The sequence below is a fragment of the Oryctolagus cuniculus genome, chromosome 8 (genome assembly GCF_051225735.1).
Source record: "Oryctolagus cuniculus isolate XC-2025 breed Fujian yellow rabbit chromosome 8, ASM5122573v1, whole genome shotgun sequence".
NCBI lineage: Eukaryota > Metazoa > Chordata > Mammalia > Lagomorpha > Leporidae > Oryctolagus > Oryctolagus cuniculus.
The window spans coordinates 119,515,651-119,648,127 of NC_142874.1; the positions used below are offsets into that span (position 1 = coordinate 119,515,651).

Genomic DNA, 132,477 nt, shown 5'->3' on the forward strand with positions numbered 1-132,477 from the left:
GCTTTGTCCTGCTTAAATTCATAAACATCTGGCTCAAAGTGGTTCTTTGGTTCTTCATTTCTACCTTGTGAGGCTCCCAGCTCAGGTAAAACTTACATTAAATGTTTGTATGCTTTTCTCTTTTTTTTTTTTTTTTTTTTTTTTTTTTGACAGGCAGAGTGGACAGTGAGAGAGAGAGACAGAGAGAAAGGTCTTCCTTTGCCGTTGGTTCACCCTCCAATGGCCGCCGCGGCCGGCGCGCTGCGGCCGGCGCACCGCGCTGATCCGATGGCAGGAGCCAGGAGCCAGGTGCTTTTCCTGGTCTCCCATGGGGTGCAGGGCCCAAGCACCTGGGCCATCCTCCACTGCACTCCCTGGCCACAGCAGAGGGCTGGCCTGGAAGAGGGACAACCGGGACAGAATCCGGCGCCCCGACCGGGACTAGAACCCGGTGTGCCGGCGCCGCAAGGCGGAGGATTAGCCCAGTGAGCCGCGGCGCCGGCTGTATGCTTTTCTCTAGCTAATCCATCTTTCATTACAGAGCCCCAGCCAAGAACTCAAGATGGGTACGGGAACAATTTTTGCTTCGTCTGCATCGTTGAGTTGGCTAAGATACATTATATATATTAACATACATACAGTAAATATATGTACAATGGACATCATATTAGACATAATACTTGTATAGCCAAATTACTGAACATTTAAAAAAATATTTTATTTATTTATTTGAGAGGTAGCGTTACAGACAGTGAGAGGGAGAGACAGAGAGAAAGGTCTTCTACACCCTGGTTCACTTCCCAAATGGCTGCAACAGCCAGAACGGAGCTGATCCAAAGCCAAGAGCCAGGATTTCTCTCCAAGTCTCCCACACGGGTGGAGGGGCCTAAGCACCTGGGCCATCTTCTACTGCTTTCACAGGCCACAGCAGAGAGCTGGATCAGAAGAGGAGCAGCCGGGACTAGAACTGGTGCGTGCCTATACGGGATGCCGGCACCACAGGCGGAGGATTAACCTATAGCACCAAAGCGCCGACCCCTGAACATTTTTAAAAGTACATATTCTTAGTCACTCTTGGTCTCTGTTTTCTGAGCTATCAACAAAGCAATAGCCAGTGTTTGGCCTGGCTGTTAAGATACCAGTTAGGATGCCCACATCCCATATCTGAGTACCTGGGCAGGACACCCAGCTCTGGCTCCCAACTCCAGCTTCCTGCTAAGGCACACCCTGAAAGACACAGGTGATGGCTCAAGTGGTTTGGTCCCTGCTACCCATGTGGGAGACCTGGATTGCATTTCTGCTCTGGACTTCAGCCCAGCTGGGTTCCCAGCTGTTGGGGACATGTAGGGTCTAAACCGATGGACTGGAGCTCTGTCTATCTGTCTGTCTCCCTCACAAATAAAAACTTTTAATTAAAAAAGAATCCTGCTTCAGGGCTTTTTGGGTGTAAAATGAACTGACTATAGTACACTGTCCGCCTTACAAGGACATGCAAAGGCTTTTGGTTCCAGGGCTACGCAACCTTCCACCTCACTTCCTCACCTCCGCGCGGCACGCGCCCTTCCTAACCTTTGGTCACACCAACTGCTGGCTATTCCTTAAATGTTCCAGAGCTGTTCAAGCCCCAGAGCCTTTCTGTGGGCTCTTCACATGGAAGGTTCTCCTTTCCCTCCCCTAGGAAACACCTCATCTTTCAAGATTCCAATCAAGTGGTACCAGAACTGAGGTGGAGCCTTGTCCCTAAGGCCTTCGATGCAGGTTTTCCCAGGCCCCAGGCCCCTCCCTTCTCCTACAGTTCCTGTGTTCGCTTTGATGATCACAATTCTTTACTAATGATTAATGCACTAAATTAACGGAGTAGGACAAGGTCCGGCTGGCCCGGTAAGAGTGCAGGTCACAATACTGAGAATTCAATTGTCACACTAGACCGTAGTTTAGAAGTTCATAGGAACTCCAGGCCCTGATCAAACTCATAACCCATCTACCCATAGACCCAAGATGGGCTGCAGCCCACTTTTGTCATCACAGCATTTTCAGAAGAACACCCAGGCCTGCTATTGCTGACCAATCCAAGGAAGGCCACCAGCACTGTGGACCGACCAGAAACCTGCACCAAAACTGGTCATGCACTGCTCAACCTCAGCTTTATAAGATTCACCACCCTGCGGCCAGCGCTGCAGCATAGTGGGTAAAGGCACCTCCTGCAGTGCCAGCATTCCCAAATGGGCGCCGGTTCGAGTCCCATCTGCTCCACTTCTGATCCAGCTCTCTGCTATGGCCTGGGAAGGCAGTGGAAGTTGGCCCAAGAGTGCTTGGTCCCCTGCACCTGCACAGGAGACCAGGGAAGAAGCTCCTGGCTCCTGGCTTTGGATCAGCCCAGTTCCAACCATTGTGGCCATTTGGGAAGTGAACCAGCAGATGGAAGACCTCTCTCTTTCTGCCTCTGCCTCTCTGTAACTCTGTCTTTCAAATAAATAAATATATCTATAAAAAAAAAAAAAAAGATTCACCACCCCTAGTCCCCTGGGGATTCCAGGAATGCAGTCAGAGCTGCCTGGCTCCTTACTCTGTGCCTTGCAAAGTAAACTCCTACTTTCCTCTACTGCTCCAGTGGCAGTGACTGGCTTGCTGCATGGCAGGTGAGCACGCCAGGGTTTTTTTGGTTTCTTCAACAAAACTGTGAAATGTTCTGATTTTCCCAAGGATTGCAGCCACTCTGCTGCTGCTTCCAGGGCTCTGTTATAAGAACACGCTATCATTTTAAATGTCTCCCTTATTAGTGTGTGAATTTCCCAAGGACAAACACCCATGCCCTTGTTTATTTTTGTATTCACAGCACCTAGCCAGTGCTTGACATATAGGTTGTGCCACATAAAAGCTTGTGACATGGCCTGAATGTTTGTTTCATAAATCACATTTTGAAGACTCAAGATAAGTATTCATAGTACATAAACTTATAATTGAGACAGGAATTATATTAAATAATGTCAATGTATTTTAAGAATGCTTATTTTCCTCATACAAACTAATAAAACATGTCTTAAAAGTTAAATCTATGAGTGGACTTTTAAAAAATATTTCTTTAGTTTATTCAAAAGACAGAGTTACAGAGAAAGGAGGCAAGATAGAGAGAAAGTGAGATCTTTCCCTGCTGGTTCACTCCCCAAATGGCCACAATGGCTGGGGCTGGGCCAGGCCAAAGCCAGGAGCAGGAGCTTCTTCCATGTCTTCCATGTGAGTGCAGGGGCCTAAAGACTTGGGCCATCTTCAACTGCTATCCCAGGCACATTAGCAGAGAGTAGATCAGAAGTGGAGCAGCCGGTAAAATAAATCTTAAAAAAAAAAAAAAATGGTGCTGGTGCTCCCACAGGTTAACGCCCTGGCCTGAAGTACCGGCATCCCATATGGGTGCTGGTATGAGTCCCGGCTGCTCCTCTTCCAATCCAGCTCTCTGCTATGGCCTGGGAAAGCAGTAGAAGATGGCCCAAGTCCTTGGGCCCCTGAACCCACATGGGAGACCCGGAAGAAGCTCCTGGCTGATGCACAACTTCAGATCGGCACAGCTCCGGCTGTTGCAGCCATCTGGGGAATGAACCAGCGGATGGAAGACCTGTCTCTCTCTCTCTCTCTCCCCCTCTCTCTGTAACTCTGTCTTTCCAATAAATAAAATAAATCTTAAAAAAAAAAAAAAAAAAAAGAAGTGGAGCAGCCGGGACTCGAAATGATGCCCATATGGGATGCCGGCATTGCAGGCAGGCAGCAGTTTAATCTGCTGTGGCACAATGCTGGCCTTTATGAGTGGGTTTTTTAAAAATTTATTGCTTACATTCACTTTTTTTTAAGCTTTAGCTCTTATCTGCTGGTTCACTCTCCAAATACCCTAAACTCCTCGGGGTTGGGCCAGGTCAAAGTCAGGAGCCAGGGACTCAGTTCAGGTTTCCCATGCTAGTGGCAGGGACCCAACTCCTTGAGCCATCGGCTACTGCCGCCCAGAAGACAGTAGCAGGAATCTGGACATAAGAACTGGACACAGGTATGGAACCCAGGCACTTCAGCATGAGAGAGAGGTATCTTAGCTGGTAGGCTAAATCCCTACCCATGAATTTATTAGCAACTTCACAAGTACCTGATCAATAAATAAAATAATCATTTTCATGGTGACTCATAGAAAAGCCTTGAATTTGTTTGTGCTCGAATGTGATTGCATATCTTTCTGGTTTGGGTAATCATTCTGTTACTCTTACGCACGGCCTTGACCGAAGTTGACATTCCATGAAATTGCTTATCAGGGGTGGGAAACCTTTTCTCCAACATAACAGTGAAACGTTCTGATTTTCCGAAGGATTAAAGCCACTGTGCTGCTGCCAGGACTCTGTTATATCAGAAAACTCTTTATCATTTTAAATGATATTCATGACATCATCCGTGGGCCATTAAGAATTATCAACTTGGAGGCCGGTGCCTCGGCTCAATAGGCTAATCCTCCACCTACAGTGCCGGCACACCGGGTTCTAGTCCCGGTCGGGGCACCGGATTCTGTCCCGGTTGCCCCTCTTCCAGTCCAGCTCTCTGCTGTGGCCCAGGAGTGCAGTGGAGGATGGCCCAAGTGCTTGAGTCCTGCACCCGCATGGGAGACCAGGAGAAGCACCTGGCTCCTGGCCAGTGCACTGGCCATAGTGGCCATTGGAGGGTGAACCAATGGAAAAAGGAAGACCTTTCTCTCTGTCTCTCTCTCTCACTGTCCACCCTGCCTGTCAAAAAATTAAAAAAAAAAAAAAAAGAATTATCAACTTGGGGCCGGTGCTGTGGCACAGCTGGTTAATACCCCAGTCTCCAGCGCTGGCAACCCATATGGCGCCAGTTCAAGCTGCGGTTGCTCTGCTTCCAATCCAGATCCCTGCTAATGCACCTGGGAAAGCAGCAGAGGATGGCTAAAGTCCTTGAGTTCCTGCACCTATGTGGGAAACCCGGAAGAAGCTCCTAGCTCCTGGCTTTGGATTAGCTCAGCTGCAGCCACTGCGGCCATCTGGGGAGTGAACTAGGGGATGGAAGATCTTTCTCTCCCTGTCTGTCTCTACCTCTCTCTGTAACTCTTTAAAAAACAATCCATGGGCCAGGCATTGAGGAGAAAAGAAAAAATTATTTTTAAAAAAATCATCAACTTAAAAAACAGCCTGCTACAGATTTATTAGATTTTGAATTCCACCTGCAAGTGCCCCGGAAGCACTAGACCACAGGATTTTGCCTGGCATGCTGGATGCTCACCACGCTTCCCAGCATAAGCAGGAGAGCACCAGAGTCCAACTCTTTTTGACAGACCACCTACCACCCGACAATTATCAAGTGACTTTTTTCTTCCTCGTGTGGTTATGATCAATACTGCCTGATTGCAACCCTCAGTAGCTACGGACTTGCGTAGTCAGCCTCCTGAGGCTGTGTCCACATCTGTAAAATGGAGATGACAATAAGGCATATTTTATAGGATTTTCCTGATATTAGATGAGTGACCACAAGTAAAGTGCTAGGCAGAGGCAGATGGCAGTGTATTTTTGCATTAGCATCAACCTATTTCATCCATTCAACCAACACACATTTATTTAGATACCACGTATTGGAGTAAGTTACTTGCCTTTTTGAATGACCAGGTTTAAAAATTCTGGCTGTGGAGTGTTTAGAAAAGTTCTAACTGGTTGATTACAGATTAATTTGCATTTTAACCCATAATCCTGATCACATATCCAAAAAACACTTTTCCCTTGTCTAGGTCACACTGAGTTGAAACAATGAAAAGCAAGATAAAAACACTTAAAAACCATACTAAGGGCAGACGCTGTGGCTTAGCAGGTAAAGCCACTGCCAGCAGTGCCGGCATCCCATATGGATGCTGGTTCGAGTCCCGGCACTCCACTTCAGATCCAACTCTCTGCTATGGCCTGGGAAAGCGGTAGAACATGACCCAAGTCCTTGGGCCCCTGCCCCTACGTGGGAAACCCGGAAGAAGCTCTGGCGTTGTGGCCAACTGGGAAGTGAATCAGCTGGTGGAAGACCTCTCTCTCTCTCTCTCTGCCTCTCCTTCTCTCTGTGTGTAACTCTTTCATATAAACAAATAAATCTTAAAAAAAAAAAAACCCCATACTGAAAAGCTAAATTGCACGCTTATTACTCTCCACCCTCTTCCTAAAATGGGATACTTGGTATTATATACTTTTTTCTCCCCAGCATTCAACTTCAGGCTGTGTGATTAAAAATAAATTATTATTGATTTGTTTCGTAGGAGTGTCGGAATGATGAAATGAGCTAATGTACGCAAAAACACCTTTACACCTCGGATCGTTTCAGAAGCACTGGCTAGGAGCGGTGGTCACAAGGATAGAATCTAGTACAATGCATTCAGGGCGTTTCGCCAGCGCCAGTAAGTTTGATGCTCTAAGGCTTCCGTAGTGTGGTTCGTTTTCCGAGCCAAGGGGGCTCCGCCCTCCGAGCATCCCACGTGCCGTTTCCGGTTACACCCGGAAGTAGGAGCCCGAGCCGCAGCTGGGTCCGGCCGGGGGCTGGCGGCCGCGTGTTTCCTTAGAACTTCTCTGCGCGGATCCGATCTGCAGCCAGCATGTCCAGCAGAAACAACAACAAGCTGCCCAGCAACCTCCCGCAGTTACAGAATCTTATCAAGCGGGACCCGCCGGCCTACATCGAGGAGGTGGGAGTGCGGCGCGGCACACGCTGGAGGCTGGGTGGGATGACTGGGATGCCGCCGGGGCAGCGGGGCTGGAGCTGGGGTCCTGGCTCTCCGCCTGTCCTCCTTTTCGGTCCGGAGGAGAGAAGGGATGGGGAAAGGGATTCGTTCCCCACCTCTTGGGAATGTGCTGCCGCTTCGGATTTCCGCCTGCTCCGTCGCTGCCGCGGAAACACTTAAAAGCCTCCTTTGGCCTTGGTGGCCCGCCCCCGTGTCCAGCTTCCGTGCAGGTTGTCAGGCTCCCGTTCTCAGACACCTGCCGCTGGAATCAGTCGGTGAACGAGAGGAGCCGAGAGTGAGGATGCTTCCAGCGCCGTCCGTTTCCCAGAGGGCCCGCTCTGTGTCCTGGGGCGGGAGTGAAGGGTTTTCGGCCGAGGAGCTGAGTCTGGTGTACCCAGTTAACGCAGGGTTCATACTCGCTGGAAGCTAGGATGACCTGGATGTCGGATTTTTGCTTTGGGAGAAGATGAGGCTGAAACATGAGATTAGGCCCAGTTCGTGGTGGCGTTTGTATACTGTCCTCATTGTAAATTGTGAACACGAAGGGCGTCGGAGCCGGGAAGGCACAGAATGAAAGGGGTGGTGTGGATATGTTAACCCAAGAGGTGTTTCTTGCAGACCCCCATTTGTCTTGACAGGTATTAAACACGTGTCTCTACTGCGTTTGCCGCAGTTGCTTGTTTGAACTTCTTTCTCGCTAGATAGTGATTTGTTCAATGGCTAATTCAATTACTTATCTTTTGATGGCCTTTTTCAAGTCTCTCCTCCCCCAAATTTTCACACATGAGTACTTACATGAATGCTTTTTAACAAATAGGGATCCCAGTGGTTTAGGTCACCAACAAAGATCAAGGCAGTGGAAATAGAAAGTACAGAGCAGGCACAAGAAATTTAAGCAATATAAGTGAAACTCTGAGATGTGGACAGTACTGTATGTCCATTGACAAAGTAATAGTTGAGAGTTCTGTATGTAAGAGCATTGGTGTCATAACTAACGTTGGATCCTAGTTCTGTTGTTGACCAGTTGTGTAGCCAGGATGGGTTGATCACAGCCTGTGTACGTATTTCCATGTGATAACACCTAACTCTTTGGTTCATTTAACAAATGTTAATACAAGTCCACACATCCAGCACCTACTGTGTATTGATAAAATTCTGGGCACCAGCTGCAGTGATAAATACAGACAGACAGGAGAGCCTTCTTCCCTTGAACTTAGGCTCTAATGAGGGTAGAGTTATAGTAGTAATGACTGTGAAGAAATGAAAACGAAGTAGAAATACTTTGAATTGGAGGCTGCTGAGCCGTTCAGGTGCCTTCTGGACTGAGGGCATAGGAAACACAGACCCTGTTGTGTCAAAGAGCAGGGATGGCCAGCCTGGTTAAAGTGTGGTGGGACCCACTTTCAGAGGGTAAACTTTATGGTTTGTGAATTATATCTCAATTTAAAGATTTTTTTTTTATTTGAAAGGCAGAGAGAGGGAGGTCTTCCATGCACTGGTTCACTCCCCTAATGGCTGCAACTGCCAAAGCTGGGATGATCAGAAGCTAGGGGCCAGGAGCTTCCTCTGGGTCTCCCATGTCAGTGCAAGGGCCCAAGTGCTTCCACTGCTTTCCCAGGCACATTAGCTGGGAGCTGGAAAAGCGGTAGGCTCAGTGGACTGTAGGAGAGGGTGCTTGTCTTTGCTTAGTATCTGCCTGTAGCAGGTGCACACCAAGGCCTTGAACAGTAGCCCAGGCTCCTGACTCAAATGCCCGCTCCCTTCCACTTCGCTGTGAGTGTTTTACACTCAACACCCTCCCCTCAGAACCCAACCAGGCCTCACTGTGTGGAAATGTCTGCAACTTGTTCTGGTCATTTACCTTCCGAAGGATTCAAAGGCACTTTGGATTTGATTTTTTCATTTTCGACATCTTTCTCTCCAAATCTGCTTTATTTCACTTTGTTTTAAAGGCACAGAGAGAATGAGAGATCTTCCTTCTGCTGGTTCATTCCCCAAATGACTGCAACAACCAGGGCTGGGCCAGACTGAAGCCAGGAGCCAGAGCTTCATCCCAGTTTCCCACATGAGTTCAGGGACCCAAGGACTTGGACCATCCTCTACTGCTGTCTCAGGTGCATTAGCAGGGAGTTGGATCAGTAACAGAGCAGCCAGGACTCGAACTGGTACCCATATGGGATGCCGGCATCACAGGAGGCTGTTTAACTTGTCGCACCATAACACCAGGCCTCAGACTCAATTACATGAGCCAAATACTGCTGCTTCCTAGGGTGTGCGTTAGAAGGGAGCTATGGGGCCAGTGCTGTGGCGCAGCAGGTTAAAGCCCTGGCCTGAAGTGCTGGCATCTTATGTGGGTGGCGGTTCAAGTCATGGCTGCTCCACTTCCAGTCCAGCTCTCTGCTATGGCCTGGGAAAGCAGTAGAAGATGGCTCAAATCCTTGGGCCCCTGCACAGACGTGGGAGACCCAGAAGAAGCTCCTGGCTCCCGACTTTGGATTGGCTCAGCTCCAGCCGTTACAGCCATTTGGGGAGTGAACCAGCAGATGGAATGGAAGACCTCTCTCTCTGTCTCTACCTCTTTCTATAACTGTCTTTGAAATTAAAAAAAAAAGAAAAAGGGAGCTGGAACAGGACCAGAGCTGGGACCGGAACCCAGGAACACTGACATGTGCTGCTTGGAATGTGATATCCTAGGTGGCATCTTAACTGCTGTACCAATTGCTTGCCCCTTAACTGGTGCTTTTTTTTTTTTTTTTTTTAAGATTTTATTTATTTATTTTAGAGATAGAGTTACAGAGAGAAGGGGAGACAGAAAGGTCTTTCTTCTACTGGTCTACTCCCCAAATGGTTGTATGAGCCATAGCTGGGCCATCCCGGAGCCAGGAGCTTCTTCCAGGTCTCCCACATGCATGCAGAGGCCCAAGCACTTGGGCCATCTTCTACTGCTTCTACTGGGCCATAGCAGAGAGCCGGATGGAAAGTTGAGCAGCTGGGACGTGAACCAGCGCCCATGTGGGATGTCAGTGCCTCAGGCAGAGGCTTAGCCTACTATGCTACATCGCCGGCCCTAATTGATAACTTTTTAAAGGAGAGATATTTTGACTGGAGAGCTTCATACACTTGACATTGGCTTTGCATTTTCTGCCCTGTATTTTTTTGCTGATTTGAGTGCTGTGTCGACAGAGACGGTATAGTAGGAGTCATTTAAACAGAGACAGTAAACGGCAGAACAGAGCCAGAATTTGTGACTCTCGCTTTACTGTTCCTTATAGCACACCATGTAAACTTCTGGTGATAATTGTAAGGAAAGGATGTTTAGATTATCCAGGATGTGCTTAGGTTTTTGAAAACTCATCACTTTCTCCAGTCTACTCTCAAAGACTTCTATTACAAAGTATTTCATTCTGTACCAAGGTAATCACATAATAGAATGTAACACATTAAAATTGTTTTTCTACAGTTTCTACAGCAGTATAATCACTACAGATCCAATGTGGAGATTTTCAAATTACAACCAAATAAACCCAGCAAAGAACTAGCAGAGCTGGTGATGTTTATGGCACAGGTAAGAAGATAATTTCTTTTGTTTGTTTGTTTTGAATTGATTTATTTATTTGAAAGGCAGAGTTACAGAGAGGGAGAGAGAGAGAAAGAGAGATCCTCCATCCTCTAGTTCACTCTCCAAATGGCTGTAATGGCCAGGACTGGGCCAGGCTGAAATCAGGAGCCTGGAACTCCATCCAGGTCTCCTACGTGAGTGCAGGGGACCAAGCATTTGGGTCATCTTTTGCTGCTTTCCCAGGTACATTAGCAGAGAGCTGGATTGGAAATAGAGTAACTGGGACTTGAACCAGCACCCACATGGGATGCTGGCATCATAGGTGGCAGCTTAACTCACTGTGCCACAGTGCTGACCCCAAGAAGATAATTTATAAATAAAATAAAAACTGATGTTAACACTTATTTGTAAATAAAATAAAAACTGATGTTAACAATTTATAGAATATTTGTTTCAATAATAGTTAACCCTGTTCCACTCTGGAGTGAGAAATTTATTAAATTAAAAAAAAACTCTTTGCAAATTTTTTAGTATTCTTATTGCTCTTTTCCCAGAAACAACCTGAAAAAAACCCTCTAAATATTTTTTCTTTATAATTTTGTCATAAAAACAAGTTCTAAAAAAAGACTAGAAAAGATATGGAAAGGATTGGAGAAATTAGCATGCAGCAAAAATTTTTTAAAAAGGTGGTTTAGAACCATCTGCCTTTCACTCTCATTTTGCAGAACATCGTATACCTGTGTGAAATATAAGGGGGAGAGAGAGAGAAACTTGGGGAGCCTTTGCTTTGTTACAGATTGGCCACTGCTACCCGGAGCATCTCTGCAATTTTCCTCAAGAGCTGAAAGATCTTCTCTCCTACAATCATACTGTCTTGGACCCAGATATCCGAATGGTAAGAGCAGGTGTTGGAATCAGGAAATTGTGCTGTGTTCGTGCTGTGTGTGTTTAGATGAGAGCAGCCTCTAAGCTCAATGTTTTTTTCAGTGTAAACCAGAATGGCCCCCTCTTCTTTGATATCCTTTGTGGCTTCTCCTTGGTACTTGCAATAACATCCCGGCTTAGCAGTCCCTGCCTGATCTGCTCCCTCCCTCCCTGGGCTTGGGCTCTCCCTCCTGTGCGATCTCCCTGTTCTTCCAGCATGGTGCCCGCTCTGGGATACTCTTCTCTACCTTTTGATAAGGGCTCCACTCATTCAAATGTGCCTGAGGAGCCCTAATTACAACTTGTAGTTTTTACAGTGCTTAATTTAATAAACTTACCCATTAAGCAGCCAGCTTGAGCGTCCAAACATTGTCACCTGCGTGGTTGACATTGGCTTCTGGGAGATGCCCATCTCCAGGCAGGTGTGCCCATTTCTCCCACCTGTGTAGATGCTAGCTGCTCTTACTCTGAAGCTTATCCTTGGCTAAATGGGAGTCCAGAGTGTAGGAGGTTGCCCTCTGGGCCAAATATTACAAAATAAAAAAGCCCAGCCTCTTAAGGTGAGGTTAAGTCTCACTTTTTGTATTGTGATCATGCTAAAGCTAGTCTCCAGCCAAGGACACCTTCTTACTTAGCATTTCTTTACTGGCCCTACTATGCTTCTTTTTTTTTTTAAAGATTTATTTTATTTATTTGAAAGAGTTAGAGAGAGAGAGAGAGAGATCTTCCATCCACTGCTTCATTCCCTAAATGGTAGCAACAATTGGAGCTGAGCTGATCTGAAGCCAGGAGCCGGGAGCTTCTCCCAGATCTCCCATGTGGGTGCAGGTGCCCAAGAACTTGGGTCATCCTCTGCTGCTTTCCCAGGTGCGTTAGCAAGGAGCTGGATCAGAAGTGGAGCAGCTGGAACTCGAACTGGTGCCATATTGTTAGGTAGGAAGTTAGAAGTTAGCTTGTGTGTAGGAGAGGGCCCGAGGAAAACAAAGCCTCTGCAGAAGCTCACCTTAGAAGCAGCCCAGGGTGTTACACTTCAAAGTCCTGCCAGACCGATAACTTTCCAGGTGGTCTCAGCCTTCTCCCAAGGAAAGCTCCCCAGAGGAATCCTCTCTCAACACCAGATGGGTTACCTGGCCTGATAACATTGAGCATAAAACCTCTACATCCTTCCTCCAAGGCAGGCACCCTACGGGAGGCTCCTCTTCTCGGTGCCAAGTGGGCTCCCCCAGTCTGATAGCACTGAGTAGGGAACCTTTGGGAGGAATTTCACCTAATTCACACTCAGCAAACCCCTTGTCCTGGAGGAGGAGGAGGAAGGGAAAGAGAAACAGTCGGAAGAACTGGACCCCTTTCCCTTACAAACCCCAGTCTGAATACAGACTGCATGCTCAGCTCTCAGCCCTCTCGTGAGCTGCCCGCCTGGCCTGCCAGATGTAATCTCTCTGTTTAACCATGTAGCCTTACTTTCCCCAGTCTGAGTGACTGGGCACTCTTGGATTCTGTCCCATCTGTTCTGACCTATGTCCTATCCCAGTAAACCTTGCTACCCTGCCTACCACTATTCTCTGTCTCACCTCTGAATTCTTTCTTACCCAAAGATAAGAACCCACCCCCCTATCTTTGCTAACAATATGGGATGCCGGCACTGTAGGCCAGAGCTTTAGCCCGCCGGGCCACAGTGCCAGCCCCTCTATCATGCTTCTTTACTTCCTTCTGTGAGCACACCCCAGACAGATGACTTGTAATGAGTCAGGCTCTGCTTCCAGAGAACACAGCCGAAGGCACTTTCATATGTAATAATCTGCTTTCCAAACATATTTACAGTAAGTACTATATGATCACAAACATTCATATCCTATACCAAAACTTTTAAAATCTTAAGTCCAAAGATTATTATGTTTTTTTCCTGGACTTTATGTAATTTTACTATTTTTAACTGCTCTAGGATTTTTTTGATCAGGCCTAAAAGAAAACTACCATCCCAGGCAAGCCAAGGTTATAGGCTCTAGCTTTTCAACTGATTGACTTAGCTGGGACATAGAACCTGGCAGCACAGCCCAAGGGGCTTCAGATGGGAACCATTAGTTGGAAAGCTTTTACCTATGTTAGGTAATTCTTGAAGTCCTCATAGCTCGTGCAGATTTGAAATCTTATGTGTAGAGACTTAACTGGCTTTCCAGGTAATTGAATCTTCTTTAAGTTTTACATTGGCTGCCAGTACCCAGCCAAACTGGTCTGTGAGTGTTAAATAAGTAAATGTTTGCATGTTGTTTTTTTTTTTGTTTTGTTTTGTTTTTTTTTTGTAGTTCTATATGATGATTTTTCTTAAAGAGAAAAAATAGGGGAAAGCATTGTGATGTAGTGGGTTAAGATGCCCTTGGGACACCCACATCCCATGTTGGAGTGCCTGGATCAAGTCCCAGCTACTCTGCCCCCCATCCAGCTTCCTGACAATGCACACTTTAGGAGACAGCAAGTGATGGCTTAAGTACTTGAGCCCCTGCCACTCACGTTGGAGACTTGGATGGAATTTGAGTGTCTTTGCTTTGGCTGGGCCCAGTCCTGACTGTTGCATTTAGGGAATAAACCAGTGGATACAAGACCTCTCTCTGTCTTCATCTCCAGCTCTCCCTCCCACTCCACCTTTCAAGGAAAGTAGTAGAGATTTCCTTTGCTAGGAGACGAGATTGAGTCTGTACAGCTGGCAGTGCTCTTAGAGGAATTATGTAGAACACACTGGCGGACCCTCTTTTTAATTATCACCTGCTGGGCTTGCTTTCTTCCTAGTGTATTTGCTGTTTTTCCACATCTACTTTTCCTGCTTGCATGGATAGAAATAGATTGTGTTGCTTGGCAGAAGAAGCTGTATATATTCAGAAAATAGCTGTGTATATTCTCTTGTGTGTGCTATATAAAATCCGGAAAAATTGAACTTAAATGTTTTCCCTTTCTTTTTTGAACTTGTACCTGCCTTTTAAAGTACTTTTTATTAACTTCTTTTTGAGCATTATTGTTATTCCCTGCTCCGATTGTCACCACGTGCCGAGGAGGAGCTTCTTAGTCCTTTCAGCAGTGGTGCAGTGTAAGTTCCAGGCGGGCTGAGAGACCGTCTGCTCTCACGCCAGGAGTAGTGTCCCGACACGGAAGATCATTAAGCTCTTTGGGATATGTGGGCTTGGTTTTCTCATCTTACTCACCTTACCATTAACTTACAGTATGTTTTTGTTCTCCTTCCTAAGACATTTTGCAAAGCTTTGATCCTGCTGAGAAATAAGAATCTCATTGATCCATCAGGCTTACTAGAGCTCTTCTTTGAACTTCTGCGTTGCCACGACAAGCTGCTACGAAAGGTAAAGGGAACAAAAAGAATTTTCTCCTGCAACTCATTCTTCCGTGAGGGGACATACAACTTGTAGTGTTTATGGAGCCATTTGAATCCTTAACGCTTTACATTAATGGACCAGTTAGTAATAATTTTAAGTGTGGGTTTTGTGGATCCAATAGGTTAAGCCACCACTGGGGGATGTTCGCATCTCATCAGAGTGCCATAACAGAGAGCAAGGGTCCTGGCTCCTCTGCTTCTGATCCAGCTTTGCTAATGCATCCTGGGAGGGAGTTCTCGGCTCTTGGCTTCAGCTTGACCTGGCCCTGGCTGTTGTGGGCATTTGGGGAGAGAACCAGTGGATGGAAGATTTCCCTCTCCCTCTTTAGCAAGGTTAGAAATGTTGACTAGACTTAATGTGTGTTATATTTTTCTTTTTCTCAGACTTTATATACACATATTGTGACTGACATCAAGAATATAAATGCAAAACACAAGAACAATAAAGTGAATATAGTAAGTAGTAAGTACCCTTTTGTTTTCCATGTTTGAGGCATTGTATCATCAGTATATGAAATCCTTCCTTTTCCTCTTTTTCTTCAGGTCTTGCAGAATTTCATGTACACCATGTTAAGAGACAGCAATGCGACAGCAGCCAAGATATCTTTGGATGTGATGATCGAGCTCTATAGAAGGAACATCTGGTGTGTCTATAGATCTATATGTATTTGTTTCTTGAGAAGTAGACTTTTAAGTTTGTAATTAGTACAGAGCACATACACAAATGTAAGTGTAAAGTAATGTTTTTGTATACTATAGCTTATTGGTACAGTGCCTCCAACTCTGTCTTCTCTTACTCACTTTTTTTTAAACTATAAAATATTCATTGTAGCAGAAAATTTGGTGAAACTAGAAAAGTTTTTTTAAGTTTTAGGTAGTTTCACTGTGCAGAGATAATCACAGTTAATATTGTTTGGTGTTTCCTCTGGCCTTTTCTTTAATATACATTTTCTTTAAAAAAAAAAAAAAGATTTATTTATGTATTTGAAAGGCAGAGTTACACAGAGAGAAGGGGGAGGGGGGGCTCTTCCATCACTGGTTCACTCCCCAGTTGGCCGCAATGGCCAGAGCTGTGCCGATCTGAACCCAGGAGCCTGCAGCTGCTTCTGGGTTTCCCACAAGGGTACAGGGGCGCAAGGCCGTCTTCCACTGCTTTCCCAGGCCATAGCAAGGAGCTTGATCAGAAGTGGAGCAGCCAGAACTTGAGCATCCCAGCCCATATGGGATGCCAGCACTGCAGGTGGCAGCTTTACCCACTGTGCCACAGCGCTGGCCCCCTAACGTGCATTTTCAAATGTGATTGGAATTTTTGCTGTATTCTAGCTTTTTTGCTTTGGATTTTTTCCCTCCACTTACTTTGAGTAGGTTCCCATGTTGTTAAAAATTCTTCAAGGACTGTATCTTAATGACTGGACTGAAATTTAATTAAATGTTCCTCTTCCATTTAACTGTTTCAGCAATCCATAGGTTTTTGTTTTTCAATTTATTTATTTGAAAGGCAGACTTACAAAGCGAGAGCGGTCTTCCATTTGCTGGTTCACTCCTCAAACACCCGTGATTCCGTCCTGGTCTCCCAGATGAGTAGCAGAGGCCAAAGCACTTGAGCGGTCGCCTGCTGCCTTCCCACATGCGTCAGCAGGAAGCTGGGGTGGAAGCGCAGAGCGAGCAGGGCATGAGCCAGGGGCCCCATTATGGAAGTGGCCTAACCCGCGGAGCCACAGTCCCACCCTCCCATGACTTTGTCAAATACGAGAATGTTGAGTTCTGAGGTGGCAGGAGTACTTACTGTATGTTTTGTGCAATTGTCTGTGCTTTGATATAATAGTAGAGTGTACTTCAACACACTCATTCTTTTCCCCCAGGAATGATGCCAAAACCGTCAATGTTATCACAACTGCGTGTTTCTCTAAGGTCACCAAGGTGAGGCTGTGTGGGGCTGTGTGAAAGCACAGCCATGCGGGTGGTCTGGAGGGGTTTGCTTCCTCCGAGGGAGGAGGGCTGGGCTCCGAGTATAGCTTGTGGCTACTGACACTCTCTCGGTACTTAGACTGCTTCCCCAAGTCATCTGTGCTTTAGGGGACACAAACAGAATTAGGAGTTTGGGGGCCGGCATTGTGGCGTAGCGGGTTAAGCTGCTGTCTGCAGTGCCAGCATCTCACCTGGGCACCGATTCTAGTCCCAGGTGCTCCAGTTCTGATCCAGCTCCCTACTAATGCGCCTGGGAAAGCAGTGGAAGGTGGCCCAAGTGCTTGGGCCCCTGCACTCGCATGGAAGCTTCTTCCACATGGAAGAAGCTACTGGCTCCTAGCTGCAGCCTGGCCCAGACCTGGCCATTGCAACCATTTCGGAAGCAAACCAGCAGTTGGAAGAACTCTCTGTCTCTCTTTCTCTCTTTGTATCTCTGCTTTTCAAATAAATAAATCTCTGGGGCTGTCAGTGCGTCATAGCAGGTTAAGCCACCACCTGTGATGCTGAGAACCAGTATGGCCAGTTTGAGTCCTGGCTGCTCCACTTCCAATCCAGCTCCCTGCTAATGGCCTGGGAACATCAACAACAGATGGCCCAAGTGTTTGAGACCCTGCTGCCCATGTGGGAGACCTGGAGGAAGCTCCTGGCTCCTGGCCCAGCCCCAGCCATTGTGACCATCTGGGGAGTGACAGCAGATGGAGGATTGATCGCTGTTTCTCTCTCCCTCTCTAACTCTGGCTTTCAAGTAAATAAATAAATCTTCTAAAAAGAATCTCTTTGAAAAATCTAAAAACTTATAAAAAGAATTAGGAGTTTTTAAAGTACATGTGCAAATGACAGCTGCAGATTTTGTTTTCTCCTCTGATTCTTTTTATCTGTTGGGCTCATTTTCAGCTGAAAGAACTACAAGGACTGTGTTTGATTTTCTTTTAAAGGACTATAATGTCATTTTTATTGTGGGGGATGTGGAAATGCTTGCCAGTCTGCTTGAAAGAGGACTCTGTAAGCTGGCGCCACGGCTCACTAGGCTAATCCTCCACCTAGTGGCGCCGGCACACCGGATTCTAGTCCCGGTCGGGGCACTGGATTCTGTCCCGGTTGCCCCTCTTCCAGGCCAGCTCTCTGCTGTGGCCCGGGAAGGCAGTGGAGAATGGCCCAGGTGCTTGGGCCCTGCATGGGAGACCAGGAGAAGCACCTGGCTCCTGCTCAGCGCGGTGCTCGGGCCGCAGCACACCGGCTGCGGCAGCCATTGGAGGGTGAACCAACGGCAAAAAGGAAGACCTTTCTCTCTGTCTCTCTCTCTCACTGTCCACTCTGCCTGTTAAAAAAAAAAAAAAAAAAAAAAGGACTCTGTAGAACCTGTCAATCTTTGTTTAATTAAGAATTCTTGGCCGGCACCACAGCTCAATAGCCTAATCCTCCACCTGCGGCACCGGCACACCAGGTCATAGTCCTGGTCGGAGCACCAGATTCTGTCCCGGTTGCCCCTCTTCCAGTCCAGTTCTCTGCTGTGGCCCGGGAAGGCAGTGGAGGATGGCCCAAGTGCTTGGGCCCTGCACCTGCATGGGAGACCAGGAGAAGCACCTGGCTCCTGGCTTCAGATTGGCGCAGTGCGCCGGCCGCAGCGGCCATTGGGAGGTGAGCCAATGGAAAAAAAGAAGACCTTTCTGTATCTCTACCTGTCAAACTCTACCTGTCAAAAAAAAAGAAAAAAGAATTATTTTAAAAATAACATATATATGAGACAAGTAACATGAAAACATTTTTTAATTAAGGATGAGCAAAAATCCTCCTGTCTTGATTTCTTTTTCTTCAAATCCTATTTCATACTACACATGCATGACATATAGACAGAGCATTTATGCTGTTGTAGGTGGATTAAGTAACAGGTTTTCTGATTGGTCTTCAGATACTGGTTGCTGCTTTGACATTCTTCCTCGGAAAAGATGAAGATGAGAAGCAGGACAGCGACTCAGAATCTGAGGTTAGTTTAATTATAGCTGCTTTTGAATTTAGCACTTCATTAGATTTTGTCATTGTTCTGAGTATAAATTGCAAAACCAATGACTTCTTGAGTTAGAAAGATGCCTTTGTTGTTTATTGAGTTCTGCCAAGCTGAGATTTTATTCTTATTTCTAACCTATATTCAGTGAGACTTGTTAAAAATTATCAAAACATATTCACTTAACCTTGTTCTTAATTTTCAAGACTGTTCCTATATCTCACCACATAAATTAAGAATAACAATTGCGCCGGTGCCGCAGCTCACTAGGCTAATCCTCCACCTTGCGGCACCAGCACACCAGGTTCTAGTCCCGGTCGGGGCACCGGATTCTGTCCCAGTTGCCCCTCTTCCAGGCCAGCTCTCTGCTGTGGCCAGGGAGTGCAGTGGAGGATGGCCCAAGTGCTTGGGCCCTGCACCCCATGGGAGACCAGGAGAAGCACTTGGCTCCTGCCTTCGGATCAGCGCGGTGCGCCGGCCGCAGCACGCCGGCAGCGGCGGCCATTGGAGGGTGAACCAATGGCAAAGGAAGACCTTTCTCTCTGTCTCTCTCTCTCTCTCACTGTCCACTCTGCCTGTCCAAAAAAAAAAAAAAAAAAAAAAACAATTGCTGCCCACATGTTTTTGAGGTAATGTCAATATTATAGAAGTTTTAGAGTGGGGGAAGGGAGATACGTATAACATGAAATTTTAAAAGAAGTGTCACAAAGAATCTCTTGTCATTTTAGTCATTTGGTAACTAAATCTGGGATGTGTAATAACATCCTTTAAATAGCATGGTGAATAGATTTTTGTTGTAAAAACTTTTAGATGTTATAGATAAAATTTTCTTGACTATAATTTCTACCTCTCAGTTCCTTCTTCACAAGTGATCATTTTGTTTCCTCTGCATTTATATGTAGATACACATACATACAGTTTTAATGTGTGTAGGAAGTTTTCCAAAACTATGTAAATAACATGATTTTTCTGTAACTTATACTTGTTGCTGATTTCTTTTTTCAAATAAAAACCCAGTTGTGTTCTGTCTGTGTATCAAACTTCAATCAAAAGCAAGGGACAAGCATTTGGTGCAGCAGTTCCAATGCTGCTTGGGACACCTGTGTGTCATAGTGGAGTGCTGGGTTTGAGGCCACTCTGCTCCTAATCCAGCTTCCTGCTAATGTCAACCTTGGGAGGCAGCAGGTGATGGCTCAAGTAGTTGGATCCCTGCCACCCATGTGGGAGACCTGGATTGACTTCTTGGCTCGTGGCTTCTATGTGGGCACTTAGAGAGTGAACCAGCAAAATGGAATTCTCTGTCTCTCTCTGTTTGGCTCAATAAATAAAAATTTTTTAGAGAACAAACTGTAAGAATAAAGATGAGTGTTGCAGTGAAAATCTCTTGTATGCCTGTTTGTGTGTACGTGTGTATGCATAGTTTTTACTTATTTTTTAATAGCTATGGACAGAGTACATGAGATCCATGTGTAGTTTTTGTTTTAAAGATTTATTTATTTATTTGCAAAAGAGAGACAGAGATGTTCCATCCACTGGTTCACTCCCTACATAGCCACAACAGCCAGAGCTGGGCCCATCCGAAGCCAGGAGCCAGGAGCTTCTTCCAGCTCTTTCACTGTTTTCCTAGGTGCATAAAGCAGGGAGCTGGATCGGAAGTGGAGCAGCTGGGTCTCAAACTGGCACCCATATGGGAAGCTGGCACTGCGAGTGGTGACTTTACCCACTACGCCACAGCACCACCCCCTCCCCTTTTTGTTTGTTTAAACTCATTCCCACTAACTTTTCATTTGGAAGACTCCTGGTAGAAGAACCAAGTAGTGGATGAAAGCATCAGTCTGCTTCTGTGCAGGTTTGCTTCTTGACAGTTTGTATTACAAAGTAGCGTCTTCTTTAGGATGAAGGGCCAACAGCCAGAGACCTGCTAGTGCAGTACGCCACCGGGAAGAAGAGCTCCAAGAACAAGAAAAGGTTGGAAAAGGCGATGAAAGTGCTCAGGGTGAGACTTGTGCCTGGGAAGTGGGTAGGAATCCGTGCAGAATGTGTACTTTTCACTCAGAGCTTTTGAGAACTTGAAATTAAAAAACAGCAAGCATTTGGAAAGACTTAGAAATGGTTGATCAATTTTTAAGTATGATTTTTTTTTAGTTTAATAGACATATTCAACTCTAGCAAAAGCTGTGACTTGAATATAATTAATTCACTTTTTCATTATGATCAAGATGGCTTGTATTAGGGTGTCTTTGACAAGTCTTCTCGGAGGAATACCAAGTAAAGTACATTTAGTATCTTGTAATGATTAGTCTGAAAATCATTGCTTTGTCACCAGTGTGTTTTTTGAGGTTTGTATTTCCAGATTTCCTTTAAATTTCATGGAATTAAGCCATTCCCAAGGTTTAGGACAAAACCACCTTTAATTCTTTGAGTTGAAAGAAAGGTTTTAGAACAGAAGATTTTTTTTCTATTTAAATGGTTTAATGGACTTGGTAACGGCCTTGAGTACATTAACACATTGAATTCCAAGAGCATTATGACTGTAATTCAGAGTGGAATGTTTTTCCTCTCCCTTTATTTTAGAAACAAAAGAAGAAGAAGAAACCAGAGGTGTTTAACTTCTCAGCTATTCACTTGATTCATGATCCCCAAGGTACTGTCATTACAGCTTCCCAAGTTTCTTGTTGGCCCTGTGTCTCCCTGTTCTGTTTGCGGGTTAACAGGGAATAGAGAAGGTCCCTGGCACTTAGTCGGCAACCAGTAGATGCTAACTTGTTACTACTTGGCTGTAAACTGGAGAATTAGATTCTGAAGCAGCGATTCTCAGTCCACAGCAAAATAAGAATATAAGACAAGTCTCTTTGAGGTTCACATCTTTAACAACACAATAATGGTAGGACATTGTTATTGACAAAATGAAGAACTAGTAGTATTCTTGTTGGTCTTTAAAAAAAAAAAAAAAAAACTAAACTAAAAACAAGAATAACTGATCTGTGGAAACCAAAGCTCTGGAAACTGTTCTAGAACACTAGTTCTCAGACCAGACTGCACGTTGGGATTGCCTGGGGAATTTTGGGAATTTCAAACTGTACTGATACCTGAGTCCTGTTCTCCCAGAGATTCTGGCTTAGTTTGTTTGGGGTGTACTGGGTGTTGGGACTTGTCAACACTCTCTCTCTAAGGTATGGCAACATTTGCTAACCCCTGATCACCTAGGGAACTTGTTCAAGTATAGCGTCCAATTCAGTGGGTGTGGGGCTTAGTGGCTTAAGAGCCTGCGTTTCTGACCAGATGCTGGCGGTCTGCAGAGGCTGATGCTAAGCATAATGTGAATACTTCACACTTGTGTCTTCATTGAGAACAATTGCTGCCTCCCCTGGGGCCTGTTAGGTGACTGTTGCGTGGATCCACATGAACGTCTTTGATCTTCTCCCTTCAGACTTTGCGGAAAAACTACTAAAGCAGCTGGAGAGCTCCAAGGAGAGGTTTGAAGTGAAGATGATGCTCATGAACCTCATCTCCAGACTGGTGGGAATTCACGAGGTTCGGAATCATTGTGTTTCTCGTGCGGACTGTTAGAAGTAAGGGGAAAGCCACTGGGGTGGAGTGGGGCTTGAATTTGTCCCCCAAACCATTTAAACCCATAGAATTTACAAAAGAATACAATCTTCCTGTTTAAAAATAGTTGTTTTCATCACTGTTGTGCCTCCATAAAGTGTAGATGCCAGCTTGTGCATGTATTCAGCTTGCATCCAGGTGGACTATTTGGGGTTCTATTTGTGCACTTTGTTTTTATTCACTTTGTTTTACCTTTACTGTCCCTGGAGCCATCATGACACACATACTTTTGCTGACTCTTTGCTGCGTTTCACAGTTCGTTAAAGCCCTCATGGCTTTCCTGATTGCTTGGTTCTCTGGTAGGAAACTGTCTTGTTTGCAAAGCTGAATTCTCTGCTTCAAGAGCTCCTTGTGATAGTTACGCGTGTATGGTGTCAACTCACTGGCACTTCACATGTCTTGGACCAGTTGCCTTTGTAGATAAAGATGCCCTATAATTGGGCCATGAGGAATTGACCCTTGAGGTTGTTCCTTATCATTTTCTTGTCACTGAACCGACACTGAATGTTTTGCTGTCTTTAAAGAATGTTTTGAGGATCAGGAGCTTTCTTTCTTTCTTTTTTACTTATTCACTTATTTATTTTGGAATGGAAAGATACAGGAATTTTCTAAAAAATTGGAAAAAAAGAGATAGGGTTGGGTATTTGGTACAGCAGTTAAGACACTGCTTGGAATGCCCATGTCCCATCTTGGAGTTCATAGGTTCAAGTCCTAAAAAAATTCTGAAGGAAAAAAATGGGGGGGCGGGGGGGCTTACTTACTGACAGTTGAATAGTAGAGACATATCAGGCTAAAAAAATGAAAGCATGTGTGAGTCCTGTCTGCTTTTCCTCCGTGGGCTGTGGTCCCAAAGTAGGGTCTCCAGTTCCATGTTCCATCCTTGATACATTTCTGCAGTAATTTCATATCACAGCCGACTTGGAGCCTGATAGGAAAGTGATTTGCAGTCTCAGCATGCTCTGATGGACATGAATCTGCAGTTTCCCAACTACTTATAATTAAATACCTGCCTTTATGTTGAACCAATGTCTTCACTTATTGAAGTTAAGTTACTATGTCCTTGATAACGGTACTGCTGTCACTGCGACCGAGGTAGACTCTGGAGGGTTAGTGTTTTCCCTCTGAACCACGGAGCACAGTTGTTCCTCCCATGTGGTTGGACTGGCATATGATAAAATCAGGGCAATGAGGTGTTTGATGATGACATTGTACTAGCTGCAGATTTAGATTTCAGGTTATTTGGAATCTTAATACAAGTTGGTCATCCCTAATTTGAAACTCCAAAATAAAAAGATGCTCTGAAATCCTAAACCCTTTGAGTGCCAGCAAACTTTCTGGAGCATTTTGGATTTTGGATTTTCAGATTAGGGGTACTCAGCTGGCAGTGTCTGTACAGATATTCCAAAATCTGGACAACAGAAGTGTGAAACACTTCTGGTAGGGGACATCTCAGAGAAGGGACAGATAGTCAGTGTACATCAATGATTCCTCCCCAAAAACTCTCTGAAGATTTAAAAGTCAATTCTGCAGTCACACCAATTTTCAAAGTAGAAAAATCCTATTTTGTTTGCTGCTCTTTCCCCTTGGTTTATTATGTAAACTCTTGTTCTTCTTCCTTCACATGATGAGGAGAGCCTCCTGGCTTCAGTTGAGAGAGTTCCTGTCATTGGGCATTACATTTCAAAGCAACCTGTGGCATATTGCTTACTGAGAAAAAGTACAAGTTCAAAAGGATTCCCAAAGAGAGGTGCTTGGTGACATAATTGCATTATGGGGAAATGCAGTTGCGTGGATACTGAGGTTGGTTTGTTCTCTCCACAGCTTTTCCTCTTCAACTTCTATCCCTTTGTGCAAAGGTTCCTACAGCCCCACCAGAGAGGTAAGCCGCCCACTTGCCACGCTTCTTTGGTGGCCTTGGCATTAGAATAGCCACTAAAATCTGTTCTGGAATCAGTGGAGACAGGGGTAGGAATGAAGTGAGTTCTGTCTCAGAGCAGGGGAGAGAAGTCCTTGTGTGTTCTTTCTGGAGTCTGCTGTGGGTTACTGCTTGTGCTCATCAACTGTGAAAACAATCGTTTTGGGGAAAAAAAATAGCAGATTGACTTCTCAAAGCAAGTCCTTTTGTAATATCATAGAGTCTCTTGTGGAAAATTCTAGAAAAGAAGATTGGCTTTTTACTTTAACTTTGTAGTAGAGAATAGGATTTTATCTTCCTGCTCTCATTGCCCTGATGTGCATTGCCAGTGAAAACGTAAGTTTGATTTTGAAAACAAGGTAGAAAGGACACTAACATTTGTTGAGCTTCTGACATGAGCCAAGCCAGGCCCTCTGTTAGGTGCTTTGTATACATCACTAACCAATCCTCACATCAGTCCTACAAAGTCTAGAAAGAAGAAGAGAAGCCCAGGATCACTCAGCAATTTAAATAGCAAGTCAGGCTTCATCCTTGTTCTTTCCACACGCTGTGCTGCCCCTTTGAAAGAAGATGAATGCGTAGCCGTGTTTGCATTTATGCATCTGTTTAGGAAGTACGTATTTAGTGATTTCTGTGGAGGCGCTGTGTTAGACACTAAGAATGGAAAGTCCTGCTCTGAGTATAGTATGTGCAAGTGAAGAGAAGTGTTCTGAGAGAAAGGAGGCAGGGTAAGGACACAGGAGGAGTGCCGGTGGGGGTGGGCTCTTTCAGATGGCGTGGTCAGGAAAGACCCTTTGATGAGGCAGCAGCTGGCGGGGACCTGAAGGAGGTGAGAGGGTGAGCCACACGGCTGTCTGGGGTTGGCTGTTGCAGGCGGAGCAGGAGCAGCACTAAGGCCGGCACGTGCTTGCCTCGATGCCGTGGCCCCACAGGGCAGAGCAGTGAACTGACTGTGACCTCTCTGATCTCTTTGTTTTCAGAAGTAACGAAGATCCTTCTGTTTGCTGCACAGGCTTCTCATCACCTGGTGCCCCCAGAGGTGAGAACCTTTCACCTTCCTCCCGGCCCCAGTGCCTGCGTAGCAGTGCTGTTGCTGCGTGCGCTGCGCTCACTTCCCCACAGAGGCTAGCTCTTATAAAGAGACTTTAAAGTTCATGGAAGAAAATGGAGCTAAAAGATAAGGTTATCTTGCTGCAAAAAAAGTGTTAGATCCACACATATGATGGATCTTCAAAAAGTTCATAGGAAATGAATATTATGAAAAAACTCCATGGCGTTGGTTGAAAATCACCCTGGCTTTGGCCATGGCTGTGGGTGAGATTCCGCGCCTAGAGCCTCCAGGAGCCTCAGCTCACCTCCCATTGCTCTGGTGTGGAGAGGTGAAACCCAGGCCCCGACAAGTGCAAAAACAAAGAAAAGACTCTACATGGATTTCAAAGTGATTCTGCACCAAAATAAACTATCTTTTAATTTAATTTCTTCACAAATTTTTTTAAATACTATGACACATAGAAGTTCAGTTATGCAAAAATGGATTTTTTTTCAGACCAGTCGTTGAGAATTCTGATTTTGTTTAATAACTAAATTTTGGGGACAGCATTGTGGCTCAGTAAGTTAAGCCTCTACCTGCGATGCTGGCATCCCATATTGGAACATTGATTGAAGTTCTGGCTGCTGCATTTCTGATCCAGCTCCCGGCTAATGTGCCTGGGAAGGCATTGGCAGATGGTTCTAGTGCTTGGGCCCCTGAACCCATGTGGAAGACCAGGATGCAGTTACAGGCTTCTGGCTTTGGCCTGGTCCAACCCAAACTACCTATCCGGGGTGTGAGCCAGCAGGTAAAAGATCTGTCCCTCATTTTCTTTCTTCTTTTTTTTTTTTTTTTAAGATTTATTTATTTATTTGAAAATCAGAGTTACACAGAGAGAGAAGGAGAGGCAGAGAGGGAGAGAGAGAGACAGGTCTTCCGTCCGCTGGTTCACTCCCCAATTGGCCGCAACGGCCAGAGCTGCACCGATCCAAAACCAGGAGCCAGGAGCTTCTTCCAGATCACCCACATGGGTGTGGTTGCCCAAGAACTTGGACCATCTTCTACTGCTTTCCCAGGCCATAACAGAGAAGCTGGATCGGAAGTGGAGCAACCAGGATTCAAACTGGTGCCCATGTGGGATGCTGGCACTACAAGTGATAGCTTTATCTGCTACGCCACAGCACCAGCCCCACTCATTTTCAAATATATAAAATAAACCTTTAAACCACACATGCGCACACACATTTTATGTTTAGGGGAGATTATAGTGATTATTTCTCAAAAGCTAATAATTACTTTCTTTGATTAAACAGCACTGGATTATCCTGTGCCAAAGCAGGGTTTTGTTTTGTTTTGTTTTTTCACATTTATATTAAAAAATGTTAAGCAAAAGTAAACTTTAGGCTAACAGAGCCCAGAAACAGAACTCCAGAATGAAGCAGTGTTACCCCTGTCTTGCTTAGGCTTCTTTCTGTCCAGCTTGCACAATGAGGGTGAAGGTGTTTCCCTGGGGAGTAACCTGCCCTTGTGTGCTCCGGTGTCTGCATGGGCATAGACCTTTCACCTGCACTCCTTTTTCCTTTTGTGCCCAATTCAGATCATTCAGTCGTTGCTCATGACGGTGGCCAACAACTTTGTTACCGACAAGAACTCCGGGGAAGTCATGACTGTAGGGTATGTACTAATGCTTGGGGGCAGCAGGTAGGCTTCTGATGAGCTGCGTGTACTTCAAATGAAGATTTCATCTGGTTGTGTGACCTCCAACAAAGCAGTTGAAAATATAATTTGGTCTTCTCAGAGGCCTGCTATTTTTATGTTAATGGTTAGAATTTTGAGTTGGAGCCAGAGAAAATAGTTGTCCTTCAGGTTTTGTTTTGTTTTGTTTTTTTTACAGGCAAAGTTAGACAGTGAGAGAGAGAAAGGTCTTCCTTCCATTGGTTCACCCCCCAAATGGCCACTATGGCCGGTGTTGCGCTGATCCGAAGCCAGGAGCCAGGTGCTTCCTCCCGGTCTCCCATGCAGGCGCAGGGCCCAAGCACTTGGGCCATCCTCCACTGCCTTCCCGGGCCACAGCAGAGAGCTGGCCTGGAAGAGGGGCAACCGGGACAGGATCCGGTGCCCCAACCGGGACTAGAACCCGGTGTGCCGGCGCCGCTAGGTGGAGGATTAGCCTAGTGAGCCGCCGTGCCAGCCCTAAGTGTTTTTCTCTTATCTTCCTATCCTGAATTCATGTCTTAACCATGGAACAGATGATGTATTATTGAATCAGAGTTTAATTCTTGATTACTTTGAAAACTGTATCAGCACTGGTTTGAGGATGATCTAATCTGTCCTGATAAGTAAAGCATGTGCAAACAGTTGCTTTTTACCTCCCTTGGGATATATTGGCGAGCTAACGGCCCTAAAGACCTTAACCTCTTATCTGACCCAGTCGCTTCTCTCCAAACAGTTAGGGAATAAATGCTGCCATGATTTGGTGTGCCAGACACAGTTTCTTACTCCACCAGTAGCAGAAATGGCAGTAACTCTGGAACAAAAGTCCCCTAAGCCAGCCCTCCACCCCCACTCTGCCATGCTGCAGTTTTAGAGACCTGTGCCATCCAAAACCCAATCTGTATTCTTTTGGATTTCATTTCCTTAGAAAATATTGATTGATTGAACCATATGAAATTTCTGCTCTGGCTTTTTTAAAGTTTATTTCCTTTTCTAGCATCAATGCTATCAAAGAGATAACAGCTCGGTGTCCTCTAGCCATGACTGAAGAACTTCTCCAAGACTTGGCTCAGTATAAAACGCACAAAGATAAGAGTAAGTCGCGCCGTGTTGTCTGCAGACCAAAGGTGGCTGTGTGACTTATTTTCACCTCACCATACTCTGCTCCAGAATGGCGTGGGGGTGGAGGGTGAGGTGGGCTCTAACGTTGTCTTGCAGATGTGATGATGGCTGCTAGAACTTTGATTCAGCTCTTCCGCACCCTGAACCCGCAGATGTTGCAGAAGAAGTTCCGGGTGGGTGAGACACGCATACTTGGTCTGAGGGCTGAGGTCTCAGTGAGAGTTACTTCCTACAATCTGATTTCTAGTATTTGTGGTGCTTCCATTATGAGTACTCGTGATACCCAGGATTTTAAGTTTCGGTTAAAATTGATTGAATTCCAAGACTGTAGATGTTTTATGATTGGCATGTACTCAAAGAAGATGACCATCTTTTAAAAGAAAAAAAAAAAGATTTATTTATTTGAAAGGCAGAGTTACAAGAAGAGGGGGAGAGAGAGTGAGAAAAAAAGTCTTACATCTACCGGTTCTCCCCAAACAGCCATAGTAGCCAGGGCTGGGCCAGGCTGAAGCCAGCCTAGAACTGCATCCGGGTCTCCTGTGTGGGTGACAGGAGTTCAAGCACTTGAGCCATCCCCTGCTGCTTTCCCGGCATGTTAGCAAGGAGCTAGATCAGAAGTAGAGAAGCCAGGAATTGAACCAACAATGACATGGGATGCCAGTGATTCAGGCAGAGGCTTAACCCACAGTGCAACAATGCTGGCCCTGATGACTGAGACTTAAACACCTATCAGGCTGTCTCAGCTTGAAAACGTTTAAGGATATTAATGGATTGGGATCTCAAAGGTCAGTCAGTAGCTGGTCTCGGTATTGAACAGGCTGTTCTTCAGCCAGATCCTACCTCTTTGTAGTTAGAAGGGAAGGCAGGATGTGTGTATATGATACAAGGAGAGATGGTGTTTTCCTAACTTAAAAAACTGGAGCAGGTACTAATAACTGCCAGTTTCTTGATGTGCATCAGAGGAGAGTAAGAAAATAGCGGCCGAGTTCTGGCTGTGGGTTTACTTTGGTCTCAGACATAAGCAGGCAGTTTTTGTCATGTTCGTACCTCCATTTTGTATGGTGCTCCCTTCAAAATTCAGAATCCTAGAGAAGACACTTTATATAAATGTTTGCAATCTAAACACCTATTATAAACATTTCTCCTGCTTTAGGGTAAGCCTACAGAGGCCTCCACAGAGGCGCGAGTCCAAGAATATGGAGAATTAGATGCTAAAGATTATATTCCAGGAGCAGAAGTCTTGGAAGTTGAGAAAGAAGAGAATGCTGAAAATGACGAAGGTTCGCTTCTGTTTCACTGTTACTCGGGGCACCATCACTCCTGCTGCATCTGTGTTGGCTTTAAATCTCCATGCGATCTGCACATTCCTTCAGCAGACATTTACTGAAAAAATAACTGAGTGGCAAGCATTCTCAAAGAAAATAGATCTTGAGCCAAAACCTTACAACCACTCTCCCTCAGCAGAGGAGGAACAGACTCTCGGGTTCCTCTCGGCTTAGCAGCCTTAGGAAACCGTGGAGCAGGCCCCCTGCTCATGGGGAGCTTATGGTCTCATGCGGGAGATGTGCACTTGTGGTTCAGGATGTCTTTTCATGTCAAGGACATGCTGTTTGGCACTTGAGAAAAATAACGGTTTTGTGTCTGTGGCATAAAAGAAAAGCACAGATTCGTTCTTGGGATGATCTTCAAACTCTGCTTGTTGAAGGAAAATGTTTATTGAACTTGAAGAATGTTTGAGGAACTCCTTTCTGATATCCAAGTCCTGTCTTCCTTTTTATTATTCATTCGTTCGTTCAGCAAAGCTTTCTTGGTTTATTTACTGAAAGAGTTACACAGAGAGAGGAATCTTCCTGCTGCTAGTTCGCTTCCCAGGTGGCTGCAATGGCTGGGGCTGGACGCAGCCCATCTGGAACTCCACCTGGAACTCTCGTATGGGTGCAGGGGCCCAGCACTTGGGCCGTCTTCCACTGCTTTCCCAGGCACGTTAGCAGGGAGCTGGATTGGAAATAGAGTTGCTGGGACTCTGGCTTTCATACAGATGCCCGTGTAACAGGCAATGTCTTAACCCGCTGTACCATAACATCAGCCCTCGGCAAAGGTTAAGTGTCCAGAAAGCCAGCCTTTGTGAATACAAAGATGAATGATACCGCTACTGTTCCTGAAGGCCTTTCATGAGAAGCTGAGCAGTAAAGTGTTAAAAAAGATTTATCATTGCAGTGATGCCTCAAGTGCAGAAGTCAGGCTCACCCCAAAAAAAGTCTTTCAAAGGCTTGAGAGCGATGGTTCCTGGTGAGCCAGGAGTTGGGCCAAGAGTGCTGGGATAGGAGAGATGCACGCAGAGCGTGAGCCAAGTCCTGAAGGACTGAGACACTAGGTGGGGCATAGCACAGTAGAAGGCTGGCGGCAGTGTATTTGCCCGACCAGGAGCTGGCCACTGTCCGGCAGAGCTGGGGAGCTGCAGGAAGGCCGTGCACGTCTGAGGTTAGAGAGCTTCCTGTGGGGGCTGCATTCAGGACGGTGACCCGCCTTTGTTGACGTGTCTACCAGGTTCTTTCCCTTCCAGAATCTTCTACCTCAGTTATCTGGGTGACTGTAACTAGTTTCCCATACATGTATAAATATGCTTGGCTGTATTAGTCAGGTACTTGTGTGGCCAGCACAGGTGCACAAGTGAAATTAACTTCAAGATGCAATGACTTTGAATAGCCCTTGTCTCGACTGTTGAGGAACAGGTTTGTTTTGTTTTTTGTTTATTGTGTTCCGTGCAAATTGCTGAACTCTTAGTTCAGAGTTGGTCTTCTGTGTATAAAGTTAATTGAAAATGGATCAGTATAGAATGGGACCAGGAGTGGGAGAGAGAGGAGGAGGAGGGGTGAGAGAGTGGGTGGGAGGGTGAGTATGGTGGGAAGAATCACTATATCCCTAAAGTTTTACTTAGGAAATGCATCAATTCTGTATTCCTTAAATAAAAGGTTTCTTTGGGGGGAAAAATAAATAAAAAATAACAAATAAAAAAAAGTGCAGTTTGGTTTGGTGCAGTTGGGCCGTAGAGTGAGACGTGGTGAGACGTGGTTTTCATGATTCTGGGGGAGGCTGCCGCTCCTAGTGGCGTGACGTAACCCCGAGAGTCCGTTCCTGCTCTGCTGAGTCGTGGGGACTAGAGAGAGTGGTTGTGAGGTTCTGGCTCATGGTAGATTCTTGGCTGGTGCTTATTCTCCATTCCTTAGATTAACTTTGTTGATGTGGCTTATTTAACATGAATACCGCTCAATGCTTGGCTAGCAGATACTCCAGGTTTGTGCCCTGCCTTTTGTGTTGCTTGATATCTGTGAGCAGCCAGCCTAACGTGACAGGAACGACCGTGTGCTTTCTTCACACAGATGGGTGGGAAAGCACCAGTCTCAGTGAGGAAGATGAGGAGGATGCTGACGGGGAATGGGTTGATGTGCACCACTCTTCCGACGAAGAGCAGCAAGAAATCGTAAGTCCTAACGTGCCCTCTTCCGGGTGTTCACTAAGCTGTGCGAGGCCTTGTCGGGAGGCTAAAATCGGACGGCTGCGTTCTCGCTTGAGCCCGCGGCCATCTCAGCCTTTCTGTGTGTGCTCTCAAGTCCCGGAAGCTGAACAGCATGCCCATGGAGGAGCGCAAAGCCAAAGCTGCCGCCGTCAGCACCAGTCGGGTTTTAACTCAGGAAGACTTCCAGAAGATCCGCATTGCCCAGATGAGGAAAGAGCTCGACGCTGCCCCTGGGAAAGCCGAGAAGAGGAAGTATATTGAGATAGACAGTGACGAGGAACGCAGGTAAAACGGCACGAGCTCCGGGGCTTCCGTCAGCTCGTGTTGGCAGGGCAAGCACTGGGAAAGGAATTCCACCCTCACTTCCTGTTTCCTTTTTCTCTCACCCCAGGGGCGAGTTACTGTCCCTCCGGGATATTGAACGCCTTCATAAAAAGCCAAAGTCTGACAAGGAGACAAGGCTGGCAACTGCAATGGTGAGTGAAGCGTGTCGTTCTGGTTCTCCAAAATTAAGGGTACAATTAGCAGAGAATAAAACATACAGATGTGTGAAGTTAGCGGAGTTTTGACAAGCGTGTGCAGCTGTGTAACCACCACACACACGCAGAACAAGATGCAAGCACAAACGGCAGTGTTACACGTTCATGTTCATGTTCACGTTCACATTCACATTCAGAGTGGGTGGCTCAGGGCGCTGACAGAGAAGCTGGACTGTCCGCCTGCGGCAGTGAAAAGCGCTGGCCAGGTAGAGTCTGCCCCTGGCTGTGCCTTGGCTGGCCGTGGCTGGCATCCCGCCTACCTTTCCAACTTCCTTCTGGACGTCTGCCCTGGACCCAGCCCTGGGAAGCAAGGGCTGTCTCCTGTCCATCTCGTGTCCCTGCATCCAGTACGGCACAAGCACACAGGTGATGTTGATGAGGATTAGGTAACTCCTGAAGGGTAGTTTCAGAAAACGTGTCCATCTTTTTGTGCGGATAGGCTGGGAAAACAGACCGAAAGGAATTTGTGCGAAAGAAAACCAAAATGAACCCATTCGCTAGTTCCACAAATAAAGAGAAGAAAAAGCAGAAGAACTTCATGATGATGCGGTATAGCCAGAACGTCCGGTCCAAAAACAAGCGTTCCTTCCGCGAGAAGCAGGTGAGCAGGCGGCAGGAGGAGGAGCGCTGTAAGCTGAGGCTGCTTTATGTTTGAGACGAGTTGGGCCTTCTGAAGATCACGTGTTTGTGTGTCCTTTGGGGTGAGTGCGAGCACAGAGGGGTGGGACAGAGTCAGGGTGCCCGAGCCGGCCGGCACTCAGCTGTGTGGCCAGCGTGGTGTCCATTTTCTCCTGAGTAAAAGTGCAAGCTGGATCATCTCCGAGGTGTTCTCCCATGCGAGTCTCCTGACCTGTGCCCCACGAAACACAGTCTGAAAACCAAGGACGTAATTTTATGCCTGGTGCTTTTCAAAAAACAATGGCTGTGTGTGACGATATCTCAGAAACAGCTTCAAGAACAGGATCCTTCCTCTGCGTGCCGTTCGCAAAGCTCGGGTGACTACAGGCCTTGGGGACGTCCTTTTCCCCACTGCCAGCAGTTGAGTGGTAATCCCGGCCGCTTAGTGGCTTTGCTCATTTCAGAATTCGTTGTAGCAAAACAAATCTATGCCTTTGTTTCCTCTCTGGGGAGTGCACCAAACTATATCTAATGTCATTGTGAAGAGTCTCCAGGATATTGAGTCCAGGGTAAAACAGCCCCTGGTTCTCAACAGCCAGGCACGATGAGCCTGCCAGGCCTGACCTGTGACAGCCAGCCTCCTGGGGCGGTGCTGTGTCAGTGTTGGCACCAAGAAGGGATTAACTGAATTAAAGTACCGATTAAATTCTCGCTTGCTTAATCTTTCTGTTTCTAAACTCTTCAGTAACATCTGTGTCAGCAATAAAGTGCCAGCATTTTTAGTAGAAACTACTGAAATTACTGTGAAAAGACAGGTGTCACCTACGATTTTAAGAACACTTGAGGCCGGTGCCACAGCTCAATAGGCTAATCCTCCACCTAGCGGCGCCGGCACCCCAGGTTCTAGTCCCGGTTGGGGCACTGGATTCTTTTCTGGTTGCCCCTCTTCCAGGCCAGCTCTCTGCTGTGGCCCGGGAAGGCAGTGGAGGATGGCCCAAGTGCTTGGGCCCTGCACCCCATGGGAGACCAGGAGAAGCACCTGGCTCCTGCCTTTGGATCAGCGCTGTGCGCCGGCCGCAGCGCGCCAGCCGTGGCGGCCACTGGAGGGTGAACCAACGGCAAAAGGATGACCTTTCTCTCTGTCTCTCTCTCTCACTATCCACTCTGCCTGTCAAAAAAAAAAAAAGAACACTTGAGTTTTGCCAAATTCTCCTAAACTTACAGTTGACTTGAATCCATTAGTTTATCCTTCAGTGGCCCTTAAGTAATACTTTTGGGTAAGGAAGAGTAATGATGGAGTGGGTGGGCCCTCCTCTATTATGTGATCCATGTGACTTTGTTACATTTGAGCTTAGGCATGTCCCCACCCCTCCTGTTCCATGGCAGGGCTTTTTGGCACAGTGGTGATGTCTTATTTCTTCCTTGTCAACACCTTGTCTATCATAGTTAATGAATTTTTTGTGAAAGAATTGAGTTCACTGGACATCTGCACTTGCTGGTTCAAGAATTTTTTCCTCTTTCTCTAATTTTCTAGCTGTTTGGAGCCTGGAATTAATCAGAATTTCTGTGTGTATCTCCTTGTCTTGTATTTTCCTCAAGGACTCTCCATTTTAAAATGTCACTCTAGGTTCCTGATTTTTCTATATTCTCTTCCTAATTGTTCAGTAGAAATGTAATATGAATTGCATACAAGATTTCAAAATGAAAGGAAAGATGAAGTTAATTTTAATACTATATCCTACTAGCCCCATGCATCTAAAGTAGTAACACTCTAACATATAAATCAGCATACAAATTATTAATGAGATGTTTTACCTTTTTGTTTTTAACTACCCAAAATCCAGTGTGTATTTTACACCACAGCACATCTCAGTTCGATCCAGTCACATGGCAAATGCCCCATAGCTATCTGTGGTTAGCTGTTCCCCAGTTAATTTCCTCATGTCTGAGTTACTGTAAAGCATTTACTGATTGTAAAGTGTTCTTAGCTCGTATACTACATTAAACAAACCCACCTGGAAACCAGCAAATACGGGAATAGTTCTGTTTCAGAGTATCTAACAGAGTTACCTTCGGTCTGCATAAATGCTGAATGCTATTTAGACATCTTTAAGTGGTCCCTGTGTGTCATATTGAATGGCCTATGTGGTCTTGGAAATCTCATCTGTTGGTTCTTAGAGTATTTCGCTGACATCTGCACAACACTAAGAGCCACGTGTGAAGCAGCAACACATCATCCCTGGTGTCTGCATCCTGCAGTCGCTCTGGTTTTGAGCTTTTTGTCCCCATGGGCCATGCATGTCCCCATTCCCTGGCAGTGTGGAGGCCCTCAGCCTGGATACAGATTTCGTCTCTGCTAAGAAATATTTCACCATTTGTAGTTTTGGGGGAAGATGTATTAACTCAGTGATTCCTTGTTGGTAAACTTTCTTATAACCAAATTAGCGTAATGGGATTACTTAAGAGATGCCGTGTTTAAGTAATTTTTTCTTATCTTCCAGCTGGCACTACGAGATGCACTTTTGAAAAAGAGAAAAAGAATGAAGTAACTTCCAAGCAAGTTTTCCAATCCAAAGAGAATGCTAAGTTTGTATCATTGCTTTGAGTATTAGTAAAGCAAGAATATTTGTTCACATTATAAAATCCAGAAGTATTATGTTGTGAAAACTGCAGTAAAGTTGGTGGTACTTCAGTGCTTTTACTGTGGAGGCGGATAATGGTGGCAGTGTTTGAAATGTAAATGGTAATATTGTGAACACATTTTCATGTAGCATTTATACCAAAAAAATTGTTGGGTGCCTACTACTTGTCATTGTACATATAGAAATGAATGAGCCATAACCCCTTTACCCAAGGCGGTGGCCGCCTAATGGGGACAGGTGTATACGTGTGCTTCCAATGCAATGTATATAGTTCCCTTGTAGGGATGGGTCCCTGTGCACCTGGGGTCCCTGGGGCCTTGTGGGCCACCCCTGCAGGGATGGGAGTTATATATTCTCTTAGAACAGGACAATGTTACAAGAGTAAGAGGTTCTTACTTGTGAATAGGCTTACCTGCTAAGAACAGGTCCCTGCTGTACAGAGTCAGACTAGACAGTGTAGCTCTTTCAGTCAGGCCAGAAGGCGATTTTGTTTTTGAATGCTGTGTAATGGTTTTTTATTAAGACGTCTCTTTGTAAACTGTCTTAACTGTAAATGGTAGCGCGTAGCTGGTCTTCAGTTCACCACTCAAGCTGTCTGCTCTTCATCTCAGCTTCCCTTCATCCCCTCCTGTTTGCAGCCCACTGTTTGCCGTGGCCCAGTCAAAGGTTCTCACGTCAGATCGGTGCTCCCCTGTGTGTGGAGAGGTGTGTGTTCTCTTCCCAGCACGCTCGAGCTGATCCCGGGGCCAGTTCCGTTGCATACAAGTTGTTGCACTTGGAATAGTCTGGTGCCTTTTGCTGCAGATTTCTCAGATGTCTTGTGACAGACAAGAACGTTCTCGAAATTGGAGTAAAAGGCAGTTTTCTGCCCTCACAGAAAGCAGCTCCTGGCTCACTTTTCTAGTTCCTTCCCAATTCTTTTGTTCACTTTCTGGGTCCAACTTCAGTTTTATTGAAGTGAAACTTTGTGACCTCCCCCATCACTGCTGGGCGAGTATGAGCTGTCTGTCAGAGGCAGCTGTCTGTCGCAGGAAGTGCCCAGTGCACATGGGTACACTTCAGACCTGAAACTGCTCCCTTTAGTGTAGTCTCAGAGCTGCGTGTCTCCTCTTGGGTCTGGGTTGAGAAGGTGGGTTAGATTTAAAATGGCGTAGCAGCCAAAGTCTGCCGCTTGCTGCCTGAGTGTGGCAGTGCCCAGGAGTGTAGGCCTTCCCTCGGGCTTCCCCAGTGCACTCGATGCCAAGAGGCCAAAGTCCGTTGTGTGTTCTGCCTCCTGTTGCACTGTGGCCCCGGTCTCTTCTATGCCAGCCTGAGGTTTAAATGCAACATGGGAAGGTACCTAGTTTTAAAAGGCTCATTCTTTACTTTTATTTCCTTAATTCTTTAATATCTTATTTGTCTAGTTCCTAGTTAGTTTATAAATCTTTGCTTCAAAATATTTCCTATTTATTGTTAATTTGAAGAAGTCAACAGTGGCTGAACTTGAGCTTTTCTGCCTCATCCACAATGATTTTATAACAAAGCATCTTATAGAGCTGGCAAAAGGCATGATCACACACACAAAAGAAGTGTACCAGGTGATGGATATATTAACTATCTAATTCAGTTATTCCACAGTATTTACATAAAACATCATTATATGCCATAAATAGAATTTTTGTCAGTTTAAAAAAAAAAAAAGGCCCAGCCTAGGGCGGAGGGACACCAAGGAGGGAGTGGGGCAGCTGGCAGTCACCGCAGGGCCTGTCTGCTCTCCGTGTGACACTCGGGACGAACGGGGGCCAGGCGGTGATCGCCCAAGCCTGCGAGGAAAAGTTAAGGGGTAAAAGTTGACCTCGTTTTGGTATGATTTTTGAAAGGGTGTGTGTATAAATGTTTTGTGGTGCATACTGTAATCCTTTGAAAACTTAACATCTCCAGAGGATTCCACGGCAGGTCTGTCTGCACCGGAACGTTCTGCTTCAAGGCTGTTTGGGTAACACGTTTAAGCTGTCGCGTGGCAGTGCTAAGGGCCATTGTTTCAGTTCCCGTGTCAGTGGTTCTGCAGTGTGCTTTGTGAGATTGCGGAGAGACCTTGACCACGAGTAAGGGGAGGGGTCGGCCAGGGACCTGGAGAAGTTTCTCATAAAAGGACAAAGCTCCCGTCACAGGGTGGAGTCTTTGATCTACACTTGTTTGAAAACGCGAACAAGAGCAGACAGCGCGGCTAATTCTGCAGTATTTAAGTAGCGTAGACTCTTTGTCTTGAGCCCTGTCTGTGGCAATTTTCCTTCTTCCTGCAGATTCTACTGTCGTGTTAGTCCAGTCACGATATCAAAATAGTTTAATAAACTGATTTGCCCATGTGATAAAATATCATGTGACATTAAAATGTTTACATTGGAAAATGCTTACTGTAAATGAACACGGAAGTATTTATAGTATAATGCAATTATACATGTAAGAAAATAGGGAATAATGAAAGCCCTAGAGGAACTGTGCCATGTATTACACAGTCTTCTTAAACGCTGGAATCACACGTGCATTTCTTCTTTTGATGTTACTTTCTGAATCTTCCATAATTATATGTTTTATTAAGAAAACAGAATAACTTTATTTTGAAGTAAAAATAAAGTACATCGAGACCCACCTGTGAGATTTCTTGCGAGTTGGGGACGCCCCTTAGCCCGAGGCAGGGGTGAGGTTGGAGGCGCGGAGGAGCTGCTGTCCACCTTGTGGATCCCCTTCCTGCTGGTGTCCTGACTCACAGCATCTGCACGCAGAAGGCCCTGGCCAGCTGGCGCTGCTCTGCCAAGCGTGCAGGTGCAGGTGACAGTTGGTGGCCTGCGTTCTGAGTAACTGCTCAGTGACGACATCAAGATCTTGGACTCCCCTTCTGCTTTTCCATTCTCAGTGTGCGGAGGCCAGACTTTGGATTAGAAGACTGACTCGGACACGGCTGCTTGATCCTGTGCAGCTCACTCAACATTTCTGTGCCTCGGTTTTTCCTTCTGTAAAATGGACATATGCTGACACCTTGTCTTCCATGTTTGAGGCAAAAGAAGAGGCAACAGTTGCGTTGCCACATCTGTCCTTTCACCAGGACAGCCAAAGCTTTAGCAGAATACTTCCAACAGGCTTCCCCTTCCATTTCATTAACCAGAACTGGGTCACCTAGCTACCCTACCAACCTACCAGCTGGAGAAGCCAGGAGAGCAAGAGGTGGGATTGCTGACCCCGCAGCTCAGAGGTGTACGCCCATCCCAACAGAACTGGCTGCTGTTAGCAAGGAGAGGGGGAATGGATTGAGGATAAACAGTTACCAATGCCTGCCGCGAGCCATCTGTGAGGACATATTCATTGTAATATAATTTTACAATGACAAAAAGGAGTACAAGGAAATGTCTAAGATATGAGAATAGTTAAGATATTGGGATATCATTAGTATATTTGATATATTAATAGAATATTTAAACAGTAAGCACTTTGGTAAACAGTAATGTGAAAAATATCCCACTTTTCAAAAGCAGAGCATAAAATGATATAAAGTGATTTTCAGATAACTTTTTTTACATTGTTAAAAAAATATATATATTTATTTGAAAGAGTTAGAAAGAGGGGCTGGCACTGTGGGGTAGCAGGTAAAGCTGCCACCTGCAGTGCCGGCATCCCATATGTGTGCTGGTTTGAGTCCCGGCTGCTCTACTTCCAATCCAGCTCTCTGCTATGGCCTGGAAAAGCAGTAGAAGATGGCCCAAGTCCTTGGGCCCCTGCATCCACGTTGGGGACCCAGAAGAAGCTCCTGGCTCCTGGCTTCAGATCAGCACAGTTCCAGCCATTGCAGCCATCTGGGGAGTGAACCAGTGGATGGAAGACTCTCTCTCTTTTTCTCTGTAACTCTGCCTTTCAAATAAAAATAATTAAATCTTAAAAAAAAAAAAAAAAAATAGAGATCTTCTATTCACTGTCTCACTTCAGCCAGCCACAAAGGCCAGGGCTGAACCAGGTCAAGCCAGGAGGCAGGAATTCCATCTGGGTCTCCTACATGAGTATTGGAGGCCAAACACTTGGACCATCTGCTGCTGCTTTTCCCAGGCTATTAGCAGGGAGCTGGATCGGAAGTAGAGCAGCCAGAACTGGACCTGGCGCCCATATGGGATGCCTTCATTGCCGGAGGAGGCTTTATCCACTGTGCCACAATGCCAGCCTGATTTTTGTTTACATTTTTAAACTCAATTCGAGATATATTTACAATTCTTCAAAACCACACAATAGTCTTAACATAATCATCATTGCCTATGCATTACAAACTAGGTCTGAAATCTGCTATGATCACATGGGATCCATGTCACAATTTGCAAAATGGAAACTAAAGTCTTGTAAGAAAACTCCCAGGGAAGAAAACATTTTTCTAAAATGTTGTTTTATTTTTATTTATTTACTTGAGAGGGAGACAGAGTGAGCAACTTCCCTTGGCCAGTTAAAATGCCAGCTTGGGTTTGAGGCTTGGTTTTGGCTCCTGACTCCAGCTTCCTGCTAATGCAGATCTTGGGTTAGTGAGCCCCTGGCACTCACACGGGAGGTCAGAACAGAGTTCCTGGCTCCTGGCTCTGGCATTTGGTACAGGGACATGGGAAGTGAACCAGCAGGTAGAAAATAGCTCGCTCACTCTTGCTCTCTCTTGCTCTCTCTCTCTGCCTCTCAGGTAGATGAAAATAAAACATTTTAAAAAAATTCCAGTAAGGAAGCATTGTGTCAGTTTTCTTCAAGGTCCCTATAACAATGGTACCTCTTACAGCTTACAGTTCTACAAATAAAATATATATACAAAACTAGTTGCTGGGTTTGGATGGTGGAAATATGGCTGAGGTTTTTGTTTTTTTCCCTGTCCATCTAAACATTTTGTAATGTTGCTTATAAGACATTTTTGCCAAGCATATTTTAAAAATAGAGATCGTTTTTAGTTTCATCTAAGCGAAATCCGATTTGGGTGTACCTGCTATTTCTAATATCTAATGTAACATCTGAATCTAACATCTGAGGTAACATCAGGGGTGCTTTGAATGGAAACTAAGGATGAAATGGGAAGATTCATTCTGGGAACTGTTAAAAAGGGGAAGTTTAAAAGAATTACATGGAAACTAAGTTATGACATTTGACACACTTCTGTATGGATACTTGATTCTTCCTCTTTCTAAAAATTTATTGTATCATCTTAACCGTGATTTTTTTAAAAAAATAGAAAATGAGACATAGCCATCTTACAATTTTGTTTACTGTTACCATTTTGCCTTTTTTAGTTGCTTGGTTAAAGAAAAGAACATTGGATATAAGTCCCTCCCTTCTCAGGGATAACCACTACTTTGGAGTATTTTTCAATGATATATGTACTTATATATGAGAGATCTTCAGAAAGTTCATGGAAAATGCATATTACGAACAAGCTGTGCATGAATTTAAACTTTGCTTTGCATCAAAACCAAACTCCTCTTAATTCTACATTGTGACTGTGTGGAGTGCCCTTGTATGTGTGTATATATATGGCACACAATATCGTTACATAACCAGCATTTTATTTATTTATTTATTTATTTATTGGCAGAGTGGATAGTGAGAGAGAGACAGAGAGAAAGGTCTTCCTTTTGCCGTTGGTTCACCCTCCAGTGGCCACCATGGCTGGCGCGCTGCGGCCGGTGCACCGCACTGATCCGAAGGCAGGAGCCAGGTGCTTCTCCTGGTCTCCCATGGGGTGCAGGGCCCAAGCACTTGGGCCATCCTCCACTGCACTCCCGGGCCACAGCAGAGAGCTGGCTTGGAAGAGGGGCAACTGGAACAGAATCCGGCGCCCCGACCGGGACCAGAAGCCCGTGTGCCGCTAGGTGGAGGATTAGCCTATTGAGCTGCGGCGCTGGCCATAAACAGCATTTTATATATTTTCTTGCTGACTAGGTACCTCAGTGTTAGATTCCTGATGAAGGAAGAGCCTTTTCTTTGTTTTACAGTTTCCACTGTTTAGTCCTACACCCAGGTTTATCACATCCCTACTGAAGAGCAGTTAGGTTGTTTGGACTTTTTTGCTATTTCAGAACCTTGCTCCAATATACATCTTTGGACGTGTCTGAGGGTGTGTGGTGTGCTTAGCATTTTTTCTTTAAGCAGTCTTTGGATAGAACTCGAAGGGCCAGCGCCGTGGCTCACTTGGTTAATCCTCCACCTGCGGCACCAGTATCCTATATGGGCTCTGGGTTCTAGTCCAGGTTGCTCCTCTTCCAGTGGAGGATGGCCCAAGTGCATGGGAGACCAGGAGGAGGCGCCTGGCTCCTGGCTTCGGATCGGCGCAGCACCGGCCGTGGCGGCCATTTGGGGAGTGAACCAACAGAAGGAAAACCTTTCTCTCTGTCTCTCTCACTGTCTATAACTCTACCTGTCAAAGTAAATTTAAAAAAAAAAAAAAAGAAGAGAAACTAGAAGTGGAAATGTTGGTTGTGGAGCCTGTGACGCTTCGCCTTTGGTAGGCAGCACTGAATTACACCAGAGGCCTTTATACATTCTGGATACTGCATTCCTACATATTCTTTGGGTATGAGGATTTTCAGAACCATTCCTGGATTTTTTTTTTTTAAGATTTATTTTATTTATTTGAAAGAGTTACAGAGAGAGGGAGAGACAGATAGAAGTCTTCCATCTGCTGGTTCACTACCTAAATGGCTGCAATGGCCAGAGCTGAGCCAGTCTGAAGCCAGGAGCCAGGAGCTTCTTCTGGGTCTCACATGTGGGTGCAGGGGCCCAATGACTTGGGCCATCTTCCACTGCTTTCCCAGGCCATAGCAGAGAGCTGGATCAGAAGTGAAGCAGCCAAGACTCAAACCGGCCCCTATATGGGATGTGGGTACTGCAGGCTGGGGCATTAACCCACTATGCCACAGTGCAAACTCCCTGGGTTCTTTTTAACAGACCTTGCTATAGCTTCACTCTCTCCCCATATTTTACTAGAAGCAGCTAAAACACTAAGTGGCAACTGTAGCATTTTGCTCTGAATACATCTAGAGCCCCCAGTGCCTTACGGCCTTCTTCTGCTGCCTTCCCAGGCACATTTGCCGGGAGCTGGATCAGAAGTAGAGCAGCTGGGACTCAAACTGGGCCCATATGGGCTGCTGGCACTGCAGGTAGTGGCTTAACCTGCTATACCACAATTCCGGTCCCCCCAATATATTTTTTACTTAGTTATTTGAGACACACAGAGAGAAACAGAGCAACAAATATCTCTCATCCACTGGTTCATTTCCCAAATGGCTGCAACAGCTGGGGCTAGGCCAGGTCAAAGCCAGGAGCCAGGAACTCAATTCAGTTCTTTCACGTGGAGGGTATGGACTCAAGCACTTGAGCCCTCATCGCCTCCTGCCTTCCAGGGTGCACATTACAGGGAAGCTGGAATCAGGAGCAGAGCCGGGACTCAGTGTGGGTTTTGGGTGGTCTAACCTTTGGCTTAACTGCCAGGTCAAATGCCCTCGCCAGCAGCCCCAGTGTATTCTCTCCCTTATGTTGAAGCTGTCTCCACGGGCAGTCTCCTTGAAGACCACCTGACTGCTGCTAAGTCTGTCCAAGGAACACTGCCCAAAATTTCTTCCAGCTTCCTGGCACCACCAGTTCTAAAGCAATATGTATTTAGGCAATTCTTGCGGCAGCACCCAACAGGTACTCCCCAAACATGTGTTAGTCATCTCATTGCAGCACAAGTCACCTCAGCACTTAGTAGCTTAAAGCAATGAAAGTTCTTGCAGTTCCTGTGGCCAGGAATTGGATGTGCGCAGCTGAGGCAGGAAGACCCCACTTCCTAGGTGGCTTGCAAGAAGCCGCAGTTCCTCTCTGGCTCCCAGTTCCTCAACGTGGGGCCTCGGAAGTGCCCCCTGGACAGCTGGCGTCCTCTGGAGTGAGCAACCCAAGACACAGCAGGGTCCCTGGCGACCCAGCCTCGGCATTCAGAGACTCACTTCACAGGAAGCAAGTCCAAACGCAGCCCACGGGCAAGGAACAAGGAACCGGGCTCCACCTGTTTTTTTTTTTTTTTTTTTTTTCTTTTTTTAAAGATTTGGTTATTTATTTGAGAGGTAGAGGGGGGAGAGAGAGAGAGAGAGAGGTCTTCCATCTGCTGGTCCACTCCCCAAATTGCCGCAATGACTGAGCTGAGCCGACCCAAAGCCAGGAGCCAGGAGCTTCTTCCAGGTCTTTCACTTGAGTGCAGGGGCCCAAGGACTCGGGCCATCTTCCACTGCTTTCCCAAGGCATAGCAGAGAGCTGGATGGGAACTGGAGCAGCTGGAACTCGAACTGGTACCCAAATGGAATTCTGATGCAGCAAGAGGAGGCTTAGCCTACTAAGCCAGATGCAGGCCCTGGGCTCCACCTTTGAAGAGTATTAAAAATAGGAGAAGACCACTGTTGTGGCACAAGGGGTAAAGTCTCCACCTGAATCAATATAAATATTGATTCAAGTCCTGACCTGTTTCCAAACCCAGATGAAGCTCCTGGCCCCTGGCTTCAGCCTGGCCCAACCCTGGCTGTTGCAGCCTTGTGGGGAGTGAACCAGTGAGTGGAAGATCTATTTCTCTGTCTCTCCCTCTCTGTTACTCTATATTTCAAATAAATAAAATATATCTTAAGGAAAAAAAAAAGCACAAGGAACAAGGATGTGGATGTTTTAAAACTAGTATGCTGTGGTGTAGCAGGTAAAGCTGCCACCTGCAGTGCAGGCATCCCACATGGGTACTGGTTCGAGTCCTGGCTGCTCCACTTCCGATCCAGCTCTCTGCTATAGCCTGGGAAAGCAGTGAAAGATGGCCCAAGTCCTTGCGCACCTTCACTTGCGTGGGTGACCAGGAAGAAGCTCCTGGCTCCTGGCTTTGGATCAGCCCAGCTCTGGCTGTTGGGGCCATCTAGGGAGTGAATCAGCAGATGGAAGACTCTGTCTCTGCCTTTCAAATAAATAAATTACTAAAAAACCAAAAAAACCTAGTACACTGCCCTTAGGCGAAACAATCTGAGATGCCAGTTCTAAAAAGCAAAACAAAATACACCCTGTATGTGATGCATCCATCTATTTTTTTTTTTTAGATTTATGTATTCATTTGAAAAGAGTTACAGAGGGAGGGAGAGACAGAGATCTTCTGTCTGCTGGTCACTCCCCAGATGGCCATAATGACCAGCACTGGGCCAGGCTTGACCCAGGCCATTAGTTGGATTGGAAGTGGAGCAGCAGGGTCTCAAACCAGCACCCATATGGGGTGCCAGTGCTGGAGGTGTCGGTTTAACCTGCTGCACCACAACTCCGGACCTCCCACCTACCTTCTTGCACTGGGCACAGCCCTGTTGTTTAAACTGTAGGTTTTGATCCACAGATAAGCCCTGTCATCAGGACACAGCGTGTCAGACATCCAGAGGGCTCCCTATTCTGTAACTTCAGATCTCCCTTTTAATCTTTAGCACAAGCTGTCCTATAACACACACGTAACCTAACACTAGAGGAAGACACGACATAAAATTATACTTAGCTTACTTGTGAATAGCGCCTATTTTTACCACATTGTAGCTTCATTCGTTGGATACATTTTGAATGTTTCAAAAATCCTGTTTTCTATTACCTTGTAGCATCAGCGTTGCTTGCAAGTCCACATCTTTGAACTCAGCCTATGCACCACTGCTGATTCTCTCAATTGGGCGGGGAGCCACTGCTATTTCTCCAGCTTTACAAAGGACAAATTAAGACTGGAAAAACCAGGAAGGTGCTGATACAGAGGCAAGTGCAAGTCCATCGTCGGGGCCCATCTTTTGGCGTGTTTTGATTAGCACATACATATTAGATAAATTTTCTAGCTTTTTTTTATTGCGAAGAGATGGGAGTGTTTAACAGAAAAAGCTCTCCTGTTCTAAGATCCAAATCAACTTCTAAAATGACATGAGATGGGGGAACGTCCTGCGTGGGTCCCCTCCCATCCCTGATCATCTTACGCCGCGCCGACTGCAGCCTACTCACCCGGGCACACCGAGGTGTGGCTTGGCCGCGAGCGCGGGTCGGGTGGGGAGCCGGCCGCCCGCACACGCAGCGCGCTGCGGCGAGCGCGTCCCGGCCAAGTCCTGAGTGGCCGCAGGCGGCTGGGGGCGGGGCCGAGGGCGGGGCGCGCGCATGCCCCGCCCACACCCCACCCCCGGCTCCGCCGCCTCTTCTTGCGCGTCCCAGGCGCCCGCAGTGAGGCCTCTAGCAGGAGCCATGCAAGGCACTGGACACCCGGTGCGCCCGGTGCTGGAGCTGCTGCTGCTCCTGCTGCTGCTGGCCGGGGTCGGGGGATCGACCACGGCCTCGACCCCCGGCCCGCCGCTCTTCAACGTGAGCCTGGATGTGGCCCCAGAGCTTCGCTGGCTGCCGGTCCTGCGCCACTACGACGTGGAGCTGGTGCGCGCTGCAGTGGCGCAGGTCATCGGGTGAGTCGGGGGCGCGGGCCAGGGCCGAGGGCGGGAAGGACCAGGTGCGCGCTGCCCACGGGGCGTTACGCGCAGAGACAACAGGCGCCCCTGGCCCCGACAGCCCTGCCGTCCACAGAGCATCCAAGAACAGCGTGGATTGCCTCGGGCGGTGTTGGGCCGGGAGATCGGGCGCGCCTGGGACTGCGCGCCGGCCCTGCAGCCTCCGTGGGCCAGAGTGGGGCGCAGGGTGTGCGGGTCTCAGCCTCGCCTTGCAGGCAGGCCTCGCGGGTCACCGCGCTTCGGGGACGGACGCCAGTGGCAGCAGCCCGCACCGCCCACCCCGGTCTCCGAGCGGACCGGACATCCCCGTGCCTTTTCGTTTCTAGGGACAGAGTCCCCAAGTGGGTCCTGGCGCTGATCGAAAAGGGGGCCTTGAAGCTGGAGCGCCTCCTGCCCCCGCCCTTCACGGCCGAGATCCGCGGCATGTGCGACTTCCTGAACCTCAGCCTGGCCGACGGCCTCCTGGTCAACCTGGCCTACGAGTACTCCGCGTGAGTGCCCGAGCCGCGGCTGGCTCACACCCCGCGCCAGGAGAGGGAGTTGACGCTATCAGAACGGGGTGGAGACCCGGCCGCCCCGCAACCTGCGGGGCTGGCCTCTCCGGGGGAAATCGCAGCAGCTCCTCTGATCCGACGTTCCGCTTTCTACCCGAAGCCCCAGGTCAGGCAGCTTCCCGTTCTGCCAGAAGTGTTTGGGGCTGACCCCTCCGTCCGCTGCTCCGGGGCGCCCTCCAGCCTTGGAACGGCGCCGAGCAGCCCTGGCACTGCCTTGTCCCCTCCCCATGCGTTGATCCCTTGGTGTTTGCCGTGGCGGGGACGCGGAGCCCGTGTCTGGCAGGGCAGGGGTCGCCGGGGACACTGCGCGCTCTGATAGGGTCGCTGCGCAGTGGGCCTGCCGAAATGTGGCGCCCCAAAGTGAAAGCGGTTTGGGGTGTGGTGGGTCCCGGGGCAGAATGCAGGGAGGGTGGTGGGGTCTGTTTTCAATCAAGCCTCGCGGGCAACTTGCTGGGTGTCAGGTGTCCCGTGAGTTCCCAAGATGCGGCTGAACTCCCCTGAACCCCGCACCCCCACCCCAGCAGAGACCCCCCTCCCCAGAGCACCTGTGCTCTAGCCCCTCCTCCCAGGTGCTCCGTTCCCTCCCCCACGGGGACTCTGAAGAGCAGAAACTTTGGAAGGAATTAAAATCTGACCAAGTAGGCCGGCGCCACGGCTCACTGGGTTAATCCTCCGCCTTGCGGCGCCGGCACACCGGGTTCTAGTCCCGGTCGGGACGCCGGATTCTGTCCCAGCTCTCTGCTGTGGCCAGGGAGTGCAGTGGAGGATGGCCCAAGTGCTTGGGCCCTGCACCCCATGGGAGACCAGGGGAAGCACCTGGCTCCTGCCTTCGGATCAGCGCGGTGCGCCGGCTGCAGCGCACCGGCCGCGGAGGCCATTGGAGGGTGAACCAATTGCAAAGGAAGACCTTTCTCTCTCTCTCTCACTGTCCACTCTGCCTGACAAAAAAAAAAAAAAAAAAAAAAAAAAAAAAAATCTGACCAAGCTTCCTCTTAAAACAAGAAATTTAAGTAACACTTGCTTTTTCGTACTTAGCAAAGCAACAGGCAAGGGTTCTAGTAAAGTTAGTTGATACAGACAAGTAAAGCTGGTGCTGAGCAGGGCAGCCCATTCTTCCGGGTATTTTCTCTGGCTTCTGTGGGTGTGGATGGACTTGTCTTTCTCCTCCAGAGCTGGACGCGCTGTTTATAACTATGTGTTCACCCAGCGTTAAATATTCTCAGAGAATATGGATATGTAGGTGTGTTTAAGAAACCACCACCTATCGTCCTCAAAATAACTTCAGCCCAGAATTCTGAACCGATCCTTTTCAGTTCTGAGCTCTGAGAGGGACAAGGAAGGTGGCAAGCATCTGAAGAGCCGACCCTTGTCTCAAGGGGACACAACGGGACAGGATGTGGGACACAGTTGAGCGCCCTTCTCCACAAGAGATCCGGTGACGAGCTAGCCTGGAGCAGCATGCTAAATAGGAGATGTACTGCAGGGCCACTGGGCAGGGTAAGCAGGGGTCAGGAGCTGTCAGCTGCCAGCGCCTAGGGTGCTGGCTAAGGATGCCACTCACTGAGTTTGGGATGGCGTTCCTGTGTGCCTAGGGCAAGGTCCAGTACCCCGAGTGATCCCAGGGCAGCTGTGTCCTGTTGTCTCTTTCATCTTGGACAGTGAACAGTTCTTGTGCAAGGGTTATGGTATATACAGGAGAGCTTCAAAAAGTTCATGGAAACTGGAATGGAAACATCAATTTTTAATTTTGTTTTTAAATGTTTATTTATTTATCTGAAACAGTTACAGAGAGGCAGAGGGAGAGAGAGATCCTCCATTTGCTGGTTCACTTCCCAGATGGCCTCAACAGCTGGAATTGGGCCAATCTGAAGCCAGGAGCTTCTTCCGCATCTTCCACGTGGGTGCAGAGACCCAAGCACATGGGCCATCCTCCAGTGCTTTCCCCAGGCACATCAGTGGGGAGCTGGATCAGAAGTTGAGTAGCCAGGACCTGAACCAGCACCCATATGGGATGTCCGCACTGCAGGTGGTGGCTTTACCTGCTACGCCACAGCACCAACCCCTTAATTTCTTTTAAGACTTTGAAATTCACAATGTCAGCAGTCTTAAAAAAAAAAAAAAAAAACTCATGAAAATATGTATTAAAAAAAAATCACCCTTGGTTTCAAGGCTTTTTTCACACCAGCGTTTGTCTTTTCATTCCAGTTTTCATGAACTTTTTGAAATTCCCTTGCATGTCAGCTATGAGGAGGAAAACTGCTTTACTTGGGGGACTTGCTTTAAAAACGGGAAACCCATCTTCCTCGTACTCATTTGTCTCATTCTTTCCTGTTGGAATTTTCCTCTTCCCAGCTTCTGCACCAGTATTGTGGCTCAGGACTCCAGAGGCCACGTTTACCATGGCCGGAACCTGGACTACCCTTATGGAAGTATCCTACGCAAGCTGACCGTGGATGTGCAGTTCTTAAAAAATGGGCAGGTATGGTCCTTCAGGGTAAGATACAGAAATCACGTCGGGGCTTGCTAGCCTGGTTGTATCCTCAGTGTAAGATGGAAGGGAGGGAGGGAGGGAGGGAGGGAGGAGATGTAACCCTGAAAACACAAAGCCAGGAGAGAGATTGGTGTCAGTTATGCTAATAGGAAGAAGAGTCGCTTATTCTTACGAAGCTTTGACTTAAAGAGGGCAGTCTGTTTTTCCCTTGGGAAAACTCTTAGGCCGTGTGATCCGCCTGAATGAGCTCTTTCTCTGCTTCCCCACCTCCAGGATCATGGGAATAGGGAAGACCCAGGTAGTGCAGTGGCTGGCTTTGGGGTCTGATTGTCCTGGGTTTGAATCCTGCTGCTGTCACTTCCTTTGTGAACCTGGGGGATTGCTCACGCCTGTTTTGCAGCTAGCAGCCCAGACACGTTAATGACTACTTTATTAGAATAGTTATTGGGGTTAAATGAAGTCATTATGAACAGCAGGTGGTAGATGCTCAGTAATCAGTGGCCAGATAATAACCTTCCTTAAGTCTACAAGTGCGATTGACCCACACGATTCTCTTGTGTGTGATCTTTTAAAAATGATACTTAGATTGCTTTGCTTTCAACATGGTCCCTTTAAGAGTCTACAGCAGCACGCACTGTTGTCACGTGGCTGTGAAAACCTCTAGAGAGGGTGTCCCTGCCGTCCACAGAGCAGGTCATTGCAATGTGTGTATGGACCGTGTTTGAGCGTTAAGGACAAAGATTACTCTATTCTCATTGTATTTAGGGGTTGGTTCATGAATACTAAAAACTCATTTACTCGATATGCATCTAGCCATGTGCTTTTACAAATAAATCCTTTTTCATATCAAAAATTCCAGCAATACAGAAATGTTGAAAAGGGAAGTTTCCCTCCCCAGTTTTACTCCTTTATTTTGCCACTATTACCAGTTTGACCTCCAGCTGAAGGTTGACTTCAGAAGTGCTTTTAAGTAGTGAAAGCAACACTACAATACAAAGGCATCAAAATTCTCAAAGGGGCTGGTGCCGTGGCTCAATAGGCTAATCCTCCGCCTTGCGGCACCGGCACACCAGGTTCTAGTCCTGGTCAGGGCGCCAGATTCTGTCCCGGTTGCCCCTCTTCCAGGCCAGCTCTCTGCTGTGGCCCGGGAGTGCAGTGGAGGATGGCCCAAGTGCTTGGGCCCTGCACCCATGGGAGACCAGGAGAAGCACCTGGCTCCTGCCTTCGGATCAGTGTGATGCGCTGGCCGCAGCGCGCCGGCCGCGGCGGCCATTGGAGGGTGAACCAACGGCAAAAGGAAGACCTTTCTCTCTGTCTCTCTCTCTCTCACTGTCTACTCTGCCTGTCAAAAAAATATATATATTATATATATTCTCAAGGGAAGTCTGCAAAAACACTCACAGTTATTACTGGGTGTTGGGGTTATATTTATTTTAATTGGCTGCTTGATGCCTTTCCTACTATTCTATGATGGAGAAATAGCCTTATAAACAGACAAAGGAATAAAGGCAGTTATTGCCTTATGACTTCTGACTTATTTATTAAGTCATTGGAACTGTTTTCTCTTAACAGTTGTTGCTTCTTTTGTTTTGATTTGGCCTGGAGCTTCTTCCTGGGATAAAGCAGTCATTGAGCTGGCCCTGGTCTCGCCGCTCAGGTTGTCACTGCTGAACTTCTATGATGCTTGGGTCTCGTCTTTTTGTAGAGGATTCGTGGCCAATAAATTGTTTTGCTGAATTAGGAACAGCTTCCACAAAGTAATGCGTCTCTCATTCCTGTCTGGAGTCTGTAATAGCAAAAGTATTTTTATAAACAGAAATTCCTCCAGCAGCCCTGCGAGGCAGCAGAGTGAGCGTTCTCATCCTCACTTTGGAGATGTAAATCACGTGACAGAGGTGGACCCAGGCCCCAGGCCTTCAGCCTCCTAATTGCATTTTCCCCCCTAAGCTCAGCCTTTATTCGACTATAGACTTAATTTGACTAAGAGTCATTTATGTTTACTGGCTTGGGAGACACCACTGGGGAGTACAAATGCTTAGCAATAAAGCAGACTTTTGCAAATGCAAGATAAACTATCTTATGAATGATATCCTCTATTTTATAATTGTGTATTATGCTTAGAAATTACCATATAATTTCTCTTCTTTTTTTTTTAAGATTTATTTTATTTATTTGAAAGACAGAGTTACAGAGAGAGGTCGAGACAGAGAGAGGTCTTCCATCCGCTGGTTCAATCCTCAGATGGCCACAATGGCCGGAGCTGCACCTATCTGAAGCCAGGAGACAGGAACTTCCTCCAGGTCCCCCACGTGGGTGCAGGGGCCCAAGGACCTGGACCACCTTCCACTACCATCCCAGGCCATAGCAGAGAGCTAGATCGGAAGTGGAGCAGCTGGTACTTGAACTGGCACCCATATGGGATGCCGGCGCTTCAGGCCAGGGCTTTAACCTGCTGTGCCACACCGGCCCCTCTTCTTAAATTTAACATATCTTCATACTCTAAAATGAGGCTCAGTGTGTTACATGAACAAGATGACCATATAATTACTTTTTTTTCCTACATCACAGTTTCTAAGGGCTTCAGCACTAGGGTAGATTTGTTCCCATGTTACTGCTGTGAGTAGAGACATGCATTGCGAAGGCCCTTCCCGAGTCTGGCGGAAGGACCATTTACAAAACCAAGACCACAGCAAGCTCCTTTGTAAGTTAGCCACCTTGAATTATTTCACAACCAGATGTGGTAACAATTGTGTCAGTACTTGAATAAAGACAATTAATGACTTAAGATTAAGTCTTCTATGGAAAAATATCGATTTGCCCTATTCAGTTCTCAAAATATAAAAATAAGGGGCCGGTGCTGTGGCACAGTGGGTTAATGCCCTACCCTGAAGTGCCAGCTGCTCCACTTTTGATCCAGCTTTCTGCCATGGCCTGGGAAAGCAGTGGAAGATGGTCCAAGTCTTTGGGCCCTGCACCCGCTTGGGACCTGGAAGAAGCTCCTGGCTTTGGATTGGCACAGTTTCAGGCATTGTGGCCAATTGGGGAGTGAACCAGCGGATGGAAGCCCTCTCTTTCTCTCTCTCTCTCTTTCTCTCTGCCTCTCCTCTCTCTGTGTAACTCTGACTTTCAAATAAATAAATTTTAAAAATATAAAATTATTAGTTAATTTTTATTGAATGGTAGGTATTGTTCTAAGAGTTCTCTGAAAAATCAAATCTGGTATCAGAAATAATGGATGGACTGATGCTAATATATCAATACAGTGGTATCTTGCACTCACTGGAGCTCATGACCTTAATTTAAAGCAGAAGTGTTGCCTGTACTTATGGGACAGTTGCGAGAATTAATTGAAAGATGTATGTAAAATGAGTTTGTTATTATTGAACATTTTAATGTGATCGTTCGTGATTAGCAGTCCCACCTGTTTCCCTTAACTTCTTAGAGTTTATAAAAAGGGGTGACATTTATCTCTTATGATCAAAGCAACACACATTTTAAATCAGAGCGCAGTTTTTGTTTCTAGGATGGGACTTCTTGGCTGGCACCGCGGCTCACTAGGCTAATTCTCTGCCTGCGGCGCCGGCACACCAGGTTCTAGTCCCGGTCGGGGCGCTGGATTCTGTCCTGGTTGCCCCTCTTCCAGGCCAGCTCTCTGCTGTGGCCAGGGAGTGCAGAGGAGGATGGCCCAGGTGCTTGGGCCCTGCACCCCATGGGAGACCAGGAGAAGCACCTGGCTCCTGCCATCGGATCAGCGCGGTGCGCTGGCTGCAGCGGCCATTGGGGGGTGAACCAACGGCAAAAGGAAGACCTTTCTCTCTGTCCCTCTCTCACACTATCCACTCTGCCTGTCAAAAAAAAAAAAAAAAAAAAAGGATGGGGCTTCTTAGCCTCGGTGTGGCCTTTGGTGAACAATATATTGTCAGTGATCAAACACATGGGACCGCAAAGAAAACCAGCTCTGTCGAGATGCAGCCCTTCAATGTTATGCTCTTTTCTTAGCACATTAAGTAGGAAGATTTAGGGGTGGGTCCAGTGACTGCTGTGAGCTCAGGGTAGTGGTGACTACAGGCCGTTTTTCTAGCGTCTGCAGCTACCACATGCGTGTGGAAATACCACAGGCACTGCTCATAGTGCATGATTTGCGGTGGACATTCGTTATACAAAGAGCTGAATTTCAGGTAGGGATGAAGGAAGTAAGGATGTTTGATTTTTCCCAGCCAAGGCCACAAATCCACTGACATTTATCCATGCGCCCTCTCCTCCAGGGTTTAGGATTCCTGTCCTAGAAGGCTATTTCAGAGTTCTAGTCTATTACGTTGGAACTTACCAGAAAACAAAACAACAATAACCCAGAAAACTATGGGGCAGGACAAGTGACTTCAGGGTGCGCTTGGTTGGAATGGTACAATGATATCTCATTTCTCGGTTTCAGATTGCATTCACAGGAACCACTTTTATTGGCTACGTAGGCTTATGGACTGGTCAGAGTCCACACAAGTTCACGGTTTCTGGCGATGAACGAGGTATGCGTTTGTAGCCATATTCCTGCTCAGTTCTATCCCAGTGCAGTCCCTGGCCTGTGGCCTACCACACAGCAGGGACTTCCTATCCAGGGGTTGGGGGGAGGGGCTGCAGACAGGATGCATCGGTGCACCTAGAGATGCAGATGGTTTTGCTAGTGGTAAGGGCTACAGAGAAGGCAAAACAGGAAGGTGTGGTGGAGAGGGAAGAAGGAGAGGAGGCAACTATAGCTAGAAGGTTCTGGAAGGCCTGACCCCTGTGATCCCTGAGCCAGTTCTGCAGAGCTGGGGGAAGACCATTGCTGCTGACTTAGAGCAAGGACTAAGCCAGAGGTAGGAATGCGCTGGGTGGATCCCAGAAACAGAAGGGCAGTTGGCTTACTGTTCCGTCCTCTCGCTGGCAGACAGAGGCTGGTGGTGGGAGAACTTGGTGGCTGCCCTTTTCCTGAGACACTCTCCAATCAGCTGGCTTCTGCGCACGGTGAGTGTGTTCACCCCACGCCCCCCCCCCCACACCCCCACTTCACCTTCTCAACCAGGGTGTGGTGTCCAAAGCTCTGTGGCGGGTACCAATGTTGTTTTCAATCATGGAAGGGCTCCTGGAGCAAAAGCATCCCCATGTTTGCACAGTGCATGTAACCCTTTTCATAGAGAGTGTCAAAGCTTAAACAAAGCCACTAGTTACAGTAGTAAGGACAGATTTTAATCAGTAGCAACAAGGTACTGGGAAGAGGTCATGCAAAATGGAATGAAAAGATAAGTTTTCTATGGTGCGAGATGTTTTTGAAATCCATTCACGGTTTTTTCATAAAATGTATTTTTCATGAACTTTCCTTGAGCTCTTATGCCCCGCAGAGAAGCACTCTTTGAGCTCTGTTCTCAGGGGCATGGCCCGCGTGCCCTAGAGTTCACCTAAGTGGGGCCCGGAGTGCAGCCTTTCTCTTTCACGCAGCATAACGCCTCGGCCGTCCAACCCCGTGTGACCCGAGCTCGTGCCCCATTGCTGCTGAGAAATAAATGCCCCCGTGATGTGCCCGCGCCTTCCTGTTGACACCCATTGCGTGCTTTGTGGTCCGGGGCTCTGCTGGGGAACGGCCGTTGTGGGATTCTCGGGCATCCTGGCGGGGAACTCGCTCTCCTTAAGCGGTCAGAACCCGGGAGGCGGACAGGCAGCTCGCGGGAGTGGGAATCACACACCAGACCTTCACCTGTGTAAAGTACACCACACTCTCATTTTTCAAATCGTCACACGGCCATCCGCCCCGCCAGCTAAGGAAGCCCTGTGCCCACTGGAAGTCACTCCCTGCCCCGCCACCTGCCTTGCCCTGCCTTGCCCACGTGGGTCCTCACTGCCTGCGGGGTGTCTCCCTTGTCTTTTCATTTGTTCTCTGTTAGAGGCTGGGGGGGGGGGGGGGGAGGAGCCAGGCAACATAAACAAATACCCCATCCCCCATCCTACCCCAACAGAACAACTCAGATGGAAACAGGTCACCCTAACAGGGATGTGTGTAGGTGGGGAGGGGTCTGCAGAGCCTTCCAGGGGCTGGTGGTGTGGAGCCCTTGCGGACCCCAGGATCCCCAGTTCTTTGATTTGACCCTGTTGCCACTGCCCGCCTCGACCCCCTGCGCAGGTTGGGAGAGCAGAAGAGGTGCTCCTCTCCGAAGGTGGTGAAGAGTGATTGGCAGGGTGGGGGATGCTCCCGAGCAGGTCAGCTGCAGGAAACAGCCCCTGTGGGAGTTCTGTCCCCTTAACCCCTTCATGCCACAGGACTGTGGAGGTCCCCGTGGCCCGAGCGGGTGTCAGGACCCCAGAGAAGGGCACTGCTTTCATGGAGCCTTTGCAGCCCCATCCAGTAAGCTGGACCTCTCCCACCTACTCCCGCTCCTCACCCACGAACCTCCACTGTCACCAGTCTGACTTCTCATTGTCCCTTTGGCCTCAGCTCATGTGGTGCTTCCCCGGGGTGGGGGTGGGGGATGCCTCCTCCGCTACCCTGGGTGAGGACAGCTCCCCAGCTGCGATTGCCACGGCATCTTGTCTGATGTGACGGAGTACGTCTGGCACTGTGTCACCATTTCCTGTCGAGTCGACTTTCTCGTCCTCCTTGGAAGTTTGGGGAGAGCAAGTAGGGGACCTGTTGCATTCACAGCTCTGTCTTCACAGCAAAAAACAGTGCCTTGCACACAGTCGGTGTTCAAGAAATGCCTGTTAAGGACCGGCGCCGCGGCTCACTTGGCTAATCCTCCGCCTTGCGGCGCCGGCACACGGGGTTCTAGTCCCAGTTGGGGCACCGGATTCTGTCCCAGTTGCCCCTCTTCCAGGCCAGCTCTCTGCTGTGGCCAGGGAGTGCAGTGGAGGATGGCCCAAGTGCTTGGGCCCTGCACCCCATGGGAGACCAGGAGAAGCACCTGGCTCCCAGCTTTGGATCAGCACGGTGCGCCAGCTGCAGCGCACCAGCCGCAGCGCACCAGCCGCAGCGGCCATTGGAGGGTGAACCAACGGTAAAAGGAAGACTTTTCTCTCTGTCTCTCTCCCTCTCACTGTCCACTCTGCCTGTCAAAAAAAGAAAGAAAGAAGAAATACCTGTTGAGGAGAGCGCTGATGGCAAGGCAGGGGAGTCCTTTGTGAGGGCCGTGTGCGTAGAGAACAGATGGCCGGTGTTGGGTGAGCCAGGCCCAGGGCTCCTCAGCAGTTCTCTCCCATGTGGGAAATCCTGCTGCCGCTGGCTCCTTGCTCAAGGGCCCTGATGGTGGGAGGCTGTCGGCCAAGTTCAAGGTTGCAGCCATGGCTTACTGTCAGGAGCATATGCGCTGGACCATTTGTCCATCCACTGGGACAGACCACTCCCGTGGGGGAGATGCTGCTACACAGCTGTCTTTTGTTTTGTTTTGTTTTTTCTTCAGACCCTGAGTGAGGCAGAAAGCTTTGAGGCAGCTGTTTACAGACTGGCCAAGACTCCCCTCATCGCTGATGTCTACTACATCGTGGGCGGCACGAACCCCCGCGAGGGAGTGGTCATCACCAGGAACAGAGACGGCCCTGCAGACATTTGGCCTCTGGACCCCCTGAAGGGAGTGTGAGTAGAATGGAAGGCTCTGGCTGCTCTCCATCAAATACTCTTTCTTTGATGGGTGAAACACTCCGTATTGTTTTTATTTGTGAGCCTTTCTTCTGCAGCTCCGTCCTAAAAGACCTTGAGTGGGAGATGATTGCTGTGTTGCAGGTGGTTCCTTGTTGAGACAAATTATGACCACTGGAAGCCAGCCCCTGAGGAGGATGACCGAAGGTAGACTCTCTGGACTCGGGCTGGTGTGCAGTGCTTTCTGGTGACCAGCAGAGGGCGCCCTCCTACCACAGGGACTGCAGATTCCTGTGGGGGCCTCCCAGAAAATGTGCCTGGGTGCCCTGGACGGTGTCTTGGCCTGGGTAGGGGGTGCGGTGGGGGAGACTCGTGGTGCGGTTGTTTGGGTGTTGGAAAGGTCAGGATGGCCCAGGTCTCGGGGTCAGGAGCCGGCCATCCCACCAGCAACCCTGCTGAAGACTCCCCGGGTGGCCACAGGAGCACGCGTGGGGGTCAGAATACACTCTGGGGAGAGGAGATGATGAGACTGGACCTCGCTTTGTGCCTCCCTAATGACAGCTGACGGGAGTCGGGGTTTTCTCAGGCGTCTGGTGACCTTTGTCCTTTGTCCTTACAGAACACCTGCCATCAAAGCCCTCAATGCTACAGGGCAGGCAAAGCTCAGCCTGGAGACACTTTTCCAGGTAAGACTGTTCGATGTTCTGCCTACCCAGCAGGCCTGGTACTTTTTAAATCTTGTGGGACTGGCGCTGTGGCGTGGCGGGTTAGGCTGCCACCTGCAGTGCCGCCAGCATTCCATGTGGGCACGGGTTCGAGCCCCGGCTGCTCCATTTCTGTTCCAGCTCTCTGCTATAGCCTGGGAAAGCAGTAGAAGATGGATTGGAAGTGGAGCAGCCGGGTCTTGAACCAGTGCCCATATGGGATGCTGACATGGCAGGCGGCAGGTGGCAGCTTAACCTGCTGCCCCACAGTGCTGGCACCTGGTACTTTTGTTATTAGCAATTTTTAAAAAATTCTCTGAAATCAAATGTGACAGATGAAATTGTTAGAATGAAAGTTTTTCCTAGTTCATAACATTTTTAAAAATCAACATTTTTGAACTTGTTTCTATATAGGTGGAAGTACGCATCTAAGTTTTTCTTCATATTAAAATAAAAAGGCATAGTTGTAACAGATGTTCATTGTTCAGAAGAAAAAAGAGAGGATTAAATAACCTATCACTGTCACCCCAAGATGCACTAAAGTGTTAAGTGGCTGCAATTGTCCTATAGCTATTTTAAGGCATTTCTTCTACCTTTGAATAATGCCCTTTATAACAGTTTTTCCCTCTGCAGGTTTTGTCGGTGGTTCCGGTTTATAACAAGTAAGTGACACCTCCAACACGAGTGTTCATTTGTCACCTGGACAGGCAGTGACCTCCGTCACGCACGGCAGGGCCCTGGCCGTGTGTGTGCCGTGGCTGCAGCTCCGAGCGGAGTCTGCCCTCACGGGACTGACCCTGCAGTGGGGCGGAGGAGGCAGGTGAGGAGTGATTGAGGAAAGCCGCAGGTGAGGCGGGTAGGCGGGTGCAGGAGGGAGAGACTCTCCCCTACCCTTACGCCGTGTGCCAGCCATGGGCGGCCTCCCGGGTCACGAGCTCCTAGCTGTCACGCTGTCAGAGCGACACTTCTTCCAGCTGTGGTTTCCCCTGTCTCTCCCCAAGGCCTCTCTGCGGGACCCGATGCTGTTCCTTATTCACGCACAATCCCCCGGCCGCACTGCTGTCTGTGCAGCCATTCGCTGCCCGCGGCCTGCTGTGTGCCATGGGTCTTCACCCACAGCCTGTTCTGAGGCGAAGCCCTGGGCCCAGGCTGCCACTGGCTCAGGAAGCTCTTGGATGAGCCAGAGAGGCAGCTGCCATCAAAACTATCCCTCTGGGTGTGGCCCGAGACCGGGCTGCGGCTGCGGGTCTCTTCTGTGGCTCAGGGAGGGGATGTAACTGCTCATTTAAAAGACAAAGCATCTGCTGGGAGAAGGCAGCCTCATCTTCTCCCTGAACTTCAGGGCCTTTCAAAACCCAGCCTTTCCTACTTTCACCTTCCCCTGCTTTCCCTAAGGCGACACCAGCAAACGGCATTTTGATAAAACATGAAGATAAAACCTGCAAAATGATTTTTTTAGTTTCAAAATACTGTTGATGTTTTTTCCATTTTCCATGATCCTATTTTACACAAACACAAAATAATTGTTCTTATGGCCCTGTGATTTAAAAAGAAAAAAAAAAGGATTTATTTATTTATTTGATAGAGTGACAGAGAGAGGAAGAGAGATGGAGAGAGAAATCTACCATCCGCTGGTTCACTCCCCAAGTGCCTGCGACAGCCAGGGCTGGGCCAGGTTGAAGCCAGGAGCCAGGACTTACATCTAGGTCGCCTGAGAGTGGCAGGAACCCAGTCACCTGAGCTGTCACCTGAGCCTCCCTGTTAACAGGAAGCTGGACCAGAAATCCGGGTGGAATTTGATCCTATGCGCTCTGATAGGGGACGTGGGCATCCCACGCGGCTGCACAACCCACGCGGCTGCTTAGCTAGCCATGCACAACCCACACGACTGCTTAGCTAGCTGTGTACAACGCCTGCCCCGAAAGCGACTTTTGAGTCTGAGGGCTTTATGAGTCCTCGGGCTTAGGGGTGCTTTGAAAAACTGGCATTGTTCTTTTCACTTTGCACCATACCAGGAATGTATCTTCAAGATACAACTTGGAAAGGTTTTTCTTTGAGGATGGCCTGATCCAAGGAATACCATTTCAGAATTCATTACACACGCACGCGCGCACACACACACACGCACACACGATCAGTCCATATTCTACCACTGCTCCTGAATTAATTCTTTGGGAGAAGGAGGGGCACACACAAACAAATGAACACTCTGGGTAGACACTCCCACCACGGCAGTTTGCAAGCTTATGGTTGGCTTAGAGACTTTCTGAATATTTTATGTGTATTTTAAAAAAGGATTTATCTATTTATTTGAAAGAGAGAGAGAGTGCTTCCACCTGCTGGTTCACTCTCTAATTGACCACAATGGCCAAGGCTGGCCAAGTTGAATTGAGGAGCCTAGAACTGCATCCCGGTCTCCCACGTGGGTGGCAGAGACCCATCTTCCACTGCCTTCCCAGGCGCATTAGCAGGGAGTTTGAACTGGCACTCTGATTTGGGATGCTGGTGTCTAGGCAGCGGTGTAACCTGTGCCAGCCCCTTTCCCTGCGTGGTTACCAGTTGGCTCTCATGAGCCTGCAGGAGCCAGTGCCCACACACCATGGCAGTGTTGCTCCCAGGGGAGCCACTTGGCATTTTTTTTTTTTGACAGGTAGAGTGGACAGTGAGAGAGAGAGAGACAGAAAGAAAGGTCTTCCTTTTCTGTTGGTTCACTCCCCATCCCCACCCAGTGGGCGCTCCGGCGGCCGCAGCGCGGCTGGTGTACCACACTGACCCGAAGGCAGGAGCCAGGAGGTTCTCCTGGTCTCCCGTGGGGTACAGGGCCCAAGGACTGCACTCCCTGGCCACAGCAGAGAGCTGGCCTGGAAGAGGGGCAACTGGGACAGAATCCGGCACCCAGACCGGGACTAGAACCTGGGGGTGCCGGCACTGCAGGCAGAGGATTAGCCTAGTGAGCTGCGGCGCCGGCCGCCACTTTGCATTTTTAACATTTATTCTTAAAAAATGGATTTAAAAACTCTGTGTTTTTAATTTTAAAATAATTATATAAGTGAATACATTTTAAAAATTAGTATTATAATAAAATAGTCATTCTATTGATTTTAATAAAATGGATCTGTTTCTATGTTTTGAACAATGCTTTCCATTTTAAATGGCTGTATAAAGACTGATGGGATATGTTGCAATTAAGCATCGTCCACTTGTTGGTTGTCCTGTTAAGACTCTGAAATAAATGCATTGGTCCATCCCCAGACCCCTGTTTGGATCCCTTCCCTTGGCTGGGCTCCAGGGAGAATGATCAGTGAATGAAAGCGGTTCTGGAAGGTTTTGTCAAGTCAAAATGGTTAGAACTTGCAAACAGTTCACCAAGTAGCGCGTCTCTCGCGTGCGTCACTGGAAACCTAAGAGAAGCTGCATGGGCCAGGATGAACACAGACCCCCAGGCTGCATGCAGTGAGGGTGCCTGGATGACAGAAATGTCTGCGCAGTAAACAGCTCGGTGCTGCCCCCACGCGCCGTGCTGCGAAATTACATCCACCTGCCCCAGAACTTGTTTCCTCTTGCTGTGGCCATCAGCAGAGAAAGTATTAAAGCAGGTGGAGAGTAGGCCCACGACTGAAATAAGCAGCTGCATCGCGCCCAGGGAGCTGCCCTCACCCTCACACGAGCTTTGCATGGTGTGCTCTGAGGGTGGTGTGCAGCCGTCCAGTGCACTCCAGGGTCAGCAGGGGCCAGCTTGCTGGGGGTTGTGGAGGCAGATGAGAAGGGAAGCCCCAGAAGTCACAGGGGTGCCAGGAACACGCCTGTGGGCCAGGGTGAGGCCAAGGGCTGGCTCTGCCTCCCTTCCACCACATAGAGCTCTGAGGAGTTGAGGATTTTAAGTTTCAACGTGGCTTTGTGTGGTGGTGTCCAGATAGGGGAAGAGACTCCATCAGCATTCTGGTTTGTGCACTTTCAATGTGCTGATGTGTGCTGGCCTCTGTTAGGCTCCTGTCCTGGACCCAGGGCTAGAGAAGGGCTTGGTGGTTGTTTCCCCTCCTTGCGATATTAGGGAAAATGATGTGCATATAAAAATTCTTGTTATTTTCAGCTACACAATTTACACCACAGTCATGAGCGCTGCCAGCCCAGACAAGTACATGACCAGGATCCGAAACCCGAGCTGAAAGTGAGTAAGCAGGAGAGCGAGTTCCCACCCACCATGAAAGAGCTGCCAGTGTGTCCTCGGTGTGTGTGCGTGTGGGTTGGTGTTTCTTATGCATGGTAACACCCTTAAAATATGCACATGCGTCATACTTTCTGACACGCACCTTGCAGATGATTGTCATCTGTGTTGGGCTGATGGCTGCCATGGGCACCGTATGTGGGATTGTTTCTGGGAAAGCAAATCCAGTGCCCGAGGCCCCGTGCCCTTTCATAAGATCTGTGCTCAGTGCCGGGCGTTAACTGCACTTGGATGAAGGGGTCACTGGCAAGACTGCCGTGACCCCAGAGAAACACTGAGACCCAGCGCTTTTGCTGTGTCGCGAGACAGATTCTGAAGGCCAAGGACATTCAGAGAGCTCATTCCAGCATTGGTGAGGCCAGGGGAGACAGCAAGGACATGTGGCCAAAGCAGGGGTCCCCTTCCAGGTGGCCACCTGCCGACAGGGCACCTGTTCTACTGCCGGGGTCTCCGGGGTGGTAACCCTGGCCTGATGTTTTGGTCTTACACCTCTCGTGGGAATCCCAGAAATCACTGCTGCAATGAAATGCATTTCTTCTTTCCTTCCCTGACAGGTGGTTATTTTTAAATGAAATGCTTGGAGAGCTGCACTTTGCAAAAAATAAGATAAAGTGGAAGTACTGTGTGGTCTTAGAACCGATACGGATTCCTTCCTCATGACACTTCGCAACCCCGTGAAGCGGGGGCTCTCTCTGGAGCTTGTCTTGGTCAAGTCTGGATTCGCTCCATTTCCTGGTTTGCCTTGACCTTGATCCTCGCCAAGCCTCTGCTTGCGTCAAACCACACACAGAGCGCTGGTGTCAGGGGTCAGCCCACGCCCTTGGACTTGATTTCCAGCTTCTCCTGCTTTGGTTATCAGACGCCCACTTGTCCAGCAAGAAAGGAGCTGGGAGGCCTCTTTGTTCCTTGCAAAGAGCTTTTGGAAGAGACTACGAAACCAGCTGCTTCGAAAAGAATGGAGAGCTCGAGTTTGAAGAGCCAGGTTGGAGCTGCGTTGGTCTGATCTTTGAGCACGTACTTCCATGTGGTGGTATTCCCATTTTTTATAGTGTTTCTATGTTTAAAAAAAAAAAAAAAAAAAAAGGACTACCTCTCCCCCCTTTCTAAATGGCTACTTTCTTACTGCTTTGTGAAAGTAATAGGAAATGGAATTATTTCTGTCTGTCACTTATCATTGGTTTATAAAATGTTGAAAGATGTTGGCAAGAAAAATTTAAAAATCGTTTTCCCACAGTGTTTGGCGTTGTGTTCTGCCTGCTTTTGCAGCCCTGGAGTAGTGTGTTTCTGAACCGCCGTCCTGGGAAGGCAGCCCCTTGGATCTTGTGTTGCATGTCAGGGTTCGAGGGCGTGCACAGCTGCTGTTCTGTAAAACCCGCCACAGGCAGGAAGGGGTCTTGAGACAGCAGAGTTATGCAGAGTGCAATAGTGGATGGATTTACAGGTACAGACAGAGAGTTACATTACTTAAATCACTTTGCTGATGAAGATCGGCCCTCAGCGGCTTACCTTTGCCTGGCTAAAATTAGGGCAGCCCCACATCTCCATCCAAAGGTCATGGTTTTCAGAAAACAAGAGTGGAACGAGACTAATGTGTAGAAATTTCTAGTCCCAGGGCTGGCGCTGTGTTACAGTGGGTTAAATCCCCAGCCTGCAGTGCCAGTATCCCATATGGGTGCCAGTTTGAGTCCTGGCTGCTCCACTTCTGATACAGCTCCCTGCTATAGCGCCTGGGAAAACAGTGGAGGATGGGCCAAGTGCTTAGGACCCTGCACCCACATGGGAGACCCAGAAGAAGCTCCTGGCTCCTGGCTTTGGATTAGCTCACCTCCGGCCATTGTAGCCATTTGGGGAGTGAATCTACAGATGGAAGACCTCTCTCTCTCTCTCTCTCTCTCTCTCTCTCTCTCTCACACACACACACACACACACACACACACACACACAGTGTCTACCTCTCTAGAACTCTGTCTTTAAAATAAATAAAAGAAATTTCTAGTCCCAATGGCACTGTGACAATGTGAGTTTTCTGGCATAAGTAAATTTATTTTGAAAGTCAGAATTACAAAGAGAGAAAGAATCTTCCATCCTCTGGTTCATTCCCCAGGTGGCCACAACACCCAGGGCTGGCCAGGCCAAAGCCAGGAGCCAGGAGTTTCTTCCAAGTCTCCCACACAGGTGTAGAGCACCAAGCACTTGGGCCATCCTCTGCTGCTTTTCCCAGGCCATTAGCAGGGAGCTAGATCAGAAGAGGAGCAGCCGGGACACAAACTGGGGCCCATAGAGTCGCCAGTGTCCCAGGCAGCGGCCCTACCCACTGTTCCCCAACTCCAGCACCTGATGTTTGAGTTCTTTGAAAGGGCTCCTGGCTTCAGCCTGGCCCAGCCCTGGCTGTTGGAGCCATTTGGGGAGTGAACAAGCAGACGAAAGATCTCTGTCTTTCCCTCTCTCTTTGTAGCTTTTGAAAGTGAATAAATAAATCTTTTAAAATATGTATATATGTAAATAAAAAAAGAAGCAAAGCTGCCACTCAAACACTGGCCTCCCATCACAGGCTGCGAGTGAGTCAAACCCTGTCTTCACTGTGGCAACAGCCACCGAGTCCTTTTATTCCACGTTGGAAAATTCTCAATTAAGACTTGCTCTGGCACCTTCTCTCCTGAACTCCAGGTTTTGAAAGAGTTCACGGAATGTCACCCAAAATATGCCACTTTGGAGGAAGGCTCAGTCTGACCCAGAGGCACTAAAGGAGGCAGCAGGTGCAAGGAGAGGCTCTGCCCCTCCCCCTTCTCTTCCTCAAAGCAGGAGCTAAAACTCCCACGTGAAAGACGTCATTTCTGTGCTGGGACGAGAGAACCTTTCTCATCAGGGATGGGAGGTGAAGTGGAGAGGACCGTGTGCAATCCTCGTTAAGAAGATCCCAACCTTCCTGGGCCCTTCCCCAGCCCGCTGCCTGCGCTGGCCCAGGTCTCAGTGACGCTTCCGCAGTCCACTCCTCTACAACTCGGCATGAAGGTGTCTCACTGTGTTCCTTCACAGTAATCCAGATGACCTGGCCGACAGTGGTTGCACGAGACATGGAGAGGGTTGATACATGGAATTTTTTTTTTACTAAAGTACAGATTCTTTTTATAAAGAAATCAGACAGTACAATGGAGTTCCTGGCTCCTGGCTTCAGCCTGGCCCAGCTCTGACTATTGTGGGCATTTAGGGAATGAACCAGTGGATGGAAGATTCTCTCTCCCTCTCTCTGGCTGTCTCTCTGGATTCCAAGTAAATGAAAATAAACATTTCTTTAAAAAGATTCCTTTTATGGCTGATGAGGCACAGTGAGTTAAGGAACTGTTTGTGCCATCGGCATCCCCTACCGGAGCACTGGTTCAGGTCCTGGCTGCTCCACTTCTGATCCAGCTCCCTGCTAATGCACCTGGAATGGCAGCAGATGATGGTCTATGCACCTGCATCCCTGCTACTCATGTGGGAGACCCTGAAGGAGTTCCTGGTTCCTGGCTTCAACCTGGCCCAGCCCCAGCTGTTGGGGCCACTTGGGGAATGGACTGGTGGATGAAGGATCTCTCTCTGTCTCTCCATTTCTCTCTCTGTAACTGCCTTTCAGATAGATAGATAAATCTTTATAACAAAAACAAGATAGCATTTAATAAATAAATTTTAAAAAGATTCCTTTTATAAAAGTAATTCAAACGGTACATAGTGTTACCTTCTGCCTCTCCCTTTCTCCTCAGTAGTACTCCCTGGAGAGAACTGCTGTCTGTATTCCCTATACATTTTTAAAAACGCATTTATGTGTATTTAAGAGGCAGAGACACAGAGAGACAGAGAGCTCCCATCCACTGGTTCACTCCCCAAATGTCCACAACAGCTGGGAATGGGTCAGGTGGAAGCTAAGAGCCAGAAACTCAATCCAGGTCTCCCACGTGAGTGTCAGGAACCCAACGACCTGAGCCCCGACTCCTGCCTCCCAGGTTCTGCCTCAGTAGGAAGCCAGATGCTGGAGCTGGCGCTGGATAAGAACCCAGGAACTGACTGTGGGATGCTGTCATCTCAGTGAGCATCTTAACAGGTTAAATGCCCGCCCCTCACCCAGGCTTTTAAAAAACTGCATATGTGCTTCAAAATGTGTAAGTTTTATTTTTACTTAGGGATGATGAGGCCAGTTAGTTGGAAGACAGTAGTAATTGAACATACAGCTTTTTACTCATGGTTCCCAAGAAGCTGGGGCACACCGCAGCATGCCTGGCCACGGGAAAGGACACGGGTTGGTCTCAGACTGGGGGTGCAGGGGTTGAGGGGAGGACCATGGGCAAGGCCTTTTTGTGGTTCTCAAGGGAAGGGGTGGGCGAGGCAGGGTCAGCCGGTTTCAGACTGGCTGGGTAGAATGACTTCAGCAGACTCCACGGTGCAGAAACTGCCCCTCGTCTGAGGCCTGACCTTGGGGTAAGCAGGACAAATAGTGGCCCAAACATTGGCAAAAGCTCAATATCACAGATATTAAGGGCGAGGGCTCTGGATGGGCAGTGTGCATATGCGAGAGGCATGCTCAGGAGTGAATCCTTTGCTCTCTCAGGCAATAGGCTAGCCCCAGTCAGCAAAGCTTCACGATGACAAAGCATCAGTATAGAAACTGGAGGGCCGGGCTGGCGCTGTGGCTCACTAGGCTAATCCTCCGCCTGTGGTGCCGGCACCCCGGGTTCTAGTCCCGGTTGCTCCTCTTCCAGTCCAACTCTCTGCTGTGGCCCAGGAGGGCAGTGAGAGGATGGCCCAAATGCTTGGGCCCTGCAGCCACATGGGAGACCAGGAGGAAGCACCCAGCTCCTGGCTTCAGATCCGTGCAGCGCGCCAGCCGTAGTGGCCATTTGTGGGGTGAACCAACAGAAAAAGGAAGACCTTTCTCTCTGTCTCTTTCTCTCTCTCACTGTCTAACTCTGCCTGTCAAAAAAAAAAAAAAAAGAAACTAGAGGGCCCAGCGCCGTGGTTTACTTGGTTAATCCTCCACGTTAATCCTCCACCTGCAGCGCCGGCATCCCATATGGGCACTGGGTTCTAGTCCCGGTTGCTCCTCTTGCGGTCCAGCGCTCTGCTGTGGCCTGGGAGGGCAGTGGAGGATGGCCCAAGTGCTTGGGCTCCTGTACACACATGGGAGACCAGGAAGGGGCACCTGGCTCCTGGCTTCGGATTGGTGCAGCGCCGGCTGTGGCGGCGGCCATTTGGGGGGGTGAACCAACAGAGGGAAGACCTTTCTGTCTCTCTCTCTCTCTCATTGTCTATAACTCTACCTGTCAAATAAATTTTAAAAAATTAAAAAAAATAAGAAACTAGAAAATGTAGGTCATAAAATACACAAGACAGGGACCAGTGCTGTGGTATAGTAGGTTAAGCCTCCGCCCATGCGCCAGCATCCCATGTGGGCATCGCGCCTGCTCCACTTCTAATCCAGCTCTCTGCTATAGCCTGGGAAAGCAGTAGAAGATGGCCCAAGTCCTTGGGCCCCTGCACCTGCGTGGGAGACCTGGAAGAAGCTCCTGGCTCCTGGCTTCAGCCAGCCCAGCTTCAGCTGTTGTGGCCATTTGAGAAGTGAACCAGTGAATAGAAGACCTCTCTCTGTCTCCCTCTCTGTAACTCTATCTCTCAAATAAATAATCTTTTAAAACATACACAAGAGAGTTTTCAGGTTGTTTTCCAAGCTTAAATCCTGATATAGATATTCATGTGGGTATATAGTTTTATATCTCCCTTTTCCATGGGAGATACAGTCCAAGAGCCCAGTGGATGATTCAAACCATAGTGTCATACCCAGGTAGACTGCTCTCTGTACATATGCATCAATATGATGAAGCTTAATTTATAAACTAGACATGGTAAGAGATTAACATAATAACTACTGATAAGATAGACCAATATAACAATATATTGTGGGGCCGGCGCTGTGGCATAGCGGGTAAAGCCACTGCCTGCAGTGCTGGCATCCCATATGGGCGCCAGTTCATTTCCAGCTGCTCCACTTCCGATCCAACTCTCTGCTGTGCCCTAGGAAAGCAGTGGAGGATGGCCCAAGTGCTTGGCCCCTGCACCCACATGAGAGACCCAGAAGAAGCTTCTAGCTCCTGGCTTCAAATCAGCCCAGTCCTGGCCACTGTAGCCATTTGGGGAGTGAACCAGTGGATGGAAGATCTCTCTCTCTCTCACTCCTTCTGCCTCTATCTTTCAAATAAATAAATATATCTTTAAAAAAAGAGTATATTGTAAAAAAAGAAAAGTGAATGTGGGCTCTGTCTCAATGTGTCTTAGTGTACTGGACTCGGTCTCCTTGTGATAATGTGAGATGATATGATGCCCATGAGACACAGGCATGGTGACCCAGTGAGGCTGCTACGTGAGGGTCGCTCAAGCACAATGCCATGTGAGGTGCTGATGCCAGGACAGTGACTAGCGGGCAGGCAGCGTATACAGCATGGACAGGTGGGACACAGGGAGGGTTCACATCCTGCATGGAACAAAATCTCATTGTGCCTCTCAGAGCAGCGTACATTTCAAAACTTAGGAATTGTTTATTTCTGGAATTCTCTATTTAATACTGGCAGACTTCAGTTGGCCACAGGAAAGTGAAATTGGGGAAAGCAAAACTGTAGATAAGGGAGAACCAGTGTGCTTAAAAGTGGCATTTCTGGATTAAAAGGGTTCACACATTTTTAAAAATTTTTATTTATTTATTTGAGAGGTAGAGTTACAGTCAGAGAGAGGGAGAGACAGAAAGGTCTTCTATCCACTGGTTCACTCCCCTAATGGCCACAATGGCAAGAGCTGGGCCAATCAGAAACCAGAAGCCAGGAGCTTCTTCCAGGTCTCCCATGTAGCTGTACTTGGGCCATCTGCTGCTGCTTTCCCAGGCCATAGGCAGAGCTTGATCGGAAGAGGTGCAGCCAGGACTTGAACCAGCGCCCATATGGGATGCTGCCGCCACAGGCAAAAGTTTAGCCTATTATGCTAGGGCACCACCCAGGTTCACACATTTCAAATTTGTGAGTAAGTTCAATATGTAAGTTCACAAATCAATTAATATGTAATTAATTGAATTCCAATAAAGCAAAACAAGTTTCATTCACAGGAGGTGTGGAGAGGCCCTTTTTCTTGTACTCTGAATAACAGGATCTTATCAGTCCACTTCGAGAAAGGATGGTGGCAGTTCCTCACGGAAAGCAAACTGGTGTGAAAGTGTTACTATCAGAGAGAATTCAAGGCAGGAAAGATTTAACAGGGCAGAGTGATATTTAATTTCGATAAGTCACCTTTGACCAAGAAAGTAAAACAGCATAACCTTTTATATATTATGATTATGTTATCTTTGCAAGTGGCGATGTTATATGGTTTACGGTAATGTGCAAGTGCATAGCTTCCAAACATTCAATGCAAAAGCTCAGATACAAGGAAAAATGGCTAAATCTGTACCAGTGATAGAGACTGTCGAAACACTTCTTTCAAAGCTGAGCAGCTCAGTGAGGATAAATAAGGATAAGGAGGATTTGAACTAACAAGCTTGGCCCACTAAATACACGTAGGTAAGCAGAGTACATATTTCCCGGCAAATTCTCAAGGACCATTTAGTGCCTATCAGCACACACACAACCTCAGAGTAACTGAAAAAATAAGTTGTTGGGCAGAATTGATCAACAACGGTTGAGGGCGATAGGCAGGAAAAGAAGTCCACGTGAAGAGCAGGATCGTTCAATCAAGTTTTGCATCCAGGCACCGGGAAGCCAGCCTCGGCCTTCCATGTGGCTCCCGCCACCAGGACCTCTGAATTCAGCAGACCCGCCCGCGGCCGGGCTAAGGAGCTCAGGCTGTGAACACAGCCTTCTAATCTCGCACAGTAAGATGACTTAGGTCTGGGGAGCCCTAGTGAAACTGGCCTCGGGAGCCGGGGGGCACCCGGCCTCCTCCTCGCTCCCTCCAGATCCTGCTGCGGGCTTAACTGCACGCCTGTGTGCGCAGCTCTGCGTGGGACGTGGGAACGCTCGGCCAGGGCCGCGGATGGCCTCGTCGCAGTTCAGGGGAGGACATGGCTGAGTAGGACTGTACCTCACCCTTTGGACCTGTAGATCTGAAAGAAGCCAGGTGAGCGCGGATCCCTGAGGGCCCACACCTGTGTGCTGAAGACCGTCTCTTAGTAAACAATACCAGGGAAGGTAAGACCTCTCTAGCCTGAAGTACAAAAATGGGTCAGCTTAGAGGGCAACAAACTCATGTGTCTGGACAGGAAATAAATAATAACAGGGTCGGTCTGGGGACCGTCAGCTCACCTGGAGAGGGGCTTTGTTTTGTGTGTTTCAGGGTCTTCCAGTCCTAGGAACCAATCTTCCTTCCGTTTCTTGGGCTCACTTAGTGGGCAAATGAACACCCACATTTGAAGCTAATTATAGCGGCAGTATGGATGAGGCCAAGTCAGGTCCGAGCCGTGTGATGTGTCGCGCCCTGGAGAAAGCTCGCAGTCACCGCGCAGAGAAGCAGTGAGTGGTTAGCCAGGGTGCAGAAGCAGCTGTGTGAGGCTGAATCGGGCTCGTTTTCTCATCTCTTAGCAGTTTGGTGTTTGCACTCTGATTTCTATACACTGACAGATTTCCTTAGAGATGAGAGCACATTAAGCTTTCTTGCCAGTTTACTTTTCTTCATGGAACAATATATCTTGGGAATATTTTCCTCGGAATATATATGGACTTGATTTTTTTTGTGTAATGGCTGAATATTTTTTGTATTTTTTTAAAATGCACCATGATGTTACCTGGTCAGTTCTGTAGTCTTAACTGTTTAAGGTGCTTTTTGTCTTGTTTTTGTGGGAAGAAAGATTTTAGGGATTTTTGAAAGTGTTAAGAAGGCATCTCGTTTGCACTCTGAATAACATTGTCATTCCACGACAATGACAATGACTTAAGTATTTATAAAACTCGCCTCAAATATAACCTCACTTCACCTTCATGGCAACATGAAGTGGGGTTACTGTCACCCATGCGTAACAGAGCCACGAATGAGGCCGAGGGTCCAGAGGCCGGGTCGCAAGCCCTTTTGCTGCTCCAGCGACAGCTGGTTCTTGGTGACTCGGAGTTGGTTACAGCTGGAGGGGCTGCCTGGTGGGAGAGTGCATTCCTAGTGGTTGTTGCAAACAGCCTGTTGGCTTGTGTCAGTTATCACCTCCTCATTCTAGAACAGTCTCGGATTTCTACTTCTCATGACTTTTTATAGGGGAGATGACCAAGAAGGTCGTCTTATTCTGCCACCTCTGTTGGAGTCATAAATTGTTAAAAAAAAAAAAAAGTGCCAGAAGTCAAAAGAGAATTTATTCAGTAAAAGCCCTTCCTCCTGCAGTAGTCAGTGTCCGTCCTGTGTGTTCATGTTGCGTTGAAATAGCATGCTTTCACTGCTCCCTAAGTTTGAGTTAGGGACATGTCTTTGTTGTTGATATTTAAAAATAAATATGTCAAATTCAGTCTGTCAGCAGATATTTTTGATTTTCCTGTATGCCAGGCACTCTAAGTATATTATTTACTCTCAACAAAGATAGATGGCTGGGAAAGTCCTTGAGAGTTTAATGGCCAAGATCTAGTGAGACCCTGAGCAGGGACACTCCCCGTATCTATGCCCTTGGGAAACTCAAACGCTCTTCAGTACACAGCACAGCCCTGCAGCAAGTTAGCACTGTGCCAAAGCAAGCTGTCCGTCGTTAACTGGGAATGCTTTGGCACACACAAAAGAGAAGTCACAGTCTTTTTTCCTTTGGATATTTATTCAAAATAAGCTCACCAACCTAAGCAAGGCAAAGCTTTAATTTTGATTTGCAAAGGAGAAGGTAACAATTTTTGACATTACCCAAAACTGTAACCTTCAAAACTTGAGAAAGGAGTGGGGGGGCAAAAGTGAGGAAGGGAATAAAGACGTGGATTCCGTGTTCAGTGCTCAGCGAGAGCATCTCACATTGTTCCAAGGAAGAGGAAGGAAAGAGTCGCTATTATGTAAAAATAGATATGCCATAATGTTTAGTTCATGTTAACTGAATCCCTACTATGTGCCAGGCACTGCACTAAATCCTGGGGATAAATGCATCGGCTTGCACAAGTCTGCTCTGAAGGAACTCACAGTCTAATGTTTGAGAGACAAGGGAGAAAGCTGGCACGGCGTGCTGCAGGGATGGAGATGTGCACAGAGCAGGGGCGTGTCACGCCGGCTTCTTAGGAAAGCCAGCATCTAAAGAGACCCTAAGGAATGAGTCAAGTTAGGCAGCTTAGGAGACGGGAAACCGGAAGAACATTCCAGGTAAGAGCAAAAGCACGAAGGTCATGGTAGTTCAGGAGCAGAGTTTGAAGAAAGGAGAGAAAAGGGTGAGGCTTTGGAGCAGGTGGGTTCTGTTTGGAATACAAGGCAGCTGCAGCACTCCTGGGCCAGTGGAAGGAAGCTGGCTATATGGGACTGCGGCGTAGGGATGGTCTGGGATGGAGGTCTACATGGGAGAGGTCAGAAGCACTGGCTGAAAAGGTGAGACTTGGTGAGCCATCCAGGGAACACACACAGGGCAGGAAGAACAGACGTTTGAGACTTCATGCACCTTGAAGGGCTAGGCAGAGGAGAATGAGCTCAAGGAGAGAATAAGTAGGGAGGTAGGAGCCAGCTCAGAGAGGTGGCCTCATGGAAGCCCCAAGGTGTAGCAAGTCAAGGCAGAAAGTCACTGTGTGACCTACGGGGACAGATGGCCTGGCTGTTCTGGCATGGGAAGGATTGAAAAGCTGAAGGCATTGGAGACATCAGCTTGAAAGGTTTTGATCAATAGTGACAATGAAAGGTTGGTTACAAGGGGGAGTAAGGAGAAAATATGTAGCGTGTTCTCAGAAGAAATCTGGATGATAAGTGAAAGGGGTTAGATAATAGCCAGTGGGATGTGGGAAGGCAGAGGTGATGCTGATGAATTGCTTTGAGAATGCAGCAGAGAATTCGTATTTCTAAACTGCAGAGGAAAAACCATTCGGGAGACTGCAAACAGGAGAGGAGTGGGATGATTAATGGGGGGAATTTTCAGGGCGGGAATCCTGTGTGCGTTGAAGCGGGAGGGATGGAGAGGATGATTCATAGCCAGCTGGTCTCCCTGAGCTGATACTCTGCCCAAGTCCCTCTCTCACAGATTCTGTCTTCTCTTTGTCAGCACACAGCTCACTGTCCCTTGGATGTGCTCTCTGCACCCTGCAGGAACACTGCATTTAAACCATGGGAAGTGGCACCTCCACCCAACATCATTTTGCTTTTCAGAATGCAGAGAAAGGTATGTGTTTCCCACCTTCAAACCACCTGTGGGAACCCTAAGCCCTGTCACATAGGGAGGGGGTTCTCAGAACACAAGCAGAAAACCATTTCTCTTCAGTCCAACTCTTCAACAGTAACTTCTCTTCCTTGTATTGTGCCCCCCAAAATGCTCAGCTGAACTCTGGAGTTAGTGTTGCCCATTGGGGCTTATCTCAAAGTACCCAAGTATAAGTGGATGAAATAAGATTGGGCAAAGAGGGAATGGGAAGTGTTTCAGGCAGGGGGTATGTAGCATGTGCAGAGATTGTAAGGAAGTGAGTATTCAAGGAAGTGAGTATTGAAGTGATATTCAAGGACGTGAACCCTCTGAGGTGAATGAGGGGGAAGATAGAATGTGATGAAGTTGTTGAGGTAGAAAGTGTAGGATTTTAACTTTATCCTAAAGGCATGAGGAACCGTTGAAGGCTTTGAATAAAGAGTTCTACAATTATATCTAAAGCATGCTTCTGGCTTCTGTGAAAAAGGGATCTGAGGGGTTAGAGTAGAAGAAGGAACAACAGTGAGAAGCTGCTAAAGTCGTCTGAACAGGAAACGATGATGCCTCTCTCCAGAGTGGGTGCTGTAGAGATGGAGAGAAGAGGGCGAGTCCCAGTGGTATTCAGGAGGTGGGATCCACAGGATCTGACTGATCAGATGTATGGGCTAAGGGGGAAACATGAATTGAGAATGACTTCCGGGCTTCTGGTTAGCAGAACTGAGTGGATGTTGATGCCAGTGATCCTAAAGATAATGGAGACAAACTGGGTTTGACTAGAGGAAAGCTGAGTTTATATACTTTGGGTTTGGGGTGCCCATGAGACATGAAAGTAGAAGCATGGAGTAGGCAGTTGCATGTTCAGATCTGGATTGTGAAGGGCTGTTTGGGCTGAAGATTACCCTGCTTTGGAAGCCATCAGAGTACAGATGGTTGTTGAAGCCCTGAGGGACAGTAGAAAGAGAACAAAGATGAGGGCCTGGGACAGAGTCATGGGGACTGTAGTACTTAGTGTCAGGATGAGCCAGCAGAGGAGGCAGCTGGAGATGGAGGAGGGAAACAAGGAGCATGGGATATCTTGGAAGCCAGAAGAAGAGTATGGTCAACCTCAACACAGAGGAGATGCTAAATGATGACAGCTAAATGTGCCCTTTAGATTTTGTGATAGAAATGTGACTGGTATAGTAATAGACCTAACTCTAAGCTGGAAGTAAAAGCCAAATTACAGCGGGTAAAAGCATGTGTAATTTCCCTAGATAGCCTTCAGTCTTCCTGCAATTGCATTCCCACCACCAGTGCTGCAGGCATCCTCTGGGGCTGCCGCTAGTTGAGCGCTACAGACTGGGAGCTGCAGCAATCGGAATGTGTTGCTCCTGGGTCTGGAGGCTGAAGGCCAAGGTCTAGGGGCAAGGAGATTTTGATGGCTTCTGACGCCTCGCTGCCTGGCTTGCCCGTGAATGCCCATGGCTGTGCGTCAACATGGCCCTGGCCCTGTAAGCTCTCATCCCTGGCATCTCCTTGGATCCAAGCATCCTCCTCTTCTTTTTTAGGATTTTTTTTAATTTCAGAGGCAGAATTACAGAAGGAGAAAGGGAGAGCTAGAGATTTTCCATCTGCTGGTTCACTCCCCAAATGGCCTCAATGACCAGGGCTGGGCTAGGCTGAAGCCAGGAGCCAGGAGCTTCTTCCGGGACTCTCACATGGGTACAGGCATCCGAGCACTTGGGCCATCTTCCACTGCTTTCCCAGGTGCATTAGCAGGGAGCTGGATTGGAAGTGGAGCATCCAGGATTTGAACCAGTGCCCGTATGGGATGCTGGCACTGCATCGGCTTAACCCACTGTGCCACAGCACTGGCCCCAGAGCATGTACTTTCATGAGAGAAGGGCATTTCTTCCTAGAGGAATTTTTCTTTTGCAGATGAGTTTTGTGTGGAAACAGAAGTATTGACATAGGTAATGGAAATAAGGGAAAAAATCACACAAAATGTCTGTTATAAGTTTTCTTAAATAATTTATCCGTTCTGTGTTCTACTGAGTATTGTCTTGGTCCACAATATTCTCTCAGTGTTCTTTTTCAAAAAATATTTATTTATTTATTTGAAAGTTGGAGTCACACAGAGAGAGGAGAGGCAGAGAGAGAGAGAGAGGTCTTCAATCCAATGATTCACTCCCCAAGGAGCTGCGCCGGAGCTGCGCCAATCTGAAGCCAGGAGCCAGGAGCTTCCTCCAGGTCTCCCACGTGAGTGCAGGGGCCCAAGGACTTGGGCCATCCTCCACTGCTTTCCCAGGCCATAGCAGAGAGCTGGATCCGAAGTGGAGCAGCCGGGACTTGAACTGGCGCCCTTATGGGATGCCGGTGCTTCAGGCCAGGGCATTAACCTTATGTGCCACAGCGCCAGACCCCTCTCAGTGTTCTTATGTACACTTGTATGGAATTCTAAGCAAAGGATCTTTGTAACTTGCATCCTAGGATTTAGTTAATTACACGTGGACCTGGGGCTGGCGCTGTGGCATAGCAGGTAAAGCCGCCGCCTGGAGTGGTGGCACCCCATATGGGCACCAGTTCGAGTCCTGGCTGCTCCACTTCTGATCCAGCTCTCTGCTATGGCCTGGAAAAGCAGTAGAGGATGGCCCAAGTCCTTGGGCTCCTGCACCTGCGTGGGAGACCTGGAAGAAGCTTCTGATTCCTGGCTTCTGATTGGTGCAGCTCCGGCCACTGTGGCCAATTGGAGAGTGAACCAGCAGATGGAAGACCTCTCTCTCTCTCTCTGCCACTTCTCCTCTCTCTGTGTAATTCTGACTTTCAAATAAATAAATAAATCTTTTTAAAAAAAATTACATGTGGACCAAGTAAGCATCATCTCGCATTGTGTAGGTGAAAAGGCAGGAGAGGATAAGGCATCTTAAATGACGCTGCACCTCACAGTGTCCATCTCCAGAAAGACAAGCCAGGCTCCAAGGAGGAAGCAAAAAGAGGGGCCTTGCTTGTACTCCCTGCCTTACGCAGCAGCAGCAAGCCTGGGGAAATAGTTGTGTCTTGTCATTGGCAGTGCTTGTCTTAAACTGCCAGGGGCCAGGTGTTAGCAAACGACAACTTTGAAGTTCATGATCTTGCCCGGTGGTTCTTAACCTTTAGCACAAGTAAGAATTTGGCACGGAGCTTGTTGAACTTGGAGGTTCCTTCCTGGCTCCACCTGTAGGCATCCTGCTGCTGCAGGTGTCAGGCAAGGTGCAGAAATCTGGGGTTTAGCAGGAGCTTATGCAGAATCTGGAGCACCCCCTGGGCATTTCGCTCGCTTCTGGAGCTGGTTTTACAGAATCTAGTTGGTGGAGCTTCAGCCTCGTCCCTTGTGTTATCTAGGGCGCGCCTTTGAGAAATACTTGTAGAATGATTTTTTTTTTTCCTGTAGGAAATGAAATTCAGCTCTTCTTAAGTTCCTCCTAGCTTCTCCCCTCTTCACCATCTTCTTTCCTCTTAGGAAAATCAGCAAGAATTCTATTAGCTCTCTAATGCAGGCTAAATATATTAAGTCAATCTGTCTGCTGTTCACAGGGTTGACCTAAATTAACCCACAGGGTTTCCTTTTTAATCCAGCTTTATCCACAAATAGTCCGTTCATCACCAGCAGCTTAGGAAGCATCTAGTTATTTATGTGGACAGCTGTCCCCTGCTCTGGCAATAATACTAGGCCACAGGTCCTAACCCTCCTATGAGGAACTAACCCTACAAACTCCAGCCTGTCCCACGTGGCCACCTAGCACAGGTCCTGGGAGAAAGGAGACACCCAAAGACTGTGGGTGGGACTGTACAATAAGAGCTGTCACAGACACCTGGGCTGCTGGGGATGCTGAAAACCAGGGTGGCAGGGAGAATCATGGGACCCGGGATAGCACAGGACCCGCCAAACCCTGGCCACCCCAACACTGCATGGCATATTCACTGGAATGCTTGTCTATTGTTTGCTTGTGCTAGCATTTGTCTCGTCCAGTCCCATTTCCAGAAAAAGCCACCAAGGCCCAAGTTGGCTTGGGTGAGGCCAGGTACCTCGTTGGGGCAGTTCCAGGGCTAGGCCCCAGGTCTCCTGATGTCTGGCTGTTGTCATAGTGTCAAAGTGCCCTCTCCGACCCCCTCATGTTCACACTTGCTATCTCTCTGGTTCACATCTCTCTCAGATCCTGGCATTCCCGCCTTCCCATCGCTATGCAATAGTCTCCACTTACCCAGAGTTATCCTTTGTGGGTTTCAGTTAAGCACAGACAACCACAGTCTGAAAATGTTAAATGGAAAGTTCCAGAAGTAAACAATTCACGAGTTTTAGACTGTGCTGTGTTCTAAGTAATGAGGACATCTGACAGCATCCCGCTCTGTCCCACCCAGGTCGTGAATGGACACTGGGTACAGCGTATCCACACTGTATACACCACCCGCACGTTAGTCTCTCAGCAGCCTCTGGGTTCTCAGATAGACAGTTGTGTGTTGCAGTGCATCACTTAGTAGTGGATCCAAGGCGCAAGATTCAGATGCTGGCAGTGGGATTTGGCCAGGGGAGGCTGTGAATTGCGTCCTTTCGGTGAACAGAGAAAGCGCTCAGCTTAGTAAGGAAAAAGCCAGTATATGTAGGGCTCTCTGCAGTCTTGGTTTCAGGCATCTACTGGGGATCTTGGAACACATCCACTCAGATGGGGGGACTACTATAAATGTAAATGCTGTCATCAATAAATGACGTTCAATAGCCCCTCTTATTGCCATCAAGAATGCAAGAACGAGAGGGCACCACAGCCCTCTATGGACTGTACTCCCTGCAGGGAGGCAGACACTGCCTTTGAGCATCAGTAGGGGGTGCCCTCCCACCCACCACGCGTGCTGCTTGTACAGTGTGAGAGGTGCAGGCACTGTCCTCCCCAGTCCCGGCTCACTGGCTTGCTTCTCTGCGACAGCCTTCAAGGCGGCCGCCCTGATTCAGAGATGGTACCGGCGCTATGTGGCGCGCCTGGAGATGAGGCGGCGCTGCACCTGGAGCATCTTCCAGTCCATAGAGTATGCCGGGCAGCAGGACCAAGTCAAGGTGCGGAGGGGTGTGGGATGGAGCTGTCGCGGTGCTGCCTGCCAGCCCTCGGGCAGCGGCGGCCAGGCGCCTGGAAGGTGCTGCCAGTCGGACGCCTCGTGGGTTCTTCTTCGTGCATCCGTAAAGCCAAATCTCTATCTTTGGGTTCTTCCGCAGCTCCATGATTTCTTCAGCTACCTGGTGGACCACTTCACCCCCAGCAGCCACAATGAGAGTGAGTAGGAACCGCCCCCGAGGTCGTAGAGATCAGGGTGTGTAGGCAGCCAGACTGTGAATCCGGGGCCAGCTGGGGAAATAGCCAGGGGGCTGACAACGAAATGCCACAGTGGATTTCCTTCCAGGTTTTTCCAAAGACACACCTGGAGACCAGAGTTGGCGTGCAACAGGCACATTAAGTGCAGGCGATTCTGGGGGTGGAGGGAGTGGAGAAGAACTTCAGGAAAGGGAATGCAGCCGAAGAGTGTTGGGCTACTGAGCCAGCAGCATGGGGCGCCCAGGAGATCACAACCCTGCAGGGGAAGGACCTGGGTTCTCTGTGTATCAGCTCCAGAGATGCAATGACTGGAAACTGCAAGGAGATTAATTCCCCACAGCATTTCTGGGCTGTACCCCTCGTGGCCCTCAGTGGACCCAGGAAAAGCGCCAGGTAGAGATCCCGAAGCTGGCATGGGGAGTTGCTGAAGGGCTGCAGGGCCAGATGCACCTGCTGCACTGGGTGCATCACCTGTGCCTGTGAACGGTTTCCCGCCTTGGCTTTGCCCTTTCCTCTTGCCTACAACCCTCGCCTGCTACACATCTGTACTTTCTGACACATCTCCATCTTTTAAACAAAGAGCAACACAGGTGTAACTACTGTCTTTAACCAATACAAAAACATGAGCTTTCCTCCTGCCTGTCCTAACCTGTCGTCATTTTGCCCTCTCTTGCCTGGAGCCAAGGCCAGCCTGGCCGGCTCCTACGTCCACTGCGTTGCCCATGGGCTGGTGTCTGACCACAAGCCCGCCCGCCTTTTCTCTCTGGACTAGGGGACTTCCTGAACCGCATGTTCACGGAGGAGCGATTCCCCCAGGACTCCGAGATGGACAAGTGCAGTGACTATGAGTGCATCGAGGTCCCGGACACTTACACAGGGCCACGCCTCTCCTTCCCTCTCCTTCCCGACCATGCAACTGCCCTGGTGGAAGCTTTCAGACTGAAACAAGTAAGCTCACCTGGGGGAAGCCAGGTCCCCACCCACGGCATGCAGTGTGCGAAGAACGGCCTGGGAGGAACAGGCCGGGTGCAGGGTGTGCTCATCACGCATGTCCTGGAGAGATTGCACTTTCTCTTTGCTCAGCAGGGACCTTGTGGTCTGTCAGCCAGTTTTTGTGACAGCTTCTGCCCCTGGCTACATCATGTCTTTTTGTTCGTGCATCCTGCAGCTAAGGTCAAGGTGGTGAGGGTTGCACCATGTGGCTACCTGGGGAGGAGTGCCCCAAGAAGAGGGGACAAGTACAAAGGCCCTGGGGCAGGAACTTGCCTGGGCTGTTCAGGGACCTCAGCAAGGCCTTTGGAGAGAAGGGAGCCGGGGGAGAGCAGTAGCTTGGACATCAAGTGCAGAAATGAGACAATCTGGCTTGCTTTGAAAAATAATCCTTCTGGTTGCTGCGGGAAGAACGGACTGGGGAGGGGGGGCGTGGCCCAAGCAAGGAGAGCAGGCCAGGATTCCTGAGGCAGTCCAGGCGAAAGGTGGGGGTGGCGCGCGAAAGCCGGTGGTAGAGGCGGGGCTTGTGAGAGGAGGTCAGGTGCCACTGTGTCCCCTCTTTCAGCGCAGGTAACTCAGGGCGGGAGGAGCTGGGGATGTCCCTTAGGAGTGACAGCCTCGCTCAGTGCCATCGGCACGCACACACTTGTGTACTCACGCTTCGCTCCATCTTGAGCTCCTCCCAAGCTAACGGCAAGAAAGGGTTTGCTAGGGCCAATGGGGAAGAGGGGTGGGTTCATGCTTTGCAGGAGGGACCCGTGGGGACCCTGGGAAGCAGACATAAGCGCAGGAAGTGGGTGCAAAGGAAAGGAGCAGCCTCTCGGGTCCCTTCTGGGGTCTTGGGTGGCCCAGGTCGTTAGGCAGCAGAGGCGAGGGCCGCCGTCCCTCACGAAGGTCACTGTTTTGTTGCCTCCCTCTCTTCCTCCCAGTAGCAGCTCCACGCTCGCTATGTCCTGAATCTTTTGTATGAAACCAGGAAACACTTGGCCCAGCTGCCAAATATCACCCGGGTCTCGACCTGTTACAGCGAGGAGATCACCGTGTGTGGTGAGGGCTGGTGGGCGTGGCTTCCGTGCCCAGGGCGGGCTGGGAGGGGACGTGCGGGCAAGGTGGGCGGATCGCGTGACACCCCTTCTACCTTTATAGCCTTCGTATCTTGGCTGCATGTCTCCTTAAAGGAGAGGTGGCTCAGCCTCTGCTCTGCTTTCCCGAACACTTCATATTTGACCCCAAACTCATGTTTCCCGATTGAAACCAAATCCCTACAAATAACCGGGTCCCGCTTGTTAGAAGGCAGTTCATGTGTGAGCACTTGAGTGAGCAAGCCCCAAAGCCTTCCAGCCAGTCCACTTCTCTCCCAGGGAGATGTGCTGTGTCTTCTGTGATCTTTAGCATCCATTACGGACTGGCAGGCAGACCTTAACCAAAGGAGGGAGCTTGTAGTTCACCAGCACACTAGGGATTGCTGCCGGCCCTGCTAGAAGGCTACATGTAGGTCTTTTATTTTTTTCTTTTAAGATTCTATTTATTTATCTGAGAGGTAGAGTTACAGACAGACAGAGGGAGAGACAGAGAGAAAGGTCTTCCATCCACTGGTTCACTTCCCATATGGCTGCAATGGCCAGAGCTGAGCCAATCCGAAGCCAGGAGCCAGGAGCCAGGAGCCAGGAGCTTCTTCCAGGTCTCACACATGGGTGCAGGGGCCCAAGGACTTGTGCCATCTTCTACTGCTTTCCCAGGCCACAGCAGAGAGCTGGATCAGAAGAGGAGCAGCCGGGACTAGAACCAGTGCCCACATGGGATGCCGGCACCACAAGCATAACATTAGCCTACTACGCCACAGCACTGGCTGCCTTTGTCAGATTTTTCTGGGTGTTTTCCATTTTACAGTAAAAATTAGAAACAATGGATGGGGCCAGCGCTGTGGTGCAGCGGGTTAAAGCCCTGGCCTGAGGCGCCGGCTTCCCATATGGGCGCCGGTTCTAGTCCCAGCTGCTCCTCTTCCGGTCCAGCTCTCTGCTGTGGCCTGGGATGGCGGTAGAGGATGGCCCAAGTCCTTGGGCCCCTGCACCCACGTGGGAGACCCGGAAGAAGCTCCTGGCTCCTGGCTTCAGATTGGCGCAGCTCCGGCTGATGCAGCCATTTGGGGAGTGAACCAGCGAATGGAAAACCTCTCTCTCTGTCTCTACCTCTCTGTAACTCTGTCTTTCAAATAAATAAATCTTTTAAAAAAAATAAAGAAACAATGGAGAAGACCAATCAGACTGATATTCTTTTTCTATCATTGCTAGGAGATTTGCACGGCCAGTTGGATGACTTAATATTTATATTTTATAAGGTATGAATGTTCAAATTAAGCTCTCTTCTTGCTTTGGGGCTTAATTTAGAAGTTCAAATATAATATCTGTTAAACAAATGCTTAAATATTGCTTGGATTTTTAGAATTTATTTTTAATAATATTATCTCTATATAGAAGATCCATAACTTAAAAGTCAGCATTGTATTATATTCTAGTATTTTTTGCAAACTGTTTCATAAATATTAAACATTAGCTTAATAAATTAGGAATCTAATAACAATCAACTCTTTTTCCAATAAAGAAAATTGGTTATTATCATGCAACCAAAATCTATTTTCATGTCCATTTTTAGTTATGAAATGTAGAATATATAACAAAGCATATGAAAACAATAATATTTGATCAAGGTACTGTTACTTTATACATAGGCTATATTTCCCCAGGTATTTTCCTTGTAGGAGGGTACTTCAAAAATGTTTACAGAAAATGGAATTAAAGGATAAGGTCATTTTGGTGCAAGAAAATTTGAACTCCGTGCATATTAGAGATCTTCACAAAGTGCATGAAAAGTGTGTGTGAAAAAAAAAAATTGTGTAGGGGACAGTATTGCGGTTCAGTGGGTTAAGCCTCTACCTGTGATATCAGCGTATCGTATTGGAGTCCTGGCTGCTTCACTTCTGATCCGGCTCCCTGCTAATACGCTTAGGAAAACAGTGGAAGATGGCCCAAGCACTTGGGCCTCTGCCTTCCCTGTGGGAGATTGGGAGGGAGTTCCTGGCTCCTGGCTTCAGCCCAGCCCAGCCCCAGCTGTTGTGGCCATTTGGGGAGTGAACCAATGGGTGGAAGATCTCCTCCTCTCTCTATTTCTCCCTCTCTCTCTCATTCTGCCTTTCAAAAATAAATACAAAAAAATTATTTATTTAAGATGTATTTTATTTAATTGAAAGAGTTACAGAGAGAGGTTGAGTAGAGAGAGAGGTCATCCATCCGCTAGTTCACTCCCCAGATGACTGCATCAGCCAGAGCTGAGCTGAGCTAAGGCCAGGAGCTTCCTCCAGGTCTCCCACGTGGGTGCAGGGGCCCAAGGACTTGGGCCATCTTCCACTGCTTTCCCAGGCCACAGCAGAGAGCTGGATCGGAAGCAGAGCAGCCAGGACGCAATCCGGTGCCCATATGGGATGCCGGCGATGCAGGCTGTGGCTTTAACCCGCTGTACCACAGTGGTGGCCCCAACAAAACTTAAAAAAAAAAAAAAAGTTGTACGTGGATTTCAAAGTGTTTTTGCACCAAAATAAGCTTATACTTTAATTCCATTTTCTGCGAACTCTTTGGAGAAGCTTCATATTATGCTACTTAATCCTAAGGAGCTAATGGCAGGTGTTACACTGCTAAAGCTGGTGGAGCCAGAGCTTCACATTGGCTTGCAGGTCTCACGTTCAGTGCCTTTTGCTCCACACCGCCAGGCAACACCCTGGCTTTGCAGAAAGCGCTTGTTCTGACAAGCACCTGGCAACCTTGCCTCGCTAGAAAGGAAACATTAAGACCAGCGGAAGGCACTTCCGTCTCCGACTGACATCTCGTGTTTGGAGGAGACCCAGAAAGCACAGAATTGGCATCAGACCTGATGTGAGGGTCAGAAGCCCGTGGCTTTAACACGATTCCCTGCACTCTTCTTCCCACTCTCCCTGGGCAGAACGGCCTCCCGTCGCCAGAGCGGGCGTATGTGTTCAACGGCGACTTTGTGGACCGAGGCAAGGACTCCGTGGAGATCCTGTTGATTCTTTTTGCCTTCATGCTGGTTTACCCAAAGGAGTTCCATCTGAACCGAGGAAACCATGAGGACCACATGGTGAACTTACGGTACAAGCCAAAACGTGCTTGGGTAGTTGATATTTGCTTGCTGCGATTGTTATGAAGAGTTACTTCATGGGAGTTTCTTTTTGTTAGATGGCTTTTAAGGTAGTTTTCCAGTTTCTGAAAATAGAATACACAAAATATAACACTGTTTCCATAATTTTTAGCTGAGAGAGAGAGGCAGGGAGAGAGTTCCCATCTACTTGGTCACTCCTCCAGCCCAGATCCAAGGCACCAGCTGGGAACCCAGTCCAGGTTTCCCCTGTGTCTGGTAGTGACCTGACTGCCTGCTGCCTCCCAGGGGACACGATGGCAGGAAGCTGGAACTGGAAGGGAGCTGGAGCTCAAACCCAGGCACTGCAGAATTGGATGTGGGCATCCCCATCAGGCTCTTAGGCTCTAGGTAAAACACCTGCCCCAACAGTATTTAACATTTTAAAATATTTTTGATGTACATGTTATTCTGCTATTCTAAAAAACCCATTAGATTTTAATTCACATTTCCATACTTTTTATCATGTAAGTAATAAGGGTTCACCATAGAAAGGTGAGAAATACAGACAAGCGAAAGGAAGAAAATTAAAATACTCTATGGTTTTTCTACCCAGAGATAATGTTATAATCATAAATGCATGATTATTTCCAAGTCTTTTTTCTACATACTTATATGTGTATGTCTAGAATTTTCATTTTTATGCAATGAATTTTCATTTTATGGTTATGTCACAACTATTGTCACATTTGCTTTAATATCTGCTTTTGCTCCTAAATCTAGATATGGCTTCACCAAGGAAGTGATGTATAAATATAAGGTGCGCTACCTTTCAAAGCAAAAGTTTCTCTTAGTTCAGATGAGTTGAGTGAGTTATTGGAAATGTAACGCTTTGTTAGTATCATCTTTTTCAGATCCACGGCAAGAAAATATTACGAACGCTCCAGGATGTTTTCCGTTGGCTTCCACTGGCCACTGTGATCGATGAGAAAGTGCTGATCCTACATGGAGGCGTGTCAGACAGGACCGACTTGGAACTTTTGGCTAAACTAGACAGACACAAGGTACCAACTGATGAAATAATACGATTTTCCCCGTAATACCCAGTTTCACTGCCAACATAAAATAAATGTCATCTTGCGTGCTGACTCCAACTGACTGATAAGAATTCGGAGAAGGTTGAGAGTCCACCGCTGAGTTTGGGGGAAGAGTATGCATAGCTTATTTTTATGTACTGGACCCGGGCTTCCACGCCATGGAGTCTGGCATCCATTCAGGATCCCAGAGTCAATCCCCTGGGAATACCGAGGAATGACTGTATTTCCTTTTTTTCTGAATAGGTATAGGGAATGGTTAAACTATGATCTGTAGAGATGGATAAAAATTCTGGTTCTGCTCCTTACGCTTGCATGACTTTGGACAAGTTAGCTTATGTAACCTCAGTTTCTAAATCCGTATACTAGGGATATGAATGACTATATCATAGGTATTGGGGGCTAAATGAAAATACATATGTATGTGCCTTACAAGGTTTGCACTCAATACATGGAAACTGTGTTAACTACATTTTGACTGAAGGGATAGAAAACTCCCAATGATAGTGGTTCAATATTTATGTCCCTCTCGTGTAAATAAGGCTGGAGGCCAGCAGTGCAGGGCAGCTGTACTGATACCACGACGTCATTAGGGACTCACAATCTTTCTCTCTTACCAATGCACCAAGCTGCATCATGGACTGAAGTGGCGGCTTGAGTTCCAGCTAGCATGCCCACATTCCAGTCTACAGAAATTAAAGTAGGAAAAAAGGCATGCCCTTTTCCTTTATAAACGTCGAGTTGTACCAAAAAATTCTCTACTTATCCATTGACCAGAAGTTGGTTATATGTCTACATTAAGCTGGAGGGGAGATTTGCAAGCCTGGTCCTCAGGCCAAGTTTTGACTTGCCCAAATAAGAATCAAAGGTTGTATTACTAACAAGGAAGGGTAGATACATAGTAGAGTAGCAACATTCTAACTGGGTTTGACTCTTTGGCTCCTCAAGTTTTTATACTCAATTTTTTAATATATAGATTTATTTATTTGAAAGGCAGAGTAATAGAGGGAGGTGGGAGAGACAGAGAGAATGAGATCTTGCATCCGCTGGTTCACTCCCTAAATGGCCACAACAGCTAGGACTGGGCCACTCTGAAACCAGGAGCCTGGAGCTCCATCCAGGTCTCGCATGTGGATGGTAAGGGCCCCTTAGCAGGGAGCTGGATTGGAGGTGGAGCAGCTGGGACCTGAACAAGCACAGTGATGGGGATGCTGGCATCTCAGGCAGCAGCTTCACCAGCTGTACTGCAGTGCTAACCCCTGTTGCACACCCTTCTTCCCAAACACGGAACCACAAAACCACACTCACCTCTCCTGCAGGGAGGCTACGTTCCAGCCTCATCCAGTCATTGCATCCACCTCAGAGGCCAAGTTTCTGCACTTAGGTCCTTTCTGTCACGTCTGGATAGGGCTCCTGTCATCTGGTGACTAACAGACAAGCTGTATGTCCCTGTCCGCTTGAGCTCAGAAGAGAAGGATGACTCCTTGGCCAAGGTCAAGGACGGGGAGACCGGCAGCACCTTCCACAGACCCTCCTTGCAAAATCCCTCACTCCGATGCAATCTCAGCCCTTCCATGTTCTTGAAGAGGGCAGGGGGCCCAAGGGCCATACGACCAGTTCCAGTCCTTGATATTTCCTTGGTCAATGCTGCCTGCTATCTGAACCTCATTTTTTTATTCACTTCCACATCTATTGTATCTTGGTTTTTCTCAAACATTCAAGTCAAACAGTTTGTTCAGCTGCATCTATATCTGGGGGCAGAAGCAGTAAGTCACAGAGGGGCTGATCATCTTGTGTTTAACAGGAATCCTGTTTCACTGTGGAAGCATAGAAGTCAGTACCTTGGGAAAGAGTATGTAGAATGTTGATTTTCTGTGCTTGGGCTGGGGGTGATGTAGCAACCAGTCAGTGTAGGGACTACCTGGGAGTGAAGTACGGCGATGCACAGGCTCCAGAATCAGACTATCTGGAAAAGTCTTGATCTCTTTGTGCCTCGGTTTTCTTCTCTGGTTTATACATTATCTCCTAGGGGTGGTACCAGGGTTAATCAGTTAATTTCTGTGAAGTGCCCAGAATAGAACCTATGTACACAGGACTTGATACACATCAACACCTTTAGTCTCCTTAAAAATCAAAGTGGCATAGTGGGTAAAGTTGCCACCTGTGGCACTGGCATCCCATATGGGCACCCATTCAAGTCCTGGCTGCTCCACCTCTGATCCAGCTCTCTGCTAATGTGTCTGGGAAAGCAATGGAAGATGGCCCTAGTACTTGGGCCCCTGCACCACATGGGAGACCCAAAAGAAGCTCCTGGCTCCTGGATTCAGATTGGCCCAGCTTTAGCCAATGTGGCCATTTGGGGAATGAACCAGCGAATGGAAGATCTCTCTCTGTAGTGCTGATTTTCAAATAAATAAATAAGTCTTTAAAAAAAATAAAAAGAATCAAAGCAAGAATGCCTCTTGGAGCAGATAATAATGTCTTTAAAATAAAATTCCCTGAGCCCAAAGGGGTGGGACCGTGGACTGGCCCTCACTGTGAGCTGGTACTGAGGAGAGAGGAGGTGCCTGTGGGTCAGTGCGCATTCTGTGGCCTTTCGCTGTCTCTGCCCAAGACCTGGACTGCCTAGGAGCTGATGCGTGCTCGTCCAAGGTCACAGAATAACCTCTGGTCTTTCCTATCCGACCCCAACACTCCTCTTCAAACACTGTGCAGTCTGCAAACCCTCTCCAGGGGTCCTTTGTTCCTGACCTAAGCCAGTCCACACTGAGTCGTGGCTCTCTTGTATCACAGCCCTCAGATCTGTTTGCAGAAAGTTCTGGTTGTTTGAGTGAGCGCTTGCGCAGAGCCCCGGTTATCACGAGACCTTTGGTACTGGTGTTCTTGGGCAGGTCGTCTCTCTCGGTTCCCTCGGCGTCACTCAGGTGCCTCCGCCTGCTTGCTCTGTCCTTGTACACTCTGTTCTGTGGCCTGACCCCGCTGTCCCGTGACAGGAATGCGTCCTGCCTGTGTCCTCCACGTTCCCTGAGGCTCCCAGTCAGACAGAGGGACTTTTTTTTTTTTTTTTTTAAGACTTATTTATTTGAAAGGCAGAATTACAGAGAGGCAGAGACAGAGAGAGAGAGGTCTTCCAACCTCAAATGGTTCATGCCTCAAATGGCTGCAACGGCTGGAGCTGGGCCAATCTGAAGCCAGGAGCCAGGAACTTCTTCCGGATCTCCCACGCGGGTGCAAGGGCCCAAGCACTTGGGCCATTTTCCACTGCTGTCCCAGGCCATAGCAGAGAGCTGGATTGGAAGTGAAGCAGCGGTTGCAAACCGGTGCCCATACAGGATGCCGGCATGGCAGGCGGTGGCTTTACCCGCCATGCCACAATGCAAACTCCCCCCTCCTTTTTTTTAATAAAATCCTCTTCCTGATCGGGTCCAGGCTGACAGGTGCCGGCTCCTTCAACGCAAGAGATCACCTGTAGAGCAGCACCCCCTGTTTACAGACGCCACTAAGAGCTGCCTCTCCCACAGCCTGGGGCAGGTTTCCCATGCTCCCCAGCTGCGTGCCTCTCTGCTTTGTTGTAGCCTCTGTAAGGCCTCAGGCAAGTCGGCAAGGGCTTGCCCTGCAGAGAGCAGCTATGGCAGCCTTGTCTAAAAAGGAGTAAGCGCCTAGAGAGAAACAAAGACCCTCCACGGTGGTTTCCCAATCTGTGGTGAAGGAGCAGGTCGCATCCATGTCCAGTTTGCCATGGAGCAATATTTTGGAGAAGTCGCAACAAATTTGAATTATTAGAAAAATGAAGCTCACACAAAGGAACGTGAGCCCAGGGGGGCCTGTGATTGAAGGTCACGGCCCCACCCAACCACTGAGGCTTTCTCCCAGAGGCAAGCAGGACACAGGCCAGTGCCTGCCTGGGGGCCTCAGGGTTCAGGGCCGACCCAGATGCCCAGGTGGTACTGCAGAAAGGACCTGCAGTTCCACGTCACCATCTGTCTCTCTTTCTGGACACGTTTAGATCGTCTCCACCATGAGGTACACAGCGAGGAAGGAGAGTGAGAAGCAGGCGGAGGCGAAGAAAAAAGACGACCAGGCGAGCTGCGCGCAGAGACCCATCCCGTGGTTCCTCCCCCAGAGCCGCTCTCTGCCCTCTTCCCCCTTCCGCCTGGGCTCGGTCCCCAAGTCCCCCAAGGCCAGCCGGTCCTGCAGCATCCCCTGCAGCAGCCCCCTCGGCCGGCAGGAGCTGTCGCGGCAGGTGCGGCGCTCCGTGGACCTGGAGCTGGAGCGCTGCTGGCGGCAGGCGGGCTTCCCTGCCGTCGGGGAGGCAGAGGAGCCGCTCTCCCCCGTGTACAAGGACCTGGAGGCTGGAGAGCTGCCCGCGGCCACTCGGGAGGAGTGGAAGCAGGTGGGTGTGGCCACGGCTGCTTCCTAGGCTCGCTGCTGTCGGTGAGGCAGAGCGTGTTTGTTTCCTTTTTTTGCTTTTTAATCAAGATTTGTTTATTTACTTGAAAGGCAGAGTTACAGAGAGGGAGAGGCAGAGGCAAAGAGAGATCTTCCAGATGGAAGATCTTCAGCTGGGCCAGGCTGAAGCCAGGAAGCAGGAGCTTCTTCTGGGTCTCTCACATAGGTTCAGGGGCCCAAGCACTTGAACCATCTTTTGCTTCTCTCCCAGGCGCATTAACAGGGAGCTGGATCAGAAGTGGAGCAGCCAGTACGCAAATCATAGCCCATGGGATGCCGGCGTCACAGGTGGTGTCTGGCTGCACCACACCCCCAAAGTGTTTGGGTTTCAACATTTATTTTTTTTTTTATTTGAAAGGCAGAATGATGGAGATGGAGAAATTAGATAGATAAAAAGGTAGATAGATGTAAATAGATGATAGTCTTCCATCGACAGGTTCTCTCCCCAAGTGACCAGAGCTGGTGCACACTGAAGCCAGGAGCTTGGAACTCCATCCAGTTCTCACAAGTGGGTGGCAGGGACCCACATACTTGGACCATCCTCCACTGCCCTCCCAGGCACATCAGTAGGAAGCTGGATCAGAAGTGGAGTAGCTGGGACTTGAACCAGTGCTCCAATATGGGATGCTGGCATTTAAGTGGCAGCTTAACCCATTGTGGGACAACACCCGCCCCCTCCTGCCTCCTACTTCCTCTCTCCCTGTCTCTAGGCTTCACTGCTAGGCCAAATGCCTGCCCCTAGGGTATTTTTTAGGGTTTCTTTCTCTCTTTCTTAGAAAACCCCAGAAGGACAATAGCACTTGCCAAACAGCTCATGTAGTTGAATGCTTTATAAAGGATAGGCAATGCCTGAGAATACTGGTCTCATGAGTCGGCAGCAGCGGGTGAGCAAGGTAAGCTGCGGTTTGTTGGGTGCTAGTCCCTGCTGTTTGTGCCAGCAGGATGCTGCTGGAGCTAGGTCAGGAGGGCTAGTGAGCAGTTCTGTCCTCCGTCTTCAGGCCTGTAGCAGTGTCACGGCCACCCTGCACCATCGGGGAGACCCAGGAAGCAGGTATTTCGCTTGGCACTTGGCCACCCCAACACAGCTGCAGTCCTGCCCTAATGGAAGGGGAAGGAGAGGGACACCGAGGAGACAGTAACAGTGCAGGCCAAGCCTGGTAGCGCCAAGGTAGCACAGTGGCAGGGCGAGCCCTCGGGACACTCTGGTGGTGGTCTGGGGTGAGACGATGCTGGTGATCTCGTGCCATGGTGCTAACAGAACCACGTGAACTTGACCTGCAAAAATGGCCATGTCATATGGTTCACCCACTGAGGAAAGATTCAGAATATTCTAAGAGCGGAAAGTAACAGGAACTTTGGGCTGTGTGGATGGTGATAAGAAAGGGGAGGAGTCACAGATGGTGAGTTTTTGGTTATATTCCCCCAGCGTTCTTGATCTGGTCTTCATCACCAACTTAGACGATATTTTAACTGCAAGTCACTCCTTTTGTTAAACATGGCTCAAAGAGCTGGCGCTGTGGCGTGGTGGGTAAAGCCTCTGCCCGCAATGCTGGTGTTATGGGTACTGGTTTGGGTCCCGGCTGCTCCACTTCTGATCCAGCTTCCTGCTACTGGCCTGGGAAAGCAGTGGAAGATGGCCCAAGTGCTTGGACCCCTGCACTTGTGTGGAAGACCTGGAAGAAGCTCCTGGCTCCTGGCTTCGGGTCCACGTAGCTCCGGCCGTTACGGCCATTTGGGGAGTGAACCAGTGGATGGGAGACCTCTCTTTCTCTCTGCCTCTGCCTCTCTCTAACTCTGCCTTTGAAATAATAAATAAATAAATCTTAAAATGTAAAGCAAAAACATGACTGAATTAATAGTATGCTAATATGTGTATATCAATTGTAGTTTTTTCCTTAAAAAGTAGACTTAGAAAATGATTAGATGTCAGCCTCTAGAATATACTGTTAATTCATCTAATGGTAAACAGCATTTTCCTGAATAGTAACAATAGGATAGAATCTGAATTGCTGGAAAAATGGCTCAGCCCTTCTACAAATTCTTTTTAAAATTCTTGAATTACTGAGGTTGGTGCTGTGGTGTCGCAGGTAAAGCTTCTGCCTGTGATGCCAGCCTTCCATATGGGCATCTGTGCTCCCGCTGCTCCACTTCGGATCCAGCTGTCTGCTAATGTGCCTGCAAAAAGCCGCGGAAGATGATCCAAGTGTTTGGGCCTCTGCCACCCACGTGGGGAACCCAGCTAAAGCTTTTAGCTCCTGGCTTCAGCATGGCCCAGCCTTGGCCATTGCAGCCATTTGGAGAGTGAATCAGTGGTTGAAAGATCTCTCTGTAATTTTGCCTTTCAAATAAATCAACAAATAAATCTTTTTTAAAAAAAGTCTTAAATTACTTTAGGAAATAAAAGCAGTTGTAGGGGGGCATGCGGCACAGCAGGTTAAGCTGCCACTTGGGATATCCACAGCCCACACTGAAGTGCCTGGTTAGAGTTCCAGCTACTCTGGGCTTCTCCCTGCTGATGTGCCTGGGAGAGAGCAGATGATGGCTGAAGTACTTGGGTTCCTGCCACCACGTGGGAGATCCGGGCGGAGTTTTTGGTTCTTGGCTTTGCAGGCATTTAGGAAGTGAACTGGCAGAAGAAAGATCAGTCTCTTTCTCTTGGTCTCTCCTCTCTCTCTGCCACTCTGCCTTGTAAGTAAATAAATAAATACATCTTTTTAAATAATCACAGGGAAGTGCCATTTAAAAAAATAAGCACAGCGTCAGTGGCACCAGAGCCACATCCAGGGCGCTGGCTCGTTGATCCAGTGATCAGTCTTCAGCCATGATCCAGGCTTCAGCCAGAACAATTGATCAGCTTCACACATGGGGCTGTCACATGGATTCATGTGAGTACCTACTTGTCAGCTAACATGCACACACCCCCATTTTGTGAGTAGTAAATATTCCGGAATCTCAGGGATCCAGAATATTAGCGTATCAACTAGTGGGTGCATGGACATTTATCCACCTAACACAAATACTTTCTTTTCTTTTTCTTTTTTTTTTTTTTTTTTTTTTTTGGCAGGCAGAGTGGACAGTGAGAGAGAGAGACAGAGAGAAAGGTCTTCCTTTGCCGTTGGTTCACCCTCCAATGGCGCACCGCGCTGATCCGATGGCAGGAGCTGGGTGCTTCTCCTGGTCTCCCATGGGGTGCAGGGCCCAAGCACTTGGGTCATCCTCCACTGCACTCCCGGGCCACAGCAGAGAGCTGGCCTGGAAGAGGGGCAACCGGGACAGAATCCGGTACCCCGACCGGGACTAGAACCCGGTGTGCTGGCGCTGCAAGGCGGAGGATTAGCCTAGTGAGCCATGGCGCTGGCCTAATACCTTCAACCTCTCCTTCCTTGCTGTCTTCCGCTTCTGATTGGAGCGGCTCTGGACACACACCGCTGTCTCTCGGTGCTGCCAGGTCGTGGACATCCTGTGGAGCGACCCCATGGCTCAGGAGGGCTGCAAGGCCAACACTGTTCGAGGAGGAGGCTGTTACTTCGGGCCTGATGTGACGGAAGCATTGCTTCAGAAATACAACCTGCAGTTGCTGATCCGCTCACACGAGTGCAAACCTGAAGGCTATGAGTTCTGCCACAACCGCAAGGTGGGTGCGCCTTCTGCGGCAGCACAGTACTGCGTGTGCCAGCGTGCTCCAGAGACCTCGTCCCTGGCCTCCACGAGCTGAACTTGGGTTCAGAAGACCAGCTTGTATTTGTGATTCACTTGCTCAAAGCAGAGAGAGCCTGCAACTCAGCCTCCGTTTTATAACCTCTTTAAAACCCACAATTGGGTTGAGGTCACAGCTCACCACTACCCTGAGGATAAGGGGCAGATGTGGACCCATTTTATGGATGGAAATATGAGGCTAGTGTCTTCCTAGCCATATGTCTATTCTTTAAGTCAGAGGGCTAATTTGTCTCAAACAAGTTATTACCCACAGGGTGATTACCCACAGGGTAATCGGATTTCTGTTCCCCAGGCAGGGACCAGGCGCATTTGTCTTAGGAATACCATTAAATGACGACTCTTTGGGCATCTCCAAATCCTACAATGTTTGCTTTAACCTAGTGCCATTAAGAGGAGAAAACAGTTTTCCATGGGAAAAAAGGTTGAGTTCAACTAAAATAAGAAATGTTTGGTTAAATGCCTACACAAGTTTCCATGTTACAAGACTTCTGAGAACCTTTCACTTCCTATATTCACTGCAAACCTCCAGGAAGGGAGATTTCGCGTCTGGCACTGCGGGCTGTGTTGACAGTGGAGACTTTGACAGAGCATCTCAGGAGGCCTAACACTCAGGAGGAAATTCCATCTTGAGGCACTCTGTTAGTTTTAAGAGCTCACTTACCTGCTGCTTACAATGATTATCCAAGTTCATCAGATTCAGCTTGCCTCTTAGCTGAACCAAAAGAGGTGTTTTCTGTGATCCCTACTATTTTTACTTGGGATAAAAGTGTGGAGAATGTCATATCAGAGTTCAAGTTTATAACTTGAATCACAATTCCTGCCTAATGACGTTGATGAGTCAAAAAAAAAAAAAGAGAGACAACACATTGGCATTTGGTACAGTGGGTAAGAGGCCGCTTAGGGCACTTGCATCCCTTAGCAGGGTACTGGGGTCTTGTTTCCAGCTCTGCTTCCAATCCCGCTTCCTGTTAATGTGCACCCTGGCAGGTGCAGTGGATTGGTACAGTGGCTAAGAGGCCTCAAGTACTTGGGTCCCTTCCCTGCACCCAGGTGGGAGACACAAACAGTTCTGTGCCCCTGGCTTTGGCCTGGCTCACGTGCAGCTGAGGCAGGCATTTGGGGAGTAAACCAGTGGATTGAAGATCTCTATCTGTCTCTGTCTTTCTGCCCTTCAAATAAATAAATGAAAATAATTAATCTTTTAAAAATGTAAATTCCTGACCTTGAATATAAAGAGAGAGAGAGAAGATCCAGAGATGAGTGCAGGAGGAGCAGCAGCTGGTGGGCTGTGTGGGATTGATGCTGAGGGCTCTTCTAGGAGTGTGAGTGCTGTCTCGCTTCTGTTCTGCTGCAGGTGTTAACCATCTTTTCTGCCTCCAACTACTATGAAGTCGGCAGCAACAGAGGGGCCTACGTCAAACTGGGGCCAGCCCTGACCCCACATATCGTGCAGTACCAAGCTAACAAGGCAACCCACATGCTAACCATGAGGCAAAGGCAAGACTTTTCTTTTAAAAAAGATTTTAATGTATACAAATTTCAAGTATTTCATATATACAGACTCAGGAACATGGTGATACTTCTACCCTGCTCTCTCTCCCACCCACACTCTCACCCTTCTTTCTCCTCCCTCTCACATTCCCACTCTTAATTTTACAAAGATCTATTTTCAGTTTACTCAATACTCATAAGATTAATGCTACATTAAGTAAGGAGTTCAACAAATAGTATGAAGGAAAAAAAAAAAAAAACACTGTTCTTCAACAATTGAGACAATTTCACTCCTGCACATTACCTTTTTGGGTACTCTCATTAGTTACCACACATTGGGAAAACATATGGTATTTGTCTTTTTGGGTCTGGCTTATTTCACTAAATATAATGGTTTCCAGTTGCATCCATTTTGTTGCGACAGGATTTCATTTTATTTTATTTTATTTTTTTACTGATGAGTAGTATTTCATGTAGTATATGTATACACCATAATTTCTTTATCCAGTCATCAGTTGATGGACATCTGGGTTGATTCCTTATCTTAGCTATTGTGCATTGAGCTGCAATAAACATGGGGGTACAGACAACTCTTTCATATGCGGATTTCATTTCTCTTGAGTAAATTCCTGGGAGTGGGATGGCTGTTATATGGTAGGTCTAAGTTCAGATTTCTGAGGTATCTCCATACTGTCTACCATAGTGGCTTTACCAGTTTACATTCCCACCAACAATGGATTAAGGGACCTTCCCCCCAGATCCTTGCCAGCATTTGTTATTTTTTGGTTTCTGTATGAGAGCCATTCTCACAGGTGAGATAAAACCTCATTGTGGTTTTGATTTACATTTCCCTGATGGCCAGCATCCTGAGCATATTTTCTTTTGTCTGTTGACCCTTTGAATTTCCTCTTTTGAAAAATACCTGTTCAAGTCCTGTTCCCATTTCTTAACTGGATTGTTTGTTTTGTTGTTGTTGAGTTTCTTGAGCTCTTTGTAGATTCTGGATGTTAATCCTTTATCAGTTTCATAGTTTGCAAATATTTCCTCCCATTCTGTCTGTTGCCTGTTTGCTTTGCAGTGTTCTTTTGCAGTACAAAAGCTTCTTAGCTTGATGCATTCCCAATTGTCAATTTTGGCTTTGATTGTCTATGCTTCTGGGGTCTTTTCCAAGAAGTCTTTTTCTAAGTCAATGTCTTGCACTTTCCCCAATGTCCTCTGGTAATTTAATGGTATCAAGTCATAGATTTAGTTTTTGGTCCATTTTGAGTGGTAGGGTCTTGTTTCCTACTTCTGTATACATGGATCCAGTTTTCCCAGCATTGTTTTTTGAAGAGACTGTCCTTGATCCAGGAATTGATTTTAGCTCCTTTGTCAAATATAAGTTGGTTGTAGATATGTAGAATGATTTCTGGAATTTCTATTCTATTCCCATCATGAATGAGAGCTCCAAGTTTGTTTCCTGCAGAAATGATTCTGAATGGGTGCATCTTGGATGAAGCCTGTATACTGGGCTGTTGCATCTTTCTAGGGTTACTCTTCTGTTTTGTCTTTAAAATGTTTATGTTACCTTGATGAGTCACAGCCAAAGCTTCTGTCACTTGCTGGGAATTTGGCAGAGGGACTTTAGCACACACTTTTTTTTTTTTTTTTTAATTTGACAGATAGAATTATAGACAGAGAGAGAGAGAGACAGAGAGAAAGGTCTTCCTTCCGTTGGTTCACTCCCCAAATGGCCGCCATGGCTGGTGCTGTGCCGATCCGAAGCCAGGAGCTTCTTCCGGGTCTCTCACGCAGGCGCAGGGGCCCAAACACTTGGCCCATCTTCTATTGCTATCCCAGGCCATAGCAGAGAGCTGGACTGGAAGAGGAGCAGCCGGGACTAGAACCCAGCGCCCATATGGGATGCCGGCGCCACAGGTGGAGGATTAACCAAGTGAGCCCACACACTTGTTAACACTGGCCCCTTCCTTCTGGGAAGGAGGCAGGTCGTATGACTTGAATGCTGTCAGTTGAAAAGGTTCTGAGTTCTCACATTAGCAGGCAACTTTGCACAAGTGTAATAAACATTTAAATATACTGGCTCACATTGGATTATGCAATAAATATTATTAATTTCAATTTTATAGATGAGATCTCTAAGGAACAATGCTAAAGCAACTGGCATGTGGTCACACAGCTGATAGGTAGTGACTGTGTGGGCTCTGATATGAGACTTGACCTGGGCATTCTTATTTTACGGCCTGCACGGTGAATGACTGTGTGATTCCCTCCCCACCGAGGAGGCCTCAGAGTACGAAAGATGCTGGCAGGGGCATTAGTGCCGCTGAACGGGCTTCTCAGTTATTCAGCCAAGAAATCAACACAGGCAAAGTTAGCATAGATCAAGTGATGGAGGACACATGTGTAGGATTAACCTGATGTGAGCATTGTAAAAGCATACTATTTAAATCTCGCTTGAGTTACTACGTTCAGACCAGCTTCAAGCTGAAAGCAGTAGCGTGTACGAATTCAGCCTCAGCAAGTGAGTCACCCTGCCGTGCAGCAGAATCACCTGTGGAGCTTCAGGACAATCCCTGGAGCCTCACCAAGCTCTGCCAACTTAGAATCCGCAGGAGCGGGACCTAGCACCTGCGACACCACGCATCCGTGGGGTTTAGGGGTTGTCTCTACAGTGGGGGTCCCTGGAGGGGATCCTACACATGGTGTGTTCTAATAAGCTAACCGAAGATCACCCAGCTCTTTGAAATATTCACTGATTACATTCATAAGTACAGCAGCACCTGATTTACACAGAAGTTCCTTACATAACGACTCGAACCATCTGGAGCCCACTGGAAATATGTGGCAAAGTCTCTGAGCAGCCACAGCCAGTGTTTCTGGTCCACGAACTCAAGGTCATGTGCTTTTCCAGAGGCGCTTTCCTTCAGGATCCATTTGCTTTATTTGGAATGCACTTCCCACAGTCACAGCACAGCCAGCTGCGTTCCTGGCCCCGCCCCTTGTTAGCTAATTACAGATCTGTGTCTGTGGTGGGCATCGTGGTTGCGACTGCCTCAGTGGGTGTTTGGGGATTGCTGGAGTAATCGTGTGCAGCTCTGCGTTTGCTGCGTGCTTCATAGGGACAGAAGGGCTCGTCAGTCAGGACAGCTCTGGAGGACGGGGCCGAGCTGCCAGTGACCACCGCTTACCAGGAAACCGTCCAGATGCTTCGCCTAACTAGCACCTGCTGGCTCTTAAGCTTCTGAACATCTGTAGTTCTTTCACCCTCTGATAAAACCGTAAACTCTCTCCAGAAAAAGCACGTATGTGCACATACTTATGGGACTTGGGATAAGTTTTAGGTGGTTCACTTAAAAAAAAAAAAAAAAAAAAAAAAGAGCCTGGGGAGTTAAAGACTGTTAGATACCTTAACTATCTTAAAATTCAATAAAGATTTTTATCAAAATGATTAAAAGTTTTCTTAAAAGAAAACTTTTATCACTTGAAAATGTTGGTTATCTGGTTATTATTTATAAAATGGCTGGTTCTTCGGGTAAAGTATATTTACCTCTTATCTCTGTCTATATTCTTGTTCATCCAGCTATCGATTATTGGGCTGCCTGCTTTGGGCCAAGGGCTGCTCCCAGAATTTCTCATTCCAGTACGGATGAGATAACTGTGTGTGTTATTTTGTTATTTACAAAGCTTGCCTTCAGTTTAACATCAGGATAAAGTTCAAGGTCAGCATAACAATTAAGGTAGCACATGCCATTTGTTGAGTGCTTTCTGTGTGCCAGGCTTTGGTCCAAGGGCTGCACTTGAACTTGCTCATTTAGTCTTCATAATACTCCTGTTGGGGAGGCACCATTTTTGTCCCTGTTTCACAGATGAAGAAACTGAGGCGTAGAACTAGTAGATTCTTCCCACAAAGGTTCTTTCTCCAGAAGTGCTCGAACCACCATCCTATACCAGGAAGAACAGAAATATCCCCTGAACGGGGCCTCTTCGTGCCAATAGGGAGAAGACGGTGCAGCAGGGAGAACAGAGCTGCAGCTCTTCCCACAGAACATGAGCTCTGGGGAGGCTGAGATGGTAAAGAGAGAGGAGAAATGCATTTAAAACCCATGACGGTTTCTTCTATCCTAACTTCAAAATGCTGCTTTTCACGTCCTGTCCAGGATCAGCAGAGTGGAGCAGTCGGCTTTGAAAGCTCTGCGGGAGAAGTTATTTGCTCACTCCTCAGATCTTCTGAGTGAATTTAAGAAACGTGATACAGAGAAGACTGGTAAGACTCACCAAATAGAAATTCATAGGGGGAGGGCACTAGTCAGAGGATTTCTGTCTCACGTGGTTTGCAAGCACATTTTTGTTGCATAAATGAATGACCAAAAGTCACCTAGATTACTTCATCCATTAAAACAAATCATTCATTCTTTAGAGAGGCAGAGGTAGAACTCTCCCGTTCACTGGTTCAGACTCCTAATACCGGCAATGGTCAGAAGTGCTAAAGCCACCACAAACTCAATCCAGGTCTCCCACATGGGTGGCAGGCGTTCAGCCACCTGAGCCGCACCACTGCCTCCCAGAGCCTGCATTAGCAGCAAGCTGGAATCAGGAGCCAGAACTGGACATTGAGCCCAAACACTCGAATGTGGGATGGGGTGTCCCAACTGGAGTTTTACCCTCCAGGCCAAACACTTACCCCTGTTTCCTCCGTGTTACTCAACTTAATGTCCCATTTATTTTTTCTAAATTTAAAAAAATGTTAAGCTTTTAACAGCATATGAATTTTGGCCACATATAGATGGAGGAGGTAAAAAGAAATAAAGTCAAAGGAAGAATGATAAGGAGAATGTGTGTGTAAGGAGAACGCAAGACCAGTGACTTGCCTTCGTGTTGTCATGTGTTTGTTACATGTTGATTATCCACGGGAAAATGATACCTTTGCTCAACTCAATGCAATGTCTGATGGGAGTGATTAAGTACAGCCCTATTTTTAGAAAAGAGGAGTGGTAGCACAGTGGTCAAAATGCTACCTGGGACCCTTGTGTCCGCCTATCAGAGTGCCTGGGTTGAAGTCCCAGCTCCCCTGCCTGTTCCAGCTTCCTGCTAGCGCACACCCTGGTAGGCAGCAGCAGTGACTCGAGAGGTTGGGTCCCTGCCACCCACGTGGAGAGCGGCATTGTTGAGTCTCCAGCCCCTGGTTTTAACCTGACCCCACCTAGGGCACTGTGGGCATTTGGGGTGTGAATGAGAAGATAGGAAATCTCTCCCTCCCACTGCTCTCTCTCCCACTGTCTCTCTGTATTTTGAATAAATAAAATAAACAGATAAGGACGACATTTAAAATTCAGATTATCCCTTTAAAATAGCAGTGAAATTTCTTTCTTTTTTTTAAGATTTTATTTATTTATTTGAGAGGTAGAGTTACAGACAGTGAGAGGGAGAGAGAGAGAAAGGTCTTCCATCTGCTGGTTCACTCCCCAAATGACAGCACCAGCTGGAGCTGGGCCTATCCAAAGCCAGGAGCCAGGAGCTTTCTCCGGGTCTCCCACACAGGTGCAGGGGCCCAAGGACTTGGGCCATCTTCCACTGCTTTCCCAGGTCATAGCAGAGAGCTGGATCAGAAGAGGAGCAGCCAGGACTAGAACTGGAGCCCATCTGGGATACCGGCACTGCAGGTGTAAGATTAACCTACTGCGCCACAGCACCGGCCCCAACAATAACATTTCTAAATTCATAGCAGTATCTTTTCCTACACACATATTGTAGCCTCCCAAGAGTCTCTGCTAACTGTGTATTCTAAGAGATCTCAGAGGTTTGATATTTCCCAACAACTAGTGCTGTATACATGTAATGTTTTCTGATATTATTTGCAAGACTCTTGTGTGGCTTCGAGCAGTGTCGGCGACCTTAGTAAATAAAACTTGGGGAAGCCTTATGAAGAATGAATTACAGACAGACGGATACCATACCTTTTGTGCAGTTTTTGCCACACTTACGCTTCGCAGTCAGGTGGAAACTCAGCTTTTACGGGACAGCCCGTGTCTCATCTGGCAAGCCGAGCTTGCAACCCGCTCTGCTACGACCAGCAGATGTAGTGTTTTTATTCCCGCCAATAGGAAGGAGAAAGGGGGCAGTGCACACAGCACTGGGCACGACCCGAGGCTCCCGGGTGACGCCAGCTCTCCGCTGCAGGTCTCATCAGCCTGGGGGACTGGGCCGCGGCGCTGGAGTCCGTGCTGCGCCTGGGGCTGCCGTGGCGGATGCTGAGGCCACAGCTGGTGAGCAGCGCCGTGGGAAACGCGCTGGAGTACAAGTCCTGGCTGGACAACCTGGCTAAGGAACAGCTGAGCCGCGAGGTAATGTGCATTCGCGGCGGGGACAGCCCTTGGCTGAGTCGCCCTGTGTCAGACTCTGTGTGATATGACTTCTGCATGGTGCCTCAATGAGTCCTCAAAACACCCGAGAGAGAGACCTTATCCCACTATCCCCCCGAGGAGGAAGCTGCCCACAGAGGTTACGTACCTGCGCGTGGCGTTCCAGGACTCCCGAGTTCTGACTCGAACTCAGGTCTCTCTGAGTTGAAGGCCCGTTTTGTTTTGTTGACACCATGGTGCCTCCCCTGCTTAAAGCGTTTATTCAATCAGTACTCACGGAATAGGTCATGGATGAGCGACCTTCAGCTGATACTTAACAAAAGCAGTTTGAAGGTCTTCTGTATCCGGTCATCCCTCTGTGAGACACCCCACTCCCCATGGACCCCAAAACTCTGGGCTCAAATCCCTTCCATGGAGAAGTGTAGTAGTTTGTATATAGCTACACATATCCTTCAAGGCATCTCAAGATGACTTAGAATACCTACTATAATATAAATACAAAGTTACTCTACCGGATTGTTTCTGGAACAATGGCAAGAGAAAATGCCTGTACATAGTCCCAGCACGATCCTTTTTCCCCGAAGATGCCTGGGTTGGTTGAATCCATGTACACAGAGGCCCTAGAGTTAGAAAGCTGCCCTGATTTCAGATGTGTGCCGTGGTCACTTTAGTAGGTTTTAGAGCATTTTCGTCCTTAGCCTGCTGCTTCTCAGACCACTAGAGACCTTGTTAGCCTGAAGAGGGAGGAGAGGGGAGAGATGGTTGTACATCTATGGGTTTTCTTTCAGAGCGTGTGTGACTGTCGGGGTTGACTGTGTGTTAATTACCCAAGGTAAGAGTTAATAAGAAACAGGAAAAATGAATATTTTCTTGCAGAACATACAGTCCAGTTTGCTGGAAACGCTCTACCGAAACCGATCCAACCTGGAGACCATTTTTAGGATCATAGACAGCGACCGTTCAGGTAAAGGCACTTGGTGTTCTGTCGCTTCTGACACACAGCGGCTGCCTCACCCTCCACCCTTTAGTCTCCCTCCGGGTCCTGATTCGTCTCCACGCACGCGTTCTTGGAGGCAAGTAAGTAGTGGCAGTGCTTACAGGTGGCAGACAGGAGAAAAGTACTTGAGCCGACCTTGCAGCCCCCATGGGAGGGCCAGGGCGGAGATGAAGGAAGGCAAGCTGATGAGAGCCGCTGCTGCTTTTTATTTTTAAAGATTTACTTATTTATTTGAAAGTCAGAATTTCAGATAGAGAGGGGAGGCAGAGAGAGAGAGAGAGAGAGAGAGAGAAAGAGAGAGATCTTCCATCTGTGGGTTCATCTCCAAATGGCTGCAGTGGCCAGGGAGGCCAGGCCAAAGTCAGGAGCCAGAAGCTTCTTCCAGGTCTCCCATGTGAGTGGCAGGGCCCAAGGACTTGGGCCATCTTCTGCAGCTTGGGAGCTAGACCAGAGTAGAGCAGCTGGGACTCCAACCGGAGCCCATGTGGGTGCTGGCATTGCAGGCAGCAGTTAGCCTCCTATACCACACCACCCCATTCCATTGACATTTAAGGTAATTAGTGATGGGTAAGGTCTTACTACTCCCATTTAGGTATTTGTTTTATATTTTTATTATAGTTCCTTTATTTCTCCATCTCTTATAATCTTCATTTGTAGATTAGTGATTTTCTCTAATGATATACTTGGATTCCATGCTTATTTTTGTAAGTCTTTTTTAGGTTCTTTCTATGTGGTTACCACTAGACTTATAAAAATCTTTTGGTTACAACAAGCTATCTTGAAATGATAACAATGTAATGTTGGCTATAAAGATGGGGAAAGAGACAAGCAAAAAAACAAAGAGAGAAGACATCCTAATCAAGAGCTCTACATCTGTGCTGCATTCCTACCATATTTTGAATTTTTGATGTTACATTTGACTTTTTTTAAAAAAAGATTTATTTATTAGTTGAGAGGTAGAGTTACAGAAAGAGAGGGAAACACAGAAAGATCTTCCTTCTGTTGGTTCACTCCCCAAATGGCTGCAATGGCTGGAGCTGGGCCAATCTGAAGCCGAGAGCCTGGAGCTTCTTCTGGGTCTCTCACGCGGGTGCAGGGGCCCAAGGACTTGGGCCATCTTCTACTGCTTTCCCAGGCCACAGCAGAAAGATGGATAGGAAGTGGAGCCCATATGGGATGCCGGCACCGCAGGCAGCAGCTTTACCCACTATGCCACAGCGCCGGCCCCACTTGCTTCTTTCCTCTTGCAGCTTTGAGAATCTTCTATCTTTAACCTTGCAAAGCTTGACTGTCTTGGGGTAGACCTGGTTGCACTGATCTTAACTGGTGACATTTGACCTTCCTGGATAGTTGAATATTTTTCAAGTGTGCGAAGTTTTCTGCCATTATCCCTTTGAATATACTTTCTACGCCTTTGGCATTCTCAAGTCCTTGAACCCCAGTAACTCAAATGTTTGTTCTTTCCATGCACCCCGTATTTCCCATAAGCTTTTTCCATTCCTCCTGATTCTTTTTTTCTTTTTTTTCTCCTCCGACTGTGGAGCCTGTCTCTGAGTTCACCAATTCTTCTGTTTGACCTATTCTGCTGTTGATGCCTCCTGTTGCACTTGTAACTTCACTTGGTGTACTTTTCAGTTGAAGGATTCCGGCTTGCTTTTGTTTAATTAATTCTACCTCTGTCAGATCTCTCTGCTTGAATACTGAGTCATTTCTCTGTGTTCTCTTGGATTTGGCTGCGTTTCCATAACGCAGCTATTTTGAAATCTTCATCTGAACATTTGGAAATTTCACTTCCTGGGTGGGTTGGCTTCTGGCACTTAGTCCGCTCTTTGGGTGAGGCCATGGAAGTTCCTGATGCTTGTTGGTGTGCGACATTGTCTGTGCGTGGAAGGATGACTGCCAGCAATCCAGCTTCCTTTGTGTCTGGTGGAGAAATTCTAAGTGCTCCGTCTATGTTCTCTGAGCCTATGGATACTTCTGCTATTTCAACACTAGATGGCAGCGTTGGTCGCAGTTTGCCCTGGGTCTGCTGTTGATGTTTTTACTGGTTCAGTCCTATGATCTTCAGTTGAAGTGTTCAGTATGAACAGGGGAAGTGGCTCAAAAGGGGTTGTCTGTCCCTGTGTTAGGCTCAGACTTGTCCTGTGTCTACAAAAGCCACACACATCTGGGGCCCTCAGCCCAGCAGGACCAGTGCAGCCTGGGGTGGTGGGACCAAGGCTCCCCTGCTATGATTTGTGTGCAGCTGGGGTGGGCTCACTGCCCAGTGCTGCACCCATCAGCCAGTGGTGATGTTGGCTGGGTATAAGGCTGTTCAGCTGGGAGCTCAGAGCTCCGCTGGGCACTGAAGCAGGAACCAAGGCTCTGTCTGCAGGCACAGACCAGGGAACAGGCACCCTTAGGTTCTGCTCCGTGATGGGGTTCGCCAGCCTGGCACTGAGTCCCAAGAGTCCTGTGCTGCTCTGCTTCCTTGCTGCCCAAGGTTGTAGGTACGGTGATGGAGACAGCCCCTTAGTTACTCAGGCAGGCCCTAGGTCACACGTGGGTCTCAGGGTCACCAGGCAGCACTGGGGCTGCACACCAGGCTGCACGGGGCAGGTGCTGCCACACAACAAAACAAATCTGTCTCAGCAGGGTGCAGGTCTCTGCCTGAGTCCGGGGCAAGTCCAGAGACTGTCCCCGGGCACTTGCCTGGGGATGGAAACCATTAGGATCTGGCCAGTGCTGGGTTTTACGAGCCCAGCTCTGAGTCCCAAAAACGTAGCCCTGTGGCCCCTTGCTGTCTGCCCAAAGTTCATGGAGCGTGGTACGGACAGCACCTTGGCCATCCAACACTGGCCACAGGCTGTCACAGCTGGCTCTGACAGTCACAGGTTCCCTACAAGTGTCACCACTCCATACGCCCTGGAGCTGGGGGAGGGGTGACATGGACAACTCTCTCCACGCTCTGTTTGCTGTGACTGTTCTTATAACAACATCAGGTGCCGTGGTCTCTCGCTTGGCTTCCACAGCTCTTGTGAAGGTAACTTGAACTTGCGTGTGTGTCTGTGGGGAGGTGTCCTTGGAGCCTCTTACTCAGCCGCCCTCTTGGTTCTGACTTCACATGATGGTTTAGTTTCATTTCCTCAGTGACTGATAGTGGTGCGCACTTTTACGTGGGTTTAGTGGCCATTTGTCTGTCTTCTTTGGAGAAATGTGTTAAAAACCTTTAACTCCTTTTTTTAGAATTCAGTTTAAAAACATTTTTAGTTAGTTTTTACCAGATGCAATATAGTTTTTAGATGCAATTCTTTTTTTTAAAGATTTACTATTTATTTGAAAGGCAGAGTTACATAGAGGCAGAGAGAGAGAGAGAGAGAGAGAGAGAGAGAGAGAGAGAAAGAGGTCTTCCATCCACTGGTTCACTCCCCAGATGGCTGCAACAGCCAGAGCTGCACTGATCAGAAGCCAGGAGCCAGGAGCCTCCTCCAGGTCTCCTACACGGGTGCAGGGGCCCAAGGACTTGGGCCATCTTCTACTGCTTCCCCAGGCCATAGCAGAGAGCTGGATCGGAAGTGGAGCAGCGGGGGCTTGAGCCAACACCCAGGTGGAATGCGGCGATGCAGATGGCAACTTTACAACTATGCCACAGCCCCAGCCCATATAGATACAATTCTACGACTGTTGGGGCTGGTGTCGTGGCATAGCGGGTAAAGCTGTTGTCTGCAACATGGGTATCCCATATGGGCACCGTTTCTTGTCTCAGCTGAAAAGCAGCAAAAGAAGGCCCAACATTTTTTAAAAATATATATATTTATTTATTTTATTTGGAACTCAGAGTTACAGAGACAGAGGGAGGGAGGTGGGGAGGAAAGGAGAGAGAAAGAGAGAATATCTTCTATCCATTGGTTCACTCCCCAGATGACTGCAACAGCCAGGGCTGGGCCAGGTTGAAGCAAGAAGCCAGGAGCTTCTTCCAGTCTCCCATTCGGATGCAGGGGCACAAGCGCCTGGGCCATCCTCCTCTGCTTTTCTCAGGCGCATTAACAGGGAGCTGGATCAGAAGTGTAGCAGCTGGGACATGAACTGGCACCTATATGGGATGCCAGCACTGCAGGCAGAGACTTAACCCACTATGCCACAGCACCAGCTCTATACATTTTTTTAAAAGTACATATATATGTATATGTATAAAATATTTTCTTCCTCCCTTCTCTCTCTCTCTCTTTTTTTTTTTTTTTTTTTTTTTTTTTTGACAGGCAGAGTGGACAGTGAGAAAGAGAGACAGAGAGAAAGGTCTTCCTTTTGCCGTTGGTTCACCCCCCCACGGCTGCTGCAGCTGGTGCGCTGCGGCTGGCGCACCGTGCTGATCTGAAGCCAGGAGCCAAGTGCTTCTCCTGGTCTCCCATGTGGGTGCAGAGCCCAAGGACTTGGGCCATCCTCCACTGCACTCCCGGGCCACAGCAGAGAGCTGGCCTGGAAGAGGAGCAACTGGGACAGAATTCGGCGCCCTGAATGGGACTAGAACCCAGGGTGCTGGCGCCGCAGGCAGAGGATTAGCCTATTGAGCCTCAGTGCCAGCTAGGTAGTGTCCTTTGATGCACTAAAGTTTTTAACTTTGCAAAAGTTCCATTTGTCTGTATTTTCTTTTATTGTTTGTGCTTTTGTGTGTCATATCTAAGAAACTGTTGCATAACCTATGGTGACAGATTTGTAGCTATGTTTTCTTCTAAGAGTTCTAAGGCTTTAGCTCTTACATTTGGGCTTTTTATCCATATTGAGTTATTGTTGTATACAGTAGGAGGTAGGGATCTGACATCATTCTTTTGTGTGCAGGTATCTGGTTGTCCCCATCATTGTTGAAAAAACTGTTCCCATCAAATAATTTTGGAACTCTGGTTAAAAAAATCCATTGGCTATGGATATATGGCCCAAAGGCTTTTCATTAGGAGAGTAAATGCGAATGTGTTTGGGATGATTTAATGCAGTATTTCTCAGCAGCGATGCTATTGGAAATTGGAGAGGGGTAGTTCTTGGTCTTGGGCTCTGTGTTGAGTACTGCAGGGTAATCAGCAGCATCCCTGACCTCCATCTACGAGATGGCAGTGGCATCCCATCTTCACCTCAATTGTCATCATCAGGAATGTCTCCAGACTCTGGTGCTGGGGTCATGGCACAGCCACTTGCAACTCTGGCATCTGGTGTTGGAGTGCTAGTTTAAGTCCCGGCTGCTCTGCTTCCAGTCCAGCTCCCTGCTGGTGTGCTAGGGAGGGCAGCAGAGGATGGCTTGGGTGCTAGGGCCCCTACCACCATGTGGGCGATGAGGATGGAGTTCCTGGCTCCTGCCTTCAGCCTGGCCCAACCCTGGCTGTTGAGGCCATTGGGGGAGTGAACTAGCAGATGGAGAGTTTCTCTGTCTCTCCCTCTCTGTCACTCTTTCAAATAAATGGATATACCTTTAAAAAAAAAAAAAAAACACCTGTGAGTCCAGACATTGTTCAATATCCCCTGAAGGGAAGAGAACAAAATTGCTCCCAGTTGAGAACCACTGGTGACGTAGCAGCTTCATGTGATCCCCCTTTAACTAGACACCACGGCTTGGGAGTCTTTCTCCTTTTAGCAGAAGAGAGCAGGTGACCTTGTAAGGATGTCACAGGAACTGAACGTTGAAATCTAGACGGACTCACTGGGGAGTGTGCTTGCCTCCGGTCCAGGGTTCATCTCGCTGGATGAGTTCAGGCAGACTTGGAAGCTGTTCAGCTCTCATATGAACGTTGACATCACAGACGACTGCATCTGCGACCTTGCCCGGAGCATCGATTTCAACAAGGACGGCCACATCGACATCAACGAGTTCCTGGAGGCTTTCCGCCTCGTGGAGCGGTCCTGCTCCGAGGGCAGTGCCTCAGACGGCTCGCCCGGCACGGACGCTGCCGGCAGTGGCCCCGGCAGGCCGGGAGCACCCTGAGAACAGCCTGCTGCTCGAAGCCCATGGTGCCTCCTGGGCAATGCCAAGCTCCTGGCTGGCTTATCTGCCTCTCTCGCAGAGACTGGTGGGACTTTATGCTGAGAATTTGCTGGCCAGTATGCATTGGAATCTCTGGTGCAGACGGACGGGGTGGTGGTGGTGGGCTTGTGTCTATTTCCACAGGTGTCCCAGCCCCATCTCAGAATCTTTACAAAGCAAAAGCCAGGTAAAAGCATTTTTAAACTTTGAAATCTACTCCAGTTCCAAACCACTTCAACCTCCTCATTGCTTTGATTTTATACCTTTATTTATTGTTTAAAATATGTCATATTGGTAAAGTTATGAAAAATTATGTGTAATCCCATGACCCAAACACATAGACTTTTTAAAATTATTTTTCTTTCTTGTAACTATAGTATTTGTATCATTTCATGTTCTGTTTTTTCAATAAATTCACATCTGTTTATACTTTCCCATATTGCTACATCATCTCCATGATTATTAGCTTAATCGCTACATAGTTTTCTTTCAATTGGGTATGCTATAATTTATTCAACCATTGTCCAATTATTATACATGTGTGTTGTTTCCATTTTTTCCTTATTGTAAAAACGTTGTGGCAAACAACTCTGGGCTGTGGCTGGTTTTACAAAAACATGTTTACACGTTTTCTTAGGATAAAAGCCCGGAAGTGGAATTACTCTAAGGGTGTTGTATTAGTTTGGGTTCTCCAGAGAAATAGAAGCAATAGAAGACACGCGTGCGCACGCGCACACACACACACACACACACAGGAGTCAGTTCACGTGATTATGAAAGTCAGGATGTCCTAAGATGTGTAGCTGGCAAACTGGAAGCCCAGGAGAACAACCGTGTAAGGTTCTGTCTGGGTAGGCAAGGGCAGACCAATGTCCCAGCTCAAAGACAGGCAGAGGGAGAGTTCTTTCTTATTCAGTCCTTCATTGTGTTCAGGACTTAACAGATTGGTTGAGATCCACTCAACGAGGGGAGGGCAATCTGCTTTACTTAGTCTACTGGACCAAATGTTAATCTCACTCAAGAACACTCTCAGAGACACCGCGGAAATGACACGTAACCAAATATCTGGGCACCCCCTGGCCTGGTCCAGTGGACACAGGAAATCACCCATCACAAGTGTGCACATTTTCTGACCTGATGCATGTTGCTATGTTGGTTTTTAAGACTGAATAAACCAGTTACACCATGAACGTGTTCATAAACACCCAGACTTTCAAGTGGGGTCACTTATAATTTTTTCTAAAGGTGAATAATAGTGTGAAAGGAGCCAAGAGCCACCATAAAAAAAATGGGGCTCCTGAGACAAACCGTTCCAGAGACGGCCTTGGGAAATGGGGAGTAAACCGGTTCACAGAGAAAGCAGTCAGCTACTAACCAGAGATACACAGAACACCTGCCTTGTAGATAAGCCCCTTCCCTACGCTTACTCAAGGTTAACAAAAAAAAAAAAAAAAAAAAAAAAAAAGCTGCAAGGCACGTAGCAACCTATTCCTCTCTCCTAGAGACCCCCTCCCCTAATGTATCCCTTTGACCTAGTACTTTTCCACCGACATTACCACTTTAGACTGCCATACAAGGCCCGCTACTGAAAATTATCCAATGAACTTACACCAGCCTATAATATGTTAATTTTGTGGTTTTGCCCTTTAAAAGCTGTGTGCGATAGCTGCTCGGGGCTCCTCTCACTTGCTTGCTGTTTGCAACAGTAGGGGGCCCATTTGCACAAATGAAATAAAAATTACCTCCTGTTCTATTGCATCGTCTGGTCCGGAGTCTGTGTTTCTGGGGTCGTCACAAGAGGACACCGCTTTTGGGGTCCTACATAGTGCTTCCCTGGTATTTTAATATGCATTTCTATTATTGGAATCCAAAATTCTCACCCCATCTCATTTTACTGGTAAACTAAGGAAATTGAGATCTGAAGAACTTGCTGTTTATGTAATATAGTTAATAACAGCCAAGACTAGAAATTACAGTTTGTGCCTCTGTTGGGGAATTTTTCCAGTTTTATGTCATCTACTTGGGTTGACTGTCTGTCATCTCTGATTCTCTTGCTCTTTTCCCGTGTAACAGATGGGTGCTTATGTGATTGCCCAAAGCACATCCCTAATGATTTATTTCCCACCTCCAGGTGCTCGTGTCTTTGTGCAACTCTCTCCCCAGGAGTGCAAGTGGGACCTGTGATTTGCTTCCAACCAGCAGACTAAGACAAGGATGATGGACAGAGGTCCTGTGATTCTGTAATGCTAGGTAACATTTCATGTTAGTAGACTGAAGGAAGAGACTCTGTTAACTCGAAGACGTAGGCAACAGTGTCAAGGGAGTGAACATGGCCCAGAACTATGGGCGGCCTTGCAGGAGCTGCAGGCAATCTGTAGGGTTTTATGGATGAAGCTCCTGGCTCCTGGCTTCAGCCTGGCCCAGCTCCAGCCATTGGGGCCACTTGGGGAATGAACCAGTGGATGGAAGATCTTGCTCTCCCTGCTTCTGCCCCCCTCCCAACTCTGCCTTTCAAATGAATCGATAAATCTTTAAAATAGAAGAAGAAAAAAAAAGGCTGGGTCTTCAAACATAGGGCCACAAGGAACTAAATTCTTAAGCAACCTGAATCAGCCTGGAGGCAGATTCTGCCCTGGTTGAGACTCCAGGTGAGAGTGCAGCCTGGCCAACACCTGGAACATAGCTTTGTGAGCCCCTGAGCAGAGGGTCCAGCAAAGCTGTGCCAGGCTCTTGAACCATGAAAATTGTGAGACCAATGTGTGCTGTTTTAAGCCACAGCATAGAAAACAAATGCACTTTGCGTCCTGCAGAACATCTTGTTTTCTTGCTGCACTAATCTAGAAAAGTCTGGATTTTTATCAGTGGGTACGATCTAGAGAAGCATTGAAGCCTTTTTGGTACAGATTTAAATGAATACACCTGACTCACAGGTTTACCTCGTGTGACTTAATCACTGAACGACCAGGCATAGGTAGCAAATTCATGGTTCTATCCGATCCATCTGGTGCAAAAGGGTCAGATCCAACAATTAAACTGCTGGTTGTTTTCACTTTATCCTTCCTTTCATTGTGATGCTCCGAGGCATCCAAAGGCTAACTCAGAGGCCAAGAGGGAGACACGAGGGGGCAGGGCCCGTGGAGACTGCCTCCACCCAGGGCACCAACCAATGGGCGGGGCTTATCAGGACAAAAGGACAGAGCTCCCCCAGGCACGACTGACCTGCTTAAACAAGCCCCAGGCTTACCAGTTCAGGATTCCTTGGTTGTGGTGGAGCTTGGTGGGCAACTGCTGACCCGGATTGCCTTTCTTGCCAGCACAACGACAAGCTCACGCAGGTGTTCTGTGGCTCACGCTGACATCTTCTGGGAAGTCGTTCCCCCTTGCGTGCCTTCCGCACTCCAGGCTTGGTGTCCTGTCAGCCCTACCACCGTACACCAGGTGCAGAGAACATTCCCTTCATCCGTTAGCACAGGGAATGCAATCCATACGGCTGAGACTCCGCGAGCTGTACCTCCAGCCCCCGTCACTCCTAAGGAAATATGTAACGAGCATCGCAAACGTAGCAGTTCCACAACAAACTCCTTATACACGGATACTTCCAAAGGTGGCGGAAAATAGAATTAAGAAGGTATATTTGGTGCAGAAAAGTGGATGCCCATACGTAGTTTTTCGTATACTTTCTGAAAACCCCTCATCCTGCTCCCCTCCCCCATGCCACTTGTCCCCCCCCACCAAGATCTGTTCCTCCCCCCGGGCTTTCCTATCTGAGTAAATGCCCTTCCATTTTGGCTCAGGCCAAAGACAAAGGCAAAAAAACAAAACAAAACAAAACAAAACAAAACACCCTGCTACAGGGTTTTGTGACACCAGCATCCCATATTGGACTGCAGTTGGACTCCTGGGTGCTCTACTTCTTATCTAACTTCCTGCTAAGGCACCTGGGGAGGCAGTGAATAATGGCCCAAGTCCTTGGGCCTCTGCAACCCGTGTGAGAGACCTGGAAAGAGTTCCTGGCTCTTGGCTTCAGCCTGGCCCAGCCCTAGCCATTGTGGCTATTTGGGAAGTGAACCAGCAGATGGAAGATATTTCTCTCTCTCTTTATCTCTCTCTCTCTGTCATTCTGCCTTTCAAATAAGTACATATTAAAGAAAATAACCCCTTGAGATAACACATGACTCCTCTCTTTCTCTCAGTTCCCACATCTGATGCATCAGGAACAACTTGTTGATATTCCATGCATTTATATGACATTGAACTCCTCTTTACTACTCAGTTGCTACTACCTTAGTCCAACTATTTCTTAGTCCATATTATTTCCGACCAGTGTCCCCATTTCCTCCTTTGCCCATTTTTTTTTTTACAGGCAGAGTGGACAGTGAGAGAGAGAGAGAGAGACAGAGAGAAAGGTCTTCCTTTGCCGTTGGTTCACCCTCCAATGGCCTCCGCGGCTGGCGCGCTGCAGCCGGCGCACCGTGCTGATCCAAAGGCAGGAGCTAGGTGCTTCTCCTGGTCTCCCATGGGGTGCAGGGCCCAAGCACTTGGGCCATCCTCCACTGCCCTCCTGGGCCACAGCAGAGAGCTGGCCTGGAAGAGGGGCAACCGGGACAGAATCCGGCGCCCCGACCGGGACTAGAACCCGGTGTGCCGGCGCCGCTAGGTGGAGGATTAGCCTAGTGACCCGCGGCGCCGGCCTCCTTTGCCCATTTTGAAGCTCTCACTTTTTTAAAAAGATGTATTTATTCATTTGAAAAGCAGAGTTACAGAGACAGCGAGAGAGAGAGAGAGAGAGAGAGAGAGATCTTTCTTCCTCTGGATCACTCCCTAAATGGCCACAACAGCCAGGCTGCCTCAGATTGAAGCCAGGAACCAGGAGCCTCATCCGGTCTCTCACATAGGTGTGCAGAAGCCCAAGGATTTGAGCCGTCCTCTGTTGCTTTCCCAGGTACATTAGCAGGGAGCTGGATTGGAAGTGGAGCAGCTGGGACTCGAAGTAGCACCCATAAGGGATGCTGGCATCTCAGGTTAAACTGCTGCACCACAATGTGAGCCTCAAGATTCTCAAATGGTTTGATACCAGGACCCTTTCCCACTTTAAACATTATTGATGAGGGGCAGGCATTTGACACAGCAGTTAAGATGCCACTTGGGATGCCCACGTCCATACGAGAGTGTCTGGTGTTGAATGCCAGCTCCACTCTGGACTGAAACTTTTTTTTTCTTAATATTTTATTGATTTAATTGAAAGAGTTACACACACACAGAGAGAGAGAGAGAGAGAGAGAGAGAGAGAGAGAGAGGTCTTCCATCTGCTGGTTCATTCCCCAATTGGCTGCAACAACCGGAGCTGTGCCGATCCGAAGCCAGGAGCCAGGAGCTTCTTCCATGTCTCCCATGCAGATGCAGGGGCCCAAGGACTTGGGCCATCTTCTGCTGCTTTCCCAGGCCATAGCAGAGACCTGGATTGGAAGTGGAGCAGCTGGGACTTGAACCGGCACCCATATGGAATGCTGGCACTTCAGGCCAGGGCGTTAACTCGCTGCGCCACAGCATCGGCCCTGTGCAGCTTCTTACTAATGTGTTCTGTGAGAGGGAGCAGGGGGTGGCTCAAGATACTGTGTCCCTGCCACACGTGTGGGAGACCTGGATGGAGTTCTTGGCTCCTGAGCATTTGGGGAGTAAGTCAGAGAATGAGAGAGCTCTGTCTCTGTCTCTCTCTGCCTTTCAAGGAAACTAAGTAAATAAGCAAAATTATTGATGTTCCCAAAGAGCTTTTGCTTAAGTGGCTTATACCTGTTGCTAGTGAGTGTATTAGAAATTAAAGCTGAGAAGTATTTAAAATAATTATTAACTATTTAAAAAATAATAGCATATTCATTACATGTTAGCATTTTTTAAAAGAATAACTACATAGTCAAAAATGGTAAAAAGTTGTCATTGTTTTACATTTTTGCAAATCTCTTTAAGGACTGGCCTAATAGAAGACATCTGGATTCTCATATATACCTCTCCAGTTTATCCAGCCCCATGTAGAATGTAGTTGAAAAAACAGTATTTTAGTAGCCTTTTTACATAATTGCAGACATTTCGCTTTGCCACAATATGAAAACTTCGTACAGTTTCTTAAATTGGGAATTTGAACTTACGTCAGTAAATGTTTCCTACTGTCAGTACCGCAGCAGAAGGCTGCCAGGAACACTCCTTGTCATTGAACAAGTTGGGTTTATTGAATGTTCCAGCCCAGATGATGACAGCCCAAGGTGATAGCACATGGAGCAGAAGAATCACCCAGCTGAGCCCAGTTGTTGAGTTCTAGTCCTGAAATATGGTGGTTATTGTTGTTTTAAGCCATTTGCTTTGGGATGGTTGGCTGCACAGCCATAGATAACCAAAACATTGATGATCCAAAGAATAGCTGAAGTAGCTAGTCCAAGCTTAGCTGTATTAATTAGATAGGATGATTTCAGCAAGGGCTTATGCTTCCCAGAAACATTGTTCTCAGAGAACATGCAAACAGTCCTGGAAGTCTTCTGTGTTTTGTAATTTGCATCTTCAAGTTGTAAATAAGTGAGCTATGTTTGTTTAAAAAAATGTAATAGTTACTATTGATGTTGGACTTAGAACTCATGAGCAGAAATGGAGTTCTGTAGGTTTCTGAAGACCACTGCATTAAGGGCTGGCATTGTGGTGCAGTGTGTTAAGCTGCTGCCTGCAATGCCAGGATTCCATAGGAATACTGGCTCACATCGTGGCTGCTCCACTTCCAATCCAGCTCCCTGCTAATGTGCCTGGGAAAGCAGCAGAGGATGGCCCAAGTGCTTGGGCCCCTGCCACCTGTGTGACCTTGATGGAGTTCTCAGTTCCTGTATTCTGCTTAGCCTGTTGCTGGCTATTGCCACCATTTGGGGAGTGGATCAGCAGGTAGAAGGTCAATCTCTTTCTCTCTGTAAATCTTTCTTTCAAATAAATAAGATAAATGTTTTAAAATCAAAGATCATTGATTTAAATTTGAATATTTCTATAGAGCTCAAAACTTTCTGTTATTTGTATTTTAATTAAAACAAAGACACGAAATTCTTAATCTCTGGATTAATGTCTTAAAATATTTACCAGAAGGGGCCAGTGCTGTTACATAGCAGGTAAAGTTGCCAGCAGCAGTACAGGTATCCCATATGGGGGCTGGTTCGAGTCCCAGCTGCTCCACTTCTGATCCAGTTCTCTGCTATGGCCTGGGAAAGTGGTAGAAGATGGCCCAAGTCTTTGGGCCCCTGCACCCGTGTGGGAGACCCAGAAGAAGCTCCTGGCTCCTGGCTTAGGATCTGCACAGTTCTGGCCATTGTGGCCATCTGGGGAGTGAATCACTGGATGGAAGACCTCTCTCTGCCTCTGCCTCTATTAACTCTGCCTTTCACATAAATAGATAAATCTTTAAAACTAAAAATGTTTCCCAGACACAGACTTAGAGACTCTAAGAATTACAAGGGACTTCAGGGGCAGGCATTTGGCACAGTGGCTAAGATACCATTTGGGATACCTGTATCTTATATTAGAGTTGTTGAGTTCCAGTCCTGGATCCTGGTGGCAGCAGAGGGAGGCCTGGATTGAGTTCCAAGCTCCTGGCTTGGGCCTGGCCTAGCCCTGGAGTCTGGGGAATGCACAAGCCGATGGAAGACCTCTCTCTCTCCTCTCTCTCTCTGCTTTTCAAATACATAAAAATAAATAAAAATTGTTTAAAAAAAAGCATTTTAAGGAACTTCAGGCATTAAGTCCAACCTCCAAAGTGCCCTAGCAGGGGTCCTGCAGACTCTGCTGGAGTGTTCCGGGGAGGAAGTCCTGCTCCCAGGAGCAGCCTGCTTCTGTTCCTGGAGAACTAGGTTAGAAAGGTTTTGTTCATATCACGCATCAGGCTGGTGGAAGAAAACAGAGGTGGGCCTTCATCCCAGTGCACCTCATGAATAGGTACAATATCGCGTGTCCATCAAAACCAAGTTTTAAAACATTTTAAGAGATCAAAAGAAAAAAGAAGATTTGGATTTAAATTGTGAGACCCTGGCAGTGTCCTGAGTTATCACAGTGACACTGAACTCCGACAAGGAACTCAATCCAGGTCTCCTGCGTGGTGGCAGGGACCCAGGTCCTTGAGCCATCCCAGGGTGCATGTTAGCAGGAAGCTGGATCTAAAGCGGAGCCAGGCCTTGAACCCAGGCACACCAATGTGGGATGCAGGCATCCTCTATTGTGTTGCAGACTCTGAGGCCTTATCTTCTTCGGAGCTCTCTGTTTCCCAAACACAGCGCCAGCCCTGCTCCATGTATTTCCCATTCCCTACCCCTGAACTGACCTCCTGCCTGTGGGCCTGGCTCTTGTTCCCCAAGACCCAACTCAAATGGGCCCATGGCACTCTCCCCGACTGCCTCCTCGCCACTCTTAGCCACCAGCTCACTTCGTGTTCCTTCCAGCAGAGCCCAAATCACCCATTCATGCAGTGACTGCTGCGCAGGCCACCAGCCTGCCCTGGTCCGTGAGCCACCTTATAGCACAGTGCACTTGTTCACCATCCTGTCTCCAGCACCCGCCTGGGCGCTCAGCAAGCACTCCATACATCTAATTCAAGTTCATGAATATTAATGAGGTTTAAAATTCCTTGTTTCTAAGTCAGAATCCACCTCCAATTTACCAATTCACTATAAAATGACTCCAGAAAGAGTAATGGTCAGAAAAGTTGTATCAAACAGAACCCAGCTGGCCATAGCAGCAGGAACAACAACAAATCCTTTTAACAAAGAAAGAAAGTCAAGCTGTTGAAGGTTTTTCTCGAAGTGATACTATCCTTGAGTTGTGAGCACATGGAGAAAAATCATCATCCTACTTTGCTGGCAAAGGTACAAATTGCTGCACAAAAGGCTCTTCTCTTTGAGCCAGAAATTCCACTTCCAGACAACTATGTTCAGAAACACTCAAGAAGGCAGAAGCCAGGTAAAGGGACATCGCTGGCACGGTTGTTTGTACTAGCGTTAGCAGACACAGGACTGTCTGTTCTCTTGGATGTCATCAAATAATCAGCTTCAAGCAGAAGTTGCTCAGAGAAGAGCTTTACTTACTGTTAAGTACAGGAGACAGTGGGAAGGTCAAGTTCCCTTAAGAAAAGGCCTCCCTGGGAAGCAGTTTGCTAGAGCTTCCACAGGAGGGGTTAAACAAGCAGCCCAGACACAGGGGAGGGGGAGAGAAAGCTTCCTACTCAAGCAACAGACATAGTCATACATTGTGTGTTTAAAAATCTCCCTCAATGGCCATCAATGTGGCACAATAAGTTAAGCCAGCAATGCCAGCATCCTGTACAGGTGCCAGTTCAAGTCCCAGCTGCTCCACTTCTGATCCAGCTTCCTGCCTGGGAAAGCAGCTGTAGATGGTCCAACTGCCTGGACCCCTGCCACCCATGTGGGAGACCCGGATGAAGCTCCTGGTTCCTGGCTTCAGCCCAATCCTGGCCTTCACAGCCATCTGGGGAATGAAACAGCAAATGAAAGATTCTCTTTGTGTGTCTCTCCCTCTGTAACTCTGACTTTCAAACAAATTAATAAATCTTTTTTAAAAATACAATAAAATACATATTTAAAAATCAATTGAATTTGCTGTCATTTTAAAGAAGGGTTACTCCTGCTCAATGAAAATTGCAAAAATCTGCTAGATGTCACTCTAAGCAAATGCTCTGTGTCCTAATAGTCACTGCTAGAAAATGCTGGTCCCTCATCGCCAGCTAGCTAGAAATAGCAATGGTGCCAGGACACAGGAAAACCTGACTTACAGGGAAATGTACCAGGTGGTGCAGAGCTGGAAAGGAGAAGTGCAAATGCAGGGTGCACCTGTACCCAGAGTTAGCAGAGGGCTCCTCCCAGAAGAAATCAGGCTAATGCTGGCCACAGCCCCGCAGGTCCCTCCATTCTGAAACATGAATTTGTAGTTCTCAGTCCTGCAAGAACACTTGGTTTTGTTTCCAACATTTCTGCCTTTATGCAAAACCTTCTAGCAACAATTTTTTTCTAGAAGTCCTTCTAGAAAAAAAATTAACCCGAGCATAACCAAGCTTCTGGATTGACCTATGAAATTATAGGGGCAGCCGGCGCCGCGGCTCACTAGGCTAATCCTCCACCTTGTGGCGCCGGCACACCGGGTTCTAGTCCCGCCCGGTCGGGGCGCCGGATTCTGTCCCGGTTGCCCCTCTTCCAGACCAGCTCTCTGCTGTGGCCAGGGAGTGCAGTGGAGGATGGCCCAGGTCCTTGGGCCCTGCACCCCATGGGAGACCAAGATAGGTACCTGGCTCCTGCCATCGGATCAGCGCGGTGCGCCGGCCGCAGAGCGCCGGCCGCGGCAGCCATTGGAGGGTGAACCAACAGCAAAAGGAAGACCTTTCTCTCTGTCTCTCTCTCTCACTGTTCACTCTGCCTGTCAAAATAAAATAAAATAAAATAAAATAAAATAAAATAAAATAAAATAAAGTAAAATAAAATAAAATAAAATAAAATAAAAATAAATAAACTAAATTACAATCCCTTTACTCCACACCAAAAAAATTAAAATGGAGATCAGGCCTAAAGAATCTCTGATCAGACAAAGCCAATTGGATCACCAATATCACCTTAAACTTGCTTAATTTAGAAACATAAGCAAAACTTGGGACTGGCACTGTGGCATAGTGGGCTAAAGCCTCCACCTATGGTGCTGGTATCCCATATGGACACCAGTTCTACTCCCAGCTGTTCCTCTTCCGATCCAGCTCTCTACTGTGGCCCTGGGACAGCAGTAGAAGATGGCCCAAGTGCTTGAATCCCTGAACCCACCTGGGAGACCCAGAAGGAACTCCTGGCTCCTGGAAGAAACTCCTGGATCCTGGCTTCAGATTGACCCAGCTCCAGCCATTGCAGCCATTTGGGAAGTGAAGCAGCAGATGGAAGACCTCTCTCTTACTGTCTTTCCCTCTATCTGTCTGTAACTCTACCTCTCAAATAAATAAATAAAGTATTTTTAAAAAAAAAGAAACATAAGCAAAACTTAACTTGAACTATTTCTTGTAAATTTATTTTTAAAACAAATAGCACTTCAGCTTCATGAATCAGAAACAGCCAACAAACTGTACAATTGCAGACTGTCCAGCAGGGTAGACTGAATAAGATGACCTTGAATCCAGTGAAATATATTCTTTTTTTTTTTTTTTAGATTTATTTATTTATTTTAGAGGTAGAGTTACAGACAGGGAGAGAGAGAGAGAGAGAGAGAGAGAGAGGTCTTCCATCGCTGGTTCACTCCCCAGATGGCTACAATGTCTGGAGCTGGGCTGATCCAAAGCCAGGAGCTAAGAGCTTCCTCTGGGTCTCCCATGTGGGTGCAGGAGCCAAGGACTTGGGCCATCTTCTACTGCTTTCCCAGGCCATAACAGAGAGCTAGATTGCAAGTGGAGCAGCTGGGACTTGAACCAGCGCCCATATGGGATGCTGGTGCTGCAGGCGGGGGCTTAGTCCACTATACCACAGCACTAGCCATGAAATATATTCTTTGTATCACTTAAGTTTCCACCCTATAAAAGTATCCTTTATGCTTCCTCAATGGAGACTGTCTTCTGATTTGAAGCTGCCTGACTCATGAACTGCTGTTTGCTCCAATACATTATTTTTATTTATTTGAAAGGCAGAGTTACAGAGAGGCAGAGGCAGAGATAGAGAAGGGCAGGGGGGTGTCTTCCATCCACTGATTCATTCCCCAGATGGCCGCAATGGCCAGAGCTGTGCTGATCTGAAGCCAGGAGCCAGGAGATTCTTCCAGATCTCCTACATGGATGCAGGGGCCCAGGCACTTGGGCCATCTTCTACTGCTTTCCCAGGCCACAGCAGAGATCTGGATCAGAAATGGAGCAGCTGGGACTCGAACCGGTGCCCATATGGGATGCTGGCACTGCAGGCAGAGGCTTTACCTGCTATGCCACAGTGCCAACCCCAATAAATTCTTTTTTAAAATAATTTTATTGTGCTTCAGTTTACCTTTATAACAGAATTAAATGACAGAAGCACATACAAAAGTGTTTTGAAATCCAGAAAGTGCTACACAGGTGCATAGTTGTTTATATGACGCCAAGGGGCAAGTACTTGCTGTAGTGGTTAAGTCACAGCCTAGAATGCCTGTACTCCATATTGGAGTGCCTGCTTTAAGTCCCTGCCTCTATTTCCGATCCAGCTTCCTGCGAATGTGCACCCTGGGAGGCAGCAGATGATGGTTCATGTAGGTCCCAGCCATCCACAAGGGAGGCCCGGACTGAGTTCCCAGCTCCCAGCCTTGGCCTGATTTACATGCAACCCTCTGGCATTTGGGAAGTGAATCCGCAGCTAAGAGATCTCTATCTGTTTTTCTGTCTCTCTGCCTTTCAAGTAAAAATAAATGAATACATATGACGATACCAGTACACACGTACGTTCCATCACAGTTGTGGAATGCCTGTAGTGGGCACTGCAGACACAAAGATGAGCAGGACTTTAGCCTGCCTTGTCTAAGTTGGCATTTCTCATCCGGGGATGCAGATTGTAAATGATACCAGGGTCTGAGTATCACTCTAGAGCAATGAACTCTGGCTCTCTGGGGCCTAGGCACAGGGTTTTGAAAGTAAATCTACTGTCTAGCAGGGGGTTAGGAACCATTTGTCGGATGGATCCTTGATCAGTGAGCAGTTCCGAGACAATTGTTAAGACCAGGGCTGGGGTTATGTAGTTGTCAAGCAGCCAAAGGTCCCCTCACTCCTGGGAAGGCCAGGCCCAGTCCGGCTGACCACATCTGACCACCTGGTCGATGACACAAGACTCAGGCCGTCTCAGACGCCACCACTGGGATTTCCCCGTGTGTTTCTGTTCCTTCTAGGGGGTTTGTCCTCCAAGATTATTCAAGGTCTTGAGTTTTGTAAACTTCCCAGTTTCAGATACGCGCCAGGGAGAGCGGCCAGAGTCCCTGAGTCACATCACAAGCCAGACTTTCTGGAGTTTGCAAGTCAGGCTGAGCCCTGGAACGCTGGGCTTGAGACAGGAGAGCACAGAGCCTGTCCACGCTGCCGCCCTGTGCAGTGCAGGCCTCCATGCCAGCCACCTCCTGTTTGGGTTCCCTGTGTGTTCCAGGGCGTTCTGAACAGGGAGAAATAGGATAGGTTGAAGTTCCTGAGAAGCTTAGAGAGAGAGAGAGAAGTAGATTGAGAAAGATCCTTCATCTGCTAATTTACTCTCCAAATATTGTCAGTATCTGGGGCTGGGCCAGGCTTCAGCCAGGAGCCTTGAAGTCTGTTCAGGTCTCCCACATGGGTGGCAGGGGCAAGGCTACTTGAGCCATCACCTGCTGCCTCCCAAGGTGCATTAGCAGGAGGCTGGAATTAGAAGTAGAGCCAGGACTCAAATTGAGACACTCTGACATGGGCGTGGGAGTCCCAAGTGGCATCTCAACCACTAAGCCTGATGCTCACCTCATTCCCTTTTATTTTTATTTTTCATTTATTTATTTTTTTGACAGGCAGAGTGTAGAGTGAGAGAGAGAGACAGAGAGAAAGGTTTTCCTTTTGCCATTGGTTCACCCTCCAATGGCTGCCATGGCTGGCGGGCTGCGGCCGGTGCACCACACTGATCCGAAGCCAGGATCCAGGTGCTTCTCCTGGTCTCCCATGGGGTGCAGGGCCCAAGCACTTGGGCCATCCTCCACTGCCCTCCTGGGCCACAGCAGAGAGCTGGCCTGGAAGAGGGGCAACCGGGACAGAATCCGGCGCCCCGACCGGGACTAGAACCCGGTGTGCCTGCGCCACAGGCGGAGGATTAGCCTAGTGAGCTGCGGCGCCGGCCCTCATTCCCTTTTATTGTTGCGTATCCTCTTGTGTGGATATCCTACATTTTGTTTAGCCATTCGTTATCAGCTAATAGATACTCGGATTGTTTCCATGCTTTGGTTATGAGGACTAGTGTAGCTATGAACACTCATGTACAAGTTTTTATGTAAAGACATGTTTTTAGTTCTCTTGGGCATACATAGGAGTAAAATCGCTGAATGGTGGTCCTTTTCTATTTGGTCCAGATTTTCCGAGTGTTGGTTATAAGTGAATTTTGTTCCAAAGGTAAATGCATGTTGATCGTTTGATTTGGAAGTGAGTGGAGATTGCTAATGTAGATCAGCTTCTTCACTTAGCTTAGCTACTCACTTCAAGAAAACCAGCCAGCCTTCGTGCCAATCCATAAAGGAAGCGTCCAGTGGCTGATACACCCAGTGTAGATAGAGAGAGGGGGCTCTCCTCGCTGCAGGATCACTTCCCAAAATGCCCACAACAGCCAGGACTGGGCAGGGTCAAGGCAGGGAGCCCAGAACTCAATCCAGCTTTCCTACATGGGTGGCAGGGATCCAAGCAGTTGAGTCAACAGCTGCTGCCTCCCAGGGTCTCCATTAGCAGGAAGCTGGAATCGGGAGCAGAGCCACGACTTGAACCATGCACTCCAACACAGGGTAGGAACATCCCGAACAGTACCTTCACTGCTGCGAACATCTGCCCCTCCAGATCTTCTGTCACACTAATTACATCACATCCATCTCTCACAGGGGATACAGAGAAAGCTCTCTCAGTGTTAGGATGTCCTAACCAAGTTGGTCAGGACTCCCCTCTCCCCCGCCCACACACACACACACACACACACACACACACACACTACCTCCTGGTCAGGTCTGCTCCCACACTGCTAAGGCTGGTTCAGACATTTTCTGTTGTGCTTACACCTCTCTTACCATTTAACTATAAAAGTCTAGTCTGCCCTCCAGTGGGCTAACCAGCCACAGGTTGCTTGAATGCCTCCTTCCTGTTTTTGTTCTATATGCTTCTTTTCACACTGTCTTAGAAGCAAGAAGTCCCCATAAACCTTCAAAATGCACACAAAGGGGCTGGCGCAGTGGCGTAGCAGGTAAAGCCGCCAGCTGCAGTGCCAGCATCCCATATGGGCACTGGTTTGAGTCCTGGCTGCTCTACTTCTGGTTCAGCTCTCTGAGAAAGCAGTGGAAGAAGGCCCAAGTCCTTGGGCCCTAGACCCTCATGAGAAACCCAAAAGAGGCTCCTGGCTCCTGGCTTTGGATCAGCACAGCTCTGGCCATTGCGGTCAATTGGGGAGAGAACCAGCAGATGGAAGACCTCTCTCTCTCTCTCTCTCTCTCTCTGCTTTTCCTTCTCTCATTGTGTAATTCTGACTTTCAAGTAAAATAAATAAATCTCAAAAAAAAAATCACACACATGAAAATCATCACAGCACCAGACAGAGCAAATCTTTTTTTTTTTTTTTTTTTTTGACAGGAAGAGTGGACAGTGAGAGAGAGACAGAGAGAAAGGTCTTCCTTTTCTGTTGGTTCACCCCACAATGGCTGCTGCGGCAGGCGCGCTGTGGCCAGCGCACCGCGCTGATCTGAAGCCAGGAGCCAGGTGCTTCTCCTGGTCTCCCATGCAGGTGCAGGGCCCAAGCACCTGGGCCATCCTCCACTGCACTCCCTGGCCACAGCAGAGAGCTGGCTTGGAAGAGGGGCAACCGGGACAGAATCTGGTGCCCGGACCGGGACTAGAACCCGGTGTGCCTGCGCCACAGGCAGAGGATTAGCCTAGTGAGCCGTGGTGCCGGCCCAAATCTTTCATAAATGGATAAGAAATGATGTGCACCCTAATGTTGAAAATGGACATCAAACACATTGAATACAAAGATGATAGATAGATGGATGATAGATGATTGATAGATAGATAGATAAAAAGATATGAAGAGCTCCTATGAGTGGTGGAATCTGGGTGGTGAGTAAATGGACATCCGCTGTGTAAATTTTTTCATTGTTGCTCTGTGTTTCAGTTTTCACAATGAAATATGTGAGTGGGATGGAGCGGGTGTCGTGGTGCTGTGGGTTAAGCCACAGCTTGCAGCGCCCACATCCCTATTGGAGTGTTTGCTTTGAGATAGGCCATTCTGGGCTTCTGATCCCTCTTCCTGCTAATACACCTGGGAGACAGCGGATTTTGACACAAGTTTGTGGGAGACTCTGATGGAATTCCTGACTCCTGGTTTTGGTCTAGCCTAGTACTGGCTGTTGCAGGCCTTTAGGGAGTGAACCAAAGAAAGATCTCCCTCTTCCTCCCTCTCTCTCCCTCTCTCTCCCTCTCTCTCCCTTCCTCCCTGCCTCTCTCTATCTGTCTTCCTCTGTCTCTCTCCCTCCCTCTCTCTCTGTCATTCTGCCTTTCCAATAAATAAATAAATCTTTAACAGATAAAATAGCATATGAGGCAGGGAGTGATTGGTTCACAGGATGCTGTAAGACCAGAACTAACCTGGGAGGTAAGTACCCTGCAGTCTTGGCATCCCATATGGGTACTGATTCATCTCCCAGCTGCTCCTCTTCCGATCCAGCTCTCTGCTATGGCCTGGGAAACCAGCAGAAGGTGGCCCAAGTCCTGGGGCCCCTGTACTCATGTGGGAGATCCAGAGGAGGCTTCCACCTCCTGGCTTCGGATTGGCCCAGCTCCAGCTGTTGCGGCCATGTGGGGAGTGAACCTGAACCAGTGGATGGAAGACCTACCTCTTTCTCTGTCTCTCCCTCTCTCTGTCTGTAACTATGTCTCACAAATAAATAAATATAAATCTTTTTTTAAAAAAAGATCTAAATTCATTTATACCAAAATGAAGGTGACTAAAGCTAACTTTGGAGTCAGCACTTTTCAGAAATGGTGGTTCAGTCACTGAGCCCAGTTCTCAAGGAGGGGAGGAAGGAGTCTCAGGAGGGCCACGTCTGGGCTTGGCACTTCCCTCCAGGACACGGGGACGCAGAGCAGGACACTGCCTGGGTCTGAGGACATCTGACATGTTCTATGCCACTGTTTTAACCCCTCTGAGAATCCGTGGAAACCCTGGATCGCTTGCCCCTCTAGAAATTCATGGGCTTCTAGGGTTAAGGACTGTGTGGAAAGGCCACGTTGAATCCACTTACCTACACGCGAAGCCGAGTGATTTGGCTCAGGTCAACACCGCTTTCCCTATCTTGGGCAACAGGCCAACAGCTGACTCCGCAGCCTCCAGCCTGCATTCCGAGTGCCTGCAGCAAAGCTTCCTCCTTCTCTCTTCTGTATCAGAGTGAGGAATCACCTCCCAGGACCCACGTAGGGGAGCTATGCTGGAGGGATTTCTGGGAGAGATCTCCCACATTCGGGCTTGTGAGGAGGAGAAAGGCAGGGAGGAAACAGAGGCCAGCACAGGAGATGTGGCCCCCAGCAGTGGGTGGTCTTCATACCAGGATGTCAAAGCAATGGCAACAGTGTTACCCCCTTTCCCACCTAGAACCCCAATAGTCCAGGAACTATCAAACTTCAATGTTACGCTCCATTGAAAGATTTTTTCCAATTTCTTGTTCTTCAAACAAACCACTACCAGCATCTACACCTTTCTGCCGTATATAAATACTGGCCAATTTTTATTTAGGAAGTGAAACACTAAATTATAGAAACGTGTTCTATATTTTCTTCCCTCTTGTGTTCTTTTTTATTATGATAAAATATGCATAGTGTAAGTGCACTGCAGTAACCACTTGTACACGTGCGGTTCCCTGCTACCAGGAACATTCACCTCGCGCAGCTGTGAGCGCCATCCATCTTCAGGGTGGTGCTCCTTTGAAACTCATGTCAAACTCCTGTGAAACGGCAGAGTGGACAGTGAGAGAGAGACAGAGAGAAAGGTCTTCCTTTGCCGTTGGTTCACTCTCCAATGGCCGCCGCTGCAGCCGGCGCACCGCGCTGATCCGATGGCAGGAGCCAGGAGCCAGGTGCTTTGCCTGGTCTCCCATGGGGTGCAGGGCCCAAGCACCTGGGCCATCCTCCACTGCACTCCCTGGCCACAGCAGAGGGCTGGCCTGGAAGAGGGGCAACCGGGACAGAATCCGGCGCCCCAACCGGGACTAGAACCCGGTGTGCCGGCGCCGCTAGGCGGAGGATTAGCCTAGTGAGCCGCGGCGCCGGCCTCTAGCGTTGATTTCTATATCTCCAACTATTCTTTTTGTTTCCCTAAAAAATCCTAAGGATGTGCAGTGACATCTGCTCTGCTTTGTCTAAGGGTACTGAGTACCTGAAGCACTTCGAGGATGGGGTTACGGAGCGTCTCCAGCAGAGGTTGTGCGCTTTCTGCTTGTTCATAGGTCAGCCTCACCTTTCCCCCACTTACACAATTTCTTTCCTGCTTGTAAGTTGTTCCTGGCCACCACTGGGTTCTTGGGAAAACAGTTTGGGCTCCTGATTGCCTGTGCCTGCAACCGGGACTCCCCAGTGAAAATGCAATCCCAGCCTGAAGTAATCAGAGAATTGCACAAAACCTGGAAATCACATTTTTAATCTTTCTGCTACCAAGGACTCCTTTTGGTTTGCTTATTTATTTATTTATTTATTTATCTTTTAGCTGCAATCAACTCTCCCTCTCTCAGAGGTTTGATGTTCAAGAATTATGCTCAACAATGACATTTTGAATTTAGTATTTTATTCAGTCTTCTTAGTCAAATAACGCTTTTGATTTTTTTACACTTGAAGGCTGATGAAAAACCATTTTCAAATAATATCTTAGTGGATGTGTTTTTGTCTTTTTGTGACTGAAGTTGGCCTTTGTGTTCATCAATTGCGTCCCAGAAATTTCTTTCTTTCTTTCTTTCTTTTTTTTTTTTTTTTACAAACATCCGTGTAGCACTAACCCAATGCCGGGTGTATTCTTCTTATTGTTATGGCTTTTTGTTTTATTTTTATTTATTTTTTTAAGATTTATTTATTTATTTTAAAGTCAGAATTACACAGAGAGAGGAAAGAGAGAGAGAGAGAGAGAGAGAGAGATCCTCCATCCGATGGTTCACTCCCCAATTGGCCACAACAGCTGGAGCTGCGCTGATCCAAAGTCAGGAGAAAGGAGCTTCTTCTGGGTCTCCCACACAGGTCAGGGGCACAAGGACTTGGGCCATCTTCTACTGCTTTCCCAGGCCACAGCAGAGAGCTGGATCGGAAGAGGAGCAGCCGGGACTAGAACCGGCGCCCATATGGGATGCCGACGCTTCAGGCCAGGGCGTTAACCCACTATACCACAGCACCGGCCCCTTTACTTTCTTTTTTAAAATAAGATTTATTTTATTTATTTGAGAGGCAGAGTTACAGACAGAGAGAAGAAGAGAGAAAGAGAGAAAGACCTTCCATCTGCTGGTTCACTCCCCAAATTGCCACAATGGCCAGAGCTGGGTCGATCCGAAGCCAGGAGCCAGGAGCCAGGAGCCAATTAGTGCCCTAATGTGCCATCCTAATGTGCCCCCTGGGAGGAGTCAGCAGGCCACGGTATGCATGATGTGTTTTCTGAAACTATCAGTTTTTGAAACATTTTTAACAAAAATTCAAGAAAGTTGACTGCAATGGAAGACGTGTTAATATGGACAGGGACTGTAGGGGCCCCAGAAAGGTCAGGAAGGAATATGCATGGCATAACCCTGCAGGAGGGAGGGGGAAGCGTCGATGCGTCTTCCTAAGTCACCTCTGCGGAGCGTGCGTGCGTGCGGAGTGCTCCTGGAACCTCTGTGCAAAATAGGCTGCTCCACTGTTGGTCCCTGAATACCTCGTTAGCAAAGGCCTTGACCTTGACCAATCAGGAAAACTTCCTCCTTCAGAACCGCGTGAAAGTCCCGAGCCAGGCAGTCCAGGCTGGCGACTCTTGGGACCCATCCTGGCTGCCAGGAACTCTGCTTCTTCCAATAAACTTCCGCCACTTTCTCACTCTTCCTTGTCTATGTGCCTCGTTTTTCGTTGCCAGTGAACCAGGCAGTGGAGAGGAACTGCAGCACTGCTTGATAACCCTGGAAAGAGGAGAAGTTGTGACTCAAGCAACACAAGGAGCTGTCATGTGGGAGCTGTGCCTTCTCAAAAGAGTCCAAGATCCCACGGACTTACACCTAAGGGTAAAGCTAAAACTTGGCCATGGGACTCCAAATTCCATTTAGTTGGCAGGTACTAACGCCATCTTTCATGTTAAAGTGATCATATTAAGTGTGTAACTGATCATATAGCTAGGATTAAGTGTCAAAGGGATCACATAAATAAGACCAAGTGTCTGCTAATAACAATAGATAGAATTAAAAAGGAGAGAATGATCTAACATGGGAAGCAGGCCACACAGCAGACTCAAAGAATGACAAATGCCCTAAACAGCACTCTGACTTCAGAATCATCCCTTAAAGCATTCGGATTTGGCTGAAAAGCGCATAAGAGCATTTCAGGCATGGAATGCCAAGACACCGTGGCAAAAATGATCTACATGAAGGATCTCTGTGAATGAGATCTCAGTGGAAAAAGGGGCCATCAAAGAAAGATGTACCTTTCTCTGAAGGGAGGAGAGAACTTCCCCTTTGCTTATGGCCCTGTCTAAATACTGATGGAGTTTGTGGACTCCAAAGGCTTCCATAGCCTTGGCAGCTCATGTCAAGAGCCTTGGGTGATTACTGACGTCATAAATAAGAATGTCAATTGTTAAATCAACAACAGGAGTCACTGTGCACTTGCTCCTCCCATAGGACTTCTGTCCTTAATGAGTTGTATCATGAGAATTAACAGTAAAACTTGTCTTATACAGTACTTTATACTTTGTGTGTCTGTGTGGGTACAAACTGTTAAAATCTTTACTTAGTGGCCGGCGCGTGGCTCAATAGGCTAATCCTCCACCTTGCGGCGCCGGCACACCGGGTTCTAGTCCCGGTCGGGGCGCCGGATTCTGTCCCGGTTGCCCCTCTTCCAGGCCAGCTCTCTGCTATGGCCAGGGAGTGCAGTGGAGGATGGCCCAGGTGCTTGGGCCCTGCACCCCATGGGAGACCAGGCAAAGCACCTGGCTCCTGGCTCCTGCCATCGGATCAGCGCGGTGCGCCGGCTGCAGCGGCGGCCATTGGAGGGTGAACCAACGGCAAAGGAAGACCTTTCTCTCTCTGTCTCTCTCTCTCACTGTCCACTCTGCCTGTAAAAAAAAAAAAAAAATCTTTACTTAGTATAGAGTTCATCTTCTGTACATAAAGATAATTAAAAATGAATCTTAATGAAGAACAGGCTGGGAGAGGGAGTAGGGGGTGGAAGGGCGGGTAGGGGAGGAAGAAACACTATAATCCAAAAGCTGTACCTATGAAATTTATATTTATTAAATGAAAGCTTTATAAAAAAAAAAAGAGTCCAGGGACAAGAAGAATCTGCCTGTGTCTTAGGGAGAGACACAGACCCCCGAGACTGGAGCCGCAGACTCCTCCCGCCAGCACTGGTGCTACAATGTTACAATACACATGTTGTGTATGTGTGGTGTAGACTGAAGCTTGACCCGAACCTTTCAGATGAAGTGCCAGACGCCAGCTGTTTTGGGTCTCTGGAAGAATGCACTCCCTCTTTGGCTGACCGTGCTCTTCCAAGTGAAAGTGTGGGGCTCATCATCACGGTTTCCAGCGTGCACAAGCAACCTAGAAGCCTCCAAGCTCGAGTAGTTTGTCATTTTGTCAGAGTCGAAATTTTAATCACGTTTTGCTGCGGGCTCCCGTACAGGAACAAATTACTTACCCAGTGAGGCTGCTGGATCATTCAGCGTGGGCCTCGGGGCTCAGCTATATTGATCTCTGGTTCACACAGACACCATGGGAGATGTGATAAAATACGGGCTCATATGTGCGTTTTAGAATTTATATAAGCGATTTATTCAACACATGTTTGCTCATCAGTAACATGAAGATACAAGAGTGAATCCCCAACGGAATCAATTCTTGCTCTTCTCAAACAGATGGACAAAGTCTCCTACCTATGTAGGTTTATGGCACAGGCTGGCATTGTGGTGCAGTGGGTGAAGCCGCTGACCGCCATACTGGCATCCCATATGGGCACCACTTTTAGTCTCAACTCTCAACTGCTCCACTTCTGATTCAGCTCTCTACTAATGCACCTGGAAAAGCAACAGAAAATGAATCAAGCCCTTGGACCCCTTCACTCACGTGGGAGATCCAGGTGGAGTTCTATGTTCCTGGCTTCAGCCTGACCCACCCCTGGCCATTGAGACCATATGGGGATAGAGATATAGATAGATACATAGATAGATAGATAGATAGATAGATAGATAGATAGATAGATAGATAGATTTTTTTAAAAAAATATTTTATGGCAAATACACGGCAAGCGAGCCATCTGTGCCCACAGGGACGTTGCTAACTGACCTGGTGGCCTTTCCTGCTGCGCCCAGCCATGGCCTCAGGAACAAGGCAGCTGTGCTTTCCACACACCTTCTTCCTCCGGTTGCTATCAGGAACGAGGGTGCGTTGCCTGCCGGCTGATTTTGATAATGTTGCACTGGGAGCAACGCTTTCTGATTATAAACAAGGCCTTTCTTTCGCCCCATGAGATGCTCTTGGCATCACTGTTCACCGAAACACATCCACGGGACTGAAAAGCTTCGGCAGCGCTGCATGGTGGAACCAAGGACCCCAAATTGAAGACTGAAAAGGATTCCCATGAAGTTCAAAAAAGGACATTTTAACTAATATGCACACACTGGAGAAAAGGGGTGTGTGTGTGTGTGTGTGTGAGAGAGAGAGAGAGAGAGAGAGAGAGAGAGAGAGAGAGAGAGAGATGAGGGGAAAGGAGGTGAAAATCCAACCTGAGGGGTCGGGTGTGTGGCACAGCTTGTTGACTGGGGACACCTGCACCCCCTAGTGGAGAGCCTGGTCTACATTCTGGTTCCTCCACTTATGATCCAGCTCTCTGCTAACGCACGTCCTGGGAGGCAGCAGAGGACGGCTCAAGTACTTGGGTCCCTGCTGTCCATGTGGGAGACCTGGATGGAGTTCCAAGCTCCTGGTTTTGGTTTGGCCCAATCCTGGCTGTTTGTGGGCATTTGGGGCATGAACCAGGAGACAGAAAAATCTCTCTCCATCTCTCTGCCTTTCATATAAAATGAAAATAAATAAATGAAAAGAGCGAATCAAACTCAACAGGGCTTCTCTTTTGCCCCTGGGGGGCCTGGCTGAGAGGAAAGCAGGTGTTTGGTGTAGTTTTGCACACAGACTTGTGGACCACCTAGGTCTGTCTCTGAGGTCCCAGAAGGAGAGAGGGCTGAGATGAGAAGGCTGTGGTTGGCACTCCCTGCAGAGCTGGAGTCTACAGATGCGATGCAGTAGAGAATGTGAGGGAAGGACAGGAGGTGACAGCCTTGCCCAAGTCTGTTTGCAACTTCCTGTTGTACCCAAGACATTTTTTTTTAAAAAATATTTATTTGAAAGACAGAGTTACAGAGAGAGACAGAGATCCATCATCCATCTACCGGATCATTCCCTAAATGTCTGCAATGGCTGGGGCTGGGTTGGGCCAAGCCAAAGGCAAGAGCCTGGAACTCTATCTGGGCAAGGGCTAGATTGCAGCGAACAGTAGTTCTGAACTAAAGAATTCATAAGTAAAAGGTTTAGAAACGGGCAGTGCGGGCAGGAAATTCTAAAAGTGAACCAGTTTTCTTCAAAGGTAATCAAGAAAATTTCTCTTTCGCATAGAAATGGCTGCATTGACAAAGTGTCTTCAGAGAGTGACTTTGGTGTTGATGATAATGGAAGAGTGCGCTAATTAGAAAGGAAAGTACAAGCAAATTAGAAACTAAAACCACAGCCCACGAAACAGACCGCCCAATCCGATTTTGGCCGGAGTCACAGAGATTCATTCACCCAGAGAATGTCCTGGTGTCTCATGTGTAGCCAATAGAGGTGACTCCTTGGATGGCTGACGCGAAGCTGCTGGCTGCCGTAAAGAAGCAGAAGTTGAACTTCCCTTAATGTTGAAATTAAATGAGGGGCTGGCACTGTGGCATAGCGGGTAAAGCTGCCGCCTGCAGTGCCGGCCTCCCATATGGGCGCTGGTTCAAGTCCCCACTGCTTCACTTCTGATCCAGCTCTCTGCTGTGGCCTGGGAAGGCAGTGGAAGATGGCCCAAGTGCTTGGGCCCCTGCACCGCATGGGAGACCAGGAGGACGCTCCTGGCTCCTGGCTTCAGATCAGCACAGCTCTGGCCGCTACAGCCAATTGGGGAGTGAACCAGCGAATGAAAGATCTCTGTCTCTCTGCCTCTCCTTCTCTCTCTGTGTAACTCTGCCTTTCAAATAAATAAATAAATATTAAAAAAAAAAAAGAAATTAAATGAGAGAAAGCTGCTCGTTCATTTCACAATGCTTTGTGAAGGTGGGAGGGCCAGAGCAGTGCCTTGATGGGAAACGTTCTGCAAGCCGGTGGTGTGAACCAGGAAACGGGAAGAAGGAAGAGGCTCCGTGAGGTCAGGCACAGCGTGTGTGAGGAGCACGCGTGTGGTGGCCAAAGCGTGGCGGTGGGCTCGGGGCTGGGGATGCTGGTGAAAGCCTCACGGCCACTTGTCTGGGACAACAAAGTGCTGCTGTGTAGTTTTTGCCATGACAGCACTGATCAGGGAGCTGGGCACACGTGAGAAGCAACATGGCGTTAGTGGCTCCTCAGATGTTATAAACGTGTACAGTGTGGGGTGCTTAGTACCTTTAGGTGTTTTTTTTTTAAAGGTTTATTTAATGCGGCTGGTGCTGTGACGCAGTAGGTTAAGCCTCTTCCTGAAGTGCTGGCATCCCATATGGGCGCTGGTTCAAGTCCCGGCTGCTCCTCTTCTGATCCAGCTCTCTGCTATGGCAGAATTTAGCCCAAGTACTTAGGGCTCTGCACCCACGTGGGAGACCAGGAAGAAACTCCTGGCTCAGCTCCAGCCATTTTGGCTGTTTGGAGAGTGAACTAGTAGATGGAAGATCTCTCTCTCTCTCTGTCTCTCCCTCTCTCTGTAACTCTACATCTACATTGAAAAAACAGAGTTACAGAGAGAGAGAGAGGGAAAGAGAGAGAGAGAGAGGGATATCTTCCATCTGCTGGTTCACTCCCAAAACGGCTACAACAACTAGGGCTGTGCCAGGCCGAAGCCAGGAGCCTGGACCTCTATCTGGCCTCCCACATGGGTGGTAGGGCCCAGCACTTGGACCATCTTTCATTGCTTTCCCAGGTGCATTAGCAGGGAGCTGGATCAGAAGTGGAGCAGGGGCCAGTGCTGTGTCACAGCGGGTAAAGCCACCGCCTGCAGCGCCAGCATCCCCTATGGGCACTGTTTCGAGACCCTACTGCTCCATTTCCGATCCAGCTCTCTGCTGTGGCCTGGAAAAGCAGTGGAAGATGACCCATGTGTGTG

General features: G+C 48.0%; 3 protein-coding genes and 1 non-coding gene across 5 annotated transcripts; all 4 read left to right on the forward strand.

Annotated features, from left to right (window-relative positions):
* The first annotated feature begins 6,457 nt into the window (after window positions 1-6,457).
* Window positions 6,458-37,874, forward strand: SDAD1 (SDA1 domain containing 1). Of its 2 annotated transcripts, none has more exons than XM_002717107.6 (22): window positions 6,458-6,676; window positions 10,173-10,277; window positions 11,068-11,166; window positions 14,432-14,542; window positions 14,959-15,030; window positions 15,118-15,218; window positions 16,437-16,494; window positions 18,452-18,526; window positions 20,439-20,540; window positions 21,119-21,188; window positions 21,975-22,078; window positions 23,975-24,032; window positions 25,049-25,107; window positions 26,696-26,772; window positions 27,809-27,906; window positions 28,030-28,106; window positions 29,087-29,213; window positions 31,314-31,414; window positions 31,545-31,735; window positions 31,842-31,926; window positions 32,429-32,590; window positions 35,109-37,874. In XM_002717107.6, the coding sequence occupies exons 1-22, from the start codon at window positions 6,587-6,589 to the stop codon at window positions 35,154-35,156; spliced, it is 2,070 nt and encodes a 689-aa protein (XP_002717153.2). In that variant the 5' UTR covers window positions 6,458-6,586; the 3' UTR covers window positions 35,157-37,874. The 2 variants fall into 2 exon arrangements, with proteins under 2 accessions (XP_002717153.2, XP_051675639.1); XM_051819679.3 differs by having other exon boundaries at window positions 6,470-6,676; window positions 10,997-11,166.
* LOC127483354 (small nucleolar RNA ACA64) lies at window positions 25,344-25,470 on the forward strand. Its single transcript, XR_007909547.1, has one exon. It is a non-coding gene; the product is annotated as a small nucleolar RNA ACA64 (small nucleolar RNA).
* A 7,598-nt stretch (window positions 37,875-45,472) lies between the features above and the next one.
* NAAA (N-acylethanolamine acid amidase) lies at window positions 45,473-62,552 on the forward strand. Its single transcript, XM_008267728.5, has 11 exons — window positions 45,473-45,703; window positions 46,072-46,236; window positions 48,652-48,778; window positions 53,223-53,313; window positions 53,715-53,791; window positions 56,215-56,387; window positions 56,535-56,597; window positions 57,010-57,076; window positions 57,728-57,756; window positions 61,185-61,262; window positions 61,874-62,552. The coding sequence occupies exons 1-10, from the start codon at window positions 45,492-45,494 to the stop codon at window positions 61,258-61,260; spliced, it is 1,080 nt and encodes a 359-aa protein (XP_008265950.5). The 5' UTR covers window positions 45,473-45,491; the 3' UTR covers window positions 61,261-61,262; window positions 61,874-62,552.
* A 6,114-nt stretch (window positions 62,553-68,666) lies between these two features.
* On the forward strand, window positions 68,667-107,605 carry PPEF2 (protein phosphatase with EF-hand domain 2). Its single transcript, XM_070047998.2, has 17 exons — window positions 68,667-69,517; window positions 72,517-72,633; window positions 77,589-77,716; window positions 77,873-77,930; window positions 78,742-78,917; window positions 79,892-80,006; window positions 81,251-81,297; window positions 82,953-83,119; window positions 83,889-83,925; window positions 84,020-84,169; window positions 88,206-88,592; window positions 92,097-92,282; window positions 93,720-93,862; window positions 98,014-98,120; window positions 100,034-100,197; window positions 101,092-101,179; window positions 106,906-107,605. The coding sequence occupies exons 2-17, from the start codon at window positions 72,579-72,581 to the stop codon at window positions 107,157-107,159; spliced, it is 2,262 nt and encodes a 753-aa protein (XP_069904099.2). The 5' UTR covers window positions 68,667-69,517; window positions 72,517-72,578; the 3' UTR covers window positions 107,160-107,605.
* Window positions 107,606-132,477: the final 24,872 nt, after the last annotated feature.

What these genes read in the sequence shown, in the direction of transcription:
- SDAD1 (XM_002717107.6), top strand. Translation starts at nt 6,587, where the DNA reads ATGTCCAGCAGAAACAACAACAAGCTGCCCAGCAACCTCCCGCAGTTA. An exon ending in CTCTATAGAAGGAACATCTG is followed by an intron (nt 15,219 to 16,436) that starts GTGTGTCTATAG and finishes CTTTTCCCCCAG; the next exon opens with GAATGATGCCAAAACCGTCA. An exon ending in GACTGGTGGGAATTCACGAG is followed by an intron (nt 22,079 to 23,974) that starts GTTCGGAATCAT and finishes TTCTCTCCACAG; the next exon opens with CTTTTCCTCTTCAACTTCTA.
- NAAA (XM_008267728.5), top strand. Translation starts at nt 45,492, where the DNA reads ATGCAAGGCACTGGACACCCGGTGCGCCCGGTGCTGGAGCTGCTGCTG. An exon ending in CTGGCCTACGAGTACTCCGC is followed by an intron (nt 46,237 to 48,651) that starts GTGAGTGCCCGA and finishes TCCTCTTCCCAG; the next exon opens with CTTCTGCACCAGTATTGTGG. An exon ending in GCCTGGAGACACTTTTCCAG is followed by an intron (nt 57,077 to 57,727) that starts GTAAGACTGTTC and finishes TTCCCTCTGCAG; the next exon opens with GTTTTGTCGGTGGTTCCGGT.
- PPEF2 (XM_070047998.2), top strand. Translation starts at nt 72,579, where the DNA reads ATGGGAAGTGGCACCTCCACCCAACATCATTTTGCTTTTCAGAATGCA. An exon ending in CTAAACTAGACAGACACAAG is followed by an intron (nt 84,170 to 88,205) that starts GTACCAACTGAT and finishes GGACACGTTTAG; the next exon opens with ATCGTCTCCACCATGAGGTA. An exon ending in AGGAACAGCTGAGCCGCGAG is followed by an intron (nt 100,198 to 101,091) that starts GTAATGTGCATT and finishes ATTTTCTTGCAG; the next exon opens with AACATACAGTCCAGTTTGCT.